This window comes from Equus przewalskii, chromosome 14 (genome assembly GCF_037783145.1).
Source record: "Equus przewalskii isolate Varuska chromosome 14, EquPr2, whole genome shotgun sequence".
Taxonomy (NCBI): domain Eukaryota; kingdom Metazoa; phylum Chordata; class Mammalia; order Perissodactyla; family Equidae; genus Equus; species Equus przewalskii.
Genome location: NC_091844.1, coordinates 31,938,946 through 32,061,519, shown reverse-complemented (window position 1 = coordinate 32,061,519; position 122,574 = coordinate 31,938,946). Strand labels below are relative to the sequence as shown.

General features: G+C 47.1%; 2 protein-coding genes and 1 long non-coding RNA gene across 11 annotated transcripts; 1 reads left to right on the top strand and 2 right to left on the bottom strand.

Moving 5' to 3' along the window:
- Positions 1-15,260: 15,260 nt before the first annotated feature.
- On the bottom strand, positions 15,261-17,103 carry ASPRV1 (aspartic peptidase retroviral like 1). Its single transcript, XM_070572433.1, has one exon. The coding sequence runs from the start codon at positions 16,980-16,982 to the stop codon at positions 15,858-15,860; it is 1,125 nt and encodes a 374-aa protein (XP_070428534.1). The 5' UTR covers positions 16,983-17,103; the 3' UTR covers positions 15,261-15,857.
- A 4,356-nt stretch (positions 17,104-21,459) lies between these two features.
- Positions 21,460-119,338, bottom strand: LOC103547590 (uncharacterized). 9 transcript variants are annotated; one of them, XR_011526005.1, is made up of 11 exons: positions 118,432-118,858; positions 117,839-117,929; positions 115,493-115,672; positions 101,282-101,577; positions 93,509-93,617; positions 32,612-32,942; positions 28,886-29,036; positions 24,152-24,243; positions 23,458-23,756; positions 23,122-23,359; positions 21,460-21,996 (listed from the first exon to the last, which is right to left on the bottom strand). It is a non-coding gene; the product is annotated as an uncharacterized lncRNA (long non-coding RNA). The 9 variants fall into 9 exon arrangements; XR_011526006.1 differs by lacking the exon at positions 24,152-24,243; XR_011526008.1 differs by lacking the exon at positions 32,612-32,942.
- Positions 119,339-119,729: 391 nt separating this feature from the next.
- On the top strand, positions 119,730-121,535 carry PCBP1 (poly(rC) binding protein 1). The gene has a single exon (XM_008514847.2). It carries the CDS (start codon positions 120,075-120,077, stop codon positions 121,143-121,145), a length of 1,071 nt encoding a protein of 356 aa, XP_008513069.1. The 5' UTR covers positions 119,730-120,074; the 3' UTR covers positions 121,146-121,535.
- The last annotated feature ends 1,039 nt before the right edge of the window (positions 121,536-122,574 follow it).

The following is a 122,574-nucleotide window of genomic DNA, read 5'->3' as shown; positions in this document are numbered from 1 at the left end:
CCAATGTAAATCCTGTGTCAAGACATAGAGAATGGTGCTTTTTACTACAGTTAGCACATGCATTTTTAGAACTATTACGTGTTTTAGAGGATCTTTGCTGTGTATATGTAAACTGTACTGTTCAACCGTTAAATAATAAATTATTTCATTATTAAAGAAATTTTGGTCTGCCTGATATTTTGTACCCTAGTTGAAACTTCATGGTTTTTACTTACAGAACTGGATTAATCAGATTTCTCTTTTTCTTTTAATTTTATGGAAAATTTCATTGGCCAAAAGTTTTCAGCCCTTGGATCCTGTGAAAAGAGTTTAGCTGTGTGGCTCCAGTTGAGCCCATTTGTGGATCAGAATTAGTAACAGTGCCAGCTGCTCCACTTACCCATTTCGCCTGCTCACGCACTCGCTCTTGGCTCACTCTTCACCGTAATGCCTCTGAGCGTGCGGGCAGCGTGCCGGGCTGCATGACAAACAAGGCTTCCCGTCTTTCCAGCAGTCCAGGGTCTGGTGGGAAAGACAGACACATACTCACAATTTAATGCAATATGGTTAGCTCGTGGAATAAAGCTGTACAGGGACATGCCATGAAAAATCAGAGGTGGTGGCATCTGAGTTGGGCCCTGGAGAAAGAGTGGGTGTTCACTAGGAAAGGAGCCTTGCAGGGAAAGAGGACTCCTGTGCAAGGAAGCAAGCATTCGGGAAAGGGACTAGCTCCCTGCACTGGGGTGTGGCCTGGAGGCTGAGAGCATGTGGTATGCAGTGGGACGTGTGCGAGGAGGATGCCAGACTGTGAAAGACCTCGTGTGTCACGTGATTCACTGAGAGGAGAAATGCACCCGGTTTAGGAGGTTAGTTCTGTTACATATTGACCCCTTCGGCTAATTTACATTTATTCATTCATGGAACAAATAGAGATTGAGCACCTGCTCTGTGTCAGGCTCTGTCATGGAGCTGAAGGCACATCAATGAACAAAACACACACGCCCCTGCCCTCTGGAGCTGCCTTCCTAACGTAACTGACTGACTCGGGAGCTCAAGTCCTTGGCCCGGCAAGTCTGCTGAGCTGAGCGCACCTTCCTGAGCTGACTCTTCTTGCTCCCTCAAGAGAGCACTTGTTTAGACTCAAGAGGAAGGAAAAAGCTGTCTTTCTCCTTCTTGACCAGTGATTTCTTATTCTAAAAACCACCTAAATTTTTGGAAAGGTTTTTATGGTGCCCTAAAAGTTGACGACGATGGCCTGCAGCCTGCGGGTCTTATGAAAAAAGATCTTTCTGGCACTTCTCCTTGGGAAAAGTGGCCTAGCTCTTCCACTTTCTCCAAAAAGCAGGGGCCACACGCTGGGCCCTTCTGGGATGTGTGATTCTAGGACCCATCTCTGTGGACAGGCTCCAAATGGAACCCAAAGAGTGAATTGTCAGCAACATTGAAGAAAGCTATGTTCTACCACAGCATCAGGATCCCTGTTTGCTGTGGCTGAGGAGAGGAAGCTTTGAATGACAGATAATTACGAAGACAGCGCTCACATACAGATAGCCTCCCTCCCAAGATGACAAATCTTATTTCCAAGGTTTCCTGACTCTGTTTGTTCACAGTAGCCTGGTGGCAAGTGTCCTTCATTATGCTGTGTAGGTCCATGTCATGCTCATGGACAACTCCCAGGTGCTGAGTGCTTACGTGGTGCTGAGCACTCTCCTCCAGTGCCTCATGAGCTCTCACACCAGCCCTGGGGCTGAGTTGTGTCTTTACCCCCATGTCACAGATGAGGAAGCAGGGGGAGGGGTGAGGCACTTTGCCCCAAGTCCACAGAGCCGGTGAGCTCTGACTCCAGAACCCCACAGTGCCTTACCTCAATTTTTGCAAGAGCTCTATCAACCTGTATTCTCTTTTCCATATATAACATCTTTTTCTTTTTTAAGACTTTGAATGCAGCTATTTTCCATGGAGGGGCCTTAGGTTCCAATTAATGGGGCAGGAACTGGGAATACACAAGACAACTGTGGATTGTCATTGCTAAGTCATCAGCCCCTGCTCCCCTCGAGCTTAACTTCTCTCTCTGCCTATCGTGAGGAATAACCCCTGACTCCTGAACCTCATGGGGATCTTGTGGCAATAACCCAGCATGCTCTTGGACAAAGATTCCTGTGCAGGTGTTGAAGTCATTCTTTCCGTACCACGTCTTTTTGATTGTGGACCCTGTGACATCACTGTATTGATTCAACCAGTATTTATTAAACACAACTTTCACCTAGGCCTTGGTGTCCCCATTAGCCAGTGCCAACTTGGTCCGCCTCTTAGATGTCACTGTGACCTAGACAAGGAGGGACACACCCCAAGGCTCTCTGCCAAGAGACTCTGGAATAGCAGCCCCTTGTCCCCTTTACCGACTTGGGCCTTCCCATCAATTAGGGACATTCAGCTTCCAAACGCTGAGGGTTCCACAGGCAGGAAGCATTTTTCAGGGCTCAGCACTGACTAGGTGGCAAGTCAGCTCTCTGCCCACTCTGTCCCACGTGGAACTCTTGGGGTGTCCACGTGGAGATGAGGCGGATGGGGCTGCTGGCTGCTGACTAAGGGTGAACAAGTTGCCCAGAAGAAAAGGAAGCTGCATGTCGGGAGAGAGTGACTGATCCGCTCACAGGCCGGCAGGTAGGCAGGCTCTGCTCAGCTGGAGCGGGGCGGGGAGCCTCCCTCTGTGCGAGCAAAGGCAGTGGCTCTGCTGAAGACACTCTCAGGATATGGTGGGACAGCTGAGGCAAGAGGCAGTGCAGAAGCAATGAGGATGGCTGCAAGGCCAAGACAGAGCTGATGGGCTGGGGACACGGGGGCAGGAGAGGTGCACTGAGGCCCTGGGGGAAGAGGCAGGAGCCTTTTACAGCCTGCCCTTGGCCTCACCCAGGGGCAGAGGTGAGCGATGACTATCAGGGCGGGGAACTCTGGGTCAGGAATCTGTCTACCTTCAAGGAAACCAAGGTCCTGGGAGAGCCTAGAGGACAGAGGAAAGGGAGAGACACACCAGCCTGACCAACCCTGTTGGCCACCCACAAGGTCAGGCTGGGTAACACCTGGCAGCAGTCCCCGGCCCTGCACAGTGGCCACTGGGGATAAGAGATCCAACATGCATCTGCTGGAAAGGTTGTTTAGTTAAAAACAGAGGGTCTGTCAAATTGTTGCCTTGCTGATGTTCCCATCGCCCAGAAGGTAGAAGATAGCGTCATCGTGAAGCCCTGGAGCTAATTCCGATCAACAAAGATAGGCGGGCAGGCCAAGCAGCGTGGCAGAGCCTCACGGGAGTGCATGTCCCTTAAAGGCCCTGAGAGGAGGTCCTGAGTGACGGTCAGGCACACAGACTCTGGTCAGATGGATCCAAGGGCCAATGCCAACTCCACCCCTTACACTCGGGGTGACCCGGGCAAGTGTCTTGGGCTCTATTTTCCGGGTCTGTAAAGTAGGGATAAGAGTAAGTCGGTCTCCACTTACAATGGTTCGACTTACTAATCTTTCACGTTACGGTGATGAAAAGCGATGGGCATTCAGTAGAAATCCTACTTCAAATTCTGAATTTTGATCTTTTCCGGGCCAGCACTAGATCTCTCTCGTGATGCTGGGCAGCGGCAGCCGCGGCAGCTCCCAGGCAGCCGCGCGATCACGCGGGTGGACAACCCGCACACTCACCCCCACGCTGCACCCGTACATCTGTTCTTCACTTTCAGTACCGGCCTCAGTAAATTACTGAGATATCCAACACTTTATTATAAAATAGGCTCTGTGTTAGATGGTTTTGCCCAACTGTGGGCTAATGCAAGTGTTCTGAACACATTCAATGTAGGCGAGGCTAAACAATGATGCTCAGTAGGTTAAGTGCATTAAATGCATTTTCTACTTAGAATATTTTCAATTGACAGTGGATTTATTGGGATGTAAGCTCTCCGTAAATCGAGGAAGAGCTGTCCTTACTTCCCAGGGCTGTGGGGGGCAGTTAGTGAGGTAGGGTATGGAAAGAGCGCAGCCCAGTGCCTGACGTCCAGGAAGTGTTCACTACACATGAGCGACTGTGATGGTTTTACCAGCGAGGAGAGAAGCCAGAGCGCTACCGGGACCGTAAGCTAGACTTTCAGAAGACAAAATTCCAACATTCAGAAAAGGAGTCAGCCTGGAAGGGAAAATGACATTAGACGGTAGGGAAGTGTTCAAGTATGTCATTCTGACTGTGCTATTTAGACAACAAATAGTGGGCAGGAAGTGGTTAAACTGAAAGGGGGTGCAGGGAAGAGCGTGACTCAGGGACGGAACGGGGCCGACAGTAGGGGAGGAGGCGTCCTTCAGGTGGTGCCTCACCTGGGTGCTGCTCAGAAAGTTGCAACAAACCCTAAAACCTCTCCAGCTCTGCAGGGCAGCTCCGAGCCTCTCAAAGAGAAACCAGGCCGTGCAGGGCGGCTCGGAGAGGGAGACCCTTGCTAAAGTGCCTACCTTTCAAGTAGCTCATCCGAAGAGTGGGGGCTGCCTTAAGTCCAGTATACACACGTGTCTTTCCAACAGCTAATTCAGAACAACGGTAGCTAGAGCTCTAGCCAGACAATCAACAAAGATGCCACACTTCTTGTGGAAACTCTGAGCAACTGCAGAGGTTGTGACAACTCTCTGCAACTTTGCAGTTAAAAGCTTTGGTCAAAGCAGCTGCCTGTCAAATGCAGACCAACCCAGGGCATGGAACAGCATGGGGCCAGAAGAGGCATCAGTAGAAACAGATGATCAGAACAGGACCTGGGCAAGGCACTCCTCTCTCTTCACCTCACTTAGATCCTTTAACGTTGGGTGAAACAATCTTGGAGAACTCAGTGCAGGAATCCCATTGCTTTCCCTGAAGAATGGGTGTGTGTTTCCTTAGGGAAACAGTGAATCATGAAATGGATCATCTTTCTCTTCTTGCTTTGGCTGCCAGGAAGCTCAGAGTCATATTCACACCTCACCTTTAGTAATTATGTAAGACTTTGTGATTTGTATATTTGTGCCCTAAATTCCCCCTAGTCTTTTCTCTGGCCTTGATTTTTATTTAAAAACTTTCCTATTTTAATATATGTGATTTTGAAGTCATTTCAGATGCATCTTTGTAGAGAACAAGGAGGACATGGTCATTTGGAGCACTGCCTGTGTATAATGAAAAAATGTTCTAGTCTTCTTTTGTAAGTAGAGGGAACTGAGGTTGACTAAGCAAGGGTGAGGTTATTTGGGTAGAGAATGTAGAGAGGGAAGAGTATGACTTTTTTTTAAGTAGTGGGAACAAACTTGCCAAAGAATAGAAGGGAGTTGCCTCAGGGCTGAAGGTGATCTCGACTAGTCTAGCGGAGCCGGAGTGTCTCCAGGGGTTTCCACAGAGGCTGCAGACAGCAGCAGAGTTGACCTGCGTCTGAGTCACCTGTCAGATGCAAAGGAACATCACCCTTTCTCCCCAACTCAAGACAGTATATTGGTTTGCAAGTCAGAGAATTGTGCTTCTACAGGACGAGCCTGGAATCTGCGCGGCTGCATATTTTTAGAAAGTATATCAATTGCAAATTTCAGTATTTTATTAACAAACTACTTGTGGCCCCAGTGAGGTTAAGTTAGTGGGTGCAGGTCAACCTACAAGAAGGCGTCCAGCGGCATGAATGGGACACTGTCCTCAGCCCTGGCCCGTTCAACATGAATGCAATAATTTGGAACTGAGGATGGATGACTCACTCTCCACATCCGGCGATGGCCCCAAGGTAGCAGGATGGCACCCGATCGCCCAACAGAATCAGGATCCAAAACATTCTTGACGGACTAAAGTGAGGGGTGGGCTGAAGTGAGGGGCGTCTTGGACAAGATTCATTTTAAGAGATAAGTGCAGGCTCCTGGATTGGCTGTGAATGCACCATTCACGGAGGAAAGCGCTGTTTACTGCCCTGGCTGGGGTGCGGGGGGGAGGGCGGCAAACAGAAAAGGGGGCTGTCTGTCGCAGAGTCTGCAGAGTGAAGGGACCAGCGCAGAGAGAAGCTCCTAGGCCGAAAAAAGAGGCCCAGAAAGCAAACCAGAGCAAGGGAGGGGACACGAGAGCAGGGCTGGGGCTAAAGGCAGCACTGGACCTCAACAAGGCCCTGAGTGGGTCTCCCCGCTTCCTCCCTTCCTCTGCTCCCCCTACCCAACTCAGGGCTCTCCCCATGCCCCAAGGATCCTTTTAAAACTGACATTGGATCCCAGGCTGCCTCGGAGCAAAACCATCCCGTGCAACTCCACTGCTCCACAGCACGTCCAGGTCTCTGCAATGGCAAGTCCCCACCTGACCTGGCCCTGCCCATCCTCCCCCACCTCCTGTCCAGCCACCCTCTGCCTCACTCACTCTGCTCCACCCACCCAGCCTACGGGCTGTTCCACGAATACCCAGGGCCTTTGCACTGGCTACTGCTTCTGCCTGGACTACCCTCCCCTCCCCCTGACACCTCATGGCTCGTTCCCTCACTTCACTCAGGTCTCTGCACACATGTCACCTTATCTATAGAGGCCCCCACAACCCCCTCTGTGTAAAATTGCACCTTCCCCATCACTTTCTATCCACTATCCCCCTTACCCTGATTCATTTCTTCTTGTCCACACATTACGTTTTTATCTGTTTGATGTAAAAATGGGGGCTCTGCGAGAGCAGAGACTGAACTCTCTGTGGTGGCTCAGTTGCAGCATCTAGAACATTGCCTGGCACATAGCAGGGGCTCAGCGGGAAACATTTGTGGATGGATGGATGGATGGACGGACAGAAGGATGGATGGATGAATGAGTGAATGAATAAGAGACAGAGATAAGCTTCAGGCTCAGAGCTGAGGCAGGACAACAGTCTCCAATGTCATGTGCCCCAACGGCAGGTGGAGAAACAGGGAGTGAGGTTTTTGTTACAAATTAAGAATTTTATTACCATCAGAGTTGTAGGAAGGCAGGCAGTGAGGGTCCCAGAAGATGCCTGGGCTTTAGAATAATCCAGATGACTTGGTCAAAACCAAAAGCAATTTGATGATAGAAAACAATTTGGTTGAGAACAAGTTGGAGGGAAAACAATGCAATCCCTCTGTGCCTTTTCAAGTACTTTGCTTAAATTTCAGAAGAGTTTTACCCTCTGCTTTAAATTTCTGGTTAATATTTTAGCCAACTGTTTTAATTCTGTTCATTTTAAAAAATTTATTGTGAAATGTGCACATAGATAAAAGTGCATAAAACATAAACGTGACGTATTATAATTCTATTTTGCCTAAAAAGGGAGAAAGAAAAAACGAGAATTAAAGAGCGAAAGAGAAAGAAACAATGATGAAAAATACATCCATATGAATGTCGACAGAGAAAGGTCTGAGAAAATGAGCCATGTTTGTCCCAGGGAGCCGGCGTAGGTACAAGGTTCATCATGAAGTTTCTTTATATGTTTTTGGACTGACCTAATTTTGGGGTTTTTCTAAAATAAGCACTCAGTTTTCTTCCTTTTCTTTTACGAAAGCTTTAAAAGGAATTTAAACAAACAAAAAATTAACCAAGCAATAATAAGTAACAATCAAAGAAAAAGATCTGGAATTTGGGGGAGGTTTTAGAGATTTTTTTTTTTCCTCCCAGTTTATTTTCAGCCAATTATATCTCCTCTACTTGTTTGGTGGTTTTTGTGAATTTTTAAATTTCGTAAATTGATAAAAACAATGAATGTTTCCAACCACAGTGAATAAGTTCATGGGTTTTATAAATCCCTTACACACTGTTTAATTAACCAAGACCCATTTGTTGGACACCGCAGCGTCTCAAACTCACTTCCACGCACTTTGTCGTGCCTTACTCTACTTATAGTAGATGAAAACAACCTAAATCCATTTTTACCAAATCTTTGTCTGTCCAGACTGCTCCAGCAGACTGAACCGAGCACTCTGAAGTCAGGCAGGCCTAAACTTCAACCTCGGTTCAGCCATTTACCGTTTGAGTAACCTTGGGCAAACTACCCTCTCCTGATTCCAGTTTCCCCATCTGTTAAATGGGGGTAAAACCTACATTACAGGGGTTTTGTGGCACAGAAAGAAGTTGCTAAATCAGCACCCTGTGTGTCACCTCAGGCCAGTTTCTCAGCCTTGGCACTGTTGACATTCAGGGCTGGAGCACTCGGGAGTGAGGGGGCGGGCTGGGGGGCGTCCTGTGCATTGTGGGAGACTGAGCAGCATCCCTGGCCTCTACTGACCCCCCTCCCTGAAGTTATGACAACCAAAAATGTCTCCAGACATTGTGAAATGTGCCCTGGGGGCAAACCCGCCCCCGTTAAGATCGCTGCCTTAGTCTTTCCCTCTCTCACACCCTGACTGATGCCCAGAGTCCTTTCCGTGTCACCTCGGAAATCAGTCCCCTTCCCCACTGAGCCTGCTCAGCTCCTTCAGGACGCACCTGGGCCAGCGCGGACTCCCCACCAGACAACCTCCCTCCGTGCAGTCTTGTTCCCTGTGCCCATCCAGGGGCTGTGGGACATGAAGATACTAACATGTGCTTTTGCTCTTGATTCTTCTGCCTCAGGCAAGTGGCCAGGCCTTTTAGGGCCCTCTTACGTTCCTGGGCCAAAAGCCAGTGTTGCCTGTAAGGTGTAAGACACTTTTCTTCACCATCTTTTGTACCTGCCTAAACCCATGAACGAGAAAATGTTCAGATGCCCTGGTCAGGGAGGTGTGGGGTGGCGTCAGAACGTACAGGAGATGAGGAGAGCAGATCTGGCTGGACAGAATGGACGGTGGTCAGTCCTGGAGAGAACAGGCACCCACACACCACTTGGCAGCCTCACCCCCATGAAGCGGCAGGATATCCCAGGGAGGGGCTTCCTGGCGTCCCTAGGAAGGCAGGATCTGAGACCTGGGCTCCTAGTGCCCCCATGTGTGGCACAGAAGACAGCACAGCCGTGTGGCCTAAAGGGATTGTGTGAACAGGGACATGGACATCTCCGTGGTAACAGTGCGCCTGGGCATCCATGACCTACAGCTCCTCCCCCTCCACAATGAGTCAGTGCTGCCTAAGATTCTGGGACCTTTCCCCAATCCAAAGAAGAACAAGCCCCCAAAATGACTGAGTGACTGTCTCCACAGTGGCTGAATGGGGACGCAGAGTTGGACGTAATTAGCTTTAATTTAAGAAAAACATTTTAATATATTTCTCACACATCTCTGAGTTTGTGGACTGAGGCTCAGATGTGTTACAAATGCAGATGTCATCATGTCACTTCCCTGCCTACAACTCTTGCACGGCTCCTTGTTACCTAAGAATGAAGGTCCCTGATTGCACACAGCCAAGCAAGCTGGTACTGACTCTCCACACTTGCTCCCAGGGCAGACATTGCTAATCAATCATGGCATCTTTCTGGCCATGTCTGAGCATAGTCCCAGAATCCTTTGCAGCACCTCCCACTGGACAGCTGCATGGATCAGAGTTGATACTTGAGATAAAGTCAAGTATTTTCTCTACTTTAGGATCTACACCCATCACCACCACCATCTCCCCCATGCAGAATTTTTTACTGCTTCTTAAATCAGGATATACCATTGGTATATACACTTATTTTACAGGGTTTATTTTTTCTTTCTCGAAAAAATATTATTAAATTTATAAGGTATTTTTTTTAATTGAGTGCATCTTAGAGCTGAAGAAATCCGGCATTGGCTATCCTTGGCCTTCTGGAGTTTCCTCAAAGGTCATACAGGAACTCACACCTGGCCCTTTGTCTACCCCGGACACTCAGTCACCCAGTTAGCTGGCACCAGCCCAGCTGGTCCTTGCCTGCCTCTCCTTCCTCCCTCCACTCAGCGTCTTCTTGGGAAATGGTCACTTATATTTCAAGACTTGGCTTAAAGATATCCTCTGTGGGGTCCGGCCCCATGGCCGAGTGGTTAAGTTCGCACACTCCGCTTCAGTGGCCCAGGGTTTCCCCAGTTTGGATCCTGGACACGGACGTGGCACTGCTCATGAAGCCATGCTGAAGCAGTGTCCCACACAGCACAACCAGAGGCACTCACAACTGCAATATACAACTATGTGCCGGGGGGCTTTGGCGAGAAGAAAAAAAGAAGATTGGCAACAGATGTTAGCTCAGGTGCCAATCCAATCTTCAAAAAAAAAAAAGAAGATATCCTGTGTGGAGCCCTTCCTGACCCCCACCCCTACCACGTGACCCTCCCTGTGCCCCCACCCCTGCACAGATGGGAGCAGGAGAGGACACAGCACCTGGCCAGTCCCAGGCCCACTTCCTGTGCCTGGCTGCCTTCCTCCGCAGACTGTAAACCCCTAGAGGGCTGGGCTCACTGCACGCACTCCCCAGTGCAGAAAGACACTCGACTAGGAGCCCACGGACACAGGGCAGGCCACGGCTGGCCCCAGGAGAGTCCCGCAGGCAACACGTGCCTTGGAGACTTCACCCCAGTCCAGGCTGGGGGAGGCTGGCCCAAGAGATCTGAGCAGTCAGAACTTGAGAATCAATTTATGAACCCACAATGAGAAACAGAACAGCTGGGTGGAGTGGGTGGTCAGAGTGGCCCAATCAGAGTTTGCCCTCCTCGCAGCCTGGCCAGGGAAGCCACATGCATTCCCCAGGGCTGCTTGGCAGCCATGGACTCTGGATGGGACAGTGACTGATGAGACTGGAATGTGTGGTGGCGTCAGCTCCAACAGCTGCCTCCATGTCTCCTCAGTGGCTGAGGACCATCTGGGCAGGCCAGGTCACCTCTCTGGGGCAAGAGGTTGGCTACTTCCTCAGCATCGCCGCAAGAGAAGGACTTGTGGCCCTGGGTCTCTGACTCCAGCTGCCCTCCTGATTGACACATTGAGTCCTCAAGATAAAGTAATACCTTCAGCCTAGCGCCTAAAGCCTCGCACACCTGGGAGCCCCAGCTCTCCCCCAGATAACCACAGTCTGATTTCCTAATTTCTCTTGTTTGCTGACAAGGACCACCCACACCTGGCACTGAGTAGGTGATTAATAACTGGCTGCTTCTAGGTTTGTTTTTCATAGGCACATGGCTTAGCAATTCTGAAACTACTCTCTGGGTATTCTAGGATTGAGCAAATAAGTAACCGGGAGCCAGGTTTCTCACTGTTGGAGAAAAAAGTTGCAAATATGGAAAGGGGGAAGTTTAGAAGAAACCCTACGGTGCTGGAATTGTAGGTATTCATATGGACTCATATTTTAACATAGTTAGAGAGGTAGATATGGAAACATATATAGATTTGCTATATGTCTTTTTTTTCTTAGCTCTGACCTCTGAAAGGACCTAGGGGTAATGACACTCCAGTAGCAATGAGTACACCTGACACCCAGATGCTGGTTTCTGAATATCGGACTCCGCCAAAAGGAATCAGGGTCCTGGGAGAAATGGCCAGTCCCAGGGCCAGTGCAGGGAAAGTACGAGATGAACCTGGGATATCTGGTGACAGAAAATAAGGAAGGGCTCAGATTATGATGGGGACACGTCCCAGGAAGACAGGAGCCAGTTTGAAGAGCCTCGTAAGGCCAATCTAAAACAATTGGAACATCAAAATAAATAATGATAGAAAGAGTATAAATCATCAAATAAGAGTCTGTGAGTCTACAGCGATGTAAATAAATAATAAATAAATCAAAGGGAAAGCTCTTCTTTAGAGCTGAGCACCAGCTCATAAACGCAGAAGGGTAGAATTAGAAAATCACCATGGGCGGGCAGGGATCGTGAATGGATCCAGTGGGTGACTGATGAGAAACAGGCTACTCGTGTAGTCTCAGAGCAGCAACCCAGCAGACACAGGAAAAATAGTTTACAGTAGAAAAACCCGGCGGACACCAGTCTGACCAACTGATTCAAGTTGACATCACCAGTAATGGAACAAACGGGGATCCTGTGCCTCCTGATATGATGCGCTGGGAAGGACAGCACATCACTTCTGGGTATTTCTACCCAAAACACATAACCTGAATCTAATCCTGAGAAAACATCAGTCACCCAAACATAGATTCACATTCTACAAAATAACTGACCAGGCCTCATCAGAAACATCAAGGTCATGAAGGTCAAAGACAGACTGAGGACTTGTTCATATTAAAGGACACTAAAGAGACAGGGCCACTAAATGCAGTGTGTGACTGGATTGGATCCTGGACCAGAAAACAATTGTTTTCTCTTGCTTATAAAAGTCATTATTGGGATAATTGGTAAAATTTAATAAGGTGTGCAGATTAGATAATGGTAATATTATATCAATGTTAATATCCTGATTTTGATTGTTATATTGTGGTCATATAAAAGAAATCCTTATTTCGGGGGAAATAAATACTAAAGTATTTAGAGGTAAATGTGTATCATATTTGCAGTTTCCGAACAGTTCATTTACATGTAGATGCAGAGAAAGATGAAGATGAGAGAGAGAGAGAATGATCAACTTAACTGGTAAAGGTTCCTACTCCGGGACGAGGAGAAGCACACATGGAAATTCTTTGTACTACTCTTGTGACTTTTCTGTAAGTCTGAAATTATTTCAAAACAAAATAAAAATAAAATAAATGTTTTCTGGATAAAAGCATGAAGAATTATCTAGAATAGTCGGGGCATTAGTAGGCATCTGGTGTGTGGTCATTATTAGTGTAGAGGGGGTCTTGTGGGGGCCGTGAGTTAGCCCTTAACCAGAGGTACCAGAACGTTCTAGGTCAGAGTTTTTCAAATATTCGTGTGCATGAGAATCCCCTGGAGATCTTGTTCAGCGCAGGCTCTGGTGCAGGTTTGGGGAGCATTTCTGACCTGCTGCCTTCCTGGGGGTTCAGGGATCACCCTTTGGGTCACAGGGTGGTAGATACAGCTGGGACTTAGGCCAGGGGTTCCCAGCCTGGCTGCACATTAGGACCACAGGAAGAACCGGCTTAATGGATCTTCCCAGTGATTCCAATGTGCAGCCAGGATCAGACCTTTACATTGTTGCCTGCGTCCATCTCCTGCTTTCCATCATCTCAAATTCACCCCCAAGTCTGGATCCTGCCATGGCTTCCAAGCTGGAGTCTTTGCTGCTGCTTTACGCACGCAATCCAATACCCAGAAACCAGGTGAATCTTCCTGCTCCTCCACAGTTCAAACATGCATGCAAATCAAGTGCAAACTCCTCACCCAGGCCTCAAGAACCCCGCAATGTGGTTGCAACCCACTTTTCCTGGCTGCTCTCCAGGGCTCCCCGGCTTGAAACTCTGCTCCCAGGAGAGCGGCGTTCACCATCCTCGGGCCCAGGTTCCACCTTCTCACGTTTGCGTTGGTAACCCCCTCACACACGCGCAGCACCTGTCTTAAGCCTGACTCTGTCTCCAGTAACAGCCACCACTTGGTTCCTTCCTCCACGGGGCCTGTGCCACACGCAGCCCCCTCCTCTCGCCGGGCCCACCCGGCACTCATTTTCTTCTAGGAGAGAGAGCTGGCGGAGAGCCTGGTGGCTCAGCCAGGCTCTCCTCACAAAGAACAGGGGAAAAAGAGTCTCTGAGGCTGGGACACGGGTCCCCCGGTTCCTGTTCTCCCAGGACAAGCCTCCGCAGCCAGCCGTGTGTGGGGAAGGGCAGAGAGGGAACACTGCGGGTGCTGCCCTGGAATTCTGGCCTGGCACTCAATGCCCCAACCCCCGCCTGCCGCCCAGTGACCCACCCACCCCACACCCTCCCTCCTTCAACCTGGCCTGTGGTTAGGATCTGAAGGAAAATAGGTCACAGGGAGGTGCCACCTGGTTTGTCCCCTCAGGGGAGGGTTTGGCCTAGGAGAGAAGCCACATTTGTTAGTGGTGGAAAAACAGATTTGAGAAGGAGGACACGTGACCTGGAGACTCGAGGAGACCGTCTTTTCCAGTTTCGCCTACCTCCTTTCCTGCTTTTCCTACCTCCACAGCACGGCCTCTTGGGGGGCCCTCCCTGTCTCCAGGCCTCACTTTCCTGGGAAAAGACTTCCTCCTGATCTAGCGCCTCCCATCATGCCACGTGCCCTGGGGCTGACGGAGCTAATTCCTGTTAAGATGCTTGGCTGCCCAGGGACAGGGGCTCCAGTAATCATGGGGATTAGGGGCAGAGCGGGTGCCTCAGTTCCCAGGAGAATCACAGCTGGGATCCGAGGGAGGAGCGGCTGCTCTTGGCTCAGATCAGCTTCCAGAGGTCCAGGGTCAAGTCCCCAGAGGCTTCCTGGGAAGAAGGCTCATTCCCACCTCTGCCTCCGGCTCAGGCTGTTTGTCTTTCCCTTGGAGATGTCCAGGTGAAAACTTCCAGAAGAGGCTCATCTCACTCTCATGAAGATGGGGGCCAGCCCCAGTGGCCTGGTGGTTAAGTTCAGTGCACTCCGCTTGGGTGGCCCAGGTTCTGTTCCCAGGCATGGACCTATACCACTCTGTACACAGCCATGGGGGTTCACACACTAAAAAATAGAGGAAGATTGGCATGGATGTTAGCTCAGAGTGAATCTTCCTTAGCAAAAAAAAAAAAAAAGAAGAAGATGGCCCTTCCTGCCTCCCATCCAAAGCTCACAAAGCTTTGCACCCCCCAGTCTCCCTGCAGATCCCTTTTGTCTGCGGAATTTTCTTTCCAGATTCGCAGCCTGGCTGAGTTCCAGAGAAAGAAGCAGGAACTTGGAAGCAAATATGAGGTAGACCCCTTAAAGAGATGAACACCGCATTCCCAGATCTGGGGCGGTCCTCCCCACTCCATCCTGCCTCACTAGTCTCGAGTCCATGCCAAGTCCCTCCAGGAAGAAACTATCCTCCTGCCACCAGAGCCGCCTGCTGCCGTCTCCTCCTCTGTCCTCCAGAGCTCCCTTGGGCTGCCCCATGCCGGTCAACACATGTGCCTGGCCTTGCTGTCTGCCTCCACGTCCCGGCTCCCAAGCAGCTGTAAGAACCTATTTGCCAGTCAGATCCTTTCCCATTTGCCTACAGTAACCATAATTCTCAAATCCCCAATTAAGACCTCACAAATAACTTTAGGGTCACTTTTGGGTATAAGAGGCAATTTGGATGCTAAAATATTATAGTTTGAAATGATTAGAGGAATCATCATTAGATTAGAAATGATGACAGGAATTATGGAGGAAACAAGTCAAAATATTTTAAATTGAGGCTGTCATAGAAAACCCAAGACATCTAGTCCCTGTATATATATACAGTCTCAAACCTCCAGGCTAGGCACTCAGTAAATACTTGGATCTTCCCTCTCCTTGACATTTACTGTTTTTCCCACCCTCTCACATCCGTTCCCCAAGTAACACATTACATGGTTTTTCCATGAGTCAATCTTTATTGGTTTTTGAAGTAATGAATTATTGACATAAGGCTCAATGCATTTCAAAGCAAATGACAGAAGGAAACAGACGATGCAGGTGAGAAGATTCAACAGGGAGGACTCCCTGGCCGCGGTGACCCTCACCTGTGAGAGCTGGGTATTGCTGGTGAGGACCCTGCAGCCAGGACCCAGCCCAGCTGAGACAGGCTGCATGGACCTGAAGGTCACTGAGCTACATCTCAGGGGATCTGAAGGGGTCCCCAGTCCTCTCTCAAAGACAATCATCTCTAGCCTTCTTGGAACCTTCTTTTAGCCTGAGAGTCTTTGCCAACGATAGCAGCTTGACAAACATAAGGACCCTCCCTCCCTCTGAGAAAGTCGGCCGCTCTCCCTCACCTGCGTCTTTTCAAACGGAAGCCTCCCCCACCAGGGGCAAATCAAGGCCCCTGCAGAGGGAAGAGGAGTGGGAGGAGGAGGGCAAGAGTTGGTTTTAGAGGGTTGGCCAAACCCAGTGACCCCTGAGGGTCTGTGCCCTTCCCTCCACTGTGGTGGGTCTTCCCACTGATGTTTGGGGATGAGGAAAAGGGGCTTCTCAACAGGAGAGCTGCTGCTGCCCCTCCTCCGAGGGCTCCTCCTCTATGAGCTCCAGGTCAAACTCATCTTCCAGGGACCCTCCAACAGGCAGAAGGCGGAACTTCTTCCCTTTCAGGGTGCAGGTGCGATGCTCGAAGTCCAGGACGGCTTGGTGGTCCTGGAGCACGTCGGTACCGATGATGGCTTCCTCAGCACTTGCGTTGGCCACTAGGAACTCTGCCTTCAACTTCAGCTTGCCCAGGGACACCACTGTATCCCAGATGCCCAGGATCTTCATTTCGGCCCCATTGGCTACTTTCACCACGTTCTCAAAGGGCCGCAGGGTGTCCAAGTCGCCATCGGTGACCTCCTCCCACAAGCTTGGGTGGACCACGGAGACCTGGGCCCCAGAGTCCACCAGGAACCTCACCGGCACTCCACCAATCTTCCCCTTGAGGTAGTAGCCCTTGCCCATGCTGTTGGCAAAGACGATCTCCTTGGGCAGGTGGCTGTGGGCAGTTCCGGACCCCCCAAAGGCCTTCAGGAGAGTCTCCTTCACAGCCGTATAGTCCCCCTGGTCCTGAGGACTAAGTGCACGGTAGACCTCCAGGGCGTCTCCCCTGAGAGCCTCCTTCAGGAACCGTAGCTTGGTGCCATGGTCCCAATGGTTGAGGTTGTCTATGGCCTCAAAGCGGTGCAGCCAGAGGTGTGGGGCTACATTAGCTCCATCAAAAGGCTCTGGCACGAAGGTACGCTCCCGGCGGCCCTCCCGGCTCCTGGCTCCGCTCTCGGCCATCCCTCTTCTCTCCCCTGGAACTGCAGCAGCAACGCACGCCAAGTAGAGAAAGCCCCAGAGCAGTGTCGGCGCAATCACGCTGGAGAACAAGGCCGCTCTAAACAGTGTTGCTAAGGTGGCCGGCCTAGGGCAGCCAGAAGGGACCGGGCGAGAGCTGTCTGACCGACTTCTAGGTGCAGAGGCGGGCAGCTGCTGTGGCCTGCTCCCTCTGCAGAACCTTTTTGATGCCTTGGCTGAGCCCCCAGGGCTCCTCATTCTCCTTTGTTCTGGAAGCTCCACCTCTCCTCGTCCCGCCCTCCAGCCAGCATCCTGCCCAACTAGCAGGATCAGTGCCTCACCCTTCTGCATCCATCCACGGGATATGGCGCAGGCCAGCCCACGTTGCAGGAAAGGTCAGCCTCACTCAGAGGGAGCCTACCCAGGTACCCTCCTCAGCCTGTGTCCCATCATAACAGATGAGGACACGGCGGACATTATGACACTCAGGGGTTTGCATCAGCTGGAGAAGGGAGGGGGAGGCAGGGACCGGAGGCCCATCAGCTTCTAGACTGGGAAAGCCCTCTTGCCCTCAAACCAAAGTGACCACAGAACAATTAAAGGAAAGGAGCTTACATTTATTGCACTCCTACTATGTGTGAGGCATAGGGTAGATGTTTCTCGTGCATTCTAAACCAACTATGGAATCCCATAAGATTCCCTGGGGAGGGAGATAGAGGAGGGTCCTAGAAACAAGAATACACAGAAATAGTTTTTGGTGTTTTTTTTTTTTTTTTTTTTTGAGGAAGATTAGCCCTGAGCTAACATCTGCTGCCAATCCTCCTCTGTTTGCTGAGGAAGACTGGCCCTGAGCTAACATCCATGCCCATCTTCCTCTGCTTTATATGTGGGATGCCTACCACAGCATGGCTTTTGCCAAGCGGTGCCATGTCCACACCCAGGATCCGAACCGGCAAACCCCGGGCCGCCAAAGCAGAACGTTCAAACTTAACCATTGAGCCACCAGGCTCACCCCAGAAATAGCTTTTTTTTTTTTTCAAATAAAGGCACACACACACACACACACACACCAGCATTTTCCATGAACTCAATTGCTATTTTCCCTCATTGATCACACTTAATTCAGAGTCAGCACTTTTCAGGGCTAGGCCTCAGCCCATGCACCCTCCTTAAGGTCCTGAAATGGGCTCCACAGGTGTTGTCTCTTCCCCCACTGGTCCCTCTCACCTTCCAGGAACCTTCCAAGAGCCTTTGCCCAGGTGCTGCAGCCCTGGCCCCACTCCCCCCACCCCCCCTCAGCTGGTCATCTATGGAAAGAGCAGCCAGGGAATTTCACCCCCTTCTCTTCTGAGAGGGGGAAATGTCTGCCATGTCGGTGAAGCCAGTGGTGAGGATCTGAAGTCTTTGGCTGGAGGAAGCTGGCTGTGTGACTTAATGTGGGAAGGGGGTGGGGGTGCAGGGCTGCCCCACAGAAGACCAGAGGCAGATCTGCGGGTCCTAGGGCTGGAGCCCGACTTGGGCCTGTCCAGGGCCATTGGGGCTGTTGGGAGGACCCACTTTTATGACTCTGTTCAAAAGTCACCCCCTCCATGGAGCCTTCACCCCTGCCCCAGGCACCCACTCCCGGTTGAGCCATGTGTTGTGCTGGTCTGTTCAGTCTGTCTCCTGCGATGAACCAGGGCATGAGGCCACACAAACCTGTCATGTATGACTGTCTCCAGCCCGCATGGAAACTGACTCTGGGGCTCAGCAGGTGCTCTCTTCTGGGCTCCAGAACTGGCTGAATGCTGTCACCAAACCGGTGAGGGGAGCAAGAACCAGTGGCACACTTGTGGCTCTGGGCTGTTTTTCCTGGCCCAGAGCCTGTCCTTTTCTGGCTCCCTGTACCACTCATCACCCAGTGCCTGCTTGAATCCCAGAGGACCCTGGCCACAGTCCTGCCTCTGGGCGACCCCCATGTTGAAAAGCCCTTGGGCCCTGCTGCTGTCTCAGCCCCTTCCACCTGACCCCATGAGCCAGCAGCGAGGCAGCTGGGTCAACACCTCGCATCACAGCTGCCTGGCTAAGGTGGGGCCCTAGTGCCATTCCAGGAGCCTAGAGGAGGGGGAAATGAAGTCACGGGGAAGGTGTCAAGGTGGGTCTCTGAGAAGGTTACACAATGAAACACCTGCACCCAGAGAAACGGCCCCGCCACCTGCAAGACCAGGATGCCTCTTCTGCAAGTCCACTTGTGAAGATGGACTCCCAGCCCCTGGGACGGGCATTCTGCGGGCCAAGGGACTGACCTAGTGGCTTCCTGACTCTCTGGGATGCATCACTCTGCACACATGGTCCCCTGGAAGTGGGAAGGAAGTGGGAAGCTGACATGTGACCCAAGCAGGTGAGAGGCAAGGTGGCTCGTCAGCTAGCAAACAAAGACAGCTAGGACTGTGGCTTTGCAAACCGTCATGGTGGACTCTGAGGTCAGACCTCCCCGTCGCCCTGGACTAGCGGTAGATGGTGCTGGCCCACAGGTCGGGCACTTCACTTGACGGGGTTCGGTGTTCACTTTGGCAAAGCTACCTCCCATCCACCACCTCAGTAGCGCCAGGACAGCCTGCGAGGCAGCCTGCCGCCTGATTCCAGGACTCTCAGGCATAGGAACTTAAACGGCTGACCGGCATGCCTCAGGCCCCAAGGGGCACGAGAAGGGCATTTTGCAAATAAAGGCAGGCAAGAGGTGTGCTGCATTCAGGGAGGTGTAGGTTGGGGTCGGGCGGCCTGAGCTGTTGATGGCCTGTGACGTGGACAGGGATCTAACGCACAGTGAGCGAGAGCTGACTATTAAATACTCAAGAATTTTGTGAGCCAGCTGTTAAACCAACTGGCAGCTTGAAATCGGACTTGGTGGTAATATTACACCACGGAAACTGGCAAACTCTAAATCAGGACTTTTGTTTTTCTGGAAAGTCGGTTCATCATGACACCCCTGAATTGGGGGCCTTGGTCACTCTCTCTCTCTGGGGCAGGCCAAGCCCCATGGCCAGTGATTAACAGGTTTATAGCACTCTCCACTGCTGTCCACCCACTTGGCCCCAAATCCCCTCCCTGGCGCACCCCCCCTACGCTCCCTCACACCCTGTACACTCCTGGGTCCTTTGGCTTGGGGCAGGTGGCCCTCCTCAGGGAGGCCCTCCAGGCTGGCTGTTCACAGAGGCCCATCTGGATCCTCAAGACAGAAGCACACAGGGGTCCCATGGGTACTAGGAGAGCTGGAAGGGGTTGAGCTGAGGGGCCGTTTCTGGCTAGGACCAGGAACATGGTGAAGTAAGTTCTCAAGTGCCCATAACCCTTGGGAGATGCCCATATCTGGAACACCCAGAACCACTCAGGGACCTTGGAATTGCTATGTTAATGGTACTAATGAGCTAAACCAGCAGGGGCGGGCCAGGTGCCACTACCTCCTCCCAGAACCTAGGAAATCACGGCTAATTATTGACAAGTATAGGTATTGGGGCAGGAGCACCCTCATTCTTGCCCATTAGCACCTCCTGAGCGTGCTCTGAAGCAGGCAAGCTGCACCTAACCTGAGGGGAGGCAAATCAGGACGTAAACAGGAAGGACCTAGGGAGTCCCCACCCTCCAACCCCTCCCTGAGGTCTCGGGCTGTGAGCTCTGCCAGCCCAGTGTGGGCCCAGGTCCCCGGTTCCTCTTTGCCGTTTCTTCCCCCCAGGACAGGACTGGGCCCACTGGGGCCCCTGGGAATCGAAGCCCTTGGTGGGCAGTGAGGACGTAGCTCCTGCTCTGTGCTGTTTCTGCTGCCTGATGACTTCTGGGAGCAAAATGAAGGCAGGGCAGGCAGCGGGGCTGGGAGGGGACCTGACTGTGCTCAGGTGATCGTTTTGAGCAAAGAGCCGAGAGACACCTTACGGATTTGGGTGTCCCAGTGAGACCCAGACCGAAGTGCAAGGAGGGTCAGGAAAGGAGCAGATAAGCCCTTGCAGGGCGCAGGCTGAGCCACAGCTCCTCTCCAGGCCGCCTCAGCTGGGTCACCCCGGGAGCTGCATGGGGAGAGCACAGCCGGGGGTGGGGGGGTGCTCCAGGACTTTCAGCAAAGGAAGGACGTGGGGAGACAGGAGGTGCATATTCTCCAACCAGGGCTGGCTTCGAGCCATTCCACCTGTGAAGTCACGTGAGCTCTGCCCTCAGAAAGGCCCCAAGCCTGGTTTGATGCTCTGCTCTTGCTATCTTGAAATTCCCAATAGTTTTGAACAAGGGGCCCCACACTTTCGTTTTGCACCAGGCCCTGTAAATTACGTAGCTGGTTTTGTCTCCACACTGAGGGGGACTTCTCTGTTTTATTTATTTATTTTTTTTTTGAGGAAGATCAGCCCTGAACTAACTACTGCCAATCCTCCTCTTTTCACTGAGGAAGACTGGCCCTGAGCTAACATCCATACCCATCTTCCTCTACTTTATACATGGGACGCCTACCACAGCGTGGCTTTTGCCAAGCGGTGTCATGTCCACACCAGGGATCCGAACCAGTGAACCCTGGGCCACCAAGAAGTGGAACGTGCGCACTTAACCACTGGGCTGGCCCCATGAGGGGGACTTCTCTTCACACACACACACACACACACACACCACAAACATTTGCACACAGACCCATACACACACTCCCTACCACACACCACATATACTCCGTCTGCAAAAACACACTCCCCACACACTGTACACACATCCTGCACATGTAGAACACACACCACACACACACAGTCGCACTACAGTTCTCAGTTCAGAACAGCTAAGAAACTGTGTAACGTGCATATAGAATTCAGCTCCCACCTTTCATTTCACATATTTATTTGCACGCACATTTACACTGAGTACTAGAATCATATTTACTGGGGGCACCTGCTGTTTATTAGCCTCTGGGCACACTTGCTGGCTCAGAAAACTAGGCAGGTCTCCATCACTATGGCTTTCAAGCTAATGAAAACAGGATACAGATGTTTAACAGCCCAGTTTTGAAGAGTTTCAGACCAACGTGTATGCGCTGGCTGACCACCTGAAGCAGCTCCAGTCACAGCCACCCGAGCTTCGACGGTGGGTCATCCAGCCTTCTGCGCGCCACGCTGTGGGGCCAAGGACACGATGCCGTCCATTCTTCCCACCGCTGGGCACTCACCACTGTGAGCAGGGTCCCGTTGCCTGCCCCCATCTGGCCCTCCTCCTGCCCCAGCCTGTCCTGAGGCCCGGCCCCCCGGCCCCCCTGGGTTGGTGTTGGGGGTTGTGCCGGCTTTGATGGCACAGCTCCTAGGAGCAGGGACCACAGCTGCGTCCAGCTTCCGGCATTCTGCTTCAGTGGGTTATGGCGCCAGTTCTGTGAGTTAAAAGAGGGGCAAAGAGGTGAATTCTGCACAGAAGTCTGGTTAGGGATTCAAATCAGAGCCCAAGGGGGTCTGGATGGGCTCTGACCAAAGCAAGGGGTGTGGGGAGCCCAAGGCACCAGCAGGTTCCTTATTTCCAAACCACAAGCCCTCTGACGACCAGCGTGCTCTTCCCGAGTGGGAACCACCCAGCTCCCACATGGGTTATGGCTAAAAGCACTTGGGCAGGACAGCTTGTCCTTGGCTGGTCCCCCTCCTCGGTCCCTGCCACAGCCTCACTGAACGGGCCAGTGTTGCTGCTGAGGGACAGAGCATTCCTGCCGGCAGGGCCCTCCCCCAGTTCTCCACTGCTCTGGAACCTCTTCCTCCACTTTGGGTCGCCCTCCACCCTTCTGCACCATCCAGTTTCGAACCCTCGCCCAGGAAGCCGCCTGGCTGAGCCCAGCTGAACCCACTCTGTCAGCAGGCAGCAAGATGCTTGGTGCCAGTTGTGGCCCTGGAGGATCTTGGAGGGTTCCAGCAGTATTTAGGGAACAGGGACCCCAGGCCCCAACGCCACGGCCAGCCCTCCAGGCCTGGGGTCACGGACAGGGCCAACCAAGAGCTGGTCAGAAGCAGTTGCTGACTAATTCCCTGGAAGTCTAATATGCCAAAACCGGTTCTGTGCCTGTTTTATCTTTCAATCGAATATGAAGATTACTTAAGGTGTCCTAAAGGCCTCCCCACACCTCCTCACAGCCTGGCCCTCCAAACTGGGTTTCCGCCTTCTTCCCAATTGCTGATGCCCCCACCCGAGACCTGGCCCACATCCCTTCCTGCTCTGATTCCTGCAGCTCTCCCTCCGGGTTTTGCCCGGCCAGAGGGACTGGCTGTATGGAAAAACCCTATGCAGATCCCCTCATCCTCTCCTCCGTGGTCCCCTCCTCTTAGTTGAGGTTGGAAGTGGGGCTTGTAAGACATTACAAACAGCTCTGGGGACATTTGCCCACTTTCGACAAACACCCCTGCTATATATGAAATGTTCAGGCAATCAAGTCCCCAAATACTAGGCTTCTAATGCCACCAAGAAACTTGACTTGGAGCTAGACTCATGGAGGACTTTGTCCAACTTAAAATACCTCAAAGGCAGCTTTGAACTGATCCTGAAACAGTTTTAATTGCTGCTAATGATACGTGGTATTGTGAGCAATACAAACAGGTAAAATAGCCTCAGCACAGGGAACTGCTTCTCGTGAATCCACTGCCAGCTCAGCTTTGCTCCTGACTCATGGAAGACGGGGCACAAGGCGTGGGCACCTGCCCGCTGGCACATCAGAGTGGTCTCTCTTCTTCACCATGAGGAAGAAGTGGGTGAGGCTGGAAAGGGAAGGGGGAAAGAATATCAGGGCCCTAACATGTAGGGAAGTCTCCAGGTTACTGGTAACAGTAGTAACAAACATTTACTGAGCACCTACTGTACGCCAGGCACCATGCTGGTGGCTGTAAATTATGTAAGGCACTCTGAGAGTCTGCAGCATAGATGGGGATGGGCAATGCCAAATAAGTGGGTTGATTCAATTCCATACATATTTCTTGAGGCCAACTCTGCCTCATGTTGAGAGATGAATCAGACCTGAGCCCTAACCTCAGGGCTCAGGTGAGTGAGGAGACAGATCAGACACTGATGCTCCAAATCCAGAGAGATGAGTGTGGGAGGTGAGCAAGGCGGCGGTCCAGGGAACTTTGGGCAATTTGTCCCACCAGAAATCAACCCCTATTATCCAAGAAAAACAAAGAGGAGAGGAATGTTAAAGGGGAAACCTGCGTTAGCACTGAAACCAGGGAATGAGGGCATCCACAAACCACAAACTTGGATTAACTTGTTGCTCTCAGCAGACTCTCAGTGGAGGGGTTTAGGGTGGAGGCCTGGGACTAAGCCAGCTCATGTGGACACACCAGACAGGAAGGCTTTGGGGGATGGGGTTAGTCTCTGAATAAAACAGTCCAATTAAAAATACGTATGTAAGGAGCCAGCCCTGATGGCCTAGTGGTTAAAGTTCGGCGCTCTCACAGCTTTGGTGGCCTGGGTTTGTTTCCCACGGAACCGCACCACCCATCTGTCAGTTGCCGTGCTATGGCAGTGGCTCACATAGAACTAGAAGGACTTACAACTAGAATACACAACCACGCACTAGGGCTTTGCGGAGGAAAAAAAAAAGAAGAAGCTTGGCAACAGATGTTAGCTCAGGGTGAATCTTTCCCTGCAAAAAGAAAAAAAAAAATGTATGTAAGCATAGAAAAAAGACTGGAAGGAAATACACCAAAACAATGACAGTAGCTATTTTCAGGTGGTAGAATCCTGAATGATCTCAATTTTCTTCTGTATACATTCTGAGAATAGATTCTCTAATAAGAAAAATATTATATAAAATAAAAAGAGTAGTTCTTGCAATTTTCTGTAAGCTTAAAATTAATTCCAAATAAAAAAGTTTTTAACCAGATATATATGGGAAATCTCTGTACCTTCCATTCAGTTTTGCTCTGAACCTAAAACTGCTCTAAAACAGTCTGTTAAAAGATTGTTTTAAGTTTTTAAAAAGATACTTAAAAGGGAGATCATAAAATAACATTGACATTAGTAATAATTATTGAAGCCAAATGATTTCATTTGCGTTTCCCACGACTTTTAGATGTTTGAAAATTTTCCATAGTAAAAAGTAAAATAATAAGTAAACAAAATCTCTTTGCCAACACCCTCCCCAGCCTGGCCTGCCTAGCTCTAGGCTCGCTGCCTGGGCAGGCTGCATGTCACCCAGTCTTGGGCATGGGAACTGCTGGTCACCTAGGACAGGGCTTCTCAGCTGTGTCTGTGTCCCTGCTCAGCGTCTTCTCCCACGCCTCACCTCAGAGATTCACATCTAACTCTTGCCTGCACACCAGCCCAGGGCTCCAGGCTGCGTGCACAGCCCTGCTCTCCTTCAGCCTCCGCCCCCTCCCGCAACAACCCTGGGAGCCGCACCGGCCTTGTCCTGGCTCCCAGCACATCAGAGGCGTGCCCACTCCGGCCTGGGCTCCCACGCAGCTTCTTGTTGCAGGTCTCCCTGTCCTGTACTCTTTTTCCTCAGGGATTCCCCTCTCTCATCCGAGTCAGCACGCACCAGGCTCTCACATCTTAAATAAACCCCTCACATGGTCCAGCAGCCCCCTTGGTCAATGACTACTTCTCTCCTTCCTTCCAGGTCAGTTTCCAGAAGGGCTTGTCCACTCTTGCAGGACTGTGGCATGCAGATGCCCCACTATGAGCCATGTGGGGCTGAGGTCCCGCCCGCATCCCTCCCTCGCCCAGCCAGCATGCTGGGATGAGGGACTGATCTGCCCAGAGGAAGGGGCACCCCTGTCTAATTCGCACAAAGGCATCACATGGTCTAGACACAGCCCTGCTTCCTCTTTGCCTCACTGTGTCATCTCCACTCGCCCCCAAAGCCCCTGGTTCTGCCCCCACCACCCTCCGCTGTACCCTTCCCAAGGGCATCAGTTGCCTCCTAATGGCCACATCCCACGGGCCCTTCAGAGAATTTGATTTCCTGAAGCATTTGCATTGCTGCTTTTCCTCCTACGTCCTTTCCACCCCACTGGCTCTTGTGACCCAAGTTTCCGGATTCTGTGCCTCAAAGACCACTCTCCTCAGTCTTTCCTGGACTCCTTTCTCCCTGAGGCTCCCTCTACAGCCTTTTCTCTCTCATTCTACATGCTCCCCGGGCTGTATCCCCCCGCCTAACCTCTCTCCGCTGCTCCAGCTGCCCATTGCCATGTCCACCTACAAGGGCCACTTTCAGGATTAAATGCGTTATCTTCTCCCCAGACCCGCTCTGCCCCCCACCGTGTTCTTTATCTGGGCAAAAGGCACTATCATCTAGCCAGTTTCCCGAGTCAACAACCCTGAACTCATCCTCACCTCCTCCCTTCTCTCACTGCCCATCCAATTGATTGATGAGTGGCTGCGTTCTGTGGGCCCCTCCTCCTGAGGCTCCCTCCCGCCTCCCGCTGCACCCGCACTGCCCTACTTCAGGCCCAACTATTGCAATAGTCATCCTACAGGTCTGTGGCCTCCTGCCTCCTCCCTGTTAATCCACTCTCCTCAGGGCTGCCGGAGTCCTGAGATGTAAGTCTACTCGTCATTCTTCTGCTGAAAATTCCTCCACGGCTTCCCATGCCACAATGACATCCTGACTCTCAACACGGCACGTGAAGGCCCCCTCCCTAGTTCATGCTCTACCTATACTGAATGCTTCTACATATACTAAACACTTCCCCCAAACATGACGGGCTTTCTCGTGCCTTTTCACAAGCCACTCGCTTGGCCAGACAAGCCTTCCCCACACCCCTGTTCCCCTGGCGAACCCCAACTCTTCCCTCAGAAGTCAGCTAGGAAAAAAATTAAATTAAATTAAAATTAATGTTAAAAAAAGGGGCTGGCCCCGTGGCCAAGTGATTGGGTTTACGAGCTCTGCTTCAGCCGCCCAGGGTTTTGCCGGTTTGGAACCTGGGTGCGGACATGGCACCGCTCATCTGGTCATGCTGGGGCAGCATCCCACACAGCACAACCAGAGGGACTCAGGACTAGAATATACAACTATGTACTGGGGGCTTTGGGGAGAAGAAGAGAAAAAAAAGAAGTCAGCTAAGGCATTGCCACCTCTTGAAGTCTCCTTTGACTTCCCCAGCAGACTTAGGGACTCCCTCCTCTAAACTCCCATCGCAGGGACTACAGCCCTCACACAACCTGCAAGCTCCCAGAGGCCACGTCAGACCCATTCTCTCTCTTTTTTTCTTTTTGAGGAAGATTAGCCCTGAGCTAACATCTGCTGCCAATCCTCCTCTTTTTGCTGAGGAAGACTGGCCCTGAGCTAACATCCATGCCCATCTTCCTCTACTTTATATGTGGGACGCCTACCACAGTATGGCTTGTCAAGCAGTGCCATGTCCGCACCCGGGATCTGAACCGGTAAACTTAGGGCCAGGGAAGTGGAACATGTGCACTTAACTGCTGTGTCACCGGGCCGGCCCCTCAGACCCATTCTGAGTTGGAGCACCGACACAATCGAGGCTTGAAAGTCGTCGTCTTTCTGGGTCTCTGCTCATGTCCTTCCCTCTGTTCGTTCACAACCTGGACATCCTCCAAACCAGCTCACCCTCACCCTTTCCCTGGAAAGTGGTGCCTGCTCTTCCTCAGCAATTGCTCTCTCTTCCATGGCTTCCAGTGGCAGGCCTGGCAGTGCCATCTTTATCCAGTAGACCGGTGGAAGACATTTTTCATCAAATTCCGGTACATACATGCATTATAATATATGAAATACCAAAAATATATGAAATACCAAAAATAAATATATGTGAGTATACGGCACGTGACATACACATGCACTGCATAATGATGTTTTGGTCAGTGACAGATGGCATATACGTTGGTGGTCCCATAAGATGTGTACCATACAGCCTAGGTGTGTAGTGGGCTATACCATCTAGGTTTGTGTAAGTGCACTCTATGATGTTTGACAATGAAACTGCCTAGCGACGCATTTCTCAGAACGCATCCCTGTCGTTAAGCGACGCGAGACTGTACACAGCCAAAATAATGTATTTACTAGATGTGATATACTCCAATATTTTCTCTTTCACCCCAGTTCTTTTCTTGTTTTAACGCTGGTAATGACTCACTAAATTAAGCTCCTACCCACGAATTGGTCCCCGCCCACCCTTTGGAACCTCTGCTGTAGCCAGTGGGGATCATGGAGGGTTCCCAGCAGGGGAGCAACCCGATCAGAAGGGGCATTAGGTCAGTGCTGACCAAATGTTCTCAGGCGAAGGACCGATTCTGTAAATTTCCAAACTGTCATGTACTTTACTTTTTTTTTTTTAAAGATTTTATTTTTTCCTTTTTCTCCCCAAAGCCCCCCAGTACATAGTTGTACATTCTTCGTTGTGGGTCCTTCTAGTTGTGGCATGTGGGATGCCGCCTCAGCGTGGTCTGATGAGCAGTGCCATGTCCGCGCCCAGGATTCGAACCAACGAAACACTGGGCCGCCTGCAGTGGAGCGCGCGAACTTAACCACTCGGCCACGGGGCCAGCCCCCGTGTACTCTACTTTTTAAAAATACAATAAGAATGAATTATTAGAAAACGAAATAGCCAAGACAGAAGAAAAGGCAAGCCTGATTCGTTACTATTAGCTTCGGCAGACACTGAGGAGGGGCTCCATGAACGCGCTGTTAGGTGGACACCAGCTTGGGGTTAGAGGCGTGAGGCGCTTGCCAGTCCTTTTGATGCCCTCAAGCCCTTGACATGTGGCCACACCTGCCCTGCCAATCTGTTCTGTAGCTGTTCCAATTTGCATAGTCTGCAGGGCTTTGCTAAGGAGAGAGGCGCTGTGCAGGCTCCTGCCCTGTCAACACAGCCCAGCTGCCTGAGTTCGCATCCTGCTTCTGCCACTAACTGGCTGTGGGCCGTGGATAAAGGGCTTCACCTCTCCAAACCTCGGTTTCCTCCTCGGACTGTCCTGGGAGATTAAGAAAGCAATCCACACTGCGGGGCTTGACTCAGGGCCAGAACCGGGTTTACACCTCACCTTCCAGCTCTCACAGCTGTGATTCTGTTGTTGTTTTCTGTCTTTCTGAGTCAGGCTCATCCTCTCGGGTCCCTTCTCTTTGCCCCTCACTGGCCACGTAGGCCAAGCCTTCTCCCTGCCTCAGCTCTTCGCTTCTTCTCTCCCTCGCGCGTCAGAAGATGGCTTACATCCTACTTGGCAGAGAAAACGGCGAGCTTCCTCCCCCAGCTTCCTTCTCCTCCAGGTTCTCCTCACTCCTACATCCTTCCTCCGGGCTGACCCTCCACCTGAGCCCCACTTACCTGCCTCTCTTCGCTCCATTGCTAGGAGCTTCTTTCCATCAGTGATTCCCTCCCTCTTCTGGGAATCCTTCCAAAGTCACATCTCTGGTCACTCCTCAGCCTAAGGCAGTCTGCCCTGTGGTGTGCTGCTAAATGTCTAACAACAGGCCCTCTGGAGAGAAAATGTATGCATATATACGCAGATATGAGTTTATTATAAATTTTATTGACATAAAGAATGTTTAGCAATTTACAAATAATAAAATATACAATATTCTTCATTGTAATTGCATATAGCAAATTGAATCTTACAGAAAACTTTCACTGATTTTTACCAACCTGCTAAATCCATAACCAACCTATAATTGTAACTGACAAATGAGTGCACTTTTGACACAAATGTTGGCTGATATTTTCGTTTGTGCCAACTACTAAGAAAAAAGTGAAACAATGAAGATGCATGTGGGAACTGCACTCATTTGTCAATGGTGTAAGCAACTTCTTTACTGAATCAGATATAGTTTTTGAATACTGAAAGAACATTTGCTCAATTTTTCTGTGCTATTCACAATGTAATGGCTACAGGCACAACATACATTTAAGTTTAAAGTGCATTATTAACATTTTCTCCATAACTTTCCTAAGTGTAGACAGTCAACAAAACAATAACTCAAGCCCTGATTTCTGGTGTTTGCCAGTTTCCACGGTGTAAATGTTCCCACTGTGGCCAATTTCAAGGTACCAAAGTGATGTCACTGAATGCATACTTGGGAAGAACAGGGCAGCTGCATAACGTTATATAGTATTTGCACAGACACAATAGATGTAAATAACCTTAAAAGCATAAACAATAAATGATGAGGATTTTAGGCTGGTTACTTTTAAAACTGTAGATGAGAAGCAGGCTCTGAGGACTGGAATTTGCTTGCTCTTCCAGAGATATGTGCACTTGTGAAGGAAGTGGGGATGACCTTGTAGGGACCTGAAATTGGCCACCCCAGGATATGTCTCTTTGGAATCGGGATTGTTTGGGGCTGATTGTTTTGGGACAGGGAAGGAGGCTCTGAGGAATGGAACTTGCCCTTGTTGGGACACATTTACATTTGTAAGGTAAATCTCTATCTGTAAAAGGTGCCTCCCTCTCTGTACCAGGAAGGAGAAGAGAGATGACCTTGTCCCTAGAAACTCTTAATGGGGAAGGCAAGAACTTAAGTTGGTTGCTGTCTGGCAATCTCATGCAACTGATTTAGGGTGGTGGCTTCTAACCTTTCTAACCTTTACTTAATCCGATTTGATTCTTGTCTAAAAGTCATGGGATCACCCAATGACCAGACCCCACCTGCACTGATACCATTTTAACTTTTTTTCATGTTCTTTCCTTTGTCTTGTAAAGAGATGACTCACATACCCATGCCTTATAAAATTAGCCCTAACCCTCAACTTGGGGCAGCAGCAGGAGCTCTGACTGCCCGTGGGTCCTGTCCCCACACACCAGCTCTGGCTGCCCATGGGTCCTGTCCCCATGCCAGCAGGGGCAGCAGAGGCAGCAGCAGCAGCAGCTGTGACTGCCCGTGGGTCCTGTCCCCACACACCAGCTCTGGCTGCCCATGGGTCCTGTCCCCATGCCAGCAGGGGCAGCAGAGGCAGCAGCAGCAGCAGCTGTGACTGCCCATGGGTCCTGTCCCCACATGCCAGCCGGCCCGGGCCGCCGCACGCAGCAGCAGCAGCTCTGACTGCCCATGGGTCCTGTCGCCATGCTATTCCACACTATTCTCTAAATAAAAGAGCACTACTGCCAGATCTTGAGAGTCCAAGAAATCTTTCTTTTGACTCCTCGGCTCACCGATCCCGCATCAATAAAATACTGTAAAATTCTTAGGAAGTGATGAGTTTTGAGTATTTATCTTTGTGTGTGTTTTTTGGTTTTTTTGAGGAAGATTAGCCCTGAGCTAACATCTGCTGCCAATCTTCCTCTTGCTGAGGAAGACTGGCCCTGAGCTAACATGCCTGCCCATCTTCCTCTACTTTATACGTGGGACACCTACCACAGCATGGCTTGACAAGTGGTGCCATATCCGCACCTGGGATCTGAACCGGCAAACCCTGGGTCGCCGAAGCGGAAGGTGCAAAATTAACCACTGCGCCACCAGGCCGGCCCCTCTTTGTTTTTAATATAACTTATTTAATTGTAATTTTATATAATTTTTTTTTTAAAGATTGGCACCTGAGCTAACAACTGTCGCCAAGGCAGGGACTGGAGAGTGGGGATTCTGGAATCGCTTTGGAACAGAAGTGGAACAGTTCTGCGTGATGACAATGCTCGATGGCTGAGGAGGGTATGGACCACGAGGCCAGGCTGTTCCCAGAATACGGGGTCATGGGCTGGCGGCACGTTTACATTCCTGTCACACCCCCTGTCAGCTAGCCACCCTGCAACCCTGTGTCTCACAGCCCCAGAGCTCCTGGGGGCAGGGCTGGTGCTCAGGCACAGAGCAGGCCCTGGTCACAGGCCTGGCTGCTCCCCACCAACACCCCCGGGACAGTTCCAGGCTAAGGCTTGATCTTCAGGCAGGAGGAAGGAGGGCCAACCTCAGCCAGAGGCCCCAGAAAGCTGAAAATCCCCAGGGCTTGAAGGTCAGAGCTCCCTCTGAGGTGAGATAAAGGCCTGGAGGGGAAGAGGAAGAGGGCATTTAACAGAGGACCTGGCCGTATCCAGGTGCTCAGGGAAGGCTTTCCAGAGAAGGCCCTGCCTGGATCAAGATCTGAGGAAGGAAAGGGGTGTCCTAGGTGAACTGGGGGACCACGGTGAGTGGGGCTCACAGAAAGGCCCCACTTGCCCAGCAAGAGCCCAACCTGCAAACTCACCTTTCCTTCCTTGTCACACTGCCTTCCCTTGGGTTTTTGAAGGGCCCTTGTTCCCTTTCACCACAGGGCCTTTGCCCATGCTGTTTCTCTCCCTAGAAACCTTCCCTGCCTCTTCCTCTATCCTTTAGGGAGTTGGTAAGTTTGGAAGTAACCCAGAAGGACTTGAGGAAACGACTGTTAGTAGCAGATACATTTGAGTTTGCCAAGAAACTTTGCCACTGGCTTCACCCACGAAGAGCCAGAGGCCAAGTCTGTGGTTTTCTCCCTGTGGTCCCACATCTTTGCTGGTAAAATGTGGGCCCTGATGAGCGATAATGGGGAAAGCAGTGGAGCGTGAAGGAGACATGAGCCAGAATCCCCCTCACTGTGGAAGGTACAAAGTCAGTGCCAAAAAATTATCTGCTAAATGATCGGTCAGATGAGCAGAAGAGCCTGGCCAAGGCTGCATAGTTAATACCCCCCAGCCCTTACTCCAGGGTCAATGGATTTGCTTTTGAGTGGGCTGAGCCAGGGTCAATTTCTAGTGGCTTTGGGGCCATAGGCACACCTCAGGGCACACTGGGTTATACCTGTCCTTGCTCAAAAGTTACGGGAAGTTGCTAAAGGGGTCAAAAGAAGAACCAGCGGCCTTGCTGGTCTCTGTTCTCTCCCCCGCCCCCCAGCTGTTGCCTCACAGAGGGTCAAAACAGGCAAGATAAAATCTGTCTGACTCATGGCTCCAAAGAAACGGGACTTAGAGATGGGACCCGACCGCACCCTGCCCTGCCCATCCCTTTCTCTCCCCTCTGGGGCCCTGGGGTCCCGACCCGACCCGACCTGACACTGTGCCCGCCTGCACCCAGCTCTCCGGGCTTCCGCTTTGAGACTCTCTTCTGATCTCACCTGAGATCCAAATCTGGTTTCATTTCTGGAGAGTGGACCCGGTTGTGTGCATCTTCTCTAACAAAAAGTCGGATGTGAGTCAGGGAGGGGTGGAAACCCCATATCCTCCAAGACCTGCCCTCGGCCGCCGGCTTCTCAGCAGAGCAGTGGTGGCAGTTCTCCTGGGGAGCCAGGCCCGGCCCACACACCGCGCTGCCTCCAACCGGATCTTGGTGAGGCGGCAGTGTGGACGGGCACCTTTAGCACCCCGCCAACCCCAGGAGGCCCAGAACCAAGAGTCAACTCTGGATCCCTTGAGGTTGAGCGGGAGCCCTCAGGCAGCCCCTGGGACCTGCAGGAGACAGGAGAGAATATAACCAAGGCACATCCCTGGATATAGCACACATCCCTCCTGGAACCTGACACAGGGCCTCTGCCTGGGGTGATTTTTAGATCACTATTTATTGACTGTTCTCCAGAATAATTTAAATGAATGAATGAGTGACATTGACATTGAGTCAGGAGTCTTCAAAACCTGTACACTTCTGGGTTAAGAAAGCCCTTTACCGGCCTCTTTCCTTTCACTGAGAGCCCCCACCCCGCCTCAGTGGACAGCCACGGCAGACGCCCTTCTCCCTCCAGGTTCAGAGTCCCAGTCAGTAAGACGGCACAAGGTCTCCTTTCCACACAGGCCCAGTTCCCTCTTCCCCACGCTTCATTCCCATTCTCTTCTGTCTCTGTTGTCGTGCCCACGCAAAGCACACACAGAGAGCCCTAACCCAGGTCAACCTATGTGAAATTGTCTGAGAATAGAAAGTGCTAGAATACCCCCCACAAAACACACACATACACTGAAGCAGCACAAACTGGGCAAATATGAAGGAATTCAATTTCACCAAATCATTTTTTTTAATCATGGGATTTCCCAGTGTTTCAAAAGAAAATTACAACCCACAGACAAGCATATATAAGTAAACAACATGCAACACTGGCAGTGAGAAACCACCACCAAGGGGAACTGCTGGCTCTGTCATTGTTTCAGAAGCGTCACTCCTGCTCCTCCAACCATAGCGTGAGTTGTGTAAGATGCTGTTGAAAGAGCACAGGACTGAAAGGCAGGAACTTAATGTTCCAAACCCACAACTGCCCCCAAGTAGCTGTGTGACCTTGGCCGATCTCCTTAGCATCTCTGGGCTGTCTTGTTTCCATCTGTAAAATGAAGGATGGCCTTTAGAACTTTTGTCTTGGCTTTCTGTTATACTCACAGGTGCCTAGCCCACTACCACCTAGGAAGGGCTTAATAAGTACAAATGGAAAGAAACGGCCCAAAGTGATTTTTGAGTCAATATAACCCTAAACCTGGCTTAAGTTAAGATTTGGATAAACAAGGTACCATTTCCCAACCGGCTCATCAGGAAAGTTGGATAGGATACATCTTTGGAAGGCCGCACGGTCTTGGGATTTTGTCTTTTTCCAATTTTTAGCCCACGGGGTGAAGGGAGAGAGGTGGAAATTGGCAGTAGGAGTAACTCTACTCCTGTGGAGACAGTGGAGGGACCCATGTGACAGAATCACTGTAGGGGAGGCTTGCTGGCGTCACTGTGAGGGGCACCATTCCAGGCTGTCTTGGACCTGTCTTTAGGTGGAAGCCCCAGATGCGGGTCCTGCGCTTGGGGATGCATGATGACAGTGGCATGTGTCTGCCCATAACCTGGATGCAAACCCAGACATAGCCCCAGCCCAGTCCAAGGAGGAAGCAGGCTGAGGTATTCCAGACCACCCTTGCCTGAACACAACTGGCCATGTGCCTGTCCCCAGCCACTGGAGAAAGGACAGCCCTCTGCAGGGCAGCTGTGCAGGCAGGGTCCTGGGCTTTATGTCCCGGCAGTGGCCGCAGAACTTTGAGAAATGCTTCTTTCACCCCCAGGGTGTCCATATGCTCCTCCCAGCACTCTCTCTCTACCTCGTCAGGACCCAGGGGACACAAGAACCTGGGAGTCTCTTCAGGGAGAGTTTTCACAGACTGGATCTGAGGACAGTCACACACTGGTCCCAGAACATTTGCCTTCCGGTTCCCTCTGCCTCCTGAGGGGACACAACCCAGTGGGCTGGAAAGCTCAGCTTCAGAGGCAGGCCGCTCCACCTCTCACCCACATGGTGGCTGTGGGAAAGCTACCTGGCCTCTGTTTCCTCTTTCAGAAAATGAAAACAATAGGACCAACCCAACAAGCAGTTAAGAAGATTAAATGAGATAATGCAGACAGAGCACTTAGGCCAAACCCAGAGCAAGCTCATACTGACCGTGAGGATTACACAGAGCTACGGAAAACCCTCACAGAGTAGACCAAAAACAGCCTCAGTAACAATCTGTCGGCGATGCTGCTATAAGGGTCCCGTCTGGTCATATGATAGTGACTGGGAAAGGCCAGGAATGACAAAAGAAAAGAAAAGCTTGCCCCCTCCCAGGAAGTGGCAGACTCTAGGACAGTGGGTGCCCATGACTGCTTTAGAGGTTATGGATCCACCCCTCACTGCACAGCTGAGGAAACAGGCTCAGAGACAATGGGTGGTGTGCCTGAGACCACATTGCAGGTTTGTGACAGTAGTTGGACAAGAGGACATAGCTTCCAGTTTGTTCTTGGTGCGGCCAGTTTATCTTCTCAGATATTAATTTGTGTTTAGATGGTTGCGTTTTCTTCCCCCTCCCACTCCAAGAAGTTCTTGGATCAGTCCTCTTTGAGTTTCAGGACCAGATACAACAGCCCCAGGCCCTCCTCTCCTTTCTGTTTTCCTGAGCCTGGGCTCCTTGCAGACTCTGAGGGCAGTGTCTTGAAGGTCATGCTGACTATGAGAGGGGAGAGAGAAGAGGAAACTGAGGAGTGGGGAGAGGAGCAAGAATGTGCTCTCCACCCCGAGGGGGCAGCCTCAGAGGTGGGGAGGCAGGGCTCTGGACATGAATGCATCAAGGAGCCTGGGGACAAGAGTCTGAGCCACACAGGGCACCTGGCCCATGAGAGCAAACGGCGCATGGAAGTGCCCCTTTCCTGGGCAGCCCCGTGAGCCTCCTGGATTCTAGGGTAACCCTTACTGGGAGGGGACCTATACCGACCGTGATGGAATTTCCTCCTAGTCAGGCAAGATGGGAGCTCAGGGTTGCAACTAGTTGATCTCAGGAGCATCTGCTGCCCTGGTGAGATGGCAGACTGAGAATCACACTGTCCACATGAGGCACTGCTCAGTCCCCTTCATGATGTCATTCCCATGACAATATCACCCATTTGTATAGGGCTTTACAAAGTGCCTCCACAATCGTCTATTGGGTCCCTGAGATTCCGCCTGTTAACCAGATGAAAAAACCAGAGCTCAGAAAACAGACTGGATTTGCTCAAGTTCACACAGATAGTAAGAGAACTAGGACGAAACCCCAGTTCTCCTGACCCCTAGAGAGTGCTCTTCACAAGATGTCACTGCCCACCCTGTACTGCTCTTTGTACACAGCTGGCCTCCAGGCCACCAGCCGAGCCAGCTCTCTAGGAGAGCACACGTCGCTGTCACCTAGGTTCCAGGGTCGGCCTGGGACAGGCCTCTGCAGGAGAAACAAGGCCTGCAGGCAGCATGTGGGCAGGCCTGCCTTTCCTAGGTGGCCCTGCCTTGGGGACTTTGCAGGATGCAGTGACAGCTTTCTAGATGCTCACCTAACACTGGTTGTGTACCAGCTTGAATGGAAACTAAAGTCCTAATCATTGACAAAAACCTCTTTAGATGATGGGAAAAACAAAACCAAAAAGTATAACTGGTCACCAAACAGATGGAAAAATCTATAAACCTACCAGCAGTTAAGAAATGCCCACTAAATTTCACACTGTTGTTGCTGTTGTGCCTATTGGGTTAGCAAAGTCTTTTTTTCCCCTATATTGGTGGGAATATAAATTGATACAACTTTTCTACACATACACACACCAAAAGACTTAAAACTATTCACATCCTGGGGCTGGCCCTGTGGCCGAGTGGTTAAGTTCTTGCGCTCCGCTTCGGTGGCCCAGGGTTTTGTGGGTTCAGATCCCGGGCACAGACACGGCACCGCTCATCAGGCCACGATGAGGCGGCGTGCCACACGCCACAACTAGAAGGACCTGCAACTAGAATATACAACTATGTACTGGGGGGCTTTGGGGAGAAGAAGAAAAAGAAGAAGAAGAAGATTGGCAACAGATGCTAGCTCAGGTGCCAATCTTAAAAAAAAAAGTATCCACATCCTAAATACAACACGGTATCTTAGATTGGATCCTGGAATGGAAAAAGGACATTAGTAAGAAAACTGGTGAAAGCCAAATAAAGTCTGGAGTTTAGTTAATAGTAGTGTATCAACGCTAATTTATTAGTTTTGATGAATCCACTCTGGTAACCACGTTAAGACACGAACATTAGAGGAAGCTGAGAAAAGGGTATCTGGGAACTCTCTGTACTGTCTTTGCAACTTTTCTGTAAATCTAAAATTATTTCAAAGTGAAAAGTTTATTTTTAAAAATGCTTACATTTTTTACCCAGAATTTTACTTCTAAGATTTTATCTCAAAACTTATCAGAGATGCAGAGGGACATTTATGTACAAGGATATTGCATCACTTGTGATAATCACAAAAATGTGAAATTATCTACATGTCCAAGAAGAGCAGGTTGATTAAACAGGTTATGATGCGCCCAGTGATGACAGAATGTGGTCAGAAAGAATCACTTTATAATAATATTTATTGACATGGAAAATGCTAACAATTGAAGGTAAAGTGAAAGAATGAAGACGCAAAACTATATATAGTTTAAGCTCAATACAACACTTAAAATGATGTACATAAGCAAGACAAGAAGGAAATATACCAAAATATTAAAGGTAGTTATTCACAGGTTATATAATTTGAGTGAATCTTATTTTCTTCTGAATATGTTTATATATACTATAAATTTTCTACAATGAACATATGTTATGTTTATAATAAGGAATAAAAGGTATGAAAAATCCAAAACCCATGGCAGTTCCTCAAAAGTTTATAGACAGGGGCAGGCCCGGTGGCACAGCAGTTAAGTTCGCACGTTCCGCTTCTCGGCAGCCTGGGGTTCACCAGTTCAGATCCCGGGTGCAGACATGGCACCACTTGGCAAGCCATGCTGTGGTAGGTGTCCCACATATAAACTAGAGGAAGATGGGCATAGATGTTAGCTCAGGGCCAGTCTTCCTCAGCAAAAAGAGGAGGATTGGCAGTAGTTAGCTCAGGGCTAATCTTCCTCAAAAAAAGAGAAGTTTATAGACAGAATTACTATACGGCCCAGCAATTCTACTACTAGGTATATACTCAAAAGAGTTGAAAACATATGTCCACAAGAAAATTTGTACCTGAATGTTCAGAGCAACATTATTTGTAAGAACCAAAAAGTGGAAAAAATCAACGTGGCCATCAGGATAAACAAAATGTCGTACAATGGAATATTATTCAGCAGTAAACAGGAATAAAGTACTGATACATGCTACAACATGGATGAACCTTGAAAACATTAAGTGAAAGAAGCCAGACACTAAAGGCTGTTTATTGTATGATTCTATTCATATGAAATGTCCAGAATAAGCAAATTCACAGAGAAAGTCGATTAGTGGTTACCAGGGGCTGGGGGCAGGGAGTGACTGCTAATGGGTCTGAGGTTTCTTTTGGGGGTAATAAAATTTCCTGGAATTAGATAGTAATGATGGTTGCAAAACCTTGTGAATATACTAAAAGCCACTGAAGTGTACATTTTAAAGTGTAAATTTTGTCGTTTGTGGGTTATTATAGCTCAAAAAAAGAAATGAAGGAGAAACAAAAAAAATATCTCCTACCCTAATGGCACATGTCACTGCTTCTCATAATTTTCTCTAAAAAAATTGTTTTTCCAAGCCAGCACGGATGGGCTAGTGGTCAAAGTTCGGCACTCACCACTTCAGCGGCCTAGGTTCGTTTCCTGGTCGCAGAACCACACCACCTGTCTGTCAGTTGCCACGCTGTGGCGGCAACTCACATAGAAACTAGAATGACTTACGACTAGGAGATATATACAACCATGTACTGGGGTGTCAGGGAGGAAAAAAACAAAGAGGAAGATTGGCAACAGATGTTAACTCGAACATTGTTTTCTGGGGCTGGTCCAGTGGCGCAGTGCTTAAGTGTGCACGTTCCACTCCTTGGCAGCCTGGGGTTAGCCGGTTTGGATCCCGGGTACGGACATAGCACCATTTGGCAAAAGCCATGCTGTGGTAGGCATCCCACATATAAAGTAGAGGAAGATGGGCACGGATGTTGGCTCAGGGCCAGTCTTCCCCAGCAAAAAGAGGAGGATTGGCAGTAGTTGGCTCAGGGCTAATCTTCAAAAAAAAAAAAAAATTGCTTTCCTTACTTTTAAATGATGCTCCATCTGATGGAGTCCAGCTGCCCTCCTGGCCAGCCAGAACTGTGTAGGCAGAGCAGGCAGTCATGTGTTTATGTCGTGGATGACTGGAAACCCCTCCCCATCAGTCCCTTCCTTCTCCACCAGTTGTCTGTTAGTTCCTTCCATCCCTCCCTCCCTCCATCCCTCAGGCACTAGAGCTACACTGCCTGGAGGCCCCACAACGAGGAGCTAATCCTTAGACTTTCCCTTTGAAATTGCCACTATGTCCCATTAAATCTCCCCTATAAAATACAAGTTTTCTGGGATTTTAAATTTACTCCCCGTGTGGGAATTAATCAGAGCTTTCTAACACACAGCTGGCTGAAAGGGACAGACACACAGCAGAGAGGGGCTTTAACAAGGGCAAAAGGAACGGGAAGGTTCGCAGCAAGTGGCAACTCCTGGAAGGGACAGTCTTGGTGGTCTGGGAGCACTGGCCCTCGGCGTCTTCCAGGAGAGAGGGGAGGACAAGGGCAAAAAGGCAAACAGGCTGACCTACCAATCCTGAGAAGGCAGGCCTGCCTCTCACCCTGGTTGAGCCTGAGGCTGGTCACCATGAAATCTTAGGCCTCTGAAGTGTGACCCCCTCGGGTCTAGAGGCCTTTGAGACATCCTGAGTGGAAGATATTGCTGCGTTAGAATACTGGGAGCAGAAAGGGCTGGCAAAGCTGGCAGCTGGGTCCCTCTGCCAAGCCCTTCCCTCCCATGGCTCAGTGGAGGGCTCAGTACTGTGTTTGCAATCTGTCTCAGCTGAGCCTCTTGTTCTATTGGAAACCCAAGATCTCCCAGTAGCCTAAGAACATACTCCCTGCAGGACTGTGCCAAGAGTAAAGTAAAAAGAAGAGTCAGTTTTGAAAAAGTAAAAGTATTGGAGAAGCAAATGAAAATTTAAAAACTGGCCTGGGCTCCTTTCTGTAGGGTGTCTAGAACTTCGTAAAGTGTGGGCAAGTGTTTGGGCCTGGGACACCTGAGGAGGGACGGGGAGGAGGCAGGAGGCCCTGGAGCAAGGCAGACCTTTGAGTCAAGATTCCACCCTACTGCTCAGGGCCAGGCTGGGCTGGCCTGGGCCAGGCAGACAGTGTATTGAAATGAAAAGTTGGTGGAGAAATTTAAGGAATGGGGGAGGGTGTGGGGAAGCAGTAGTTAATAGTTCTGCACATGGAGGCTCCCCTGGCCAGCCTACATGAGCCCCAGGGTGGGAGTGAGATTGGGGGTAGGGGGATCCTCATGTGTGATGGTCAACAGTTCTGCCTGTCTCTACCTCCCTTCTTCTGGATATAGCACCTTACTTCTCTGAGGGAGAACTCCATCTCCCTCAATTCCCAGTGGGACTGTCAGCACAGAACCCACACCAGCCAGTGAGACTCAACTGAGAGATCACACAAGGAGGCTGGCACTACCTCTACCCAAAGGCAGCCTTCCTGTTCCTGAGACCCCAGGCCCAACTTTCCTGCCTTCCTGAGGTCTCAGAGTCAATCTCTTCTTCAAGGCTGTGAGCCAGAATTCTTCTAATAAGTGACCCCTCTTTGGGCTTACGTTAGCTGGACCCACACTGATATGGCATGCAGAACAGGATGCCACAGCACTAACAATTCCCCTTATTTACTGAGGGTCTCGTATGTGCTAAGAACAGTGTGGGGTGACACACATATTAATCTCTCATTCCACAGACGCAGAAATTAGGACTCACATTAATACCATGTCTCGAGTTCCATAAGTAAAGGAGATGGAAAGGGGATTTAAATCCAGTTTGATCTAGCTTCCAAGCCTAGCTTGCTCTCTCTCCTTCCTTCCTCCCTCCCTTCTTTCCTTCTTTCCTTCCTTCCTTCCCTCTTTCTCTTTTAGATTTGGACCTTGCAGGCAGAGAGCTGAGTTAGCCAGCTCCTCAGGTCCTGGCACTTGATCACCATTGTTCCATGCAAAGCCCCTCTCTTGTTTCATTACTCAAGTTCTTCCCACCTCAGTGCACCACCTTCCTATTGTCCGTGATCATGGCTCACAGGTAATAGAGTCGGGCCCTCACTGCCAGGCACTCTAGATATTTGGGAGAGGCTAGCCTTTGGGTTTCTTTGTTTACTTGTGGATCAAAATCCAGTTTGACCTGAGAAATTTTTCCAGGTGACTCTCTAGCACTCCCATCAATTGGCCAACCTATTGGCCTTATTATGGGCTCAGCTCTGGGCTGCGCTGAGATGTGGACTTGGTGAGAAAGGGATAGACAGTTTCCACCCTCAAGAAGTTTAAAATTCATCCAGCCAGCCACTCAACAAATACATATCTAGCACTGACTTGATGTGCCAGGTCCAAGGACAGAAAGATGAATTCAACAGTTGCTGCCCTCTGAGAGCTAAGAGCGTCGTGGGGGAGAAGACGATTAAGCAATCAGACCGGTGTCACAAGGCTGTGGTAGGGGAGATGCAGGAAAGCTGGGTGGACACGGAACCCAGGCCTGGGTGTGGCTCAGAGAGTAACATTAACCCCAGAAATTATGAAGAAATATACATCTATAAGTACATTTATTTCTGCTCATCTGCCTCAGCATCGTATAATCATGGTGGATGGAATTTTCATCAGATTTGGAGGGGAAGTTTGGGACGACCAGACTTAAAATGCAGCCTATGTGGCATGCAGCGTGGGGAGCCACGGGGGACACCTCAGAGAAGGAAGAAGTCATCCTAGACTAGACCTGTGGGGACTGGGGCCAAGGGAGGCCTGTCTGACTGTTGAATAGAATACAGATGTCCCCATAGGCAGGTGCCTTTACTGGAGAAACCAACCAGGGTGTCTAATACAAATCCCAATCAAAAGCCATGGTGCGGAAGGTCCTGCCCTGCAGGCGGCAGTCAGGACTGGGCTGCTTCCCACAGGGGTAACTGCGTGTGGCCCAGGAGAGGTAGCGGGGGGCCATTTAGCTAACGGTAGTGAATGGCCCTCCTGAGCAGCCTAGCTGCCCAGCAGGTGAGAAGCCAGCAGCGAGCACTCCTCCCACCCTGGGCAGAGTGCACCCAGGACAGAATCTGCTCACCAGAGGCTGCCCCCTGGGGTGGGTCAAGGCCTCCCAGGTCAGCAAGTCCATATGAGGACACCTAAAAGGTTCTTTAACTCAGGTTTTCACATCCACAGCCCAGCTGTGTTGAGCAGGAAGAAGCCCACCCTTGGAAGTGGGAGGACAGTTTCCTGGAAGCCCTGGTCCATGCAGCAGACCTCAGGAGGTGCCAGGGTTTGGGACATGGGTTCCCAGCCCCTTCTCACTCAGAGACTGGGGACTGTTTGACTAAATGGTGAGGGACATCAGGGCCATCAGAACTCCCCCTTCTGGGGGCCTCGCTGCTGGTCCACGCTGATTGGGATGCAGAGTTCGGGGCCCGGACCACTAGGAGCCAGGCGAGTGGGAGGGGATGTGAGGTCACTCAGAGGAGAAGACAAGCATCCTGCTCCCAGCTGGAGCTCAAGAGGGGTCCCCATTGGTGTAGTGCCACAAGACCTGCTGTGGAACACAATTCTTCCCAGCCCTGCTGACCACAGACGTGTGGGGCTGGGGCTCGGCACAGGGGAATTAGAATGGCAGGAAAGCCCTGCAGAGGGTGTGGGCCTTCCTTTGGGCCTCGATGGTTGAGCCACCTTGGGTTAGGAAGAAAGGGAAAGGGTCAGGAACGGTATTCCAGGGAGCAGAAACAGCCCAAACAAAAGTGAAGAGGTAGGAAGAGGGCGTTTGATCAGAAGTCCAGCCTGAGTGAGGAGAAACCACCAGGAAGAGGAGTCCTGGAGACTACAAGACTCCCACCCACCCACCCGCCCCCGCCCTCCAGCAGAAGATGCCCATGTTCCCCTGTCACATGTGCATCTCCTGTCTCTTCTCCTATCCCCCACCTCCAGGGCCAAAAAGCCAAATTCCAGGATCCACAGGAAACAAAGGTGGGCTTTCCAAGGCCCCTCACAGCTTCCCTTCCTTCCTGTTCCTCTCGGCCTCCTGACTCTTATCTTTGCCCTGGATATACTTTTCCTTTCATGTAAAAATAAATCATCACTCACACACACACTTGCTTAAAACTCTCCAGTGGCTCCTCACTGCCCATGGGACACGATCCCAAATTCTTACTCTAGGCCGGCCCTACCTGGTCCCTGGCCCTCCCCAGGCTGGCTCAGCCCCTCCCCTCTCCTCTCTCAGCTGCCACTTGCTCAGGGTCTTCTGCACCCCTCTCCTGGCCTTTGTCCATGCTGCCTCCTCTGCCGGGAAGGCTCGTTGCCTGCAGGCTGCAACTTACTATCCTTTCCTCACAGAAGCCTTCCCTCCTGGTCGAAACCGGGTCCCCCCTCACCAGCTCTCTCAGGACCCTGTTGTTTCCCTTCACGCCGTTCATGCCACTTTCTATAGCCATGTGTCTCTTGCGTGACCCCGTATTTCGTGTCTGCTCCCCATGCTGGAGTGCCAGCTTCTCAGGCGAGGTCTTTGTTTCATTCACCCTAATTCCCCAGACCCCAGCGCACATCCAGACCCATGTTTCCTAAATATTCAAATGACACCCCTCTGGCTGTAGGGTGAAAAATCTAAGTTCTTGGCACAAAGACACAATGTGCCCTTCGCCTGCCCTCCTGCCTCATGTCCCCCTAGTTGGTCACCCCCATCCCTGACCTCCTTAGGGATCCTGGACTCAAGTCGGACAAGGCTACTTTCTATTCTTTGAACATAATCTGCTCTTTCTCATCTCCATACTTTCCTATAAGCTTTTCTCTTGGTAGAGAATAGCAAACTCTTGTTCACCCTTCAAGACCCATTCCAGCATCCTTCCTGGACTCCCCCAGCCAGAGTTCACTGTCTCTCCTCTTCCATCCCTCCCCACAGCAGGCTGTCCCCTTTCTTGTCCTCCAGCCTCTCTTCTCCATTAAACTCCTGGAGGCAACCTCTGATCTTTTTCATCTCAAGTGTCTTTTACACAGCCTAGCACACAGTAGGGCCTCAAAACAAAGATCTTACATGCTGAATGGTTTCTGCTCAATAAGAGAGGAATGTTCCAATGTTACAGTGGACCCCCAAAAAACATGGGCTTCCTTGTAAGGTAGTAGGCTCCCTGCTATGGGGAAGTCTTTAAGCAGAGGCTGCACATGCTATACAAGTGTTTTTTAAACTCTTTGTGACCCATTACACACGTACATAAATATCACACTAAAAACAAAAGTTTCACAAAGTGATACTTACTCTTTCTCCTGTGTTGTATACCCTGGTATTTTTATTCTATTTCATTTTTCATAAATGCTGGTTTTAACCACTAACAACTGGTATCACAAGCCACAAATGGGTCAACACCCACAGTTTGTAAAGCACTCCCATGCTAGCCAACATGTTAGATTCCCTGACCTCCACAGTGCCACATTTTCTCTTTAACGCAGCTCTCAACACCAGTGGGCACCTCAAGGTAACTTACCCCATCGAAAGGGTGATTCTCTTAGAGCTGAGCAGGGACTAGAAGAGGAAGGTTCTGTGGATTGGGTGACAGGCAGGAGGACTCCCTGCTACAGCTGCCCAGAGACCAAGGCCTCCCATTCATTCAACCCAACAAACATTTATTGAGTACCTAATATGTGCTGGGCACTGTCCTAGTCTCTGCAAATATAGCCATGAGCAAGAGATAAAAACCCCTGCTATGAAGACAAGGATGTGGAGAAATTAGAACCTTTGTGAATTGTTGGTGGGAATGTAAATGGTGCATCCTTTGTAGGAAATGGCGTGATACTTCCTCAAAAAGTTAAACATAGAATTATCATATGATCCAGCAATTCCACTTCTGGCCATATATCCCAAAGCAATGCAAGCAGTGACTCAAACAGGTATTTGTACATTAATGCTCATAGTAGCATTGTTCACAAGAGCCAAAAGGTGGAAGCAACCCAAATGTCCATCCACAGACAAATGGATAAAGAAATGTGGTATATACAATGGAATATTATTCAACCTCAAAAAGGAAGGAAATTCTGAGACATGCTACCACCTGGATGAACCTTGAAGACATTATGCTAAGTGAATTAAGCCAAGCACAAAGAGATAAATACTGTACGATTCCACTTGTGAGGTATGTAGAATAGGCAAATTCATAGAGAGAGAGTAGAATGGTGGTTGCCACGATCTGGGGAGAGGGAGGATGGGGAGTTATTTTTTTTTTTTTTAAAGATTTTATTTTTTTCCTTTTTCTCCCCAAAGCCCCCCGGTACAGAGTGCGCGAACTTAACCACTCGACCACGGGGCCAGCCCCCAGGGAGTTATTTTTTAACGGGTATAGAGATTCAGTTTGAGATGATGAAAAAGTTCTGGAGGGGCTGGCCCTGTGGCCGAGTGGTTAAGTTCTCGCACTCCGCTGCAGGCGGCCCAGTGTTTCGTTGGTTCGAATCCTGGGCGCGGACATGACACTGCTCATCAAACCACGCTGAGGCGGTGTCCCACATGCCACAACTGGAAGGACCCACAACAAAGAATATACAACTACGTACTGGGGGGCTTTGGGGAGAAAAAGGAAAAAAAATAAAATCTTGGAAAAAAAAAGAAAATTTCTGGAAATGGATGGTGGTGATAGTTACACAACAATGGGAATATACTTAATGCCACTGAATTGTACACTTAAAAATGGTTAAAATGGTAAATTTTATGTTATGTATATTTTACCGTAATTTTTTTTTAAAAAAAACATGCCGCATGGAACTTATGCTCTAGAGGCACAGACCCAGAGAGGAGCTCATTAACAAAGAGTAGCATTAACTCTCGCCACCTCAGAGTAGGGGTCATAAACTACATCTGGCTCTGCAGAATCTGAGTGGGTGGTAGGAGGGGTCAGAAACAGGAGGGCTGACAGGTTCCCCCACACTCTCCACACAGAATAATTCCCCTTGTATCTGTTTGCAATTTTAAGCATGTTCAGATGAAATTCTGTTTGGGAAAAAAGGCTACCACATAGACTCACCAACTGTAACAAATGCACCGGTCTGGTGGGGGATGGAGATAATAGGGGCTGCTATGCATGTGTAGGGGCAAGGGGCATATGGGAAATTTCTGTACCTTCCTATTAATTTTGCTGTGACCTAAAGCTGTTCTGAAAAAATAATAGCCTTTGGGGGGAAAAAAGGCTAACACTGCTTTAAAACATGTGTTTTTCTAAACCACTGCCTTCCTTCTCTAAAATGACCACTGGTTGAGAGATGTTTCCATGAAGTGAGCAGGTATGCAGCACTTTGCAGACAGGTGTTGGCTTTGTGAGGGAGGTCCCATGAGTGGGCAGGGATCCAAGGAGCCAGCAGGGGACCAGCCTGGAAGGGCAGTGCTCTCAGAGCCCTTCTGGCCCGTCCCCTGGGCTGCAGTGGTCAGTTATCAGATCTCTGGCTCCATCTCCTCCTGAGGGCAGAGTTCTCAGCTGAGTCATCTCTGGTCTTGCCCAGGGTGGGGTATGGAAACAGCACCCAACGTTGGCCTTGGAAACCTTGGCTCCAAGTCCTGGCTCTGCTCTTTATAACACTTAATGTCCCAGGCTGTTTACTTAGCTGTAAAATGGGGACGACTGGACACCACCCATCTCCCGGGATACAGTGTGCATGACACCACCGGAGGACGCCCAGCACAGTGCCAGGCACAGAGGAAGCACGCAGAGGGAGCTTTAGTGTACAAGCTCGAAAGGTCAAAAATGGGGTCTGTGGGCCCTAGCTGTGCCTGGGAGACCTGGGGGCAGGGCCCTGCCCCCTCAGACGTGCCGAGTAGGCCTGGCCAGTCCTAGCACCAGCTTGGGGTGCAGAAGGGGCACCTCGTGCACAGCCACCCCCAGAGCAAATAGCCAAGGAGAGCACTGGACTGACGAGACAGCAGCCCTCAGATGCCTCCAAATGCTTTGGAGTCAAGTCAAGTTTCAGGAGATGGTTTCCAAGGAAGGATGCCCCAGCCCGCTGCCCCCTCCCCAAAGGGCCACACCCTGCCCTGCCCCCAAACCAGTCTCCACATGTGACAGTTCTCTGCCTTCCATACTGGGCTGCAACTTCTTGAAGGCAGGGATCCAACCTACTCATCTCTACACTCCCAGAACGTAGAGATCAGTAACTGTGTGATAAATCGGTGGTGGCAGTGGTGGTGGTGATGATGACAATGGGGTCGATGGCAATCACAGCAGCTATCTGTATACAGCCCTGACTGGGCACGGCACAGTTCTAAGTGCCCCGCTTTAACTCTTTTAAACCTCACAAATGTCCTAACGGGTGTGTACTTATTCCATGACCCTTATTTTTAATGAAGGACTGAGGTGTAGAGGGTAACTTGCCAAAGGTCACACACGAAGTGACAGAAGCAGGACCTGAACCTGGGGGCCTCCGTTTGCCATTTTACCGCCACTCCCAAGTGCCTGGGCAACGGTGCTTACCCTTCTGCTGACTCCTCATCCATGGCGAAGGGAGCATCTTGAGAAGGGACTTCAGAACCCTCAAGTCCCTTCCTAGGCAGGCTGTGCAGTCCCCTCTGAGATGCCCCCGGCAGGGAGGGCCATCCCAAGACTGTGCAAACCTTCCACTGACAGGGAAGACACAGGGCACCTTTCTCAGACGGAAGGCAGGCCTGCTTCCCTCCAATGTGGCCCAGCCCCTGGACATACAGATTTGTCCTCTCCTTGACCCTCAGGTGGCTCTTCAGGTGTGTGGGCTCACCTCTCTTCTCCAGGCTGATGGTCCCTGCCTCATCACCCACTCTTCCATCTCCAGACCCTCTCCCTTCTGGTGACCCACCTAGGACATTTCCTACTTGGTTAGTCTCCAGGAGCCTGTGCCCCACGGTGGATATCCCCGTGGCCTGAGCAGGGAGTGGAGATGGCCATGTCCTCTCCTTTGTCTGCACCTCTCATGTGTGGGTGGGCTCTCCTGAGCCCCGGACTCCTGGCCCACATGGAGCCTGTGGTTTCCCAGCCCCTGGCACCCCTCCACAAGCCCAGCTCCAGCGCCCCATCATCTACTTAGATGACTGATTTTGTTGAACCCAAACATAAAATGTTACATTTTCCCTTGTAAAATTCCCTCCTTTTCCTCTACTCTGACAAGACTGTTTTGAATCCTGACTTTGTCACCCCAAAGCCATTTACTTGTCCCTCCCAAGGCTGTGTCATCCGCAGCCTAGAGAAGCCTACCTGTAGGATCTTTATTGATTTAAAAAAAAAAAAAAAAAATTGGGGCTGGCCCAGCGGCGCAGCGGTTAAGTGCGCACGTTCTGCTTCTCAGCGGCCTGGGGTGCGCCAGTTCGGATCACGGGTGCAGACATGGCACTGCTTGGCACGCCATGCTATGGTAGGTGTCCCACATATAAAGTGGAGGAAGACGGGCATGGATGTTAGCTCAGGACCAGTCTTCCTCAGAGAAAAAGAGGAAGATTGGCAGCAGTTAGCTCAGGACTAACCTTCCTCTAAATAAATAAATAAATAAATAAATAAATAAATAAATATTAATTAAAAATTACTGAACAGGACAGGTTTCAGTTTCCTCCTCTGTGTTTAAATCTAGGACTAATAAATGGATGTGTCTCTGGTTAGCCCACCTCCCCAGAGGGCTGATTCAGGGACGCGAGTCAACCTGGATGACCACCTTTGGGGAATGTGACAGGTGGACTTTGCCCCTGAAAGGGGTTGAGGGGGTTCCACTAACATCTCCTCTGCTGTTGGGAGCTTTATTTCACTCCATATGATCTTTGTAACTTCTTCTCCCACTTTGAGGACTATTCTCAGGGGAGGCAGAGTTGGAAACAAACCGGAACTGGGCACTCCCTCTGTCTCTCTGACGTTACCACTCCATGCCTCCCCCTGCAGAGGGCCTGCCCTTGCGTTGTTCATCCTTCTGCTAGAAATAGACTTCAATAAGGAAGCAGATGAGCAACCTTTGTGCTGGCCGGGCTTCCTTTATAATCACTGCTAATTCTGGACTTTGGTCCTTCTGGACGTTCTGACACACCAGGCATCATGTACATGTGAAAATCCAGTAGGTTCATTGAAAATCTAAGCTCATCTGTCTTCTTTTGCTGTTGACTCCCCTTCTCTCTGTTCAAATCATTTTGTGATTTCATCATCAGAATCTAATTTCCACTAGTTAGAATGCTTAAAAGCTTGAGTGGTTTTTCTCTACCCCACACATTATTATATTCCTATTGAAAAAAAGAATTTCATTAGGCAGCTTCTTAGAACCACCACTTGACCAAGCCCTACTCCATTTCTGGCCTTAGGGACACATCAGTGAATGGCTTTGCAAACCTCTGAAATCTTTTCAGACTTCTTTTTTTTCCTTCTTCTCCCCAAAGCCCCCCAGTACATAGTTGTGTATTCTAGTTGTAGGTCCTTCTAGTTCTGCTATGTGGGAGGCCACCTCAGTCTGCCTTGATGAACATTGCTAGGTCTGCACCCGGGATTCGAACCTGCGAACCCTGGGCCACCAAAGCAGAGCATGAGAACTTAACCACTTGGCCACAGGGCCAGCCCCTCAAAGACTTTTGATATTGTTGTTTTAGTTTATTATTGTTATTCTCCCCAATTAGGAGAAACAGTTTCATCATTTTGTAATCAAACAGTATTTGCAAATACCAACAACAGGAGGTGCAATGCATTATGCAGGCATACTATGTAATACCCTATTGTGAAGACAGAAACCTCCTGGTGGTGTGACACTTCTCCAACCCCGCAGCCTTCTACTTAACATTCACCTTCTCAGATGGTGTGGAATAAATCACCTTTGTCTCAGAAATATCCGGCTTTTCTTTGAGGTTCCCTCACTGATTGGAACACCCCTGCAGTCACCCAGGGTGACTCACAGAAGCAGATCTGGGGACCAGGTGGCCAAGAGGCCAGGAGAGAACAGCCTACTGGAGAAACAGACCTGGCCCTGCTGCTTGAGTAGGCTGTCCTCAGGCAAAGCAGGGAACAGGGCAGAATTTGTCTTACAAGCCCACCCACCACTGCTCTCTAAAAACTCACCCCAGCCCAAATCCCAGGGGCTTTGTCCTGCCCTCTGGTCATTTAGGCCACCCCACCCAGGCCTGCCATCTCCAGGGAGTGCCCAGCTCAGAGTCCTCTCTCTACACCTATCTTCGGGGCATCAGGGAGCCACTATCAGCAAGCTTTCAGACTGGAAAGGATTATTCGGGAATTCACACTGGTGAAAAAGGAATGCAAGAGTAACAAGGGGTTTGGGGCTGTGAGGCAGACTAGGGCTGGGTGGGTAGGACCCTGAGATCACAGCGTGCCTCAAACCCATGGGGACGATGGATGGCCTTAGTCAGGACTGGCTCAACAGCACCTAATTTATCCAAAATCACTGAGGTTCCCATGGATTACTTTTTCTGAAAAGTGAAATTTCAATTGCTAAAACACTATTTTAACCACTTTAAAGGGAAATCTTGCTAAAATGTGACCGCAGTTCCCTAACACCTTAAAAAAATATCCTTTTCCCACTGAAGTAGTCATCTTTAGGAGCATCCCCTATGGAACTAGAGAGTAAAGTGACTGTGTGTCCTTCTTATTGTTTCTGTCCTTCCCATGGTCTTTACTTTTCTGTTATCTACACATCTGGCTCTAAAAACCGCCTCCCACCTCTCCGGGCCATTTCTTTTCTTCTGTAGGAGTTGGGAAATCAGACAGCCACTCTTGTTAGAACAGTTTGCTAAGTAAGAGTTGACAGAGTGTGAGGCCATGAGAGGAATAAACACCCGGTTTAGAGGCAGGGATTCTGATGTAGCTATTTCTGTGGGTCCTGTTTTCAATAACTTCTGGTTCAGGGCTAAAGTCCAAAGGAAGACGGGGCTCCCAGACTCCCACCTGGAACACTCCTTACATACATTTATGACCCATCCTCTGGCTGGTAAGACGTTTCTATTCTTATGACGCTGCATGCAGGAGCCCCATGTTTTGCTCTTACTCTATCTGCTGTTTGTAGCCCCACTAGGCCCGGGAGCTTTGCCTCCATGAGGAGCCTCATCAAGAGGGATGAGGTGTACAGTCTTATGACGCCTGACGGTGAGCTAGTGTCTTTCTCTCTACTGTCTGGAGTGCTTTATAGGCTGGAACCTCCTTCCACAGCACTGAGGCAGCATCTGTGACCATGACCACTTTATGGCATGAGCAACTGGGGCCCTGAAAGGAGACTCCACGGAGAGAGCAGAGCCCCACCACGTCAACCACCACCAAGAGCACAGAGCTGCCAGTGCCATTGGCTGCCAGCTCTTCAGGAACCCAGAGGAACTGTCTGGACAGGGCCACTTGGCCTGTGTTTGGAGTTTTCCTGAGCAGCAATGACCTCACTCTGTATTTTTTTACCCTGTGGGTTGTGACCTGTTACTGGGTTGTGAAATCAGTTTAGTGGGTCACAACCAACATTTTTTTAAAAAAAATAAATAGAACAGAAAATATCCAAGTGCATCACATGTAGTGAGAGTGTTATTTTTCTAAAGCTTTTGCTTTGGTTGTATCTATCTGTATGGAGGTGTGTGTGGTGGTTGGGACATGAGATATATTGAAGGAAGTTTGAAACACAGTGATCCAATGCACATCCGTCCTGCAGCTACATATTCCTGAGATCCATCCCTGCCACCTCCACCTGCAACGGGGAAGCCAAATGGAATCTATTCAGGGCCCTAAACCTGGCTTCACCTGGAAGGGACAGGAGTCAGGGAAGCCTTTTGGGGGGGAAGTGAGGATGCTATGGCATGAGCAGGAATAGGGAGAGGGGGCAGCAGGGCAAAAGGAAAGGCATGGGCAATGTCCTAGGTAAGGAGTGGGGAGCGCAGGGGCTCAGAGAGGCCTGTGGGGGCAGCTGTAGATACCTGCTTCTTGGAGGGGCGAGAGACAGAAAGCCCATTTGATTTCAAAGTGACCTTTGGGGGCTGCTTGATAGTAGAGTGTCAGGCCTGGCGTCCCTATCGTTCATTGATCCAGTGAATGCAAACTAACAGTGCGTGCTTTTCTTCTGTCAACTTAAATTTAACTTTTAATTAATTAAAATGAAAAATCCAATTCCTCGGTTACACTAGCCACATTTCAAACACTCAATAGCCACATGTGGCTAGTGACTATCGTATTGTATAGCACAGAAGAACATTTCCATCAACGCAGAAAGGTCTACTAGACAGGGATGTTCTAGAATGAGAGAATGAATATTTCATTCCAGGATCGCCTTCCCTCAGGAATGCAACATCTTCCATTATTTCTATTACACCTATAGTTCTAAATGCAAACGCCTCTGGGAGAGGTACTCGAAGGGCTTAAATTCTTGCCAAAGAGCAACTCGTTGATATCAAGGGCCTGAAGAAAGCCAGAGTCTAAGAAGCCATCCACCAGAGGCTGAGTATGTGTGAGAGCATGGGGGATCAGGGGGTGTTGGAAGATAAGACATTGCCCCAACCAGATGTGCTGTCTGAAGATACTGATGAATAAGGATTAAGCTCCTCCATCAGAGGATGCGGAAAATTTTGAGACCTGTAAGGAAAGGAAGTGACCCATAGTCATTGGTCATCTTCAAGTGAGAAGACTGAGCTTATTCCCCAACGTCCTCAGCAAAGGGGTTATTACACGAGAAACAAGCGCTTCTCTATTGCTAGGGAGGAAACAGGAAGTGGACGCAGGCCTTCCCAGAGGTGGATACTAGTGAATGTAGCCCTCTTCTGCCCTCTATGTTTGCACTGTGACCAGGTCCATGGCTTTATCTATCTCCTTGACATCGATGACTCCCTGAAAAACACCAGAAGCCCAGGCCTAGAGATCCAAATACTAACTTGCTATTCCCACCAGGAGTCTCCACTCAACAATCCCAAGGGGAATTATAACAATCTCTGGCCCACTGCCCCACCCCACGCCCCCTTCCTGTATTCCCACTTCTGGCTCATCCTCCACCTGCTCACTCCATTGTCCAGTCAGCAGCCTGTGAGTCACCCCAGACTCCTCCCCCTCCTTCCTCGCTCCTCCACCCAAGGTCGCCACATCTTGGCTACCTCTCCACTCTGCCTCAAATCTGCTCAGCTCTGATCCTCTCCGGCTCTCACTATCGCAGGGGCTACCTGTTGGCCTTCCTGCTTCCAGTCATGACCACCTCCAGCCCAGTGGTTCTCAACCACGGATGAGCAACAGAATGAACCTGGGGAGGCATTTAAAATCTAGATTCTGACTCAGTAGATCTGGCCAGGTTGAGCATGTGTATTTTGCGAAAGTGCCCCAGGTGATTCTGATACATATCCTTCATTAAGAACCAGTGCCTCCTCCTCATTATTAATAACAACAAAAATAACAATTAACATTTTTTGTGCACTTACATGTACTGCCTCGTGTAATCTTCATGATAACCTTGTGAGGTAAGAGCTATCATCTACTCCCATTTTACAGTGGTTGAAACTGAGGCACAGAAGTCCCACGGCTAGTAAGGGGGAGGACCAGAACATGACCTGCCACGCCTAAGCATTCTGCTCTCCACACCACTGTATAGACTTGACGTTCAGCTCCCTCCTTAACACCCTTTAAAGAGAGTTCTAGAAAAAGACGGTAGCTCGGGGACACACTCATGATTTCCTTCTCCACTCAACCTCCCACCAAGAACTTCTCAACTCTAAAAGAAACACCTTGATTGGGGGGGTGGTTACATAGTGTACACATATGTAAAAATTCACTGCAATGTATGCTTAGGATTTGTGACTTTACTGTTCGTTCATTACTCCTCAATAGAAAAGATCCTGAAGAAGTCACTTAAGTAGGAGAGAACCTAGAAAATGTCAAGTAGGGAAAAACATGCAGGCTCAAAAGAAACTAGGAAGAAGCCATCACAATGCTGGCAATTATGAATAATTCTTTCTGTAATAACACACGTAGGAATAGATTAAGAAAAGATCCCCAGAGCTAACCCACAGGAAATCCTTAGAGGAGACAGGCTTGGAGAGGACACTGGCTGGAGGCAGGGTCCCCTGCAAGATGGACAGGAACACCCCAGTACAGGCTGGCTCGGCCACAGTGGGGCACATATGGATGGGTGCTGCAGCAGCAGAGACACAAGAGCTCTGAGGTCCACAGGATTGTCTTTGGACTGGAGACAGGAGGATGCCCCAAGTGGAGGTCAATGGCGGCGAGGGGCTTCTTCCTAAAGAGGCCATGTGATTCTGCATGGAGAAGTCCAGCCCCACCAAAACCAGCTCCTGGGACTTGCTGTGTTTGTATTCGTTCGTAAGCCTGGTGCTTATGAATACAAAAGCCCCTACGGGGGTCACCCATGTTTCCAGCTCCCACTGTGTAGTCCAAAGGAACAAGCAGGACTTGGCACAATGACTTCAAAGCTCATCCTAAAAGAACAAAGAAAATTCTGAGGAAAAAAGTGTGATGAAGTACACCTTACCTTAGCACTTATTAAGATATATTTAAGGAAAATGTGACCAAAACAGATGGTGCTGGTATAGGAACAGACAATTCACTGGAACAGACCAGGGAGTCCTAGAGCAGACCCACGTATACGTGGAAATGCATTGTAAGATATAGGTAGTATTTCAGATCATGAGGGCAAGAATACATATTTTAATCATTAGTGACTTCAGGAAAAAGAAGTTAAATCCTCAACTCTCACAATTCACCAAAACACAACAAATTCCACCCAGCTTAAGATTTAAATGTAAAAAAACCCCAAAAAGCCCCATTAAAGTATTAAAAGAGAATTTACGTAAACATATAATTCTGCAGCAGAAAAAGCCTTTCTGAGCCTGACACAAAAAGAGAAACCAGGCCAGGCCTCGAGATCCAAATACCAATGAGAACTCTACACCAGGAGCCTCCATCAACAACCCCAAGGGGAATTACAACAATCTCTGCCCCTGACCCCATCCCCTCCCCTTCCTGTATTCCTGATTCTGGCTCATCCTCCACCTGCTGGCTCTGTCTTTCAGGTCAGCACCCTGTGAGTCACTGCAGACTCCTCCCCCTCCTTCCGTGCTCCCCCACCCAAGGTTACCACATCTTGGCCGCCTCTCCACTCTGCCTTGAATCTAACCAGCTCTATCCTCCCAGGCTGGCCCTGACTGAAGACCTCGACCTGCCGCCCCTGTACCAGTCACAGCTACCTCCAGCCCAGTGGTTTGGAAAGCCTATATAGACTACCTTGATTGCATGGACATTTTAGATTTGTAAATGCTTAAATAGTGAACAAAACTGAATGGCCAATGACAATCTAGGATAAAAAATTTGTAATATAAGAAAGACAAAGAGTTAATAGGCTAAATATATATCAAGTACTCTTATAGATCAATAAGATAAAAAGAATAAACCACACTAAATAATAATAATAAAATACTACACAAATGAGATGAAAAAAAGAAAAGAATATACCAACAGAAAACTCAACAAAGCACATAATCAAATAATTTGCCAAAAGAGAATTACCAATGACCAATTGGCCTGTAAAAAAAACCAGTCAAATAAATAAAATAATAATAAAAAGAAAAGCAAAATAAGGCAGCAATGATGAAATACTATTTTTGTTTATCAAATTTGCAATTTAAAAAAAATAGTAATACCTTGTGTTGGGAAGGATGTAGTGAAAGAGATACTCTCACAGGACTGGTGGTGAGAGTCTAAGTTGATACATCTTTTCTGGAAGACAATTGGGCAATTTGTACCAACATCCTTGAGGGGCTGGCCGGGTGGCATAGCAGTTAAGTTTGTGCACTCCGCTTCAGCAGCCTGGGGTTCACTGGTTCGGATCCCGGGCATGGATGTACACGCTGCTTATCAAGCCATGCTGTGGCAGGCATCCCACATATAAAATAGAGGAAGATGGGCACAGATGTTAGCTCAGGGCCAATCTTACTCAGCAAAAAGAGGATTGGTGGCAGATGTTAGCTCAGGGCTAATCTCCCTAAAAAAAAAAAAAAGAGTAAGAGGAAACATGTAAAGCTATTAAAATATATGAAAGAAGTTCCATTTCTTGAGTAATAAAGAAAAATGCAAATTCATATTGTAAAAAATAAATCCTTGAAAGTGTACATATTCTTCCATCTAGTGATTCCACTTAAAGACTATACCCTAAGGATAAAAATAAGGAGGTGTGGGGCGGGCCCCTTGGCCGAGCGGTTAAGTTTGCGCACTCCGCTGCGGTGGCCCAGGGTTTCACCGGTTCGAATCCTGGGCACAGACATGGCACTGCTCATCAAGCCATGCTGAGGCAGCATCCCACATGCCACAACTAGAAGGACCCACAAAATAAGAATATACAACTATGTACCTAGAGGCTTTGGGGAGAAAAAGGAAAAAAATAAAATCTTTATTTTATTTTATTATTGTTTTTTTTTGAGGAAGATTAGCCCTGAGCTAACATCTGCTGCCAATCCTCCTCTTTTTGCTGAGGAAGACTGGCCCTGAGCTAACATCCATGCCCATCTTCCTCTTCTTTATATGTGGGACGCCTACCACAGCATGGTGTGCCAAGCAGTACCATGTCCATACCTGCCACGTCCGAACCGGTGAACCACGGGCCGCCAAGAAGCAGAATGTGCGCACTTAACCACTGAACCACCGGGCCAGCCCCTAAAATCTTTTAAAAAAATAAGAATAAATAAGGAGGTGCACAGAGTTAGTATTATACATAGGCCACAACTGTTAGTAACCTAAACGGGCAATAACAAGAGATTAGTTAAACCATGGTAGGTACACAGTGAAATATGAGAGACTCACAAGAAGTTTATTTATTGACAAGGAAAACTGTTCGCAACTAACTACAAAAAGCAATTCACAGAACAGTATGTACAATACAAACCAATTTATGTAGTGAAATGTGTATGTTTGTATATATCCACAAATACGCACAGAAAAAAATCTTAAAAGATGTAACCAAAATAGTAACAATATATATCTCTGGAAGTGTAATTAGTATGATTTGTTATTTTCTTCTTTGTGTTTCCTACTTCTTTTACAAGAAACATGGCAGTGTGATGCAGACCTCGCCTCCTACCATCCACCTGGTGAGGAATCCCTGTCCAGAACACCCATTTGGCTCTGAGCATCCCCATCCCTTATACGTGACATATATGATATTTCCTGTGCTGTGATTTAACTTTTCAGACTTAATCTTGTCTCCTCAATTCTCTAGATTATGGGTAAGATCTGTGTCTTCCATTTCTTTTGTGTTCCTCTCAGTGCCTAGTATACAGCAAGTTCTCAGCAAATGACCCAAGAAAGAATGTGTCACTTCCGTGCCCGTGCCCCTGCCCCTGCCAGCTGCCCAAGCATGGCTGGCTCTACAAGTGAGGCGTCCAAGCCCAGTTCCAGGCCAGGCTGGAGGCTGTGTGTTGTGGGCCACCTGTCAATCTGGTCCTGTGAAGATGCCTATTGTTGCTGCTAATTATTGTTGGGTGATGGGGCTGTTTGTTTCAAGCATAGGTTCTGCCCCCACACCCAGAGGCAAAGCCAATCGCATGGCATCCTATCATTAATGAGCCAATAAGTATTTCCTCTGGTGCGACATTGGCTTTGATCCAGTAATCCCTTCCCACTTCTTCCACCCCCCTCACCTCATTACAACTTCCCATCTTGGCTTTTGGAGGCCTCCTTTGGAAAAGCACCCACTTCGTCCAAACTATGGGCCTCGTCAAAATAGTCCCGTGTCCCTGGTGTCCCAAGCCTGACTCACCAGCTCCTCCTGTGCTCCTGGATGATAAAGTTTGCTCTCATGTCTAAGCAAAGCTACTACCCAAGCAGCCTAGCCTGTAGGCCCAGAGACTGAAAGAGCTCTAAGAGAACACTGTAGGAGTAACAGAGGATTTTTTCATGCAAATTCAACAAGTAAATTTTCATGGTTGTCCATAGTCTCTGCAATTAGCACTCACTTCAATTAAACCCTCTGGAGAAGAAAATACAAAAGCCATCAGAAATGGAGGAGTCAGAATCAGGGAGAGAAGATCAGTCAACTTTTTTTCCTCCTTGTACAGAAATAAACAATCCCTGGTGCTGCCAAGGTTCTAGAAGGATCAGAGAGAGCAGACAAGTCCAGGAGCACTTGCATGAGCACGTGTGAGAAGCTATAGGGAGGCCAAGCCTAGACTGCCACCATGAGAACCTTGGGCTAGGCACTTCACATCTCCATGCCTCAGCTCCTCATCTGTAAAATGGGATGATAACAGTAGGGCTGCCTCATAGACTTGTTGTGAGGGTTAAACGAGTTAATGGATATAAAGCACTTAAAATAGCAGCGAGCTATAGGTGAGCAAGACATCAGTGTTTGTCACTGCTAACGAGAGCAAAGGGAGTCACAGTGACAGTCACGTGCTGGGCACTGTCTGCCCTTCTGTAGCCCAGGGTTTCTCAACTTCAACACCATTGACATTTTGAGCTTGACAACTCTTTGTTGTGAGCAGCTATCCTGTGCACTGTGGGATATTTAGCAGCATTCCTGGCCTCTCTCTACCATTAGATGCCAGTAGCAGCCCCCACCCTCCACCAAGTTGTGACAACCAAAAATATCTCCAAATATTGCTAAATGTCCCCTGCTGGTGGGGGTGGGTACAAAATTGCCCCCATTTGAGAACTGCTGATATAGTCCTACAAAAGCTACTGCCGTGGAGAAGCCATGCCACACTCTCTGACCTCCCACCTCTGTGCAGGCCTGGAGATCCCACATTGGGGCCCCTTGTGGTTAGACGTAGGAGCTGCAGGCAGGGAATCAAAGAGTGGCCAATTCTCTCTCTAGGTGGCTGCCAATTTCTCTTCTTGCAGATGGAATAGGAAACTGGGGCCTAGGCAGCCATCTAGTTGGGAGGCACCCTCTCCCCTGAGAGACAAAGAGGGTACAGAAACAAAAGGAGCCCAGGGGCTGACTTCTCTGGCAGCCTGTGGCTGTGGCCTTAGTAAGAGGGAATGAGCAGGGTTTACCAAGACTCCTGGGAGCCCAGTCCAGCCCAGAGGAGAGAAGGCCAAATAGGATTCAGAGCCGAAGCCCTGGCCACGGCAGAGAAAACGCCCTTACAATGAGGCCTCTGGGCACAGGATCTGCAGCCCCTCTATTTTTAGGAAACAAGTGGGCTCTGCACTTGTGCTGTTTTAGTAAAGTAACCTCCTGACTACTTCACACTATTAAAGTCTATCAGCACTTCTTCCGACTCAGCAGCAGCACTGCTACAAATGTACTCTACGGCTATGTTAGCACAGGTACACGGCATCCCTGCAGGTGTTGTGCTGTACTCATCCAGAGTGCAGGCTTGGGACCCAGCTGCCTGGTTCAAATCCCAGACCTACCACCTCTCAACTATGTGACCCTGGGAAAGTTATTGACCTCTTTGTGACTTAGTTCCTTCACCTGGGAAGCAGGGACAATAACAGGGCCTATCTCACTGGGCTGTTACAAAGGTTATGCGACTTACTATATGCCAGGAATGATGTCTGTGGTCAACAAACGCCAGCTATTATTATGTTCATTGTGCCCTTAACTGATAATAGCTAAAAATCTGGAATCTTATGCCAATCAACTGGTTAAATATATGTAGCACATTCATTCTATGGAATACCAGGTATCACTGAAAGAAATGAAGTCAAACTATATCTACTTAAATAGAATTTATTCAATGATAAGGTCAAATTGTTAAAGAATCAAATGAGGTGCAGATAAGTATATGTAGTTTGATAATATTTGTATATAAAAAGAGCTATATAGAAATATATACATGTCTTTATCTGCTTAGAAAATTTCTAGAAAAACCCTCAAGAAGCTGTTAGCAACAGTTACACCTAGGGTATGGGAATGGAGGACTAGAGAACTTCTGCTTTCTCCTTTGGTACTGTCAGAATTTCCTACTATGAGCATTTTTTTTAAATAATGTTATTTTTAAAAAGAATACGATAAATCTATACATACTGCTGTGGAAACATCTTGAAGATACATTGTGAAATTTTTTTCAAAAGTGGCAGACAATGAACAGTACAAGCCACAGGAATAAATCTTAATTCACAAATTCAGGAGACCAAACTTTATTTTCTATAGCTCAACTCAATGTTTATGGTATGCTTCCATCCTGGCAACAGGAAACTTAATTCTAGGTGTATCTGAGTTCTCCAGAACACTGAGAACTGCAAGCATGGGACAGAGGAGGTGGCTGTGAAGTTGGCCAAGGTCAGGTCTAGTAGCCTCTGCTGCTCTGTGCCAGGGGGCAGCCAGAAATGTTGGGCCAGGTTGCCTGTGTCCTCACAGCTTGGCCCCACCATGTGGCCACCACTCTCTGGGATCTTACTCCTGCCTGCCCAGGAGTAAGACGAGCTGCCAGCAGGCAGGGTGGGACTCCAGAGACCACAGATCTTTCTCCCTCGTCTCTCCAGCCCCTGGCCAGTTTTGGGGGGGGAGGGCTGCAAAGAGTTGGAGTGGAGGTCTTTCTACTCCAGGGGAAATCCTTCTTCCACCTTGTTTCCAGCCAAGGCATTCAGGCTGTGTGCAAGGATCTTTGCTGTGTTGAGCTGTTCCACAAATCCTGAAGTTTCCCTAAGTGCATAAGCTCTTGGCACACAAAAGCCAGAGACACCTGAAGGTTGATTCCATTTTCTAATCTGGGGAGCTGACTCGGGGAGAAATGAGCTTCATGAATGTGAGAGTGGAAAAGGGAAAAATCCAGGTGGTAAAAAGAGATTAATTTCTCAAATATTATGCCAGCCATACATATGTGTAAATACACAGCAAAAAGTCTGAACATTTCCCCCAAATAATTAACAGTGCCTACTAGTAGCGTAAGCTTAAGCATAGGGGGAGAGGTAGAAAGGGGGCTTTACCTTTCTACTCCATGTGTTTCTAAACTGCTTGGATTTTTTAATGATGAAGCTGTATTCAGTATTGCTTGTATAATCTATGATTTTAAATAAATAAATACCCACACATCTTTTGCCTCCAGGCTGGAGATGGTGGGAGATGCAGGTCACACCTGTCTGGCCTGCTGCTGGGCAGGACCTTGGGAAGTGTATTTGCATGAGGGGCTGAGCGGCCTGTTGGAAAAGAACTGTTTCTAAGGAAAGAAGGAAACAGGCACAGTGAGCTGACCCAGAGACAAAGCTTTGCTCAGTGGAAAGAGGACGGTAATCCTGAGCTAGAGTGGTAGTTGTGAATTAGATCTATCTGTGGCGCCAAACCTCACGGCTCCCTAAGGCAATAAGCACATCAGCAGCCCCAGAGCCCTGCTCCTACAGTGCAGCTGGCTGACCTCATGCCAACAGGAGTGTCAGGCTCCCAGCAGGTGTAGGTGCCTGATGGGTGTGGCAATGTCCAGGAGAAGTGATACCTCCATGGGTGTGGCAGGAGTAAGGGGAGGTTGCAGAGCTGGAGGAGGGGAAAAGATAGCTGGGGTGGAGAGGAGGGGGTAACTGTCTAACCTTATCCACCAACACACAGGAGACACCCACCCCGGGGACACCTAAAATGCTCGTGGAGTGAGGGTGTGGGAACTAGGCAGCACCTGGGATTTTGCACTAGCAGGTAGGAGCAAGAGTCAGAGACACACGTGGATAAGCGCTAACCATGGGATGAGTGCACAGGAGTCCAGGTGTGTTCACAGGCAGGGAGCACAGGAGAGGGAGCCACAAAGTCTACGTGGGAGGGGTCAGAAAAGGTCTCCTGACAGCTGATGTTGGTAATTCACTGAGAGTGGGGAGGGTGGAGAGCACGAGGAACCAAGGGCAAAGGCCTAGAGCTGTGAAGGCACGAGCCCAGGTTGGGGGAAACTGAAAGCCGCCTGGGTTGAATACAGGGGAGTGGTGGATGAGGCCACAAAAGTTGTGTTCCTTGGTAAGGAATTTGGACTTTATCCTGCAGGCAGTGGTGAAGCTCAGAAGAGGGCTCTAAGCAGGGAAATAAGATGATCAAATTACCAGGAAACCTTTTCACCACCACACTCCCACCACTTCTGGCTAACTCCCATCCAAGGTGCACTCTCAGAGTGTGGCTTCCTCCAGGAAGTAGTCCCTGACCACCCCTCAGACTCAGCTGGCCCTCAGCTAAAGCTATCAGGGGTTCCCCAGCATGCCGCCCTTTCTCTCCATTGCACTGTGTCTTGATTAACTGTGCCTTGTATTTTTCCCTTTCCTCTCATACACTGTCGGTGCTAAAGGCCAGGGACGATGTCTGTTGTGTTCTATGTTGTATTCCCAGTACCCTGCACAGTGCTTGGTGTGATGAGTACTCAATATGTGTTTATTTAATGGAAAAAAAAAACATGAGAAGATAACTCTTGTGGTTTCCAGCCTGAGCTGTATAGGTTGGAAAGTGAGGGCAGGGGACCAGGGAGAAGGCTCTTGCGATAGTTTGGGTAGGAAGTGATGGGGGCCTGACCTGAGGCAGCGGTAGTGGAGCTGGAGGTCAGGGAGAAATTAGGAAAACGTTTAGGAGACAGAACTGATAGGCCTGGGTGATTAGATGAGGGAAGTAAGGGGACCAGATAAGGGGAGGAGGGCTCCTGGGCTTCTGGCTTAAGCAGTTAGGTGGATGATGGATGTTCTGGAAAAGGAGGTAATGTGTGGGGGAAGATGATGAAGTCAGTTTAGACATGTTGACTTTGACATGCCTGTAGGGCATTCAGGTGGAGAGGTCCCAGGGGCAGCTGGAATCACAGAACTGGAGCCCAGGCCAGACATCTGGACTGAAGATAAAGATTTGGGAGCTGTCAGCCTGCAAGTGATGGTTAAAGACAAAGGAGGGGATAAGATCACCTGAGGAGTGAAGGAGGTGGTGAAACAACAAGGAGGACGCCCACCTCTTATAGGTGGAGGGGCTAACGAGGAGCTACAAAGGGAAAAGGAGGCATCAGAGGTGGGGGGAAGAAAAGAGAGCAGTGTCACAATCGCTAGGGGAGAAATGGCTTCAAGGGCTAGCAACAGGGTTCAATATTGTGAAGAAACTGAGAGCCTGCCCAGGACCCCCTTACAGTTGAGAAAATGAGGCCCAGGGAGGTTGACTGAGGTTTTGTTTTCTGTGGGGGTTTTTTTGTTGAGGAAGACTGGCCCTGAGCTAATATGCACACCCATCTTCCTCTATTTTATATGTAGGACGCCTACTACAGCATGGCGTGCCAACCGGTGCCATGTCTGCAGCTGGGACGCAAACCCCGGGCCGCCAAAGCACAACATGCAAACTTAACTGCTGCACCACCGGGCCAGCCCTTGACTGAGGTATTTGACATCATGAGCTACTACTGCCTACATCACATGAATCAGTGGTTCTCAAAGTATGATCCCAGGACTCCTGGGGGTCCCTGAGACCTTTCCAGGGTGGTCCGAGAGACAAAGAACATTTTTATACTAATACCGAGACTTTTTTGCAGTATTCACTTTGTTGACATTTGTACTGATAACGCAAAAGTTATAGTGGGTAAAATTGCTGGGCCTTAACACAAATCAACAAAGTCACATTCTTTACTCCCATGCACTTATGATTTAACAAAAAGGCCAGCTTCACAGAAGAATGTCCACAATAGAGCACTAATAGTTAATTTTATTAATAAACACAACCCTTGAGTACACATCTCGTTAACCATCTGTGCGTAGAGCTTCTGCTGCATACTGCCGTACTGGACGCATTTATGCGATGGTTTGCGTTGAGAACTGAACTACCTGCTTTTTTCATGGAACATCATTTTTTTAGAAAGAACAATTGACAAGCTATGATTATTTAGACTTGAGTACTTGGCAGACATTTTCTCACAAATGAATGAAGTGAGTGTGTCACATTGAGGAAAATAACTGACAGTATTTCTTGCCAATTATAAAATTTGAACCGTAAAGTGAAAATCAGAGTTTTAGAAAATTTGTATCCACACTGTGAGCTTGACAGCTTCCCGATACCTGAGTATTTGCTGATGAAATCAGTGGTAATATTAACAAATGTGATATTGTGGACTGAAATGTGTCTACACTGGGAAGACCTGCATAAACCACTGAGTCGTTATTTTCCAAATGACCAGCCCATGATGTTACAAAATCAGGCATGAGAAAAAGACCCATTCAAAGTGCCAGACAGACCAATGGAATTTAATGTAGCTGAGTATGAGAAGTTCACTGATATGTTTTCAGATTCCACATTGCAACTAATCTTTCAGAAACTGCCATTTGTTCAATTTTGGTGACATCAAAGAAGATATCCACGATTATCTGAAAAGGCTATTAAAATGCTTCTTTTTCTAACTACAAATCTGTATGAAGCTAGATTTTATGCATCTACTCCAAAGAACATATCACAAGACTAAACACAGAAGCAGACATGAGAATCCAGCTGTCTTCTACTAAGCTAGTCATCAAAGAGATTTGCAAAACTGTAAAACAATACAACTCTTCTCTCTAAATTTTTTTATTTTGAATACATATATTTTATAAAAAGTACGTTAATATGTAAAGAACTTATTACAATTATTTTTAACTAATTAATACTTTAAAGCCTCAGTTTCTAATATTTATTTCCATATTTGTACTATGGTAAATATCTATGGCTACAGCCCACATAAATAAAAGTCTTTGAAGTCCAATAATTTTTTTTTTTTTGAGGAAGATTAGCCCTGAGCTAACTACTGCCAATCTTCCTCTTTTTGCTGAGAAAGACTGGCCCTGAGCTAACATCCATGCCCATCTTCCTCTGTGTTATATGTGGGATGCCTATCACAGCATGGCTGGCCAACCGGTGCCATGTGTGCACCCGGGAACCGAACGGGCAAACCCCGGGCTGCCGAAGCGGAATGTGTGCACTTAACTGCTGCAACACTGGGTCAGCCCAGGAGTCCAATAATTTTTTTTTAAAGATTGGCACCTGAGCTAACAATTTGGCAATCCTTTTTTTTGCTTTTTCTCCCCAAATCCCCCACCAGTAGATAATTGTCTACTTTTAGTTGTGGGTCCTTCTAGTTGTGGCATGGGGGACACTGTCTCAACATGGCCTAAAGAGTGGTTCCATGTCTGCGCCCAGGATCTGAACCGGTGAAACCCTGGGTCGCCAAAGCGGAGCATGTGAACTTAACCACTCAGCCATGGGGCCGGCCCCATCCAATAATTTTCAAGAGCATAAAAGGGTCCCAAGTCCAAGACATCTGAGAACCACTGATACAGACCACCCATTTCAGTCTCCCAGTTCTCAGGGCTTGTTTCCAGCACACCTACCCCCTCCACTGGCTTCTCCACAGAATACAGAATTATAAAACCTAAAAGCAAAACTTAAAACATAAAAGCTGAAGAAGAAATAAGACAGCAGGCATAGTGAGCTAAAGAGAGACTAAGACCCTTTCCTTCCCTTCAAATAATGTTCCTTTAAGGGCCAGGGCTGGCTAAGCAGCCCTGCCCCGCTAGGCTGGTTCACCCACAACCCCTGCCTCCTGCCACCTGCAGGAGAAGAAAGATGGGGACAGAGCTCCGAGCAGCAGTTCAGGTGTCTTACCACCTTCAGATTCAGCATCTAATTGGATAAAATAGCCGATGAAGTAAGGCAGATGGGGCCATTTTGTATTACTCATGAGGTCTGTGCCTTGCCTAACACCAGTAAATAAAAGACAGGCTGGGGGCTGTGACCTTGGGGTTGCAATCCAGGGTTCCCTCCACTGGGCACTCCTCTAAGAGGCCTCTCTTCCCCACTCAAGCCAGCCCAGAGGTCAACCAGTAAAGATGCATTATTTTATGTGCAAATAAATATAAGCCACATTCCTTTGGGTAACTGGTCTTTTTATAATAGTTTGTAGGAAAAAGTGACCCTTTGTATTACTTTTCAATTACAAAACTAGTCTAAAAATGACTAAAAAGTAAAAGTTAATGAAATAGAAGACAAAGAAACAATAGAGATAACACAAAAGCTGGTTCTTAGAAAAAGAAAACAGGGGGCAGGCCTAGTGGTGGCGTAGTGGTTGAGTTGGTGCACTCTGCTTCGGCAGCCCAGGGTTTGTGGGTTTGGATCCTGGGCATGGACCTACACACAGCTCACCAAGCCATGCTGTGGCAGCAACCCACATACAAAAAACAGAGGATGATTGGGACAGATGTTAGCTCAGCAACAATCTTCCTTACTGAAAAAAAAAAGAAAAGGAAAATAGACCTCTAACAAAACTAATCATGAAAAAGGGCACAAAGCATTAAATAAGCAATATTGGGAAAGAAAAAAGGAAGATAAATAAAACACAGTAGAGATATGAAAACAGAAGACTATGAAAATTTTATGCTAATGATTTAAGTTTTTGACTTTTTAAACTTTTTTTGAGAAAAATTTAAAAGTACGAAAATTGACTAGAGGAAGAGGGAACTAATAGTTTTAGTAATACTTATAGTAGTAGTAGAAGTAATATTTTGGGGTCTTCTCTTAAAATACAAACCCCACAGGGCAGTAAGTGGTGGTGAGTTCGTTCCTCCGTTGCCTTGTGACAAAAGAGATGGGTCCTTGGAGCCCAGGCCTGCCTGTCTGGTTGGAAGGAAAGAGGGTGCTGAGAGTAAGAGGAGGGCTGGCACTGCCCCTTGTGTAGCAACCCTGGTTGGCCTGGGGTGAGATTACCCCAAGGCTGTACCAGGCTACCGAGACATCTCCTGCTTGCTTCCCCAAGACTCAGCACCTCAAACATGAGATTCTGCCTGGCCCACCGTTGGTCCCAGGTGGGCACAGAGACACCCCAATCAATCTGGCTCTGCCCAGCCTCAAGGTTCAGCCTACAATCCCCTTCTCCTTTACCCCCTTTCTACTTCCCTTTCCTCCTTCTCTTCTTTCTCTCTCTGCTTCCTCTCCCTCATTTTCTATTGGAAAACAAAGAGTAGCTCCAGGTGTGGCTGGAGTCATATCAGCCACCTCATCCCACATCCCGCCCTCTCCCCACTCCCACTGCTTAGTACTTCTGGCCAGAGGAGTCACAGCAAACAGGTGGAGTTCTAACGACTAACCCTCAGCCTGTCTTGGCCCATTCCCCAAACTCATTTCTGAGTCTGATGTCAGAATGGGACAGAGAAGGGGCCTAAGGGGTGTGGTGGTATGTGCAGTAAAGGGAGACAGCTGGTTAGCTCTGAGCTCTGGTACTGGAGTTACTACAAGAGATCTATCATTTAAACCTTGCCCTGTCTGTGGCCCAAATGAATGTCCCACATATATAAGCAATACTGTGCCTCAAATTTGTCAATGTAGTTGGATAAATAAAAATTAAATCTATCGCTTATCAGCCTTTTGGCTAAGATCAAGCGTAAAAATTAAATCTACTTAAATGTGTTACTCTGTCCATACCAGCTTGTGATCAGTATTATCCCAAGCAACAGACACTAGAAGCACAACCCCATAACGTGTGCATGCACGCATGTATGTGTGTGTGTGTGTGCACGTGCATGCGTGCACGCATGTGCAAGCGCTGAGGGGTGGAAATCCATTAAATATTTTAATGATAGAAAGAGTGATTTCCTTCAGGGAAAGGATGGGATGACCAGTGTACCCAGCATTGCTGTAGTCAAGTCATGATGTCTCCTTATGGTCTCATCCATGGAGGCAGGAGTGAGAAGTGGGCCGCAACAGACAGTTGAGCTTAGGCAGAGAGGGTTCCTTTGTGGGCCTTGCTAATGATTTAGTCCTGGATTGACTCTAGTCCCTAGCAGGTCCTAAGGCAGCTGCTTCAGTGGACTCCTTATCTTGCTCAAAGCCTTAGAGATGGGATGGGATATGGAGGGCTGTGACCTCACTGTGACCTCCAGCCTCTGCTGACTACTTGGTCTGGAGTGGGCATCCTGTCCAGATAACAGAAAACTGATGCTGCAACGACACTGACCACACCTGAGGCCAGGACACTTGACCAGGCACATTCAAGTGCATTAATGGACATAGTAGGTTAAAAAAATTGAAATCTGGACCATAGCAGATGTGTAGCAGTCCTTACCAAAGTCAGCCTCTGGTAAGAACATGTATAGGAATCCAGCATCAGAGAACTAAAAACCGACAAGAGTAAGAAAGAGGTGCCATGTCACAGGTACTTCCCAGTCCAGTATGGCATTATGATTTGAAAGGCCCTAAGGAAGGTCCCCAGATCCTCCCTCCTATCTAATGAAATGGCTAGACTTTCAGGCCTCTCTTCCTAACGCCACCAAACCAATATTTGGGTTCATTCTTTGGAAACAGTGAGCTGCTTCTTCAAAGAACCCACCACTCTTGTCTGCCACCCAAGATCTACAAAGTAGGGAGTTTTCAGCAAGAGTTCTAGGTAGGCTCAAGGGCTATAAGTGACTAACTCAAAACCTCCCTCTGGGGTGCCTCTGCATCCAGGATGGGAGCGTGCCTTGGAGGTGACATAGCAGGAAGCCTGGTATATTTTGATGTCATCTGTCAGGCGCTCCTTCCAAAAATACCCCCCCTGCCCCAGACCTACCTTGTACCTAAAATTTCACCATTAAGAGGGTCCTTGGGCCAGCCCCGGTGGCCTCGTGGTTAAGTTTGGCATGCTCTGCTTTGGCTGCCTGGGTTTGGATCCTGGGCATGGACGTACACCACTCATCTGTTAGTGGCCATGCTGTGGCCGTGGCTCACATGAAAAAGAAAAAACAATGAGGACTGGCAACTGATGTTAGCTCAGGGCGAATCTTCCTCAGCAAAAAAAAAAAGAGAGAGAGAGGGTCCTTAAAGTTATTCAACAAGTCTCTAGAAAAACACAAAGATTTCTTAACTTGGGGTGGGATGGGGGTGGAGATTAGTAAGAAGTCACACAAGAACAAACCAGTGGTAGCCCTGGAATTCCTACATGAGGGGCTTAGAGGTGGCAATCCAGTGAGAAGAGGAGTGGAGTGGGGACAGACAGTGGAAGGGTTGGGAGTAACTATAGTAAAGCAGTGTTTTCCTAGTGAGCACACAGTTTTCAAATACGCTATTTATTTGGGGTGGCTTTGGGAAGATACTGACAGAAATTTGGGATGCTAAAGACTCCCCCATAAACTACCCCTTGACTCTACCACTGCGACAAGAGAAACAAACTGAGCACCAAGACCTTGGAAATCAAGACACAGGAGTCCTGGATTTGGGGGTGGAGGGAGGACTTCAAATTCAGTCCCCTCCCTCCTTAGTCATTTTGCTTGTCAGAGGCAGGCAAACACCCCAAGGCTGAGCTGAGGAATATCCATGAGGGTTTTTTGACCCCGGAATTCTCTGCAGGGTCTCCTCCCTGGAGGAGGCCGAGGAGGGAGTGCAGCCCCTTGGACCAAGAACGGCAGGAGAAGGGCAGAGTAAACTGTGGGCTGGATTGTCCAGTCACATGACGCCATCTCACTGCTTCTTGTCACGTAATCTCTTTTTCCCTCCTCCTCTAGTCTCTCCCTCTCCTCCTTTCCCCTCCCTTTGCTCTCTTTTGATTTGGTTAAAATAGATGCAAACTCTGGTCTTTTCTATTTTTAATACCCAGCCATTACATAATCCACACCGTAATTGCTGACTTGAAAAACTACTGGCAACAGTAGAAAATCCCCAGAGTTTTAAACAGGAAAAGGATTATTACAGCACAAAAGCCTTTGGCAGTTTTACTGACTAGTAAACCATCTGTAATCGTCACTTGCCAGTGGAAGTCACATGGGCCCTGGGAAACACTCTCCCCACCTCAGGGAAAGCAGGCTGGGGGAAGGGATGAATCGCAGCCTCAGCTGGGAGGAGAACGCTTTGTGTGGCAAAGCAGGGGACAAGGTGGTACTCCTGGAGCTCCCACTGGGCCCAGAAGTGAGGGCTGAAGGAGTCAGCTTCAGGTTACCCCGGGGCCACCTTCTACAGCTTTTGTTTCCTGCAAGGGAGTGAAGTCTCCAGAATCCAGGACCTTTCCCTCATCGACTTCCCAGGCGTTCCTACAGGATCCAACACTTCCTGAGTGAGCCTGAGTGAGCATGGACTATTCCAGTTAAATAATTTTATAAAGACACAGGAGCAAGGAAGACTGCTTGTTAATCACAGAGACCTGACCCACTCCTCTGCAAGGCTTTCCACATATTAGGCCAATCACCACAATAGTGAATTCTTCAATAAAATGGTCCAATAAAAATATAAGAAATAGAGCTTTGGTAAAGGGTTTCACAACCAAATCGAAATTACCTATCTCATTGAGACAAAATTCTCTGTATGTGCTTTAGGGTATGAATAGCATAGGAGATGCAGAGGGGACAAGGACAACTTTCCCTGATTTTGCCAATTCTGCCACAACCCTAACCCCAATAATCAAGGTGGGTCAGTCCAATTTGAGTAACTATACATGACAATTCATTCAACAGATGTTTGCTGAATGCCACACGCTGGGCTGTTGCTGGGGGTATAACAGTAAGCACAATCACTGCCCTGGTGGAACTGCCAGGTCAGCGAGGAAGGCAGACATTAATCAAATATTACATAAAAACGTCATTACAAACCATGGTGAAGGGTGACAAGGGAAAAGGATAGGGCGCTAGGGGCATTTAGAACAAGGGGACTTGATAAGGTCTGAAGGTTCCTAGAGGATTACCCTAAAGACTTCAGGGTTCTTATAATTCAGCACCTCATCTTCCTCCCCTCCCCCTCCCTCCCTTCTTCCTTGCTTCCTACAGTTAATATTTACTGTTTTTTTCTATGTACAGAAGATAAAATTAGGTTCTTTACATATATGGTCTCACTTGATTCATATAGCAAACTTACAGTTCAAGACACTTTAAGACAAAAGGATCTGGTGAGAAAGGTCAAACCATACTTTTTAATGAGAACTATATACAATTCATAACATGAATTAAGACTACTACCTGCAGATGACAAAAATCCAAATTAAATTTTCATAAGAAAAAAAAAGGAAAGCCTGGGCCTCTGTAAATGAAATGTCCAGAGTTAGACTAGCTTAAGGAATAGTTAGGTCTAGGTGCTGAAAAGATGTCATCTAGTCTCCATCTCTTTCCACCTCCCAGCTCAGCTTTCATCTGTGTTGACTTCAGCACTCCCGTGGGGCGGCAAGATAGCCACCAGCCGCCTCAGGGTTACAAACATTCTACAGGCTTGGTGACCCAGTTGGAAAAGAAATGAGAATTCACTTCTTAATAGTTCCAACAAAAGTCAGGAAGTCCTGATTGGCCTGGATTTAACACCATGCCCATGCCAACCGCTGTTCTCTGATAGGCATGGTTATATGTCCCCTATCCAGAACCCAGAGATAGACCTGACCCCATCAGAGCCCAGACTGAGAATGGGGAAGGAGGTAGCCCCAAAGGAAAATCAAGGTGCTCTTACCTAAGAAGAGAGAATGCGTACTGGGCAGGCAAAGCCCACCCATCTCTGCTGTCCTCAAACTTTGGAACTACAATGGAGGCTAAGACTATACAACAGGTTCTTCCATCAACCTGTTCTTCTTCCCTAAGGAATGAGCAAGAGTGCTTGTTCAGTGTGGCACCGGCTGGATTTGCCATGATCCCACTCCTGCTGCTCAGAGACCTTGGGTTCTTGCTTTAGGGCACTCACTCGTCTTAATATTTGCTTACATACTTGCTCAGAGCAGTCTTCAAGTCCCAAGAGTCTGCGGAAGACTTTACCCATGTCCCTTCACTCCCAAATGATGTGCCCTACTCAGTGCTGGTGAGGCTGGGGCGGCTGCAGCTCTCTAGCTCTTTGACCAGCATCCTCAGGATCTGTGGATTCCTAATAGGAAGGGAAGAGAATGACAAGCCCTTTCTTGGAAAGTTTTACTTCCCTTTTGGAGTCTGAACTGAAAAAATGGAGTCCATGGGGCAGGAAGAGGAATATCAGGATAGTTCCTGGGGCATCCAACAAATAGACCTCCATAAGAAGGATCTTGGCAGGGGGGAGCGGGGAACACTGTTAAACATTCTATGAGATACACAGCACTACAGCAATCAGATGTTAGCTGCAACCACCTTATCCTTGGACGTGTTTTTAAAAGCTTCTTGGATCCCCCTATCCCAAATCCTATGGGAAGTCCAATGACCTTCCCCCAATTTCTGCAAACTTCCAGCAGCTAATGCTCTTAGTAATCCCTTCGGGCTCTAACTCCAGCTCCTGCTGGACTTTTGATCTCACTCACATCTCACCTCCTGAGGCTGGTCTTTTCCCTCTGCTCTGAGCTGTCCAGATGTGGGACTCAGCTCTCTTTCTCCATGCTTTACCAAAAGAACAAATACACCTATACAAACTCACTCAAAATATTGTGTATTCATCAGGCTTTCCTGAAGTTATGAAGAGACAGAGGGGTTTTATACTACCATGCTGCTTGTCTTCTTCACCTTCTCCAGACACTTCCCACATTTGGGAAGGGGTCTCCCCTTCCCTCAGGAAACTAAATTCCCCTTATATTATTCAGAGCAACTTAGCTCTCCATCCTCCTTCCTCTGACATCCAATGACCCATAGCTGGAGTCAGCCGCACTACAAACCATCCACTCCAGGTTCCACCCCTGACCAGTGCTGAGGAACAAAAAGAAGTTTTGAATTTTCACTCTCTCATCACCGTTCTGCAGTGGAGAAGAAAATGGAACCATTTTTTCCCCTACAAATAAGAGTTATGCCACTCATCTTTAGAAGCAGAACTGGCTGCAGTCAGTACTGGTTTTAAATAAGTTTCTACAATTCTATGTAAAGTCTCCAGCTCAAAGAAAAGCCTATGTTACAAGTCCAAAACAATTCTCCCATACCCCTACTGGGGTCTACTGACACTGAGAATGTGACGAAGGAAAGCAATGCTTCTGTCCCAGAAGTGTTGCCTGTTTTTGAAGGACAAAAGAGTTTACATCCCTGTGCCACCTTGTGATGGAATTCCTGTTGTTTCCAGGCTGGAGCTCCGGAGCCTCAAACTCCAGTGAAATAGGCAAAACCAAGGTGTCAGCTTCAAGGACTCCTTTCACCTAGGTTGGTGTGGGCCCGAGACCAAGATAAAAACTGGCTAATAGGCTTCTCCAAAGGTGATGCAAGGGCAACCACAAGGAGCAGGTTTCCTCCCAAGACCTAGGCTAGCTCTAAGCCATGCCTTCCTGGGCCACTCAGATAATTCCCTTCCCTTTCTAAGGGGAAGGAGCAAGCAGGGTGTCCCAAAGAGAGGAGGCCCCAGCCTCTCTCAATGCTTCAGAGGCAGGAGACAGGATCTGTAAGGCTGTGAATACCAAAAAAGAGCAAATCCTAGGAAAGAATTCTGAGCTTTGAATTCCTTTGTTCATCACACCAAAAAGAGGAGCAGCAGGCAGCATGGCCAGCCCATAGAATCTCTTAGGAATCCTTCTGGTTCCCACGGAAGAAGGAATAGGGAGAGGTCCCTAAATTCTTCTTGGAGGCTAAGATTTACAATACCAGGTTAAACAAATAAAGAGGAAGAAGGTGAGGATGGGAATACACCTTTCATCTTACATAAGGGGAAGACAAAAGTTGGCATTTCATTCATTAAAGTCATGACTAGAAAAATACACCCTTAAATATTTTTTAACCTAAAGGAATCCTCTAATAAAATTTAAAACAGAATGAATACATTCCAAATCAAATAAATAGGAATGTTTTTTAAAAAATAAATGGGAACATTCTATTCCCATTGCTCTGCACTTGCTTTTCTCACTGATACAGAACCTACTTCAGCGTTTTCACAACCACACTACTTTACAGTCCCCTACTCATGGATATTTACTAATGCAATGAACATTCTTGTCCAGTACATCCCTGTACTCAAGGATAACCACTTCTTCAGATGAAATTCCAGTTTGCCCTGCTATGACTTGCCTGTTTGTATTCTTTGCCCATTTTCTATTGGATTTGTTGTCTTTTTCTTATTGATTAATAGGAATCTTTTATAAATTATAGATATTAATCCATTGTCTATTACATATATTGCAAAAATTTTCTCCCAGCCTGTTGATTGTCTTCTACCTTTATTTATGATGACTTTTGCCAGACAGAAGTTTCTCATTTTTACATGGTAAAACCAATTACAAACAATTTAGAAAGTACCGCCATGGGAGCAGCACACCCCGAGCCCTGACCCACCTAGCTTCTTCTGCTGGGGGCCACACAACCTTGCTTAGGTTTCTGTGGTGAAATGGCTATTAGGCAATGATTTTCTGAGCAGTTCCCATCTGGTTTTATAGCTACAGTGGTGGTGTAAATGGATCAGGTTAAGAAGGGGCAAAAAGAATTGTGAGATTTTGTTTGTTTATTTTCAGCTATTTCGGCACTTTTTTTTTTTTTTGAGGTTTGCTGAGGAAGACTGGCCCCGAGCCAACATCTGTGCCCATCTTCCTCCACTTTACATTTGGGACGCCTACCACAGGACGGCTTGCCAAGCAGTGCCATGTCTGTACCCGGGATCCGAACCAACGAACCCCAGGCCGCCAAAGCAGAACGTGCACACTTAACCGCTGCACCACCAGGCAGCCCTCAGGGCTTCTTTCTTAATTTTTGTTTAGAATCATGTATTAACAATGTCAAAGGAAACCTGAACCACTGAAAATCCAAAAACATCTTTATAAACAATAATCTGAGTACTTCCAGATTCTTTCAAACTATGTGGGCTTTTTAGGGCATTATTTACTGTCACCATGGAAGGAAAAATAAATTCCAGACCCCACAGGAACAGAAAGGCTCAAGAGTCCATTGCCTCCTAGAGTTTTAAGCAAGACCTTTACAACACTTCCCTTGAGCCTCTCACAGAAGATTAGCACTGGCCCAATCTGATCCTGAACAGTTCAAAAAACCCTGTGGCCAAATGGGATTTTGCCTGCAAGAATACTTAGTCCCGGTTCCCGCAAAATCTGCCTAAAGGCCCCGTACTTTGTGGGGATGTCTCACTTGGCCAGAACTTCTCCCGTCCCCCAACTATTAAAACTCCACTGTATTTAGGCAGGCAGTGCAGAAAGCAGGCCTAAAAGATGGTTCTGGCCTCTTTCCCCCAGCTGAAACCTGACACTCCTTGAGGAACTTGGTTTCTGGGCCATGAAGATTCTGCCAAAAAATCATTCTTCAGTACCCAGCGGTACCAAGAGGAGAAACAGACGAACTGTCTTGATGGTTCTTCAAGCTATTATTCCCACAACCTTACAAAAACCCTTCCTTTGCCGAGTCCACGGCTACACTCCTCCTCACTGCCGTCAGCTACTAACCTCGTGGTCATCAAGGACTTTGGTCCTCGATCAGAGTCTGCTTTTCTACTCCAAGTCAGACCCTTTGCCTCGTCATGAACTCCTAAATTTCTACCTCTTCTTGTCTTTACTTTTCGGCTTCTGTATTTCAACTACACTGAGATTTCCAGTCTCTTCACACCCCAGCCCCCATCATTTTGCTGCCTATCATGCCTCTTTCTCTAGCCAACTAGATGACAACTACTCTGCTACCATATCCTAGACCCCCTTTACTCCAAGTCTTCCATTTGCCCCACAAACCAGAGCTCCTATTTGAGTACAAAAGTCCTCTGCCTTAACCCCCAAGTTGCTGAGCACTTCTAAAGCAACCATTAAGTCACGAGGGCTGCTCCTCTAGAAAGTCAGCATCTCCAACATTATCTGGGTCTTAAGCACAGCTCAACTGTCCTCCTCCACGTCCTCAGATCACTGCCATTGGCACAAGAGCTTTTAAAAACCATGCCACCATACCCACTATGTCCCCTGCTCCCAGCAGATGACTTCAACTTCTTCTGCCCAGAGAAAACAAAGCCCAACAGGAGGAAACTCCAACATTCTGTCTCCCCAAAATCTTACCAAATTCCTCTGCCCCATAACATCTCTCATCCCTAGCAAATGAAACTTAAAAGAGCTCAAACGAGTGCTAACAAAAGGTAGGAAAACAATAAAGGGTGGTAGTCGTGGTGGTGAAGCTAACCTCAGTGGTAGCCTTGTCATTTGTTCAGTTCAAGTTTCAACTCTCCACCTGTGCTCAGGATGCAGTAGCCCCTTCTCCCCAGGGGCCTTGCTCAACAATTTTTCTTTCTCTTTTCTATCTTCAACTTTTCCCTCTCTACTAGCCCTTTCCCCACAGCGCAGGGACATGCTTGGGTCTCAAAAAATAAAGAACTCACCTTAGATGCTGGGTCCCCTCCCTTCACTAACTCTCCTCACTTCACAGACAAGCTCCTTGAAGAAGTGGTCTCCCTGACTGTGTCCACAACCTTGCCCCCATTCCCTAGCTGCAGAGGTACTGTCTAGCAAACAGAGTGGACTGCTCCTGGTTACCAAAGGTCTGCTCTTTGGAAACTGCTTTAGAGATCAGTAAAGAAGCACAGTGAAAGGAAATGTATTGTGTTGATACTAATTCAGTTTTAATAATGTGAATGAGAACATATTTTCCTTTGTATCAACACTACCTTTGACTAGAGTATATGCAAAACTGTTTAAGTTTTTTTTTTTTTTTTTTTTGCTGAGGAAGATTCGCCCTGAGCTAACATCTGTGCCAGTCTTCCTCTATTTTGTATGTGAGTCACCACCACAGCATGGCCGTTGATGAATGGTGTGGCTCTGTGCCCAGGAACCAAACCTGGGCCACCAAAGCAAAGCATGCAGAACTGAATCACTAGGCCATGGGGCCAGCCCCAGCAAGACTGTTTAAAGCATGCTTTAAAACAAAGAAACTTGTTTTCACAAAACTTCCCTGATTCTCTAGGTCCAAAAGCTACAAACCACCTCTCCTGAGTTCCCACAGTTTTAGTCTATATCTCAAGTTACCATAGAACTCTCTGTAGTTAATAAATATTTGATAAATGAATGAATGAATTTTATAAATACCTATTATAGATTGGATAATTCTAATTAAAAATCAATCTAATCAACTAATTCAATAAGGCCCCCTGAAGAACTTCCACTAACATTTTGCTAACTTAATATTTGGCTTTTTTTACACATTGAATTTAAAGTTGCATTCACATCCTGTAATTTAGAGTTTTACTTATTTAAACGTGCCTCTAAGTCTCAAATACTGAGGTATTACCATGTTGTTTTGGGTTCAGTCTGGAAGGACTACATTAAAAGTCAGTGAGGCAGGAATTACCCAATCCGAGGGATATGAGCAGGGCATTCCTGGGGAAGAAATGCGTTCTTCCCCTCCCTCACTTGGAAAACAACCAGAAAAATGCTCCTCCAGGAGCAACTGAGACTTCCTCTCACACAGTGTCTGCTCCTCTCTGCTTCAATTCCTTTCACATAACCTGAGTGTCAGCTCCCCAGCACAGGCACGGCTTTGCCCTTGCTGGACCTCCTGAAGTTTGCTCACTTGTGAAACAAGGAAGTTTGCCTAGAAAACCTCAAAAGTTTTTTTCTGTTGCAAATAATTGTACATTACTTACAGCGTGAAATCAAATTTTATTTTGAAAAGCAGGTTCAATGCTTAAAGAAACCTAGCAGTAAGTCCTTTTGTGATATGAAGAATCTCCAAGTCCCCCAACCACTCCCAATATAACTGTTAGATCATCTATATAAGACCAATAATTCTCCTAAGGCAAGACATGGAGATTGGTGTCAGGAGCGTCTTCCAAAACATGATATTCTTGCCCTGACAGTCCCTCTGAAGAAGCCAGTACTTAATCCTTACCCAGGCAGAATTACAGGCTTGGAGGACTGTGCTAAGGGTAAAAAGGTGGCCAGGAATGCATGCCAAGAAACACAGGGCAGGGCCAGGTGATTGGCCCCAATCCCTCTGGAGCCAGAACCAGAACTTCACAGTTTGCTTTACCCTCATAAAGGGTGCAATTTCCAGGAGGGCTAAAAATCGCCAATGGCTCACAGTCAGAGGGCAGGGCCAGGCAGGATAAGCAGAAGCCAGCGAGGGCCCCACTTAGAATCCAAGCAGTGAGAAGGAAGGGTGGCGGAGAGCCTCCTTCAGAGGACTTAGAAAGTAGCTGCCCTCTTTGGGTAACACCAAGGTTGCCAACAGGAAATCTCCTAACTCCGTGGGCCTCATCACTTGCTCCAGAGACCTTCTCAGCAGCCTGATCTTTTTAGGAGGAGAGCTCATATGACCTGGACTCAAGTGGCACCAGCTTACTGGTTTTGGATACATCCCTTCTGTGGAGTCACCAACTCACAGAACAGCAACTTCCCATGGTGCCTCCATTTCCACCCTCCCCATTACAAAATCCCAAATGATAAGGCTTGTCCTAAAACCACCCAGCCAAGCTGTAGCAGGAGGCTGTGGGAAGATAGCTCAAGACGCCTCAGGGAGAGATTCCTTCTGTCCTTCACTCGCTCGCTCACTCATTCATTCAACCACTGTTTCTCGACTGCCCACTATGCTCCCAGCACCGGGCTGCAGGGATGCCTGTGGGATTCTCTGTGGACACCAGCCCAATAGTTGCAGGAAAACCTCTTTAAAGTGGACCCTGTTGATTCAGAACTTCTGACAGGATATAACTGTGTTTTTTTTAATTTTTATTTTTTTTAGTTGAGGTCATTATAGTTTGCAACATCATGAAATTACAGTTGTACATTATTATTTGTCAGTCACCACACAGGTATGCCCCTTTGCCCTTTGTGCCCACCCCCACCTCCGTTCCCCGTGGTAACCACTAATAGTAACCACAGAAGTCCGTGTGTTTGTTTAGGAGATAACTGCTTTTTGTGTTTATGCTATCAGAACGGGTTAGCTATATAATTTAATCCCATGAACATGACTGTCAGTTGGAAAACTGAAGTGACTTAAAAGACTTGATTTCTGCTCATTAAAGTAGATCCTCTTACGATCTCTACCACCTGGTGCCTACACAAGTGAGTTACCACGTGACTCCAAAACTAAACAAACCTAATGACTTCACAAAAAAATATGTTTTCACGTGATTAATCCAGACAAGCCTAACAATTTCACACACAAAAAATTTTTTCATGTAATTAATACAGACAAGCCCTTCCCTCATGGGCGTAAGTCAATATGCTTTAACTGTGTTGCCTTCAACAGAATGAAGCCAGAATTCAATAAACCACTAAGCCACCACACTAACTCTGCTGTAACCAAACTGGTGAACCCTACTTCCAAAACACCTCCAGGGATTTATGAACAAATTAGGACTTCCTCCCAACTTGGATGTTTCAACGGAACATCCAACATTCTCTGGTTTAGAGGACTGTCAGGGCCTACAAAGGCCAGGGGACAGGGCAGTGACTGTGAGTGACTTAGTGTCTTCTCTGGCCCTCCTCCTCCCACCTCTTAACTGTGGGTACCCCGAGCTCCAGGTTGCAGCTTTTGCTCTAGTCTCTCTCTCTTTGGAAAATTCATCTCCAAGAGACAGAGAGTGGAGAAATGAGAAATGAAATTTGAGACCTGAATACCTTAGTTTGAGTCCTAATTCTAACCCTCTAATTGAGATTCAGTAAAACGAGAAATTGAACTTCACCCAAAAGGAAAAAAATAATAATGCAAAGCATATAGGATTGTGTTAGCTAAGTCACTGTATATAATGGCCTTTGTACATGATAGAGTGATTTTTTTTTTCAGGGAAGATTAGCCCTGAGCTAACATCTGCTGCCAGTCCTCCTCTTTTTGCTGAGGAAGACTGGCCCTGAGCTAACATCCATGCCCATCTTCCTCAACTGTATATGTGGGACGCCTGCCACAGCATGGCTTGCCACGCGGTGCCATGTCTGCACCCGGGATCTGAACCGGCGAACCCTGGGCTGCTGAAGCGGAATGTGCGCACTTAACTGCTGCGCCACCGGGCGAACCCCGTAGAGTGATTTTTAAATAATGTTGTGGCTGTTGTTTTACTCTGGTGACTATTGCCCACTCCTACCCCTCCTCAAGCTCTACTCTCAGGTTCCAACTGAGACCACTGCCACACGCTCCTCTCCAGGGTCTGTCAAGACTGCCAACAAAGCACAACCAGTAGGACCTACACCTAGAATATACAACTATGTACTGGGGGGCTTTGGGGGGGGAGGAGGAGCAGGGGGAGGAGGAGGGAGGAGGAGCAGGGGGAGGAGGAGGGGAAGGAGGAGGGGGAGGAGGGGAAGGAGAAGGGAGAAGAAGGGAGGAGGAGAAGGAGAAGAAGAAGAAGAAGAAAAGATTGGCACAGATGTTAGCTCAGGTGCCAATCTTAAAAAAAAAAAAAAAAGACTGCCAACAGGAAAAAGAACCAAAATATGACCACCCCTCCCCCAAGTACATGTCGAGGGGGTCAAATCTAGAGAGTGACTCCGGTGACTGAGTCTATTCTAGAAGTACCTTTTCCTCTAAATGAATCCCCAGCCTACAGAACATTTCCTTTTGGATGCACCTCTGGCCCTTCAAATTCAACTCCACAAATTTGTCTCACCCTTCTAGAAGACTGGTTCTCCTTTCCAGTCATGATGAGTAATTTTCAAGCTGCACAGAGTAAATAGACACCTTGGCATTATCAGTGACTTGTTATTCTTTCTTCTTTTTTTTTTTTAAGGAAGATTAGCCCTGAGCTAACATCTGCTGTCAATCCTCCTCTTTTTGCTGAGGAAGACTGGCCCTGAGCTAACATCCGTGCCCATCTTCCTCTACTTTATATGTGGGATGCCTGCCACAGCATGGCTTGTCTGCCATGTCCGCACCCGGGATCCAAACTGGTGAACCACTGGGAAGCGGAACATGCGCACTTAACTGCTGCGCCACTAGACAGGCCCTTTTATTTTTGATTCTTTATCCTCTTCCTGACTGACAGACTATCAGATCAGTGGTTTCTTCCATGAAATGTCTCTCAGATTGGTCCTTTCCGTTCTAATCCTGCTACCTACCCCAGTTGATGCTTTATTATCCTAACTGGTTTCTCTAACCTCATTTTTCACTTCATTCATTTCACACATTCACACCATAAAACCTTCCCTGATCACTGCTTTTATCAACACTATTCACTACCTAGTCCACCAGGGTAAAATAACTGTCAGCCCCCACCACCCTCAAGTCGGAATCCATTTCCCTTTTTTTTTTTTTTTGAGGAAGATTAGCCCTGAGCTAACATCTGCTGCCAATTCTCCTCTTTTTGCAGAGGAAGACTGGCCCTGAGCTAACATCCGTGCCCATCTTCCTCCACCTTATATGTGGGACGCCTGACACAGCATGGCTTGCCAAGTGGGGCCATGTCTGCACCCGGGATCCAAACCAGCAAACCGTGGGCCACCAAAGCGGAACGTGCGAACTTAACCACTGCACCACTGGGCCAGCCCTTCCATTTCCTATGTTTTTAAGTGGCTTTTTTTTTCTGAATCATAAAAGATAATTTCTATTAACAATTTGTTATATGGTTTTTAAATATTTACACATAGTTATGGCTATATTTATTTATTTCAAGTGAAACAGGTTCATATGCTACACATTTCTTCATGTATATATTGTGGCCATCTTTCTGTGTCAATAATTATAAATCTACTTTATTTATCATTGTATGGACACACCATATTTGACCAATCTCCTATTGATGGCCATGGTGATTGTTTTATAAGCTCTGTAGTAATAAATATCCTCATACATATATCTCTGCACACTTGCCCTTGGGATAAATACCTAGAAGTTGAATTGCTAGTTTAAGAGTGTAAGCACTTTAAATTTGCTACATTTTGTCAAACCGAATGTCAGAGAGATCATATTTATATTCCCAGCAAGAGTATGAATTCCTGTTTCCTCAAGCCCTCATCAGCAATAAATATTTCCTTCTTTTTAATATTTGTCAATCTAACAATTGAAAAATGATATCTCATTTCTCTTTGTGTTTTCTGGATTGTAAGTGAAACAGCCTTTTTCTATATGCTTTATTAGTCATTTATATTTATTCTTCTATGACTTTGGCCCATTTTCTCTTGATGTTTTTGCTTTTTTTCCTAGAGATTTGTAAGAGCCTTGTGCACATTAGAGATACGCTGAAAATCCTCTTTAACCTGTTTGTCATCTATCTTTTATTTATGCAGACTGTTGTGATTTTTTTTTTATAGCTAATTCACCACACTTTTTCCTTTATAGTTTCTGCCTTTGGTGTCATACTAAAAAAATCTATTTTCTAGTGCATTTATTACTTTAGCTTTTATGTAGAAATCTTTAATCCATCTAAAATTTATTTTGGTAGAAGGTGACAGAGATTTTTTTTAATGGCTAAACATTTGTCCTAAACAATATCCTTTCCCATTGAAACTTACCTCTGTTTCTGGACTTTCTAATCTATTCTGAGCTCTGCTCCCCAAGAATTCTTCTTCTTTCCAGTTGGACTAGTTTTCTCATTGCCCACAATAGGTTTTATGTAGGTTGCTGCCTATATTCACATTGTTGCCCTTGCCTGGAATATCCTCTTACCTTCCCTTCACAGATGCTTCAAAGTAAACCACTCCTGGGGTAAGAGAAGTAAATGCTAGTTAAAACAAGAGATGCTTTCAAAAGAGGGAAGGTCATGTAAAGGAACACATCAGAGCTTCTACAAATTCTTTGTGTGGTTAAAGAAGTGGATGAGCTTTTTACACAGCCGAGCCCTTTGGTGGGCTTTGGACATACAGAGGTAAATTTGGGAGGGAGAGTTAGAGTTCACTGGCTTTGCATAATAGAGTAAGAAGTATCTGGAGTGCTTAGTGGCTACAGAGTCAGGAAGGTTTGCAGAGGAAAGAAAGATAAGATAATAAGAGACCAAGGCCATATTCATGGGTGATATGAATAGTGACGAATCCCTAATGGAGAGGTGGGCAAAAGTACTTTAAGGCACAGGGATAGCCAGTATTAGAATTCAAGTTGCTTGCTTTGCTGCAATGTACAATACTCTCCATTATACCAAACCTTTTATAAAGTCTGCTGCATACATAAAAGCTTTAGCTGGGAGATATCTGAGTTCTACATCTGGGCCAATGTGGATGGAAACAGGGACAGCATGCTTGAGACAGTAAGATCATCTATAACCTGAACTAATACAGTGGAAGCAAGAGCTCACAATTAGAGTGACCATAAATACATGATCTTCCAGGAATTTGAAGAAATCTGAGTAAAGGAATCAGACTTTCTTTCTACAAGTCGTAAACTGACACTTTGAGCCAAAATTTTAAGGGAAAGGATACTTCCAGCTAGTAGGTTACACTAGGATGGTCAATCCTGAGAACCTTTTAAAAGGAACCAAACTGAATGAGGTTCAGTGGTGACTTACAGAAGCAGCCAGTGGCTAAGGATCATATGCCCCATCCCTTCTCCACTCCGTATGCCCCCCAAGGGGTCTTCTGCTACTTGCCCTACCTAGGGTGTCCTCGATCAATTCTCACCTCTTTCATGAAGCTTTCTCCCAAGGTTTTAGCCCTGAGATGCTTCCTTTCCAGAACTTCCACTTTACTTAGAATCTGAATGTCAGTTTAACCTTTAACTGTTATTTTTTTCTATCTTCTAACTTCTCTATTGAATTCAACTATAGATGCCTTACAGACAAGAACCACAACCGGAAGGAAGGAAGGAAGGAAGGAAGGAAGGAAGGAAGGAAGGAAGGGAGGAAGGGAGGGAGGGAGGGGGAGAGAGGGAGGGAGGGAGGGAGAGGGACGGGGGGGAGAGAGAGAGAAAGAGAGAAGAAAGAGAGAAAAAGAGAGAGAGAGAGAAAGAAAGAAAGAAAGAAAGAAAGAAAGAAAGAAAGAAAGAGAAGAAACCACCCACCCCCACATCCTAAACATCCTACATTACACTCAGAGCCTACTAAATTCCTGGTGGGGGAATAGTGGAAGATAGTGATGCAGAAGCAAGTTTACAAATGACTCTGGATGGCGATGCTCCTAAGTCAAGGCGCAAAGGAGGAGGAATAGGAACAGGAAGGAACAGGGGAATAGGAGGAGGAGGTTGGGTTGATGAAAAATATAATTTGGCTTAGGACATGTTGAGTTTAAAATGCCTAAGAGCAGGGCTGGCCCTGTGGCCGAGTGGTTAAGTTCATGTGCTCTGCTTCGGCAGCCCAGGGTTCACCAGTTCAGATCCTGGGCGCAGACCTAGCACCGCTCATCAAGCCATGCTGAGGCAGTGTCCCACCCACATAGAAGAACCAGAAAGACCTATAACTAGGATATACAACTATGCACTGGGGGACTCTGGGGTGGGGGAAAAAGGGGGAAGATTGGCAAGAGATGTTAGCTCAGGGCCAATCTTCCTCACCAAAAAACATACCTTAAAAAAAAAGAAGTAAAATTTCTCTTTAAAAAAAAATGCCTAAGAGCCATCCAGGTTATAATGTCAATAGTGTTTGGCCATCCTGACTCAGGAACTCAGAAAAGAGATTTAGGTTCGAGACAGAGATTTTGAGAGTTTTTGGTATATCAGTAGAAGCTAAAACTGTAAGCACAGATGACACCACTCAAGGAGAGTATATAGAGGGAAGAGAGAAGGGGGCCAAGGACAGAATCTTTGGAAATGCCTTCACGTAAGGGAGCCTGTTAGGGAAAGACTAGTCAGGGAAAACAAGCCTTCTGTAGTTATAAACCAATTGATACTAGACTGACCAAATAACAAACTGGCTCTATTTTTCTTTTTTTTTTTTAGACTTTTTTACTTTCCCTTTTTCTCCCCAAAGTCCCCCGGTACATAGTTATGTATTTTAAGTTGTGGGTCCTTCTAGTTATGCTATGTGGGACACCTCCTCAGCATGGCTTGATGAATGGTGCCATCCATGTCCGCACTCAGGATCCGAACCCGTGAAACCCTGGGCTGCCAAAGCAGGGCATGTGAACTTAACCACTCAGGCACAGGGCTGACCCCTATTTAAGATTTCTAAATGTCCATTTCAAGCCCTCTTTCCACCTTCCTGTAAGTGAGCTTAGTCCCTGACCTTCACAGTTAAAACTAAGGTCTTTCAGAAGAAGGGGCAGAAATGGACAAGTGCCATAGGCCAAGGCCACTAGGTTGGGGCTTGTGGGTGGAGGATGCCACTTGTTGGATGTTCAAAGAACACCAGAACTAAAGGGCAGGGTCAAAGCTGAGCCTTTCCATCTAGTCTGTCTTAGAATTAGCTCAGCCAACTATCTGAGTTCAGATCAGCCAACCAAAGATCTCACTCATGACAGTAAAGACACATACATCAGGGTCTCAAAGGGCCCTAGTATTTCTTAATCAGGAGTCTCAGTCAGAGATTTCTATCTGCTTCAAGTGGTCTTTTCCTGGCAGTCGTGGGAACGGCATACAGAAGAAGTGACTGGCTTCCTCTTTGGTTACCAGCTATGCCAGCTGGAGCTCATGGCACTTAGTCAAGCACCTTGCCAGATTTAAATGGCTCTCCACCTGCAAGATCACCCTGATCACGGAACACAGGTTTATCTTCACTGAAGGGTTGAAAAAAATTATAGTCTGGACTGTCCATGAACTATAAACAAAGAAGGATTTCACAGGGCAAGTAGAAAATTTATATCACACCCATTCCATAAAAACGAGCTCCATCTGACTTGACACTGACCTCCATATGTAAAGTTAAAATCCTGAACTAGCAGTGAGACTTGAGACTGTTGCTGAGATGAACAGTCTCAGAGTGGGAGGGAAGGGGTGCTCAGGAGCACTAGAGAAATCCTGGAAGAGATCAAACCTGGGGAAAGAAGCCTCAGAGAAGCCCTCCTTCCTTAGATCCAGAAGCTGATGATGTCTGTGGCCATGATGGCATCACTTCATGCACCATTTCCTGTTTCAACTGGAGGAAAGGGGAAGAGGACTGAAATATAGGAGAAAGAATGTAGAACCTCCTCCACTTTAGAGCACCACTCCAGATCAGAGCTGGCCTTATGCAGACACACAGTAAGTCGTCAAACATGTGGTGTGATTCCAGCAGAGAGACTGGTAAATAGTAGGAGTTCGGTGGCTATTTGTTGAATGAAGAGCACCAGGAGAGATTTCCTACCCCAAAAGAATTTTTTTCACTGATTGTCACATTATCTTCACCCGGAAATCTCCATATGCTGTCCATTCCTTTGGGATACAGCCTCATACTTTCCAAAACTGTGTTTCACCAAACACCATTTTCTGTGAAATTTTAATAAATATTCTTTCAAGGAAAAAAATGGTCCTCCAGTTAAATAAGCTTGGAATCTGTTATATTTCTATTTCCATTTTGGAGCTTTATAAATGCATATCGAAAGCTCTTTTTGAGGCAGAGGCAGTTGGAGAGCTAACATGAAATTCAGGACACAGGCCCAACTAAGCTAAGAGCCTTGTTCCAGAAGTACAGCTGGACAGACCAGCATGATATCCAATTAGCCCAAAGAGTATTAGGCAGAGTGCAGGGCGGTCAACACTGGGAGATGTGAGCACGTGCAGAACTCTACCTATTGATACTAGTTGCAAGAAAAAGTTCTAGTATTGGAGAAGGGACCCAGCCTGAGAGAGGCTGGAAAGCAAAGGCCACAGCCCCTGGTAAGGGGTCGACAACAGGGCTGCAGTCCTGGACAGGGATAGGGGTCCAGGCAGAGCAACTGGACAGAGATTGATCCCCTTAACAAACAGCCAAAATAAAGGTGAGATGGAGGGGAGGCAGATTGGTGGACAGAGTTGTCACTCAGGGCACGGTACGCATGCCCAAGAGCCCTTCCCTACTGGGGCCCCTGGCTCCAAAATCCTGATGATCAGCAGATCCAGCTACATCACTACATTTTGTGTATGGGGAAATGGTGGTTGGGGAGAGACGAAGGGATGTGGTACATCCAGAATCCTCCACAGAATCATGCTGATTCCAGCAGGGAAAGAGGTCCAGACCCTGTCAAACTCTAAGAAGTGAGGGGTAGAGACCATTCTTAGGATAGCCCACTAAGGGAATGTGCCAGAAGAAATGAATAAGAAGCCCAGAGTCCTGAAAGAAGCCAAAAGTCTGATCCCAAAGAAAATGCTCTGGATTTAGGGTAGGAAAATGAACAGAGTGTAAGTTGAAGCCTGAGGGTGAAGGGCATTCAGGAACCCAACTGTGAGGAGCTGGGAAAGGCACTGAGATTTGAGTTGCCTCTGTCAAAGACTCCTTGGGGGAGAAAAAGATGTGAGAATTCAGATCACAAAGGCAGTGTGACAGCACTGGCAAACGAAAGATGATGAAGAGTCAACTAGGAAGGCTCTCTCTCTCTGGAAAAATTCAGGCCAAAAAAGTTGTAGATCTGCATCACAGGCACTATGCTGGCAGCCTCTGGATTAGCTATTTTGGCTCTACAAAGTTGGTGGACAAGGAGGAACTGCACCTTTGTATGGACACCCCAAGTGCTTTGTCATTGCTTTTGACATGGCTTACTTTGCTTTCCGCTAAAGCCCTATCTCAGCACAGCTCATTGGGAAATCAAGACCAGAAGGTGTCAGTGACCAGTGGCCACGGAGGAAGTGCCCTGCCCATGTTGTCACTGGAGGCCTCTTTTGCACCACCATTCTACATCATTTCTGGGAAGCTGCCTTCCACTTCCTAACATCTGTGACAGTCTTGTCTGAGGACATCACAGCAAACCACAAACCCAAAGATCCTATACTCCTTGTTACATTATGCCTGTCAGCTGCTCTCCAGACAACGCTGTGCCTGTATACCCAGCATGCTGGTGGGAAATCTTTTTACAGCACCCCCTCTTGGGGTCAAGAGCCTCCATCCCCACCACCCTCAGCTGCTTGTGTTTACTCAGACAAAACTGTGAAGGAAACAAAGCATTTATTTAGGGACCTAACTTCTCTTTTCAGGGCCTTTATCTCAAAATCAGTGGTGCCTCCTTCCTGTCCCTCCAACCTGGGAGCACAGTGCCCTCTCCTCTCTGCCCCTGCTTTACTCTAGTTCTCAGAAATCAATCTCATAAACTCATTCACACTTCCACATACATGACCAAGACTCTTCACAATTAAACTCCTTCCTGGAGTCTCTTCATTTTTAATAGGGTACCACAGACTTAAATCAAGGGAAAGAAATTTCACTTGTAGAATACCAAGCAATAGAAAACAGCTAAGGGAAGTCTTTGAGGGGCAGGACACATTCTTGGGAAATTACACCACTTGACAGACCGTCCAGTCTCTTCTTACTCCATCCTCTGACATCCTCAAGCTGTCTCCCCTGCCAACCCATACACCAGGCTCCCCTGAATCTCGGCCAGCACCCACTGCCATCTGGTCTCCCTTGGAAAGGCAAGAGAGAGACACCTCTTCTTTATTCAGTAATATTCACTGTAAGAGTCACATAACAGGGGCCACCACCTCCAGTACATACAGTAAGGGCATGGCACACCACACCCTCACCTCCACCCCCACCACAGCTTACTCCTTGGGACACATCAACAGATTTTAATTGGATGGTAGGGCAGGGTCTCTTAAGCAGTACTCCAGAGTCACCAGTGGTGTTCTGACACTTGTGGGTTACATTGCTATGAAGACCTAGAGGCAAAGAACAAAGCCTTTTTTAATCCTCCCCTACAGCCAATTGGTATCTTTCCCACATGTGCTGCTGCAGCATCTCTATATATAGAACCTAGTATTCTATAAACAGGATGCTCTGACTAAACGCAACTCAACAAGCAAAACTGTGAGGTAGAGAAGATGGCATCTCCTCATCTGTTCTTTCCCCATCCTCTTTTCCTAAATCTCATCAGAGACAGAAGAGCTCTGTGAAAACAGCATGGAACTGGACAGACCTGAGGAGAAATAAGTCCTGGCTCAGCGCTGTCTGACCTTAGGCAAGTTACATAATTTCTTCAACTTTCAGCTTGCCCATGTGCAAAAACAAAGATGCTATTTTTTTGGTTTGCATTATGATAATTAAATAAGAAAATATGAGAAAAGCATCTAATACATGCCTCGCTCTCCAAGAATGTGAGTTTGTTCTTCTCTATCTAGCTTACTGCACACCTGGTGTCCTCATGTTACTTTCTGGCTGTCCAAAGCCAAAGTGTGTACTCCACACAAACGATCCCTTCCTTTCCTGAACTCTATCGAAGTCCCCATCCCTTAGAAGAACGATCTAATCACACTGCTAAAAAGAAACCAATTTGCAATTAATTCAAGTAAAATGTGGATGATATTGCTGGGTGCCCGTATTAACTCTGTGGGGGGTGTTTCTGCATTTAAAAGAGGAGCCTGGAAATTCAAATGAGAGGAAGGTTCTCCTAGAGGACAAGGGGCCAGTGTGTCAGTCTCTTTCCCTGCAGCACAGCCCATATCACTCTCTGTGCTGAAGAGACCATCAGAAACCACCAGAGCTACAGGACATCATCTCAGATTGCTGCATGTCACACCTCAAATCAACAGGTCCAGAATAGAACTTAGGAGCCTTGGCTACCCCTTCTGCTCTGGCCAGCACACACTACTTCCTTAGCCAAGAAATTACAGTGGCACTTTTTTCCCCTAGGAGGTTTCCAACACTATTTTAAACTCTTTGGAATTAAGCAGCAACAGGATTTGATTATGGTCATAGTGTTGAAACAGCCTATAGAAGGCCTGGGCTCCACTTCCAGAATCACACCTTACTTCTCTGAATGGTCTCAACAAGGCCCAGATTAACACAGGAGGCAGAGTAGGCCTGTGTCTTGACTTCTCTCTCAGTGATACAGGAAGGAAGACCACAGGGAAATTTCTGGGCCTTCCACATACAGGATCATGGAAGTAGATTATTATGACTAAAAACAGCCTAAGCGTAATCACTTGCCACAACGTGCTATGCTGACTATAAATCCTAATTCCACATGGGAATTCTCATATGGAGGTACTCTTCAGCAGTGTACATGTTCTACTTGACTTCCTGGCAGCACCCCTCAGAGCCCAGGGTACTAGCCAAGGTTGGAATCTCAGGACCCAGACACCCCTAGGGTGTGAAGGGGCCTGGCTGGCAGCTTCAGCAGATGGAGTAGAGGTGAGGTGAGGGGCTGGTCCAGGCAGGATTATCCAACAGCACATACTTAGGGAACTGGCAAAGCAGAGACAACAATAACAAATGTTTTAAATTATTTTATATTTATCCAAGTAGTCACCATGGCAAAAATCAGAATTTTGCTGGATTTTTCTTATACTTTGCTAAATTTCCCTACACTTATTTTGTGTTTAATATTGTTTTTGAAATATACACTGAGGGCTGAAAGTATGAGAGACATCATAATCTTTCTATTGCTTAGGACTCTAAAGTTCTTAATCTGGTCCTTGGCTTCAGCAAGAAGCAAGGAAAACCAGGATTCCAAAGCTTCAAGGTCAGTATTCATTTCTTCATTCAGTAAACATTTCTTGAGGGGCTAGTCAAGTGTCAGATCTTTGCTGAGTCCTGGGATTCAGCAGCAAACAAAACAGATATGGTTCCTGAGTTCCTGGAGTTCACAGCCTAGAGAGAGAAGGTAAGAATAAGACCAGGACCCAAAGCAAAAGGTCTCTATTGGGAAACAGGCAAGATTCCACAGCCAGTAACGGGATGCAGAGGGATGCCAGAAGAGACCCTGGGCAGACAAGGAGCTGTTCACGGAGATGAGCTGAGTCAGACAATGTCCTTATGCACCTACTCCCTTCAGCAGGAAAGCGTACCACTGTGGTGAGCTGACTTATCAAGAACAGGTGACCAGGGCCCTCACAACCAGTGCTGCCATGAAGCTGTCCCTTCTCTGTTCACAGCCATGGACTGTGATACGTGCCCTTTGAGCTGTCAGATCCTGAAAGCTCCAAAGAAAAACAAAACTTGAGTTGTCTACTGACAGGAATTCTAGGAAGGATAGCAGGCCAGAAATGGGAAGCATAAAAACAACGGCCAGAAGCAGCTGGGTGACCCTCCCCCTAATTGTCACCCACACTTCTCTAACATTGCACAGAAATGAAAAATAAAAGCCTGATCTCACCTAGAGGGATGAGGCTGGGAAGAGAGCTGCTGAAATGATCAAGCTATAGTGCACGCCTTCTGAGGAGTTTTTGCTTTAGGGTGTGAAGGGGCAAGGACAAGGAAAGGCTATGGCCTGCTGTGCCAGAGAGAGGAGCCGTTCCAGCAGCTCAGTCCCAGCATTACCAGAAGCTGACGGCCACAGTGGAGGTGGAGCTGACAAAAGCAACAGTAGGAGCTTCAGAGTAAGTGTCCAGCCAGCAGAGCAGTGGCCTGGAGAGATCGCCAAGTATCTGACCACTCTGGGCCTCAGTTTCCTTACCTGAAAATGGAGATGATAATAAAAGCATGTATTGGTTTCCTAGGGCTGCCGTAACAAATACTACAAACTAAGTGGCTTTAAACAACAGAAATTTATTCTCTCACAGTTCTGGGGGATAGAACTACAAAATCTAGGTGTCAGCAGAGCCAGGCTCCCTCTGAAGGCTCTAGGGAAGAATTCTTCCTTTCTTTTTCCAGCTTCTAGCGATTGCCAGGAATCCCTGCCATTCCTTGCTTTGTGGCAGCATAACTCCAATCCATGCGTAGGCTCACCCCCTAATCCAGTACCACTTCATCTTAACGTGATTACATCTACAAAGACCCTATTTCCAAACAAGATCACACTCATAGCTTCTGGGTAGACACGAATTTTTGCTGGGACACTATTCAACCCAGTACAGAGCACCGACCTCATAAAGATCAGATATGTAAGGTGCTTAGAACAGTTCCTGACACATAACAGACATCATGTAAAAGCTGGCTACCCTTCATCACTAAACAAGAATGATCCTCCCTCCATCATGACTCAGAGATAAGAAACTGGATGGCACTAGAGTTCCAAAAAGAGCTGATGAGGGCAGAGCTAGGACACAATGGGTTTATTACCATTCAATACTCTCTATCAAACTCCCAGGCTGGAGTGAGGAAATACCTGCTACAGCCACTTCATTTGGTTTTTCAAGAACACAGAACTTATCCCAAACTAACAATGGCCCGTTCAAAGAAGTCCCCAAATTAGGATCCACTTAAGAGAAGCCTCCACAGCCAGCAGAGAAGCTGCACCAGTGAGCACAGAAGTCTTGTCACTCAGAGTCAAGCTGGGAGTTCTGATCCCGCACTGCTTTACACAGCACATGCATCCCACAGCTTAGCAACTGAACAACTACTGACTGAGTCCAAACATCAACTCCATTCTCTGAAGTGGAGATGTGCCATCTCTAGGACAATCTACTTTCAAATTAGGGGAGGGGAGAACAGATTAAAGGCTCTTGCTGCTGCTTCTTCAATAAATGGGTTCAGGAAACTTTCCAACAGAAAAGAAATAGAGCCAGATCTCAACTGCTGTCTTCATATCCAAATAAATTCCAGATGGATTCAAGACTTAAATTTAAAGATTTAAAAACACACACAAACACAAAGTACTCAAAGAGAATTATTTTTCTAATTTTTTTTGAAGATTTTTTTACTTTTACTTTTTCTCCCCAAAGCCCCCCGGTACATAGTTGTATATTTTTAGTTGTAGGTCCTTCTAGTTGTGCTATGTGGGATGCCACCTCAGCATGGCTTGATGGGCGGTGCCATGTCCACGCCCAGGATCCAAACCGACAAAACCCTGGGCCGCTGAAGCGGAACGTGCGAACTTAACCACTCAGCCACAGGGCCAGCCCCTATTTTTATAATTTTGAGGTAAGAAAGCATGCCTTTTCTAAACATTGGCCTAGTAGCAGAAAAAACTATAAGGGAAAAGATTATTTTGACTACCTAAAAATATAAAGCTTTCAGAGAGGAAAGAAATTGCATAAACAAAGTTGAAAGACAACAAACTGGGAACAATTCTAAACCATATATAATAGTCAACACTTTAGCTCTCATAAATCATTAAGAAAATATTACTGGGAAAATGTGCATAGGATATGAATAAGTGATTCAAAGAAAAAATATAAATGTCCAGGGGCCAGCTCAGTGGCACAGCAGTTAAGTTCACACACTCCACTTGGGTGGCCTGGGGTTGGCCAGTTCGGATCCCGGGCACAGACCTGCACAGCACTCATCAAGCCATGCTGTGTGGCATCCGACAATCTTTCTCAAGCAAAAAAAGAGGAAGACAGTCAACAGATGTTAGCTCAGGGACAATCTTCCTCACCAAAAAAATAGTAATAATAAAATAAATATGCAAAATACATTTCAAAATATCCAAAGAGAGGCTGGCCGGGTGGCGCAGCAGTTAAGTGCGCGTGTTCTACTTCGGCAGCCCAAGGCTTGCCAGTTCGGATCCCAGGTGGGGACATGGCACCTCTTGGTACGCCATGCTGTGGTAGGTGTCCCACACATAAAGTAGAGGAAGATGGGCATGGATGCTAGTTCAGGGCCAGCCTTCCTCAGCAAAAAGAGGAGGATTGGCAGCAGTTAGCTCAGGGCTAATCTTCCTCAAAAAAAAAAAAAAAGAACGAAAATATCCAAAGAAATGTAAATTAAATCATACTTATGGTGCGCCCTGTCTCAGTTACTATTCGAAGCATTTACTTGGATTAACTACAATCATGCATCACTTAATGACGGGGATATATTCTGAGAAATGCAAAGCTAGGCGATTTCATTGTTGTGTGAACATCATAGAGTACACTTACACAACCCTAGATGATATAGGCTACTAACACCTAAGCTATATGGTAATAATCTTATGGGACCACTGTTATATACATGGTCTGTCATTGACCAAAACATCATTATGTGGCACATGACTATAATTTATTCCTCATGAAATAGGTGCAACCATTATCCCTACTTTACCAAGGATGGAACTGAGGGACACAGAAGTTAAACGACTTACCCAAGGCCACACAGTTAGTAAGTGGCTAAATCAGAATTCAGGCCCCAGCAGGCTGGCTCCAGAATCACATTATCAATTACCACATTACAGTGACAAGATCATGTTTCACCTGTCAGATGGGGAAGATGAAAAGCAGACAACCCAGTGTTACTGACAGTGTGGAACAATAGGCAATCTCACATGCTGTTGGTAGAAGTTAACATTCTTAAGGGTAATCTAGCTCCATGAATTAACATTTTAAAAATGTGCATATCCTTTAACTCAGCCATTTCATTTCTAGGTATTTATCCTAAGGAGATAAGTAGACAAGTGTGCAAAGATGTATATACCAGGGTTATTTATTACAGAATGTACATAATATCAAAAATATTGCAAATAGGGGCCAGCCCCGTGGCTGAGTGGTTAAGTTCGTGTGCTCTGCTTCAGTGGTCCAGGGTTTCACCAGTTCAGCTCCCAGACACGGACATGGCATCGCTCATCAGGCCATGCTGAAGTGGCATCCCACATGCCACAACTGGAAGGACCAACAACTAAAATATACAACTATGTACTGGGGGACTTCGGGGAGAAGAAGGAAAAATAAAATCTTAAAAAATAAAATATTGCAAATAAAATATGCAATAGAGACACGAAAAGTCCAACAAATTCATTCATTCAACAAATATTTGTTGAGCACCAACTGTGTACAAGGAACTGCTCTAAGCACCAGGTATAGCATTGGATAAAAAAGAAAAAAAAATCCCTGTCCCCATGGAGCTTACATTCTAATGGAGCAATAAACAAATTGTTCAGCAATAAACAAATAAGAAAAATATGTAGTATATCAAGTGGTGCTAAATGCTACAGAGAAAAATGAGAGAAAGTAGATAGGAAAGGAAGGGGGTTTGTTACAATTTTGAGTAAGGGGGTCAGGGAAGGCCCCACTAATAAGAGATGAAATAAACATTAAATATTAGAGAATAAAATGCATTATGGTATATCCATACATTTAAATATAATTTGTCCATTTATTCCGCATTTATTGACATGAAAAGATATCTATAACACACAATCAAATGAAAAAAAATTCTTACCACACACAAAAACAATAGTAACTATGTGAGGTAATGGATGTGTTACCTGTATTGTGGTAATCATTTAACGATATATACATATATTAAATCATGTTGTACACCATGTTTATGCTTTAAATGGGACAGAGAACAACACAGAAAGAGATTGATAATGCCAAGCCAGGGTCCGGGCTGAGTGCCAGAGAAGCAGCACAGGCGGCTTTTGTTTGTTCTCCCACCCACTCACTTATCCTCCTCCCCACACCTACACTTTGTTCCAGAAAGGATTTAAGGACAGCAAATCCACATAGCCCCACAAGTTCTTTAACTCTCCTCATCCTCCCTCACCTTTCTCCCGCCTCTTCCCAGAAGCCAGGACAGTGACAGGGTGAAAGGGATAAAAGCTTACGATGGAGGTAAGCTGAGGGGGCACAGAAGGATGGAGGGAAACCCCCAGGGATCTGGATGGGATTCCTCTTATTTCAGCACATGGGGAACAGATCCTGAGAAGCACACTTCTTCCCTGCAGATCTGTAAGACTTGAAGCAAGGTATCTGATTCAGATCCCCTATTTCACCTCCTACTAAACCCCAATGCCTTGCAGGGCAGCCAGGAGCAAGAAACTCATTCACAGGGAGGTCACAAGCCACAGGAGACCAGAGCTCTGCCCCGGTACACAGGGGTCTCCATCTTCCTATAAGAAAAAATGACACAGAGCTGAGCCCTTTTTCCCCCTATGTTATCCCCTCCTCCACAGCTGGACCCAACAACCTATTCTGGCTAAGTTACTCACGCCCAACCCTGCACCCACCACCTTGCCACAACTACCCTACAGAGTCAGAGACTTCCCCACTAAGATTCTCAAGACTAGGTCCCTACCAAGAAAGCTGCCCAAGGTGATCTGACACGTTAGTTTGATTGGAACATTTTCAGTCTGGGCTGAGGTTTTGAGTAACCTGGTGGACAGGGTCCAGATGTATCTGCTCTCAGATATGTGGGAGCAGATTACATTTCTTGCCTGAGCATAAAGCCACAAACAAGGAATTGGCAACCCAAAGGTGGAATCTATGTTGCTAGTCCCTACTTCTTTAGCCTGAGGGTAGGAGTAGAGGCACATGAGTAGAGGTAGGGGACCTAGGGAAAGACCTGACTGTTTCAAAATATTTCTCACATACTCTCTGTCACCTCTTGGACACCTACTATATGCCAGGCCCTCTATTAAGTGCTTTCATATAATATCACCAAAAATGACAAATTATTTTTATCAAACATTCCTACCAAGTGCTACTAAGTTAAGAAGCATTGGGGCCGGCACAGTGGTTAAGTTCGCATGTTCTGCTTCAACAGCCTGGGGCTTGCTGGTTTGGATCCAGGGTGCAGACCTACACACTGCTTGTCAAACCATACTGTGGCTGGCGTCCCACATATAAAGTAGAAGAAGATGGGCATGGATGTTAGCTCAGGGCCAGTCTTCCTCAGCAAACAGAGGAGGACTGGTGGCAGATGTTAGCTCTGGGCTCATCTTCCTCAAAAAATAAAAATAAAATAAAAGTTGTTTAAAAAAAAAAAGAAGCCGCCTAAGGCACATATAGGTCTAGCTTCCCTGCTGACAGCTGAATACCCAGGCTTAAAATTAGGAAGAGGGGAGAAATCTGAGATTCTACTCAGGGCTGCAACATAGAAGTCTCACTATCCACTATCAGGCCCCAATCCAGCTTCTGATATCTTTCCTTGGCTTTCAGAAGGGAACATCCCTCACACACACACACACACACACACAAATCCTCCAATACACTTAGTCTGCAAGTAGAAGAAATTCTTCACTAGGGAAGAGTACAAGATGAGTCAGAGAAAACCCAAAAGCAATCATCTCTTCGGGAGAGGAGCCTCTTTCTCTCTCTCTGCCTCTCTCTTGTCTTCCTTGAATATGTAGTTACCAAGCAACTTCTATCATGCTCATCACTATAGGATGTAATCATAACACATGTTTCCTGCCTTCAAGAATTTACTCCATTTAGCAAGACAAAATCAGCACACAAGAAACATGTTATAAAAAAGGGGGCTCTAGGGGCTGGCCCAGTGGCACAGTGGTTAAGTTCACACGTTTCGCTTTGGCAGCCCCAGGTTCACTGGCTCGGATCCCGGGTGCAGACCTACACACTGCTTGTCCAGCCATGATGTGGCAGGCATCCCCATTTAAAATAGAGGAAGATGGGCACAGACATTACCCTCAGGGCCAGTCTTCCTCAGCAAAAAGAGGAGGACCAACAGCAGATGTTAGCTCAGGACTAATCTTCCTCAAAAAAAGGGGGAGGGGATGCTCTAAGATTTCTAGTGCATGGAACAGGAAGAACAAAGATGTCAGTAAGACAAACAGAGGGTGGGTGAAATAAGACAAATGGTGGGGTATCCTGATGAACACAGGCATCTTCAATTTCAAACACAATCTCTTCTTTTTTTGTTCCATTCTTAGTAGAGACATGTTTCACTTCAAGAAAAATCTCAAATACAAAAATCCAAGACATAAAGTTGGGGATCATTCATTAGACAAAAAGTCTCTTCCTCTTAGCTGTAAAGTTTAGGGAGATAAAATTGAACCCACAACCCCCAACCCTGCTGCCACACACACAACGTTTACATTCAACTTTTCAGGATCACGCTTACAGGGTGAAGCAAAGTACTCAAAAAAAATGTATAAAAGCCAACGCATTGACAGAAGGATAAACAAAATGTGGTATATACATAAAATGGAATATTATCCAGCCTTAAAAAGGAAGGAAATCCTGCCACATGATACCACATAGATGAACCTCAAGGACATTTGGCAAAGAGAAATAAGCTAGTCACAAGAAGATAAATACTGCATGATTCCACTTATATGAGGTATTTAAAGTAGTCAAATTCACAGAAACAGAAAGCAGAAGGGTGGCTTACCAGGGGCCAGGAGGAGAGGAAACTGAGGAGTTGCTGTTTAATAGGTACAAGAGTTTCAGGTTTGCAAGATGAAAAAGTTCTGGTGATTTGTTGCACAACAGTGTGAATATACTTAACACTACTGAACTATACACACAAAAATGGTTAAGATGGTAAATTTTATGTTTGCTACCACAATTTTTTTTAAAAGGCAATGTACACATGGCCTGAAAAAAAATTTCAGCAATACCAGAAGATATTTAAAAATATAAAAACTTCCAGAAGTAGTCTGAGTATAACAAGTATATAGAGTCCTCCCCTTTTTTCACACAAATACTGATACTAGCATGCCACAAACACCATTCTGCACCTTGCTTTAGTTTTCTCTTAATGATACATCTTGGAGATTGTTCCATATGACTGTGTAAGAGTGTGTGCGTGTCTACCCATCTTATTCTTTTTAATAGCTACATAACATGCTAATATCCACCATAATTTACTCAACTAGTCCCTTATCAATGTATAATAAGACATATTTTTTAAGCAAAATGTATTAAAGACTTTTCACAGCAATTTTGTCTATTTTTTCCCTCAACAAGAATGTTCGGATTTCACTCTTTACATATCCTTCAAGCAACTACAAATGACTGACATCTGCTTTGGTTTGAATTTTATAGTGTTTCACCTCAGCTCATTTCTACTAGGTTGCATGTTGACTTTGTCGTCATCACAAGGAGTCACCAAAGAGATGATCAAGGAAACACATGAAATACACATCATTCTCTGAACATTATGGTCACCCTTTACTCCCTCATCCTTATAAATGGCTGGTCCATAGTATACGTTTTACCATGTTTAACTCTGAGGAAATTCATATATATATATACACTCATACACACACACACATACACACACTTACTTTTATTACCTAAGTAATTTTTTAAAAAGAGCACCTCTTTCATTTCAGTGTCTCTGGGTCTGCTATTTGGTTTCTTTGAGAGAGAGCTCAGTGAAGTTAAATGAGTGAGGGTTCTACAGACACAGCGGGATTCTAATATCAGTTCTGCCATTTCTAAGTTAATCCATCTCTCAGAGCCTCTGGCTTGTCATCTGTAAACCAAGGGCAATACCATCTCTTACACAGGTGAAATCACCACACAAGGCGAAAAGTCCATTTGAGAGGACCAAAGTGCTGTCTCTGTTGAACTAGCACTGCCTGGGGAAGTCAAAGAATTGCTTAGAGAAGTGATAAAGGACAAGAAGGAATCTTGACCAGTTGATAAGAGAAAGGGTGTTCTGGCAGAGGCAACAACACATGCAAAGGGTAAGAGATGTGCAGAGCCACAAAGCACCAACACAGATAGCGACAAAAAGGTGAAAGGCAATTTTAGTTAACAAGTACTTATTGAGTGCCTCTATGCACTAGGCAATGAAGATACAACCATGAGCAAGAAGGTCCCTGCCCTCAAGGAGCTTAAAATCTAGGGAGAGGGGCCAGCCCCATGGCCAAATCGTTACATTCGCATGCCCCACTTCAGTGGCCCAGGGTTTCACCGGTTCAGACCCAGGGCACGGACTTAGCACCGCTCATCAAGCCATGCTGAGGCAGCATCCCACATAGCAGAACTAGAAGGATCTACAAACAGAATATACAATTATGTACTGGGGGGCTTTGGGGAGAAGAACAGAAAAATATTGGCAACAAATGTTAGCTCAGGGGCAATCTTTAACTAAAAAAATAAAAATAAAATCTAGGGAGAGAAAGGCTAACGAGTAAACAGCAATAAGTGGTCAAACCAATAAACAGTGATAGGTGGTCTAATGGAAGCAAATGGGGTGCTAAGATAGAGAGTAACATGGAGTTGCTTTGTATAGAGTGGCCATAAAAGACCTCTAAGAGGAGAGAATGCTTAACTGACACTTAAAGGCAAAGGACAGTTAATGTGGTGAAAAGCAGGTAAAGAGTGTTCTAAGCAGAGAGTATAGCACTGCAAAGGCCCTGAAGCCAGGGAGCCCAAGAAGAGGTCATGGAACTGTGAGCAGGTGAGGGTGCTTGCAGAGACAAGGAGAAGAGGGGTTTGGGATGAGTCTTGAGAAACAGGCCGGGACCAGATGTTGCTGGGCTTTGTGGGCCACAATTTGGGCCAAATTGTGCAAGACTGTTTATTCCAACCTGAGACATTTGGACTTGATTGTACAGGTAACATGAATACAACTGAGGATTTGAAAAGGAGAGACAAGGTTGGGTTATTTTATAGAAGATAGTGGAAACTGTGTAGAGGATGGCCGCAAGGAGGAGTGAGGACAGCTTGGAGACCAAATGAAGACAGCCCACACTAGGACAGGGTGAATGTACACAGGAAAGAGAGGCACCCCAGAGACAAATCTGAAGTGCAACTGGCAGCCTTCAAGGTCTATGTTCTAGCCTATTTTCTAAGTCCAAAGTCAAAGCCCCCTATAAATCCCAATGGTAGTGACCTGTCATGAAGGAGTCATTAAGAAAGAGGAGTAATGAGGCCATCCCTGATGGCCTAGTGGTTAAAGTTTGGTGTGCTCTAGGTTCGGTTCCCTGAACCACTCATCTGTGATGAGTGAACACAACTCATCTGTCAGTAGCCATGCTGTGGTGGTGGCTCACATAGAACTAGAAGGACTTACAACTAGGATATACAACCATGCACTGGGGGTTTGGGGAAGAAAAAAAAAAAAGAGGAAGATTGGCAACAGATGTTAGTTCAGGATGAATCTTTCCTGGGAAAGAAAGAGGAGTGAAAACAGATTATGAAATTTGAAGGCCCCAAAGCAGAAAATAGAAGGCAGGACATTAAAGCAGGAGGCTTAGAAAGCAGAGGAGTCAAAGACAGGGAGCACCCTTGGGGAAATCACTAACAATGGCCATGATCTCCAGCTCTCTCAGGTTGGTTTTCCCAGAGGAGCGCTAGGAGGGGAGTGCAGATGCCTCACCTCATACAGACCAGGTGACCCAGCCTCAGACCGCCCAGTACATGCACACAATCACTCCATCCAACCTTCAAAAGAGAACACACTCCTCCTCAATAAGAACTGTTTCTATCCCCATGATTCCCCTTCAGCCACCACTATGATGCCAGCAACCAGGAAGTCTGCAGAAGAGCTCCAGGTTACGTAGAAAACATATAGAACACCTCCAAGGGCTAGTGATCATCACTACTCACCAAGATCCTCTACTTGGCACATCCCAGTCCCCTAATGCTGCCATAAATTCAAAGACCGTTCCAGGTTAGAAATTTTTTTTTTTCAAAGACTGACACCTGAGCTAACAACTGTTGCCAATCTTTTTTTTTTTCCTTCTCTCCAAAGCCCCCCAGTATATAGTTGTATACTCTAGTTGTGAGTGCTTCTAGTTGTGCTATGTAGGACACCACCTCAGCATGGCCTGATGAGTGGTGCCATGTCCACGCCCAGGATCCAAACCAGTGAAACCATGGGCTGCCAAAGCAGAGCGTGCAAACTGAACCGCTCAGCCATGGGGCTGGTCCCCAGGTTAGAAATTCTGAAGCCCACTGCCTACACATCTTCAGATCCCACCATCCATGCACGCCCAGTCAGTCGTCCACTACTCCTTACTATGCCTCATCAATAGAGTCTCAACAGATATTCTACACTCCCATGTCCCTCCCCAAAATTCAGAAAGAAATTCCACAGATTCAGGTTGGGCAGAGAGTCCTGAACTCCTAAGGCTGCTGAGGCCAGCTCCTATACCTGGTTTGGTGGGAGGAGGTAGCCAGAAGGAGGGCTCACCTACATGAAGGGAGTATCCTCAGCCTACCTGAAGGGAGCACCAACGCTGCTGCAGGCCTCTGTATACGAAACTTTTTTCAAAGATGAGCTAGTTGGGGGCCGGCCTGGTGGCGCAGTGGTTAAGTGTGCACGTTCCACTTTGGCGGCCCGGGGTTCACTGGTTTGGATCCCCAGTGCAGACATGGTACCGCTTGGCAAGCCATGCTGTGGCAGGCGTCCCACATACAAAGTAGAGGAAGATGAGCACGGATGTTAGCTCAGGGCCAGTCTTCCTCAGCAAAAAGAGGAGGGTTGGCAGCAGATGTTAGCTCAGGGCTAATCTTCCTGAAAAAAAAAAAAAGATGAGCTAGTTGAACCTAGTATATTTAAAAGGAAGAAAGGTGGGCTCTTGAGAGCAGAAACTGATGTGGAGGAAAAAGGTAAGGTAGGATTTTCTGGAGATTTGACTTAAGTAAATAGCACACAAAATACAAACAAAGTAATATGCAATCTAGCTCAAACCTTTGCATGTCAACTACTTGATCCTTCTTATAATCCAAAAGCTGGTTCAATACTAAAGAGGCAAGAATAGTAAAACATGATTTAAGTAATCCCCAAGATTATTTACGGCCCTAATCCTGAACTGCTTACCCTGTTCCTTCTTACACTCCACCCACTATCCTGATTCTCTAGGTTTCTGAGCTAATGATTCAGCTTCCTGTTTCATCTTTGCCTCACCTTATCCCTAAGGCCTTTTGCTTCCTTCCTTGCTTAGGATTCCACTCCACTCTCAGTTATTCTGCCAAGAGCAACTCAGAGTAAATAATCTGCCTACTCAGATCCTCAACTTTTATCCTCAGCACTCATGCCCCCTTCAAGGGCAAGTCTCCTGCCAGGCTTACCCTGATTTTACGAATATGTCTTGGAGAGAGACAGACATATTAGATGGTTCATCTAGGCAAACAGTGGAATCACCAAAGATGTTGGAATAAGGAGAATGACAATGAGCCAGGCCCAAATGTCTAGACCTCACCCTGACATCCTAAAGCACATCTTCCTGGCCTTGAGGTGATAACCCTGATACTCCATTCCTCCTATCACCACTCCATGTCAAGGGATCCTTCCAGCCCACAGCAGCTAGGATTAAGAATACATGGTGAACAAGACACAGGCCTTCGCTTGACAGAATTTATAGTCTAGTGAAGGAGACAGACAAATAATTACAATATGCATGATAATTAAAGGCAACGCATGCAGAGCTGTAAGATTAAGAAAGCTAGTCAGGTGAAGTTACCCTTAAACTGAAACTTGAAGGATGAATAGGAGATAGCCAGGCAATGACAAGGCATTTGAGGAAGAGTGTTCTAGGCAGAAGGAATAGTATACACAAAGGTCCCGCAGCAAGAAAGCACATCTGAAGAGACAAGATGAGATGGGGGGTAGGGAGGCCAAGGGAGAGAGTGTACTGAGGCAGATGATGCTGAAGAGATCAAAAAGGGCCTCATACGACATATGAAGCTGTTCTATCATTCACTTAACAAGTATTCACTGAGTGCCTACAATGTGCCAGGCATTGTCCTATTCACTATGAAAAAGCGAATAAAATGTGCAATTTCCCTGTTCTCAGAGAATTTAATTCTAATTGGAGGAGGCTATAAACAAATATGTGAATAAACCAGAAAAATATCACATATTGATAAGTGCTATGCAAACAATTAAATTAGGTCATGTGATAGAAAATACATGGGCGGCTACTTTAGACTCATTAGGTGGTCAGGGGAAGGGATGACATAAAAGCAGGTATCTCAATAAAAAGGAACCAGCCAAAGATGAAGGAAAAAAGCATCTTAGGTGGGGGTAACACTATGCGCAAAAGCCCAACAGAAAGATCACTAAAGATTTTTTAAGCAGCGGAGTTAGATCACGATCATTGTTCCATTTTATAAACATCACTCTAGCTTCAGTGTGGAGAATGGAATGGAGGTGCAGGAGGATGAAATCAAGACTGGAAGCAGACATGAGAGCAGATTATGTAGACTAAGATGAAGAAGATAACAACAAGAGCTAACACTCACATAGCACTTACTAGGTACGGATCCATCGTTCTAAGCATTTTACATATATTAACATTTAATTCTCACAAATATTTTATAAATTAGGAAACTAAGGTACAGAGCAGTAGCAATGAAGGAGGAAAGAAAGCGACTGGATTCAAGAAGCACTGGGGAGGACAGTCCTGGCAACTGGCTGGTGTGGGCTGTGGGAGAGAAGGGAGGATTACGACGACTAGGCTTTGGGTCTAGCAACTGCATGGGTGGCGGTGCTGTTTACCACATGACAGGACATGGATGAGGAACAGTGAGGAAGCCCAGGAGGCTGCATTTTGCCAAGTCTGCAAAACATCCCAGTGGAGTTGTCCACGTGAGTATTGGATATTCTGGTCTGGAGAGAGATTTGGGCATCATCCAGGTGTAGATGGTGACTGAAGCTGTCAGAGAGGTTGAGATCACCTAGGGATAGTATGAGGAAAATAAAAAAAGGCCTAGGAACAGAATGCTGACATTTAAAACAAAATAAGAATCACTTATAACAACAAAAAACTGGAAATACCCTAATGTCCCTCAACAGGAAAAGAGGTAAATAAAATACAGTATGTCTATGCTACAAAATATTATACAGTAACCAAAAAGAAGGAGAAGTACCTTTATGTACCAACATGGCATATTGTCAAGGCATATTACTGACTCAAAGAAAAAATATCAGAATGATATATAAAATGTGACACCCCCTCTTCGTGTAAATAAATAAATAAAACACGAAAATAACACTTTAAATTTTTTCTAGGTTCATACATATGTATGCAAACATACAGAAAAAATTCTGGAAGGTACATTCCAAACCACTAACAGGTTACCCCTGGGGAACACAGAAATAATTAAAATGGGAGAGGGGGAGCAGAAGTAGTCAAAACATTATCCACAATGTTCTCATTTTTTGGTTATATTACTATTTTCTCTGTAAAATTAAAGACCAATTTTCCAAAAAATAATGGAAATCTCTCCTCAATTTTGCTGTGAACCTAAAACTGTTCTAAAAAAGTAATTCTTCATTTAAGGAAAAAAACGGGCAGAAGCAGCTTAATACAAAGGACACCCTTTACCGCAAAGACTACATTTTCTCTGTCCCTTCCGCCCCTCAGTGGCCTTGATATTCAGATCTTTCAGCTTCCCATCTACCCACATCTGGGATGTTAACACCAAGCCCCCTAATTCCATGCTCCAGCCTGAATCCTTGGCCCCAGGCCAAGCCTGGCCACCAATTCCCTAGCCTGGACCAGAGCCCCAGGAGGGGAGGTGAGACACACCAAAGTCCTAAACAAACGTGGGAGAAGGAGTATCGATGCCAGTTTCAAGGACAGGGATCAGGTGACCTTGCTGGCCATCAGAAGTCTCAAAGGCAGAAAGGTATCTGAAGGTCTGGAAGCAGCTCTGCAGTGTGGGGGGATGGGGCGGAGAGACAGTCGGGCAAAATCAGGGGGAAGTAGTATGGGGTGAGTTGAAGAAAGAGGCAGTTCCACTAATAAAGATTCCAAGTGAAGTGCTGTAATATGGAGGAAACCAGGTTTACAGCAAAGGGAAGAGAGGAAGCTGCATTCTGTGATGGGGTTGGGGGCAGGGCGGGGGGGGGGTGGGGGGTGGTATCTAAGGATACCTAGATGAGTCACTTCACATCAAAGCAGCAATTCCTGGAGGCACAGTAAAAAGTTTAGAGTTTGGAGCAGCAGAAAGAGACAAGGGACTTGGCTTCTTCCTGAAAAGAAGGGAGGTTCCTCAAATGAGGAGAAAAGAGCCTGAAATAAAGCCTTTCCTTCCTCAGTAAATCAAAGGCAGAGAGATCAGGGCAGGCCTCTGGTGACCGTGCTCTTAACTTTCAACTTTCTGAGGATGAAAGACAACATATTTGTTCCACATGTTTTCCTGGTTACCCAAAGCAGTGACACTGCCTAGGCCTTACCCAACAGCTGATTCACCATCAATTAGTCTACATCACAATGTGCTGAGCCTCACGCCTCACTCGGTCACATACCAGACGGCTCCGGAAAGAAAACAAGCTGGTGTGAGCTGTCCAAGTCCTCTCGGTACCTGACCTCACCCTCTGGGGTAGGTTTCATTTCAAAACTGAAAGAGACTGAAGGGCTGGGGAAATCCAAAGATCAGCAGAGCCAGGAATAAGTGGTTCCCAGCAGAAAAGGGTCCCAGGCTGGAGCTCAAAAAAGAAACCAGACCGCTGATAAGACAGAGTTTATGATGTCTGTCACCAAGCCTTCAGATATCATTTACACGTTGGCCAATATTTACAACAGGGCATGACCATGCTTACCTAACTCCTGATACCTAAATACCTAACTCTTCAAATGTTCAATCAACTTCCTAGCTCTATGAAATTTTAGAGCTTTGGGGTAGCTCCAATAACTGGGATAACAAGGGACTTGTGAACTTTGCAGCCCTTCAAATGGGCCAGCTTTTAATTGTAATGAATTTTATCACCTCTTCTTCCTTCTTCATCTCCCTACAAACCCTTGGCAAAATTACTGTCTCACTAAAAAAATTTCCAAGTTGTTCATGACGGCCCTCTTTCTAGAACAATATTCCATACAGTGAAAGTCGAGCTCATCAAAGGAGTGAGGTTATTTGCTTGAGGTTCATTTTTTTTTTTTTAAGATTTTTTTTTTTCCTTTTTCTCCCCAAAGCCCCCTGGTACCTAGTTGTATATTCTTAGTTGTGGGTCCTTCTAGTTGTGGCATGTGGGATGCCGCCTGAGCGTGGCTTGATGAGCAGTGCCATGTCTGCGCCCAGGATTCGAACTGACGAAACACTGGGCTGCCTGCAGCAGAGCGCACGAACTTAACCACTCGGCCACAGGGCTGGCCCCTTGAGGTTCATTTTTAACCAGCTGAGTGACCCTGGGAAAGTCACAACCTTTCTGGGCTCAGTTTCCTCATCTGTAAAGAGGTTAGAAACATATAGAAGGAAAGCAATAAAACTTCCCTGGGGCCGGCCCAGTGGTGCATTAGTTAAGTGCACACATTCCGCTTTGGCAGCCTGGGGTTTGCTGGTTCAGATCCTGGATGCGGACATGGCACCACTTGGCAAGCCACGCTGGGGCAGGCGTCCCACATATAAAGTAGAGGAAGATGGGCACGGATGTTAGCTCAGGGCCAGTCTTCCTCAGGAAAAAGAGGAGGAGTGGCAGCAGATATTAGCTCAGAGCTAATCTTCCTCAAAAAAAAAAAAAACTTCCCTGAAGGAGAGAAAGACGTAAGCTTTTAAGTCTAAAAGGCTCATCAAGTGGCAAGAAGAGATATTTTAAAAAGACACAGAGCTAAGCATATCCTTATGAAATGCTAAGAATGAAGAAAAAATTTACAAACTTCCAGAAAGAGAGAATAGGTCATCACTTACAAAGAAAAAAGAATCCTATTGGCATTGGACTTCTCATCGCTATCGCTAAAAACTAAAGACAGTAGAAAGCTGTCACAGACTCTGTAGAGACTAGGACTACTATTTAGGAATCTTACACGCAGCCAAGACATCATTCATAAATGAAAGTAAAAAAAGTATGTATATTTGGACTTATAAGGACCTTGAAAGTACCATCTACGCCCTTTTTCTAAGAAAATCACTCAAGTATCCTAGTCAACTTAATATTTAAAATTGGAACAAAGCTTGGAAACACAAAATGTACACAAGACATGTTTTCCTTCTCTATGAAGAAACCTTTTAACAAGGTGGTACCAGATATCGCCTTTCCGGGTACAAACAGAAACTGTCCTGAACACAACCGTCCCTGGCAGTCTGGGTTTGCAAGTTGTTCAGCACCTAGTGGCCTGATGAAGTAAATACAGTTTCATCAAGTACCCGGATAAACTTCCAGCCATTTTGTGAGCTCTGACAGCGTGTACAGGGCAGCAGCCTGACATCCTTGATATTATAAGAGTAGGACACTGCAAACCTTCCAGACTCATATACAACTTTATAGATTCAGCTCACTATCCATTCATTCTCCAAGGATGTGGGAAGATCCCATACTTTGTACCTAACTAATCACAAGAGAAGCATAGATTTGTTACAAGGCTACACTTGCAAAGTATTGAGAAATAGAGACTGCATTTGGCCAGACTAACCTGAATTGAAAACAAGCTTATATGCTAAGAGAAAACTGTAAATGTGCCTTATAAACAGGAAGAGTGTCTTCAAATGCTCATAAGATTGGAATGTGGAAGATGGATTATATTTATCCTGTATGGTTCCAGGAGATAGGCCTAAAACTGATGAGAAGTCACCTCAATCAGATTGTAATTCAAAACAAGAAATAATTTTCTACCAATGAGAGCTATTCAACAACATAATGAGATTCCTGGAGAAGAGATGAGCTCCCCAGCAATGGAAGTATTCAAAACGAACTTGGACGATCATCTGTCAGGCAGATGACAGAAAGCATTCCTGTAACCGGATGGCAGACTAGAGACAAGGAGATTGATTGTATTACCTCAAAGGCCCTTTCCAAGAGTCTATCATTCTAAACAAAACAAGCAAAGAAACAAACAAAAGCCACTAACAGATAACTAAAGAGTCCTCTCCCTGCTTCTTATTTTTAAGCTCCAAGCAGGCAGTACAACTTAGTGAGTTTGATACCACTTTCCACTTGAGTAAATGTGGACAAATTATTTAACACTATTTGCCTCATTTTCATTATCTGTAAATTTAGAACAATAATAGTACCTATCTCATAAGATTACTAGGAATATTAAATACCATACCTTGTAAAGTACTTAAAACAGTGCTTAACATAGTACATAAAACTAGCATCTTGGAAAGGAAAGGTAGCTAGGTGGTCGGGGTGCGGGGGGGACAGTGAAACCTGAAATGTGCTGCTTGTTTCAGTTATCTCTACCCAACCCTCAACCAAAGCATTCCTGGTCATTGCTGGCCAAATGCGAGGTTCCCTTGGCAACCAACCTCAAAAAAGAATCCAGATCTACCTTCTTCAGGAAGGAGGCTGCTTCTCTGCCCTGAAATCTAGCATCTTCCCTTGCACAAAGCAGGCTCCCTAAAACCTCACAAATACCACTGCTCCAAAATCAAGGACATGAGCAGGTGCTACTCTCCTCACTTCATATCATCAATCATACAACATGAGAGTTAGAAGGGACCATTTAGAGCGACCCCTTTGTTTAATGAATGAGGACAATAAAGCTGAGAAAAGTGAAGTCCTGGATGCAGCAAATTGGTGACGGGGTCAAGACAAGATCACACGCCTCCTTATTCCTAGCCCAATAGTCAAAATCTTCCCATTTTTCCGATGGGAAAAATAGGACTGGCCCTACTAAGCCACCTGCCCATACTGTCTACACAGACAGGTAAGAGAGGAATAGAAGCAGTAGAGTGTAGAGGTTAAGAGCATAGACTCTGGAGCCAGACTGCTTATTCAAATCCCAGTTCTACCACTTACTGTGCGACTTTAAGCAAGTTTCCTAACCTCTCTTTGTTTCTATAAAACAGGGATAAGAGCAACTACCTTATAGGGCTATTTTAAGGATTAGATGAGATAATCCATGTAAAATGCATGGCACATAGAAAGTGCTTGCATGTACACTGCTCTGCTGCTCATCATTACCAGTTGTATTAAGCAGAGAGCCAATCACAATAACAAGAGAGACCAGACAAGCTCCTACTTCTGGTCCAAAGAGCACTGGGAAGGACATAGGTGTTTATTTAGCTCCATTTTCTCGCCCTGGCCAGGGAACATCCAATCAATCAGCAGGAGAAGACCATAATTAACCCATCACTCATTTATTTCTTTGGATCTAGGGAAGAAACAACTCAGGGAATAACCAAGTATATGCTATGGTGATAAGATGCTTAAGATCATAGATAAAGGGATCAGCCCAGTGGTGTAGTGATCAAGTTTGTACACTCCACCTCGGTGGCCTAGGGTTCAGGAGTTCAGATCCTGGGCACAGACCTACACACCACTCACCAAGCCATGCTGTGGCACCATCTCACATACAAAATAGAGGGCTACTGGCATAGATGTTAGCTCAGGGACAATATTCCTCAAGCAAAAAGAGGAAGATTGGCAACAGATGTTAGCTCAGGGCCAATCTTCCTCACCAAAAAAAGGTCACAGATAAAGGTTAGGTAAGTCTGAACACAAGCATGATCTTTACATCTATGCTCATCTCAGTTTTGACAAAATGCAGTTCTTGTCCAGTCTCTTCCCCTCAAGCCATGAAAGTGGTATAGTGTAATGGTTAAGAAAAAGAGCTCTGGAGTGTGCCTGCCTGGGTGCAAGCTCCTGTTCCATCATTTATTTGCTGTGTCACTTTGGCAAATTACCTGACCTCTCTCTACGCCTTTGTTTCCCCATCTGTTAAATGAGGATAAAAACTATTTTAATTATGATAACAGCTGACATTTGGTGAGTACGTTCTATGTGCCAAGCCCTATGCTAAGCACTTTACACAGTTTATATCATTTAATTATCACAACAACCTTATGAGGCAGGTACTATTACTACCCTCATTTTACAGATGAGGAAAATGAGGTACAGTTTTCTTATTCAAGGCCACATGGCTAGCTATGGCAAAGCTGAGATGTCAGTGCAGGAGATTCGACCCCAGAGTCTATGCTCCTTACTCCTACACTGCTCTACTTCTCACAACTCCAGGCTTATATGGCTGTTATGTTGTTAAAATAAGACAATCCACAGAAAGTGCTTACCATAGTCCCTCATTCATCAAGGTTAGCCATTACTATTATTGCTGTTGTTATTATCACCATCATTGATCCCTTTGAGTTTCTCTCAAATACTACCACCTCCTGAGTTCCAGTATCGCCTGGAGGATGGCTGTTTTCCTACCTACACACCAGCTCACTGGGCAGCGGGGGTGGGGTTCTATTATTTCACTTCCCTCATGTAATACAGGGTTAAGTATCTGGGTGGAGAGACAAGGAAATATTTTCTATAAACCTGCTAGTCTATAAAAACAATATATTAAAATCTTTGCTTTTAAACATAAAATCTTCATTACTCTCATCAGAAAAGAAACATGCTTACTAAAAAAATTTTTTCAAAATAAAGCAGAGATATAAAGTATTTACTAAAAACAGAATTATCTGTCCTCTACCTCCTTCCCACTTCCACTCTCCTGTTCTCAAAACCAGTATATTATTTAGTCATTTAGTCCTCACAAGAAGTCAGATTGCTGTCATTTATCTTTATCTCCTTTTGGCAGGTACTGAAACTGAGGTTCAGAGAGGTTCAAGATCAAACAGCTAGTAAGTGGAGGTCAGGGTTTCTGGAAAAGAACTTTCATATAAGGAAGAAGGTAAAGATAGCTAACTCCTTTAACTTACCCTGAAAGGAAGTGGCTATGATAGAAGGTTCCTAGAAGGTACCTAAGAAGAACCAAGACTGACAATGGCATTTTTAAGAAACTCTTGCTCTAAATGAGGCAAGACCAAACAGAAACTGTAACCCAAAAAGTCAGTAATGCAGTGAGCTTTCATCAATCCTTCCCTCCCAGAGAGAGTAGAAATTATTGATAAGCCCAACAAAGCAAGACTTCGTCTCTGAAGATATCCATCCTTTGCACACCAGTCCTTACCTCCTCAATTCCAAAAACTATGTATCACTGTGCTAGAGAGCACAGCACGGTCTAGGTCAAAATAAACATTTTTTAGACTGAGCAACCTGAGGGTATAAACAACGTCTTATTCATACAGATCTTTCCTTTATTATCAGGTAAACAATCCTCTATATATTCAATATATTTTTGTTTAAAAATCAAGTGAACTTATTCATTCAATTCCCATGTGCTAGTCACTGTTCTAGGAGGTGAGGACATAGCAATGAGCACAACAGAGTCCTAGCCATCATGAAATTTACATTCTAGTGGCGGGTGACAAATAATAAACAAACTATAGCAGAGAGAGTCCCTAGAACAGTGCTGACCTGTAGTAGGCAGCACTAAATAAATACCTGAATAATGAATGAATGAATAAGTAGTATTTCAAACAGTGCTAAGTTCTGTGGAGAAAAATAAGACAGGGAAGGGGAACAGGGAATACCGAGGGCAGGAGACGGCTTTTACTTTCCATAGGAAGGTCAAGGAATGCTTCACAGATTAGGTGACAGCTGAGCAGAAACCTGAAGGAGGTAAGGGAGGAGGCCATACTGATATCTGGAAGAAGTGTTCCAGGCAGAGAAAACAACTACAAATATCCCAAGGCTTGGCATGTTGCAGCAACTGCAAGGAGACCAGTGTGGCTAGAGTACAAAGGGAAAGTGGTAGAAGATGAGGTCAGAGTAGCTGAGAGAAGGTGGTGCAGAAGATCCTATGCGGCCCTGTAGACCACTGTAAGGACTAGGTTTTTAATCTGGGTGGGACCCAGTGGACAGTTTTCAGTAAAGGTGTGGCATGCTTTGAAATACGCTTAACAGGATTACTCTGGTCACTGTTAAGATTAGACTCAGGGGACCAAGAGCAAAAGAAGGAAGACCATTTAGGCTACTACAATAGTAGCAGGGGAGGTGGTGAGAAGAGTTCAAATCCTGAATATATTTTAAGGTAGAGCTCACAGGACCTGCTGGTGGAGTAAGAAAAAGAACAGAGTCAGGGCCTGGTGGCACAGTGGTTAAGTTTGCACATTCCGCCTCAGAGGCCTGGGGTTCGCCAGTGTGGATTCCGGGTGTGGACCTATGCACCGCTTGTCAAGCCATGCTGCGGCAAGTGTCCCACATATAAACAAAAGTAGAGGAAGATGGGCGCAGATGTTAGCTCAGAGCCAGTCTTCCTCAGCAAAAAGAGGAGGATTGGCAGCAAATGTTAGCTCAGGGCTAAACTTCCTCAAAAAAAAAAAAAAAACGAAAAACAAACAAACAGAACAGAGTGAAGGGAGAGTCCTCCATACATTCAATACAACTGAAACTGAGATGAGGAGGAATCGCTGGAGATGCAGATTTGAGAAGAAAAGTTCCAGAGCTGATTTTTTTAATACGTTAAGTTCAAGAAGCCATGAGATACCCAAGTAGAGGTATCCAGAGGAATTTGGACATACAAGTCTTGAGTTCAGGGGAAGACACTCAAGCTAGTAATTCACACTTGAGAACTGTGAGGGTATAAATGGTGTTTAAAGTCTTGAGAGAGAGCACCTAGGAATTGAGTGTAGATAAAGAAGGGATCCAAGGAGTGATCTGAGTACTTCATCTTGGAGGCAGAGGAGATACCGAGAAATTAGCCAAAAAAAAAAAGCGGGGGAGGGTTTTGAGAAGGAGGGGCCATTGAGGTGGGAGGAGAACCAAGGGAGCGACATCCTGGGAGCCAAGTGAAACTAGCATGCAAGGAGGGAGAGTCAAATGCTGAGAGGTCACAAAGACGACTGAGAAATGACCACTGAATCTACGTGCTCTTTTCTAAGCATGTTCTTCCCTACTCCACACACATCATTTCTTTTCCTTTAATCCAGATAAAATCCCAGTATTGTCCAATGAATACACATACGGTTTCTGTTTAATGTAACTATATCTGTGTCTCAAAAAACAAAAATCAATGCTTTTAATGCGGACACACCAGATTTTACAGGGTGAATAACACTGAACAGATGCTTTGTCTGGTTGAAATAACTGTCTCTCTGAAACAAAGTCCCTAAGTCTTGCTTGTGCTCAGTAGGTAGAATCAGAGAAATGAGCTATTTAAATATATTTCTTTTGTTCTGCCATAAAGCAGCAATTATTCTTGAACTCCTTTCCCTCCTCCCTAACTCAAACATCCTAACCAGCTAAACAAAGACTAATTTCCACACACACCCCTTGAAAAACAAAGCAGGACACAATCAAATCCAAAAGTTGGATGAGAAAGGGATTTCTGTGCATTACACCTTCTTTCTTTTACTACAGAGAGGGTTAACAATTATTTGCTAATTCAAAGGTTGTGCTTTCTTTACATTTTGTCCTTAGAATCTCTAGACAGGAAGTGAAATTTCTGTTATCTTCATCTTAAAAGAGAATTCTGCTACAAAATAAGGATTTTAACTTTCTGTGCTCTAGCAAGCACAGTCCAGTCTCAATGATCTACACTTCTGAAGCAGTAGAAGAATAATCACCAAAAACTGTATCATGCCAACATCCTTCACACCTTCCTGAAATGGCTACAACTTTCGAATGGACTGTGCTCTCTGCCTTTGGGCCTTTGCTCCTTCTGCCTGGAATACCATTCCCTGCCCTCCACTTTGCAATTTGCTGACTTGGGACTCAGCCTGAATGTCAGCGTCTCTAGGCAGCCTTCCCGAATTCTCTCCATAACTGAACCAAGGGCCCTCCTCTGAGCTCACAGCACCCTCTGCTTACTCATATCCTTACACTTTAACACACTGCACTGTGAATCTGTTTATTTGTCTGTCTCCGTTTCGAGATCATAAACATCTTGAGGGCAAGGACAGGATCTCATTCATTTTTCTATCCTTAGTGTCTGGGACATATAAAGCAAACAAAAAATATTTGCTGAGTAAATGAATAAGATGACTTTTGACCTAGTATTCCTTATGTAATTTTTGTAGCACATTTTCCTTGATAAACCAGTTGAACTGAGGCTAATATTAAAATTATTGGCATCTAATCACATCCCCAGCTGATTGTAGAAACAAAGAAATTTCTCCTACCTGATATTGGAAATAGGGGACAAAAAGACAGATGTGCTGCTCAAGACCAGCTCAGGAGAAGTTATCCTATCAGCTGCTCATCCTCGGCGCAAGACAGCAGCCTATGCTTCTGACACCACAGAGAGGGCCAACGGACCTCTGGACTAGTCCCTTCACCTTCCTTCCACTGATCCTGTATTCTCCTCTTCTCACCCCACTATGCTTTTCTCTCTTTCCTTTTCTTACCGTTTTTTGCTTCCTCAGTTTTCTGTACTTTGCATCTGCATTCTGTTCTCATTTTCCCTTTAACTTTTCTCTGCACTCCCTTCTCCATGCCTCATTTCAGTCAGAGTGACCCTGGGGAATCCAGGGGAATCACTTTGCCCAACTGGGAGAATTCAGGCCAAGGATGTTGCTGTATCTGCCAGTCACTTCTGAAAGGCACAGCAACATATTTCTTAAGTTTCTAAGGAAACCAAGCAGTGACCCCATAACAGCAGTACAGGGTCACAAGCACAAGAGGTCAAATGTACTCCACACAAAGTGGGTAAGCCATGCTTCTAGGCTGCACTCTGTAGTATCCTGCAAAGCAACACGAAAAAGGCCCTCTCAATTTACTAAAATCTTTCTCCTTTTTTGAGGAAGATCAGCCCTGAGCTAACATCTGCTGCCAATCTTCCTCTTTTCACTGAGGAAGACTGGCCCTGAGCTAACATCTGTGCCCATCTTCCTCTACTTTATATGTGGGATGCCTGCCACAGCATAGCTTGACAAGCAGTGTGTAGGTCCACACCCAGGATCCGAACTGGCAAACCTTGGACAGCTGAAGCAGAATGTGTGCACTTAACTGCTGTACCACTGGGCCAACCCCTACTATAATTTTAAATAAAAAGAGAAACGGAAGCTCTATCTGAAGGGCAGAAGAGAAAAGGAAACCACATGTTTTGGAAAAATTGCTGCCACATTGATAAGGCAAATTTAAAAAGCTGGAATATGCTGGCTGGGCCAGGTAGGTTAGCAAAAAAATGTGGTCCTTGCCCCCAGGGAAGTTAGAATCTCATTGAGGAATCGTTCCCACTACTTCTCAAACCCATAAACGTTAACATTAGAGAACAAGAGGGAAGAGATTCTCTTAAACCAAGAGAGTCAGGAACCTAACATAAGTGGAACAGAAGTTCTGGGACAGAAAAATACAAACTGGATGGAAGCTTTTTGAGTTTAAGATAAAGTTATTCCATGTGTCAGTCAGTGTCACAAGCATCAGAAGCCAAGGAAAGGAACAATCCACAGCTGGGAATCAAGAGGCCCAGCTCAGGTCCTAATGAGCTGTGTAACCTTGGGCAAGTCACTTCACTACTGTGATCTAAAGAGGACTCTTCCATAAAATGGGCATAATAATACCTTTTGGCAAACTTGTCTGTGATGCTTAAATAAATAATGTGAAATCACTTTGAAAAGTTTTCTATAATATGCCAATGTGAGGTAAGAGGAGCGAAAACCCTTCCTCTGAATGGAGTTAAGTCCTGTGGTTCAGTTTCCAAAGTCTAAGCCTGACTCACCTTCCCAGCCTCATTTACCCCTTTCGCCAACTTGCAGTCACTGAGTGGGAGGAGAAGAGTCATGCGTGGGGCTCCAGGGGGAGGGCGGAGACTATTTGGTCAGTTGCTCCATATCTCAGTGGCTTCATCTGTAAAACGGGCGGTGTGGCATTCACTCGGTATCCAGAAGATAGTGCAGGCCTGAGGAAGGGAGTGGAAAGCTTACTATAAGTGAGTAAAATATTTATATAACCCTCCCCCTCAGGGATAAATAACCAAGATCACCAAGTTTCATTACTCCCTGGACAGAATTAGAAGCAGCCTTAGAGATCATTTAATCTCTAGGTTTACAGACAGGAAAACTGAGGCCCACATAAATGAAGTGGGTTGTAGAAGTCTCAAAGCTAGTCAGTGGCAGAGATGGAACTAGGGGCCAGAGTCACAGACGCCCAAGTCGAGCACCCTCTCTGCCAGATCTCAGGGTCAGTCAGGGCACCTGTGGCCTGTACAATACATAATCAACACCAAGACACATTACAATTTAATCAACAGCTAAATGTGAGCTACCTAAGGGAGGAGGCTGAGCACCGGGACTGGGAGCAGAGCCCTGGAAGTACTCAGATAAGGAAAAATGATGGCAATATTTCAGGCAGAAAAGGCTTAAAATAGGCAGTGTTAGGAAGAAAGACCCAATAGATAAGTCTTTCTTTAGGGAAAATAAATAGGTGGCAGAACTAGAGGACCACAATGCTTGGAATCAGGATAATTCTTTTCTTTTTTTCTTTTTTATTTTTTTTGTAAAGATTGACACCTGAACTAACAACTGTTGCCAATCTTTTTTTTCCCCCCAGCTCTTTCTCCCCAAATCCCCCCAGTACATAGTTGTATCTTTTTAGTTGTGGGTCCCTCTAGTTGTGGCATGTGGGACACTGCCTCAGCATGGCCTGATGAGCGGTGCCATGTCCACACCCAGCACCCAGGATCCAAACGGGCGAAACCCTGGGCCACCAAAATGGAGTGCAGGAACTTAACCACTCGGCCATGGGGCCGGCCCAGGATAATTCTTGATTATATGTAATTTAGTCCTTTTGCTGTGTCCTGAGTTTTTGACTATTTTTCATTTCCTAATCAACTCTGTCACCCTACAAGACAAAGCCCTCTAAAGAGATCACGTGTAGCTTAGTGGTTAGGTATACAGGCTCTGGACTCAGACTGCCTAGATTCAAATCCTCGCTCTACCACTCAACAGCTGTGTGATCTTGCACAAAGTCCTTTACCTCTCTGTACCTCTATAAAATGGAAATGACATCACCCCTATCTCAGGAGATTTTATGAGGATTAAATGCGAACATTAATCATGTTGGTCACAACCTAACGAGTTTTTCATCACTTTAGCTTTGATATGACCTTTTTTATGTGAAGGAGAGAATTGAAATTACCAGAATACATTGCATGTAGTAAGGATAAGAAATGTTTTGCAAAACTCTCATATCTGTTATAAACGTGTGTGTATGTATGTCTCAGCTATTATTTAAAATTGATCTCTTATGATGGTTTGCTTTTCAAAACCTGAGAGGCACTGAATTAATGCATAGAATAAAGCTTCAAACAGTGCCTGGCATATAGTAAGCACTTAGTGCTATTACTGTCATTGCTGCTGTTATGGACCTACCTACTGAAATCGTTTGTAGGATTATACAAGGTAACGTGAAAGCACTCTGGAAAGTGTGATATACCATATTAATGTCAGTTAAAGGAAGCAAAAAGCCCTTCCCTCCATCTCTAACCCTGACACAAGTCAAGCGCTGTTTAGGTTCCTATCTGTTGCTTGGCCCACAAGTTGTTACCTTGAACTGAAGAGTCCACAGACTACGATTTATCTAACACTCTGTCATGCTCTGTCAATGTTTGCAGAGAAATGAGGCTTGGCGCCACAGTAAAATTATTTATTGTTACCTGGTCGGGGCTTTGGGGTGGGGAAGGCGGAAGCCATGCGGATAGGTCCCTGAAGGAAGCGAGTGAGTCACACAGGGCTACTGTTCGCTTCCGCAGAGCCAGGTGGACTCCACCGCGCCACAGACAAGGCGGGACTGACAGATACTCCAGCCTTTGGGCATCGATGAGTCACTTCCCTCTCCCTGTCCTCACCCAGACACCTCATAAAAAATAGCAGTGGAGCCCCTTACAGGTATAGCTCACACCAGGGAAAACTGGGAATCCCCAAACAGATACGGACAAAAACGGGGTGACTGAGCACCAAAAGATTACCGGGGTAATCCATCTTTAAATGACAAGCTCGCCAAAACTTCCAAATAGCATTTAAATTCTAAAACCCTGACTTACAGAAAAATTTGGAAACGCGCTCACCAATAAGGATATCGGAAGGTCTGGATTCCATCCTGGACACTGTGTGACCTTGAATTAGTCACTTCATCTCTCTGGGCCTAAGTGAATTCGTCTGTTAAAAAAAGAAAAGAGAGAGAGATAACGACACCTACCTCAGAGCATCACTGTAAAATTTAAATAGTATTCGGCAAAATGGCTAGCACAGGATCTGATGCTGGTAAATACACAAGAGATATTCCTTCTAGACCAAGTGATCACCAATTGTGATAAACTTAAGTTCACCGACCAGCTGGTCCGTGAAAAAAGTCATAGGTATCTTACGTCGCTTCATGGGAATTGTTTTTTTTTTAATAAATTTTATAAGACAATTTCTTGGTCTCTCCAGCACAACAGCCTATGCCAGAAGTCTAGGAAAGCAGAAATTTGCCATCTCATTCCTTAAAGCAGTGATTCCGAAGTGCTTCAGTACTGGGGGCCCAAATCACCCACTGCTACTGCCCCCTATTATCCATCATTAAATTTAAAACGCGCGAGACTCAGTATTCTTCCTACACTTTACGGTTATCCGCATTCCCGTTTCAATTAATGGAGGAAATGCATTAAAATTCGCCCACCGAGGTCTGGACCAGCCTGCGGGGCTTTATCCCAAAGCGGTCGGCGCACTCGCCGCGCACGGAAAGGCCCCGGCCCACGGGCACGGGGTGGGGGTCGCCTTCTAGAGCTTTCGGGCCGACCCCAATTTCTCGTTGGCGACGAATCCAGGCCACGTGTCGCCATTTTGTGTTCAGGAAAAATGGCGGCCACCGCCGTGGGGAAGGGAGGGGGCGGAGGGGCCGCCACGTTAGCCGCTATCCCTGCGGGACCCTGCAGTACGGGGCGCACACGGCCTTTTCTGCCTGGCTTAGGTGGAGGAGAGGGGAAGGGGCAGAAAGGAACGGGTACGGCAGCGTCCAGAGCGCCCTTTCTTTGACGAGAGGAACGTGAGGCAGCGACACCCGCAGGAAAGGCCTTCCAAGATGGCGGCCCGCGGGGGCCGCCCCCGGAGCGCGCAGGGCGCGGCGGCTGCACCGAGGGGCAAGGGCCGAAAGGCGGCAGCGGGGCCTGGACTGCAGGGACGCCCCAACGCACGGGTCGGCACCCCCTGAATAAATTCGGCCCCAAGAAGCACACCATTGTCTTAAATGTCTGACGCGGCTGCCAGGACTAAAACGACACTAGGGCAGGAGGTGGGGTTTCTGCGGGTTTAAGCGAAAGAAACTTGGAAAATGCAAACAAAGCATTATGTAAATGGACGCCATTCTTTTTAGGGCCGTGTTTCTAGCACTTCCCAGAAACCATGAACAGAGCCCCGACTCGGACCCCGGCGGGGGGCTGGGTTTCGGTCTTTCTCTTCACCGGACGCCACCGCGGGGTCTGGGCAGGGGTGGGGGTTGGTGCGGGGCGCCCGGACGCCGGGGACGAAAGGGCCCCACGTGCCCGTCAGCGCGCGCGCCCGCCCCGCAGGCCTCGCCTCGCCGCCCTTCCCCCCCGGAAGTCCGCGGCTGCCCCGCCCGCCTCCCCACACCCTCGCGCCTGCGCTCTGGCCGCCTCACGCGCACGTTTTAAAACCGCGGCGTCCCAGCTGCCGCCTGCAGTTACCGCCGGGGCTGCCCGCGTCGCTCCCTGTCGAAATCCCTTCTATAGAGATGGAGAATAATGTGTCGCCGCAATTCAGAACACTAACGTTTCCAAACACTTGCCGGGGTCGCTAGGGTTAATAAAATACAGGTTCCTTTTAAAACGTTGCCGGGCTCACAGCTTTTGTCCATCGGGGCTTTATTTTCAACTCTAGGCTGTTAAAAGGGTTTTTTAAAAACTACCGTGTGGGAGTTGGCGCAATCTTGTGACCTAAAAAAGACGGGTCCTCATTTTTTTCAAGGGGTCCTGCGCAGCAAGCACTTCCGGGGTCAGAGGGTACGCGGGGTTGAAAGCGGGCTTCCCGCCCCGCCCAGACCGCCGAGGCTGCCGCCGGAGTCGCCACCGCCGCGCCCTCGCCCACCCGCCCGCCCGCCGCTCCCGGCCCCGCTCGCCCCCTCCGCCGCCGCCGCCCGCCCCTGCGACGACGCCGCGGCCTCCCGCCCGCGCCCGCTCGCTCCCGCGGCCCTCGCTCGCCTCGCGCCGGCAGTTTTGGGCCTACATCTCCCCTCCCCCCCGCCAGCCACCAAAGACTTGACCACGTAACGAGCCCAACTCCCCCGAACGCCGCCCGCCGCTCGCCATGGATGCCGGTGTGACTGAAAGTGGACTAAATGTGACTCTCACCATTCGGCTGCTTATGCACGGAAAGGAAGTAGGAAGCATCATTGGGAAGAAAGGGGAGTCGGTTAAGAGGATCCGCGAGGAGAGTGGCGCGCGGATCAACATCTCGGAGGGGAATTGCCCGGAGAGAATCATCACTCTGACCGGCCCCACCAATGCCATCTTTAAGGCCTTCGCTATGATCATCGACAAGCTGGAAGAAGATATCAACAGCTCCATGACCAACAGCACGGCGGCCAGCAGGCCCCCGGTCACCCTGAGGCTCGTGGTGCCGGCCACCCAGTGCGGCTCCCTGATTGGGAAAGGCGGGTGTAAGATCAAAGAGATCCGCGAGAGTACGGGGGCCCAGGTCCAGGTGGCGGGGGATATGCTGCCCAACTCCACCGAGCGGGCCATCACCATTGCTGGCGTGCCGCAGTCTGTCACCGAGTGTGTCAAGCAGATCTGCCTGGTCATGCTGGAGACGCTCTCCCAGTCTCCGCAAGGGAGAGTCATGACCATTCCGTACCAGCCCATGCCGGCCAGCTCTCCAGTCATCTGCGCGGGCGGCCAAGATCGGTGCAGCGACGCTGCGGGCTACCCCCACGCCACCCATGACCTGGAGGGACCACCTCTAGATGCCTACTCGATTCAAGGACAACACACCATTTCTCCGCTCGATCTGGCCAAGCTGAACCAGGTGGCAAGACAACAGTCTCACTTTGCCATGATGCACGGCGGGACCGGATTCGCCGGAATTGACTCCAGCTCTCCAGAGGTGAAAGGCTATTGGGCAAGTTTGGATGCATCTACTCAAACCACCCATGAACTCACCATTCCAAATAACTTAATTGGCTGCATAATCGGGCGCCAAGGCGCCAACATTAATGAGATCCGCCAGATGTCCGGGGCCCAGATCAAAATTGCCAATCCAGTGGAAGGCTCTTCTGGTAGGCAGGTTACTATCACTGGCTCTGCTGCCAGTATTAGTCTGGCCCAATATCTAATCAATGCCAGGCTTTCTTCTGAGAAGGGCATGGGGTGCAGCTAGAACAGTGTAGGTTCACTCATAACGCCTTTCTGCTGTTTTCCCATGATCCAACTGTGTAATTTCTGGTCAGTGATTCCAGGTTTTAAATAATTTGTAAGTGTTCAGTTTCTACACAACTTTATCATCCGCTAAGAATTTAAAAAATCACATTCTCTGTTCAGCTGTTAATGCTGGGATCCATATTTAGTTTTATAAGCTTTTCCCTGTTTTTAGTTTTGTTTTGGGTTTTTTGGCTCATGAATTTTATTTCTGTTTGTCGATAAGAAATGTAAGAGTGGAATGTTAATAAATTTCAGTTTAGTTCTGTAATGTCAGGAATTTAAAAAATTAAAAAATGGATTGGTTAAACAATGCTTCATATTTGAAAAAGCTGGGAACTACTATCTTAAACTCTTTGTTGGTGCTTTTTTTTCCTTCCCCTTTTAGTGTTAGGCATCCGTACGGAGAAGGGTGGATGCGTCCTTGGTATTCTCTCCAGCCCTTTTCACCTTACTGGTGAGATTCCATTCCCTCTGTCCCAACAAAGGAACCCGGTAGGCTGGGCCTGCTCTGGGTTGCTTGCAGACGGGGCCTCTCCCACAGAGGTGACATCCCTCCAGCCAAGTTCCAGAGAGAGGCCTCTGCCCGTTTCTCTGGTAGAAAACATAAGGGTTTTCTCGGGTGGAAGAAGTATGCCCATTCGGTGGGAGCTCTGAGGAATGGCCATGTGTCCTCCCGTCTGACTATCCCCCCAACCCCCAATCTCACATGGGAAACTCTTAGCCAGGAACAAAAAAATTGTTCTGAGGTGGGAGGAGCCTGGGGGGACCCAGAGACAAGGGGGGAGGAAAGGGCTGGGCTGGGGGTGAAGGGAGGGGCTGATGGTGGGGGAAGGGAAAGGGGTAAGGGTGGGTTTGAGGGCTTGGAAGAGGGCAACTGCTGCAGGGTGGTGGTAGGGATGGGGGGTCTTTGGTTGGGCAGCAGGACTGGGTGGGGGATGGTACCAGCGGGGTGCACGTGTTAAGCATGCACCTGTGGCAAGCAGCCTGTCAGAGGATGTTATTACACCTGCCAAGTGGTGTATCCAGAAACAAAGGAGGCCCAGCTTCTAATTCTTCAGCTGTGTGCAATGTTTAGAGAAATCATTATACCAGGAAATAATCCTGCCTATATGGGGCGGTCCTCACAGGCAGGAATGTAGACTGATCTATTGACTATGGCTTAGCAATGACCTCGGTGTTAAAAATACAAATTCCTGCGTCCCACCCCGAATATAATCGGAAGACTGCATTGTTAAACACTCCAAAAAGTTCTTAGATTTGAGTGCCACTGATTGTCTTCACCAGTGGATTAGGAAGATCCTGCTGTGAAGGCCTAACAGTCTCTTGTCCACATCAGCTAGCGAGGCTAGGCTGGACTTGATGAGAGGAGGGAAATTCTCTGCATTTAG

What these genes read in the sequence shown, in the direction of transcription:
- ASPRV1 (XM_070572433.1), bottom strand. Translation starts at nt 16,982, where the DNA reads ATGCAGAAGGGTGAGGCACTGATCCTGCTAGTTGGGCAGGATGCTGGC.
- PCBP1 (XM_008514847.2), top strand. Translation starts at nt 120,075, where the DNA reads ATGGATGCCGGTGTGACTGAAAGTGGACTAAATGTGACTCTCACCATT.